Raw genomic sequence first — 121,896 nt, 5'->3', positions numbered from 1 at the left:
TTATGCTGTAATAATTTTCTTAAGTAGTGTGTTAAATATAGTTTTAGGTTATAACAAAATGTTAAAATAGAAACTATGCTATGTAGGATACTTTTTTAAAGAAAGGACTCGCAGCGAGATAGCAGCCACAGGGCACCTGAATCTTTCAGAGAAAGAGAATTTATTGCCCCATTATTAGAAGAAACGAACTTCTTCCTGCCTTGCTCTGGTTTAACGATGCTCTTAGGCTTCAGAGGAAGAAATTGACACTGACCAGACAGAATCCTGTGTTTGAATGGAATTTATGCATCATGTATGAGGTGTATGAATATGCAACAGGTTATTGTTTTTAAGGGTTAATCCTCTGTTAACGTGGGTCCTTTTTAGGGCTTATTTTGCCCAGAAAGAGGTACCCAGACTGTCCATAACTCTTTGTTTGTCTCGTATTGTCTTGATTCAAATTGACCAAATTTTTTATTGCTCTAATGATATTGCTATTTTTATAACCACTTTATTACCATTAAACTGTTAAAATTTCAAAACCCAGCGATTGGCGTTTTTCCCCTCTCCGCTCAGCCTGTTGTGCCCGTGACGCCATCTGACGAGCGATCTCTTCCGGTGCCTCTCTCAGCCCCGCATTCAATATTCCCCTCTCCGTTCAGCTGCAGAGGGGTGCGGCTGTTTTTGGGGTGTGCCTGTCCCCTGTCCCCGCTCACCCCACAGCGGGCACCGCTCCGTGCCCGGCCCCGCTCGGTGCCCGGTACCGCGGCCCCGGCCCGGCCGCTCCTTCCGGGGCGGCTCCCGGTGCTCCCCTCAGGCGCCGGCGGTGCGGAGCGGCGGGGCCATGCGCCGGTGAGCGGGGCAGCCGGGGCTCCCGGGTGCCCAGAGAGCCCCAACCGGCTGCGGGGCACGGCCTGGGCCCGGTGCCAGCCCCGGTGCTGCGGCCCGAGCGGGCCCGGCCCGGAGCGGGGGGAACGGGAGCGCGGCACGGCCCGGGCGGGGCTGGGGCCGGGTCTGGCTCTGGGATGGGTTCGGGGTTTGGGGACTCCCTGCTCCGGAGCGGGTGACCCCGGAAAGGGAAAAGCGCTGCTGAAAGTCACAGTTTCGTTTCGGCGTCGCGGTTTCGCTTCTTTCGTGCCTGACTCATTTGAAACTAGCTAGACCCTGCTAGATGCTGTGTTTGAATGGAAGTTATGCATCATCTTGCATCTAGATGCATATGAATTTGGTCAATAAAAATGATGGCGTGTGATTTTAAAGTGAACAAACACCCTCCCACCGATACAAAAACACCCGAAGATTCCTTGGGATACTGTAATGATCTCAAAGGAATCCCAAATCTGTTGACTTTTCTAGTAATGTTAAAGGGAGTTTTGGTCAAGTAACTTTTGGTTCCTTGTGTTTTTAAATCCCCTAAAAACAGCCCAGGAGGTGGAGGAGCTGTAGCAGGGATGTGTGTTGAGCAGTGTTTCCCCTGTTGCCCGATTTCCCATGCCTGTGCTGTGTTTGTGTGCCCAGGGTGAACAGCAGCCTGTCCAGCGATGAGCTCCTCCTGGAGGACCTGGAGACAGAAGGGGAGAGGCAGCTCAAGAGCCTCCTCCACCACCAGCTGGACACCAGTGTCTCCATCGAGCAGTGAGTCCTGATCTGGTGTGCTTTGGGAGACAGCAGCCCCTTGCTGCCCCCCGTTCCTCAGAACTGAGCTGTTTGTGCTGTTCCTTTGGCTCACAGGTGCAAGTCCAAGCGGAGATGCTTTGCCCCTGCAGCTTTTTACAAACCCTTTGGGGAAGAGGCTGCGGGGGCTCTGAGCCTGTCCCAGTTCCAGGCCCTGCAGGAGAGTGACAAGGAAACCTCCTCTCTCCGGGAGCTGGGGCTCTCTGACTCGGAGATCCTGCTCTGGAAGAACCAGGATTCAGCAAGGAAGGTGGGTGTGCTGCTTTCTGGGGCCCCAAAGAAGGAGGAATTGAGAATCTGACTCCATGTTCTCAAAGGGATATGATATGATATGCTGTATGATATGATATTTACAGACATCTTTTATGAAAATTTTTTTTCTTTAGGATTTTTCTTCCTGAGAAGCTGAGAGGCTTTAAGAACAAAATGTAAACAATGGTTATCTGCTGCTGTGGAATGTAACAGGTGCACCTGTGATTGGTCTCATAGAGTTGTTTCTAATTAATGGCCAATCACAGTCAGCTGGCTTGGACTCTTTGTCCAAGGTACAAGCTTTTGTTATAATTTTTTTTCTATTCTTAGCTAGCCTTCTGATTAAATCCTTTCTTCTATTCTTTTAGTATAGTTTTAATATAATACATATCATAAAATAATAAATCAAGCCTTCTGAAACATGGAGTCAGATCCTCGTCTCTTCCCTCATCCTCAGACCCCTGTGAACACTGTCACTATGATATGATATTATGAGAAAGAATACAGATAGAAGGCTTAACAAGAATGATAATGAAAAACTCCTGACTGACTCCTCAGAATCCAGTACAGCTGATGGTGATTGGTCATTAGGTAAAAATAATTCATATGAAACCAATCAAACAATGACCAGTTGATAAGCAATCTCCAGACCACATTCCAAAGCAGCAAAACACAGGAGGAGCAATCAGATAATTATTGTTTTCATTTCTCTCTGAGGCTTCTCAGCTTTCCAGGAGAAGGAATCCTGGCAAAAGGATTTTTCCAGAAAATATGACAGTGACAGGTGGGCATGCTCTGCTCTCACCTGAGGGTGCTCAGCTTCCTCTGACCCTGTGGCACTCTGGTAGAAAATTCCGGTCCTTTGTAAGCCATTGGTAAAGAATGGCCACTCCTGTATCCCAGCACTATCCTACATTTCCTCTGGCCTCTTTTCTTTGGTGGAATGGTTGGTGTTAAAAGCTATGGTGGAGGCAGGACTGGGTCCTTTGGAACACAGCAGGATGTGAGGATATTCCTGCCTCTGCCTCGATCTGAAACAAATAATTTCACCTGTTTATACCTGTGTATGAAGGATTTAAATGCTGGAAGAGAAGGAGAAAATATTTCAAAACACCTCAACATCCTGCTTTGAGTATCCTGACAGATCCCTGGCTCCCATTGCTGATTTGGGATGGCTGTTTATAGGGAGTGCTCTCCTTAGGGGCTTGCAGGACCTTCAGGGGCCCTGGGACAGCCACATGAAAATGGTGCAGACCTCTCAGACCACGAGTGTGGTGGCACTGCCTGGGCTCCTCCCTGGGTGCTCTTCCAGCAGGTTTTTCCCACCATCACCTTCATTTTTTCACATTCCAGACACAAGAGGCTTTTGTGGTTGTCCTATGGCAGGTGCGCTGGAGTGTCCTCTCTTAATTTGCCAAACTAGTAAATGCAAAACTTGGGCTGATCTTTGGCTTCCCTTTGTCTCCTCTCCCTGAGTGATAGCTGTGTGCAGGAGAGAGTTGTCTGTGGTAATCAGGGGCTTGCTTCTTTTCAGCTGAAGTCATGACTTGCTTTGGTGTTTAAATGCAAATCCAGCCCTGGTGTGGCCTGATTAAAGCTTGGTGCAGAGAGGAATAGTGTTAATTTAGCAATGAAAATCAATGTCGTCAGTAGCAGCTGTTATATTTAGTGTGAAATGTATTCTGGGACGTTCAGAAAAAATTATTTGTATGGAAAACACTTCTCTGATAGAAAAAAAGAAGGTGACATCAGGGTATGTCTTCTACAGGTTCTGAGAGGAGAATATTTATGGATAAAGCCTAAGTCAGGTAGTGATGTGCAGCTTTGGAGGTGGAGGCCCTGAGTGAAATATTCCACCATGAGTGATGAATAATGTCAGCTGAGACAGAACTTCAGATTGCCTGGGGAGCTCTTGGCAGAGTACTGAGTGCAGATTTCTGTTATTTTCAGCTGCTAAGTGGCAGCTTTTTTGAAAACAAAGTACAACAAATGATTTCCGGGAATTGCTTTTCCTGTAAACAGCTTTTGTGCCTGGGGGGAGCTGTGCAATGGTGAATGGCAGAAGCTGTGCAGATGTGGGGCAGAGCTACCATGGGGAGCTCTGTTGGGCTGTGCTCAGTGCAGGGAGAAAGCCTGGTTTGTTGCCCGAGGCAGAAGGATCTGCCACAGTAATTCTCAAAGTGAGTTTGAGAGCAGAAAATGCAGCCCCAGCCCCATGAAAGCGTGTTCTGATGGAGCAGAAGTGCCCTTCCAGGAGCTGGGGTGTGCTTTGGCAGCACGAAGTGGCCCCTGCAGTGAGGTTTGTTTGCCCAGGGATGCTCCCTGCTCACAGCTGTGCTGCAGCTCCTCTGTGGTTTCTGCCTCAGTGGTGCTGGTTGGGGTTTGGTGCTCAGCATAAACCTCCCCTCGGGTGCCAAGCAGCAGCTGGGGTCCACTTTTCAGCAAATAAGGTTCTCAGGGTCACAGACTAAGAGCTTGGTGGAAACGTGAGCTTGGGGATGCTGTAGGTGTGGGGAAGAACTGCCAGAGGATGGTGGTGCAGTCACTGAATGAGCCTTCTGAGAACATGGAGTCAGATTCATTCATTCCTTCCGGCAGTGGGGGTCGTAGAAAATACGGGAGTTGCTGTGCCGTTTTGCAGGGTTGTGCCGTTTGGCTGGCTCTGTGGAGGAGCCCGTGCTGTCGCTGATGCTGCTGTGCTGTTTTGCAGGGTTGAGGGCATTTGCCTGGCTCTGTGGAGGAGCCCGTGCTGTCGCTGATGTTGCTGTGCTGTTTTGCAGGGCTCGGGGCTGGGGGCAGCCCCCGAGGCCACGCAGGAGCGGCTGGATGCCATCCGGGAGAAGCTGGAGGAGCGGCGCCGCATCCTGGCGCTGCCGCAGCGCTTCGCGGGCAGCAAGCAGCTGAGCCGGCGGGAGATGGAGATCGAGCAGGCGCTGTTCCAGGGCACAGACCGCCACTCCTTCCTCAGGGCCCTCTACCACCAAGGTGCCGCCCCCAGCCAGGGCTCCTCCTGCACTCACAGCCAGCCCCACACGTTTCTGTCTGGCCTTCTGTCCCCGAGGATGTGGTTCTGCTTTGGTGCTGTGTGGGAGGAGATATTTTAATCTCTTACGGGAGCAGGAAGAGTTGGTTCTCTTTTAAGAGAAGTTAGAGGCTTTTAAAGTGTATTTCTGGGTCTCCTTGAGGTGTTGCATGTAGTGCAGAGCAGCTCAGGGTGTGGGAGGGGAGCTGGGTGATGCTTTGGTGGAGCCTCGAGGTCTGAGTTAAGCAAAGTGCCTGCTTTTAAAGTGGGTCACAGGCATCTTTTCATGAAAATCCTTTCATTAAGATTTTTTCCTGCTGAGAAGCTAAGAAGCTTCAGGAACAAAATGTAAACAATGGTGATCTGCTGCTGTGGAATGCAACAGGTGCATCTGTGATTGGCCCATCTTAAATGTTTATAATTAATGGCCAATCACAGCCCAGCTAGCTTAGCTCTCTGTCCGAGCCACAGACCTTTGTTATTCATTCCTTTCTATTCTTTGCTTAGCTAGCCTTCTGAGAACCTTTCCTTCTAATCTTTTAGTATAGTTTTAATGTAATATATATCATAAAATTATAAATCAAGCCTTCTGAAATATGGAGTCAAATCCTTATCTCTTCCTTCAACATAAGACCCCTGTGACCACCGTCACAAAAGAGAATTTCTGGGTCTCCTTGAGGTGCTGCATGTAGTGCAGAGCAGCTCAGGGTGTGGGAGAGGAGCTGGGTGATGCTTTGGTAGAGCCTCGAGGTCTGGGTTAAGCAAAGTGCCTGGGTGGGACTGGAGATTGTTCCTTATCTGCAGGGGGTGAGGGAAGCAAAGGCACAGAACAGGTAAGAGGAGGAATGACTTGTTAAATCTTCATCCCTGAAGGGGAACTGGGTACAGTTGAAGGCTGGGAGATTGGGTCCAGTTGAAGGCTGCTCTCACATTTGCCCTCATTTCCACTAAAGAGAATTAAAAGAGATCATTGATCAGTCCATGTCATGGACCTTTTTAAACCCAGGAGCTTAATCTGATGTCCTTGAAATCCAAGTGTTCCTATTCCAGGCAGTGGTACAGGAGGGCAGCATGGCCCATCGTTGCTGCACATGCAGGAGGAAGGTGTGTTGAAGGAGTCACTAGAAAGTGCTGAAATGTGGCTGCAGATAAGCGAGGGCATTTCTGAAAAGAGCTCTGATGTAGCACAGGTGGAGCTGCTGCTCTCTGCAGGTTCATCCTGAGCTGGGGAACCAGCACTTGCTGGGGCTGTTTTAAACAGCCTGCAGGGCCTGGGCACAGAGGCTGGGGTGAAATGGGGTTTCTCCTTTCTGTGTCTCTTCTTGCAGTCTGTGTGTTTTCCAGGCTATTGGTGATAGTTACCACATGTCTCTGTTATGAATTAGATGACACTCAGAAGAGGGGAACAGATGAAAAGGACCCCATGGTTCATCTGGAGAGTGTTTACCAAGAGCTGCTGAGCAAGAAGTGCCCTGAAAAAGTCCAGTCTGCTACAAATGACCCCTGCTCGGCCCCCACCCCACAGGGGTCTAGGACTGAGGAGCCATCACTTCCAGAGCAGGAGGAGCAAGCAGAACAGGCAGCAAGTCCCAGTGTTTCTGCAGCAGAGCCCCAGCAGTCCCCTCCCAGGCCTGTGGTTATCAAAGAGCCAGTTGAGTTTGTCCCAGAAGAGGAGATCCTCAGGAACCGCCTCTCAGAGGAGGAACTGCGGAAAATCCCCAGGTTCTCCTCCTACCATCCAGGGGAGCCCAACAGGGTAAGCTGAGATGAACCAGGAGTTATCCCTGCTCAGCAGGATGCCCTGAAGCTGTGTCAGGAGGCAAAGGCTCCTCTTTGCTGTTGCCTTGGAGTTGCTGGGCTGATCCTGCAGGCCAGGGGGAAGAGGAGCCTCCACTGTGGGGCAAAAAGGGACCTTGGGCTCTGATGGGAAGGCACCAGCCTGGCAGAGAGCTGTACCTGTGAGCCCAGCCCTCCCTGGCTCTAGCAGCTCACCTGTCAAGATGTGCTCTGTCTGTTTGGGCCTGGCTGAGTCCTGCTGTCACTTTATTCAGACTCTTCTGTCTGGTAGCTGGAGATTATTGCATTTTATAAACAGAGTGAACTGAATAAACTGTTTTATAAATAAACTGAACTAAATAAACTGAACTGTTTTGTAATAAACTGAAACTGTCAGCTCTTGATGCAGGCAAGCAGGGTGGTGCCTTGACTTCAGAGCTGCCTTTCTCTGTACACCCACGTGTCCTCTAAATGCCATCAATAGCACGTGGGTGTGAGGGTTGAGCTAATTCACACCTTGAGCTGTGCAGGCTGGAAGGTATGTTTGCATGGCAAAGGCTGGCTGACCCTGTGTGTGTTCCAGGTGCTGTATTTGAAGAACCTGTGCCCCCGAGTGACAGTGAGGGACCTGGTGTCCCTGTTTGCCCGGTTCCAGAGGGAGGACAGCCCCCCGATCCAGTTCCGCCTCCTGAGCGGCCGCATGAGGGACCAGGCCTTCATCACCTTCCCTGGTGAGTTCCTGCCTTGTGCCTCTCTGTTCTTCCTGACTCCCAAAGGTGCCACATCCTCCTGCAGGGCACTGTGTCCTGCCAAGCCTGCTCTCCAAGGAGAAGCAGGGGAATTCACTCCTTTTATCTTCCTGTTGTGCCGTGCTGCTCTCCCTGGGTTGGAAAGTGAATTTACCAAGGCAGAAGTGATGTGTGCAGTGTTCACTCAGCAGGCCACAGCAGGCTGAGGGGCCAGCAGATGGGAACACCCATAGGATGACCCTGTTGTACCCATGCCAGCAGGTGCCTGTGCCCACTGTGCCCTCTCCTTGCAGACACAGAGTCAGCCCAGAGAGCCCTGCAGCTGCTGAACGGGTACAAGCTGCAGGGGAAGCCCCTGGTCATCGCCTTTGGGAAAAGCAGGAAGCACTTGCCAGAGGGTGACTCTGCCATCCCCAGCTCCTCTGCTGCAGAGAACCCTCCCGCCACGTGAGGGATGGAGAACCAGCAGCCTTGTGGAGTTCAGTGAGCTGTGGGTGAACCTGGGACAGTGCAGGACTGTTGGGAGCCAACGTGCAGGACCAGCAATCTCAGAGGAGCTGGGGCCTGGGCACTTCTTGAGAGCTGGGCAGTGCCCACACACTGTTGTGGCAAGGAGGGAGGGAAGAGGCCAGGTAAATAAATGCATTTATTGTGATATTTCTTCGGTGTGTGCTTATTGCTGTTCATAGTCCTAAGTCTTCTACAGCCAAGTGTGCTGCACTCTGCGTCCACACCTCAGTCGTGGGAGCCTCCCAGCTCTGCTGGCTCCTCTGGAGAAAGAGACTACCCCAAGCCCTCCAAAGCAGCATTTCTGTATCTCACTAGTCTGCATGCAGCTAAAGCACAGAGACCAGACTTCCCCACAAACTTTAGGCAGCTACTCCTGTCCAGCACAACAAAGATCACCTTTGGGAACAAACAACACAATTTATTGCAAGAAAAGGAAACAAAAGCCAGGTCATCATTTTGGATCTCAAAACCTGCACAGAAAACAGAGGTGTTTATGTCCATCCTTTGAACAGGGGGGTGTTTCAATCAAAGGTGATCCTAAAGCTGCGCTCCTGCTCCTTGCGGCGACTCTCACAAACCTTGGTCACCTCTTCCACCTTCCTCTGCAGCACAGCTGTGGTAGAAACAAGGAATTAATGTCACAGTCACCCCAGAACACAACCCTGCACAGTTTTGCTTGCAGGAGAAAGAAAAACATTTTGGGAAGGCGTTTTTGGTAAAACAGCAGCAGTTGGCAGGAGGAACTTCTGAGCAGAGGCCTCTAATCAGGCACAGCAGGAGAATTCAAGCCAGAAGGGTCAGTGCCACTGAAGGTGAGGAGGAACACTCCTCAGGCATCCTCAGCAATTCAGGGATGAACAAACACTCACACACAGGCTCCTGCTTCCCATTCACAGTCCCAAAAGGCTGCAGGACAAAGCTCACCTGAATTCTGGTCAATCCACTGCAGGGAATCCATGTGTGCATTCAGAATTTTACAGATCTGCTGAAGCTGAGCAGAGAGAGAAGGTGCAAGTCAGTTGTGAGAGTGCAGAAACAGCAAGAGGAGTCAAAGGCAAGTTTCTCCTTGCCCAGCTTCCCTAAGGCAGCAGCCACTTGGCCAGGGAAGTGTGTGCAGCAATGCTGCTATTTAGCTACTCCTTACCAGCAAGAACACTGCACAGTTTAGAGGATATGCCTGTGGCTTTGGCTTATTTTAATTTAGCCCTAGGAACCAGCAGAACATTGATCACCTCAGGCTTGAGGTGGCAAAATTCAAAATGAATGTGGAAAAACTCAGTCTGCAATGCTGAAGTGAAAATTTTACTGAAAAACAAAAAAGCTGCTGAGTACAGCCATAAGGAGTATAAAGATCAATTTAATGTAAATAATAAAAAAAGAAGCTTGCACTTACAGGGTCACTCGTGTCTGCTGGGCCCCTGGATGTGTTCAGGTGCTCAGTGATGTCCTTCAGATCTTGTGCCATGCGCTTCAGCTGAGCATCGATGTTTTCAGCCAGTTTGTAGCTGCAGAGCACACAGGAACCAACATCAGAATGGGTAAAGAAAACTCTGAAGAGCTGCTTGCAGTCACAGCAACTGTGGGCAATCAGAATGAGCTCCCACATCTGCAGCCAAGGCTGGCAGAGACCTGGGAACAGCAGCCAGAGAGGCTCCAATCCCACACGAAGGGACTCCCAGCCCCTCTCTCCCTTGATATACAGACAAGCAGGAGATTGGAGGACTTCCTGCAAGGCTTTGTGGGGACTGAAGGAAGGAGCAAGCCTGGATTCAAAATGCCTTATCTCTTGGACCAGACAAACAGTGCCTTTAATTACCCTGCCACAATGCATCCCTCAAACCTTACCAGGGGGCTCGTGCCACACAGAGTTCTCTGCCCTCACCACTGCTGGCACTGAAAAACCCATTAACTTCCCAAGATTATGCCAATATTAGTAACCTCTTCCCAGACAGCTGATTAAAACAACATCCAAAGTGCTGTTCAAGCTGATTCAAGGGCTTCCACTCACTGTTCTGGTTTCTAAAGAGTAAAATCTAAATTGCCATGCATAGAACAGGATTAAGTATCTGACAGCAGCCACTGCCTGTTCACTCCTGTCCCCATCCCAGCTCCATGTCCCACTGGCTGCTGAGAGCCAGCCCAGTGCCCATCCCAGCCCCAGCAGGTCGGTGCCTCACGTTCTCTCCCGCTCCTCATCCGCGTGCTGCAGGTAGATGGTCCCGCTCTGCTCCTTCACAGACTCCTCCAGAGGGGTCAGCAAGTCCTCCAGCTCCTTCTGCTGGGACAGAATGAAGTCCAGTTCCTGATCCAGTCTGCAAAGAGAAATGCCAACTGCTTCCCTTTCATGTTGCTGACATGGCAGAGCTGTCCCACAGCCAGGCAGGACAAGGCAGAGAAGAAATAAAATCATTTTAGGTGCTCCTGGTCTCCTACCTCTTCTGGTCAACCTTCACCTTCTCTACTTCTCTGTGTAATGAAGTAATCTGGAAACAGAAGACATTTCATTACACCCTGAAAACCACAAAGTCAGCTCTGCAAAGAAGAGAGGTGGGAGGGAGAAAACAGTGCAGTGCAAGTGCAACTGGAAACAAGAGATGGTCACAAAGATCTACACACCCAAGATGGAGTAAGGGAGGAATGATCCTCCCTTATTCCTTATTTCTCCTCCCTATTCCACCCCAATGATGGAATAAGCTTGGGATGATCCCCCCTAAGAGAACCTGGTATCACAGAGCAAAGGCACAGAACAATTCCCAGCTCCAAGGCCTAAAGGCCAGAGCAGACACACACACAGAGACTGTGAGAAGCACCCAGGGGAGCTCCCAGCTATTTGTACCATGTTCTAGATGCCCCCTGTAACAGGGCCATGCAGGAGCCAAGCCAGCAGAATGAGGTTGCTCTGGAGGCCTCCTCACCTTCTCCCCGTTCTCGATCAGCATGCGGTCCCAGGCATTGACTTGTGTGGCCTGGTGCAGGAAGTGCTTCTCTTGGTCCTCCAGCTCCAGGCTCCACTTGTTGATCAAACTCTCCAGCTGGGCATAAGTCATCACTGGGGGGGCACTGACAGGAGGGAGGGCAGCACAGGACACGAGGTCAGCACAGACAAACACCACAGCTCTCACTGATCTCCCCTCCCTCCTCCAGAGGCCAGCCCGAGCCCTGCAGCTGCTCCAGCCCAGGCAGGAAAGGGTCAATGGCAGCAAAGTCCCACCTGGCTGTGGTGGCTGTGGTTGTGGCAGCTGTGGAGGTCACAGCTCCAATGGCACCTGTGGTGGTTAATGGCTTCAGGTTCAAAGGGAAGCCAGAAGCAGAAGTTGTCCCTGCAGGAAGAGATCCAAGTCAGGCAGCAGAAGGGGACACAGCTGGCACCTCTCAAAGCAGAGCAGCTCCAGGGTGCCCATGGCTACAGGAGCTGCAGTGGATCCCTGTGAAGGGAATGCAAACATCCCCAGCCCAGCCCCTTGTCAATATCCCCATGTTCTACTGCTGGAGCCAAGAAACGCCAGCACACCCAGCTCCTCCCCTGCACCTCTGCAGTGCATGAGAGAACTTCTGTGTTTTCACAAGGAGATGGAAAAGGATCAGAGAAAGACAGACTGTGCTGTTTTCAGTTACTTGAGGGCTTTACAAATCACAGCTGCTGTGCTCCTACTCTAACATGGCCCTTTACACCTCTACATAGCACTGAATTCAGTCTCCCTTCCCTTCAGTGCCTTTCAGCACCCTGTTCCTACCAGTGGCAGTGCTTGTGGTGGCAGCTGTGGTTCCAGGAACCTTCAATCCAAAGCCAAGTGTCCCCAGAGAGGCTGTCCCAGTGGAACCAGTGGAGGTGGCACCCACTGTGAAGAGAAGACACCATTGACAGGTGGCATGAGCCATGGAATGCAGGGCCCTTGGAGAAGCTGTGCCCAGCCTGCTCCTCTCTCCCTGCAGCAGCAGCAGCCCCAGGAGAGCAGCAGCAGCCCCAGCCCCAGAGGAGCAGCAGCAGCCCCAGCCCCCTGGCTGCCCCTGCATTGTCCCAGGGCCAAACCTGCCTGCAGAGACTCACATGAGAGGCCCGTGGTGCTGGAGGAGGCTGGGGCTGAAGAAGTTGTCACAGATGCAAACAAGGAGGGCCCCGTGGAGCCCAGCACTGAGGTGGTGCTGGTGGTGGAGGCCGTGCTGGCAGCTGTGGATGTCACTGCAGGGACAAACAGCTCCAGGTGAACAAGCAGAGCACACTGAGCTCCCACCCCCTGCACAACAGCCCTGCTGGGAGGGTGACACCAACTGCCCAGCCACACCTGGTTCTGGGCCATGTCAGCATGTTAGCCTCCTTTCCGTCTTATTCTCCCTCCACTCCCTGTCTTTCACCATCTGCCCATTTAGGATTGTGCCTCCCTTTCCCTGTGCTCCCCAAACAAGCAGACAACAGAGTCTGGCACATAGGACACAATCAGAACCACAGGACACACTGTGCAATGGCTCTGGGAGCTGTCACAGATCCCCACTGCCAGGGCAAACCCATAGCAACAAACACTTGTGGCCCCTTCCCACACCCCAGTATAAGAGATTTGATTAATTCTAACAGACAGCTACAGCCAGGAGGAGAGCAGAGTCCCCAAAACCTTGAGGAATTGTTTTCTGGAACAGCTCCCTACCTCCCAGCTTGGCTCCAAAGCTCAGGGTGGGTGCCTGGCTGGTGCTTGTGGTCAGTGTTGCTGTGCTTGTACTGGAGGCTGCTGATGAAGGCTGAGCCCCAAAGGTCAGACCTGGAACCAGGAGCAAAAGGAAAAGATGGAATTCCTTCTTCCAGGCTAAAGAGAACTGCTGCCAGCACTGCAGCCTCTGGACAGGCCTGGCAGAAACACCTCTGGCCCCAGCACAAGCCAGGGGCTGCAGAGCCAAACCCCCACTGCACCCACAGATACGCCCAAGCCAAAGGCTACAGCCTCCTGTGGCCCACCGAGGCTCTGTCACAGCACAGGGCGCAGCTGAGACAGCCAGGACACACAGAGTATCTTCATACAAATACAGAAAACTTCAACCCACACAGAGAAACACCAAACCACGGCAGAAGGCTGCAAGCACCAGACCTTCTTGTTCTTTACCCCAACCCTTTATACTCCTCATGTTGATGCCCTGCCCCTGTGTGCCCTGTGCTCCCTTTGGTGGTTGCTCAGCACACCCGGGCACTCCATGGCTCATTGCTGTCAGTGCTGCTCACAGCTGTGCCCACTGGGGATGGGGCTGGGCCAGCCCATCCCAGTGACCCCAAACTGTGCCTGCAGTCCCATCCCAGTGACCCCAAACTGTGCCCACAGCCGCATCCCAGTGACCCCAAACTGTCCCCACAGCCCCATCCCAGTGACCCCAAACTGTGCCCACACCACAGCCCCATCCCAGTGACCTCAGACTGTGTCCCAGTGTGACACCCCACGCCCCCCAGGCCGCTCACCCACCTGAGGGCTGCCCCCCGAGGCTGAAGGGCGCTGCTGTGGGGGTGGCAGCTGCCAGGGTGGCCGTGCTGGTGCTGGCAGCAGCCGCAGGGGCCGTGCCAAAGCTCAGCCCCGCCGCCGTGGCCGGCGCAGCCGCGGTGCCGATGCTGAACCCGGCCGTGCCCGCCTGGCTCGTGCTGCCACTGGAGAAGGTGAAGCCTCCTGGGGTCCCAGAGGGAGCCGTGCTGCTGCTGCTGCTGGCAGCAGAGCCAAAGGCAAAGCCAGATTGGGCTGCTGCCTGGCTCGAGGGGGTGCTGGTTGCAGCAGGGACACCAAAGGAAAAGCCCCCCGTGATTGCAGGAGCTGGAGTGGCAGTGCTGGCTCCAAAGGTCACTTTTGGGGTGTTTGCCCTGGGGAAGAAAAGAACAGAAAGGACGCCATTCTGATTGAGTCACACATCCACCCAAGTGCACAGCTGGCTTCCTCCCTGAGCATCTGCTGACAGCAGAAAGCTCCTTTCAGAGAGATGCACAGCTGGCCAGGCTGTGTCCCAGTTCTGCCAACAGACTCCATCCAGCTGCTGTCACTGCCATCCCGCTCAGGGCTCATTCTGCTGCCTGTCCCCTCATTGCCTCCACCCACCCAGGTACCACAGGGCATCTTATGGAGCACACGTGAAACTGCTCCTTCTTCTCCCAGCTCACCATTTCCACTCCCTCTACCCAAGGCTGTTTTTTCCTGCTCGTCCCCATTTGAGCTCCCTTCCCACAGCTCCCATCTGGCGAGCTTTGCCAGCAGCAGCTCCGCAGAACCGCTCCAGAACTCGCCGCCTCTCCTGATCGACAAATCCCTCCCAAAGTGCCGGGAAAGCATTCAGAGCACTCCGGATCCGGGTCAGAGAGAACGAGACGTTTGATATTGGGCAGCAGAGCTTCGGCATTTCTGCGTGCTCGCGTCTGCAGCCCCGTTCCGGCCGGGATCGCGGCACATCCCCTTCCCCACGTGCGGGGCTCCCGTGCGAACGGAGCGGGACCGGGCCGGGGCTCGCCGAGCCCTGCGGGGCGCAGAGAGGAGCCGGCACAAGGGCCAGGGCTCGCTCCGAGCAGCTTTCCCCGCAGAGCCCTCGCCCGGCACCCACGGGACCCCGCTCCCTCCGTCCCTCTGTCCGTCCCGCCCGGGCCCGGTTCTCACCCCATTGAGAAGGCGGCGGCGGCTGTCGTGGCGGCGGGGGCCGCGCTGGCCGAGCCGAAGCTGAAGCTGGAGGGCTGCGCGGCCGTGCCCGGCCTGCTGAAGGAAAAGAGCCCGGCGGGCTGGCTGCCGCCTGCCGCCGGCGCCGTGCTGCCGAAGCTGAAGCCGGTGGAGGCGGGGGCGGGCGCCGGCGCGGAGAAGGAGAAGCCGCTGGTGGCCGTGGTGGCGGCGGCGGCGGCTCGGGGCGCGCCCAGGCCGAAGGCGCCGCCGGGCGCGGCCGCCCCGAAGCTGAACTGGCTCATGGCCGGGCGGCGGCGGCGGCGGCGCGGGCCGAGCTCCGGCAGCGCCGCGGCCCCGGGACCGCGCTTGGCGATGGCGTCACCGCGCCCCGCCCCGCCCGCCCCCGCGCCTTCCCGCCTCCGCGCCCATTGGGTGGTGCCGCTGCCACTCGCGGGATGGTAGCTTCGATTGGCTGTGGAGGAGTGAGGGGCGGGGCGTGTCGGGGTTGCTGTGGAGATGAGGGACGCGGCTGCGGGAGCGGAGTGAGGGACAGGGAGAGAGAGAGAGAGCGGAGTGATGGACAGGCGACAGCGGAACAGGGGTGCGGGACAGGGGACACCAGGCTGGAATTGCGGGACCGGAACACGTACCTGCCAATACCTGCCTCTCACATTCAAAAGGCGACATTAAATCAGGAACTTTTTCCACTTCCTGCTTTCTTTGATCACTGCTTGACCTCTTTTTTCCTGTTTAGAATAACAGCCTTTCATTCCAGAGGAATCCATCCATTTCAATGAGATCATTTCCAGAGAATTGGGCGGGTTTTAGTTTAATGTGCTGATGGAGTTACATTCCAATGGCAAAACATCCACAGAAAAATTAATTTCCTGTTGAGAACTCCTGACCTGTTGCAGTACAAAAAGTTTGACTTCCTTACCAAAAATTTCAGCTCAAATGCTATGTGGAAAGAACTGCTAGAGTTTGGAGAATTATCTGGATATTACTGAAGGAAAATTATTTCTCTGATCAACAAATTCCAGGGTGCAACCAGTTCATATGGCTCAATGGTTGTTAGCTGTTGAAGTTTAGCATTCCATAAAGCCAGATAAGATAGCCTTTATCGTTAAGTAGAAGGGAAACCAGCTGGCTCCGGCGGCCAAGAAGTAAATTTTTATAACTTAGAAACCAGGTAATAAAGGCACTTTTCAACAGAAGGAAGCAATGTCAAAGTTAGCAGCACTGTCTGAGGATGGGGACCTATGAATGTGTTGGAAAGTTCAGTGAAAACACCTGTGCAGTACTTGTAACTGCTGGAAAAATGATAATTACATTTCTGTTCTAAACTCCTACATGCCAGATTTTTACCTTTTGCTTCAGGATACTGACACAAATGGACAGTGGTGCCTAGACAGAATTCTCCTAACACTGTTTCCTTGTCACTCCTGACTGTGCTGGTGCCTTCCCCTGGAATCAGCTACTCCCAGTGCTCTGTGCTGCACACAAGGGTTAAACTGCATTTCTCTGTGTGCTCCTCTGGGATCACCCCACTTTCTCAGGTGCCCTTGGGTCAGAGGAAGTGGAATCAATGCTGAGGACTATGCTCCATTGAGGCAGCAACGAGGTCAAGCTGACCTGCATTCCATATCAGAATCACTCTTGTGGAGAGAAAAAAGACAGGTTATTGTCACAGGGACTCATTTCTTGGGGGAACAGAAGGCCCAGTGTATGGACATTGGAAGCAAGGACAGGTTACACAGGAAAATGAGGGAGATGCTGTTCAACAGTTCATGTGGCCAGAGCTTGATCAGTGTTCAAGCTTGCCAGTGCTGTGAAAGACAGCAAAAAGGACTTATTAAAACATATTAACAGCAAAAAGAGGTTCAGAGATCACATCAGTCTGCACTTGATGAGGTCAGACACCTCACAAACAGGGACATGGACACAGCAGAGATGTTTAATACCTTCTTCCCCTCTGTCGTTAACATGAGATGAACCCTGGAGCTGTGATTAGGGGCAGGATAAACTCCCAGCCCAAACTGGACGTGTTTGAGGCTTGCTGCTCCAACTGCATGCACACAAATCTATGGGGCACGATTCTTAACCCCATTAATCTATGGGGTTCATCCCAGGGTGAAAGGAAAATGCTTGGGCTGTCATCACAGGATCTCTCCATTATTTTTCAAGTCTTGGGAGCCTGGAGAGGTCCCTGCGCACTGGAAGCTGGCCAAAGTCCTGGTTTTCAAGATGAGCAAGAAGGAAGACCCTGGTATTTACAGTGCTGTCAGTCTCACTCTAGTGCCTGGTGAAAGAGAGTTATTCTCTGGGCATTATTGAAAATCACTTGAGAGACAACACAGTCTTTTGGCTTCCAGCAAGGAGCAGGTTTCTGGCTGAGAAAATTTCTCTGGATAAATCTCTCATTCTTTTCAAGTTTCGGGACAGGGGGAGGGTGAGAGCTGCGTTTATTTATAGATGTATGTGTGTTTGTGTTTCCAATTTCTCTCTCTCACGGTGCAGAGCGTGCTGCCCGTGTCCTGCAGAGGGAGGTGACCTTCTCCCACACGGTGGCACTGCTGGCCTGCCTGTGTCCCGCACGTGTCCCTTGCAAGGGTCCTCAGAATGGCCCGGTGGACGCTGGACCCCAGCATCGCGGCCCTGTGCAACTGGCTGGTGAATCTGGGTCACCCTCTGCTCCTCCGTGCCGCATTTGGGGGAAGGGGAAAGGCTGGGTCACACCAGCACTGAACACAGGGTGTGGTGAGAACAGTCGTGCTCATCCTGCTCATCCCTCGCTGCCTCGGGGCACCCATGGGGCCAAACCCCTCCTGTTGCTCCTGTTTCACTGCCTCAGCTCCCCCCAGGCCCCTCTTGTTTCTCCTCACTGCTGCCATGTTGAGCCACTTTTCCAACATAAGCTCCATCAATGCCTTTTCCCTCAAAGCCTGCTCATCTCTCCCAGCACCCTATAACTCCTCTGTAGCCCCACATTTCTCTTCACAGAGAAAAGCAAGGCACAATTCTTCCCAAGAATATTTCTGGGATTCACATTCTCGGAACTTCAGAGAAAGAAAACACACACACACAATTCTTATAATTTGCTGTGCCTGTGTTTGTGCCAAAGCAGAATGCAATATGGAGATTGTTTACCCAGAGTGATGGTGTTTTGTTTCCTTGGCCTGTCAGGGCCAGGTGTGTGTGTGTGTTGGGACTGTTGAGTGACAGTCACCAGATTCTGGGCAGTGTGTGCAGGGATGAGTGCTTGGCAGATCCAGTTTTAGATGTATAGAATAATATAGTATAATAAAGTAATTAATTAGCCTTCAATTTCCATGGAGTCAGATGCATCATTCTCTCTCGCCTCATTGGGGCCATCACAGTATTGCAATATTCCTCCATGCTCTTTTTCCCTCCTGTGCTTTCCTTTGTGCCCACATTTCTTTCCTCTTTGCTGCCTTTGAGGCCAGAGCACAGACTGGAGGTGGGAAGGCCTTTCCTTTCCTGCAGTCAGGCTTTGGATTCTTTCATAAGCAGCTCAGGCACCCAGGGCTGTGTCAGGTGCGGGGTCTGTCTGTGTTTCTGGACAAGCAGCTGTGGCTTGCAGGACCAGCATGGCTCTGCTGTGGCCACGCTGGACTCTCCTTGTGGCTGACACGCTGCCTGGCTCGGGCTGAGCTGGATTTTGGCCTTTCCACGCCATGAGGGCATCCATCCGTCTGTCCAGCCCACGCAGCTGCTAAACTGGGTCCCGCCTGTGTTTTCCTCCGAGCGTGACAGTCTATTTGTTAAATAATGTAGCGACACGAGGTTCCTTGAACTCAATTTATCTTCCCGGGTAGCTATGGGAACAGCCGGCGGTGCTGAGCCGGGCTTGCCTCAGATCTGCTGCAAGGAAGGCTCTGCCTGAGCCCTGCTCCCTCCATCTCCAGATGATGCTGTCCTGCCTGGCAGCTGCCTTGTTTAGCCTTGTCTTCTTAGACTCTTCTTCAGCCAGCAGCAGGGCTGTGGCCACAAATTGTTGTGGTCTTGTGAGGGTCCCCAGGATGGGGTGAGAGAGGAGAATTGACTCCAAGTTCTCAGAAGGCTGATACATTATACTATATTATCATATCATATCATATCATATCATATCATATCATATCCTAAAACTATGCTGAAAGAAAAAGGAGACATCAGAAGGCTTAACAAGAATGAATAATAAAAACCTGTAACAGAGAGTCTGACATAGTTGGCTGTGATTGGCCATTAATTAAAAACAGTTCACATGCTGGGTAAACAATTCTCCAATCACATTCCAGAGAAGCAATATACCAAATCACATTTAGTGTATCAAAGAAAATTATATACTAAAACTACACTAAAGAAAGAGAAAGGAGACATCAGAAGGCTAGACAAGAATGAATAATAAAACTCATGACAGATGCAGAGAGTCCGACACATCTGGCTGTGATTGGCCATTAATGAAAAACAATTCACATGCTGGGTAAACAGTTCTCCAAATCACATTCCAGAGGAGCAAAACATGGAGAAGCTGAGGCTTCTCATCTTGCCAGGAGCAGAAATCCTGGTGAAGGGATTTTTCATAAAATACCACAGTAGACATGGCTGCACTTAAAACTTGGAAATGTTGAGGATGATGGGGAGTTTGAAGAAGATGAGGGGTTTGGGAGCCAGCCAGATGTGACTAAGGGGAGAGGTTGCACCCAAAAGATGCTGCAACTCCCTGTGCTGCCTGCAGTATATGGTTCATGGGAAGAAAACAAGGGCAAGTGCAAGTAGTTCAATATTGTTCAAACCTGAGGTGGTTTCCAGTGCTGAAGCATCTTGAAACCTGATTTTCTCCTTCATATCTTAAAATGACTGGCTCCAGGGAGCTGAGGAGAGCCCACCCTTACAGTCACACATTCCCTGTCCCTCCTGAAGTGCATTCTTTCACCCAGGCCGTGGGTGTGGAGGAGAGGATGTGTGGGTGGCCAGCCAGCATCACCCCTTTGACTGAAACTCTTCATTTTACCTGGAAAGGCATGAGGCATGTGACAGAAACCAGTGCTTAGGTGATATCACCAAGTGTGTGCTGTGTGCATTTCCTGAGAGTCAGAGTTGAGCAATGCAGTTATGTGGACAGAGATCCCCATGTTGCATGGTGAGGGTTGTACCACATCATTTCCTCCTGGAAAGGGCTGCATTTATAACTTACAACTTACCAGAAGGAACTTTCTCTATTGCTATTGCAGGCAGAAAGGACATGTCTATACAGCTGTGGGGTTTTTTGCACTCTGTAGGACCTGTGTCTGTCTCTACTATTCCTGATCTCCTGCGTGGTTGAATCCTGTTTAGTTTCCAGGTCATCTTTCGAGATTTCAGAGCTGTTTCAGTGACCTCTCCTGACTTTTTCAGATTGTGTTGTTTACTGTGTTTCCAGGTCAGTGCTGCTGGTGGGAACACTTGAGATTGAAGGTATGCCCCTTGTCTCCCTCCATTCATGGTTTGAGAGTAGCATTTCTTACCTTCATTCATTGTTTGGTGTTTTGCTTCTGACATCTCTCCAGCCAGTCCTCAAACCACAGGCCTACACCCCAATCATATTCAATTTTTGGTAGAGCTGTTGAGAAGATTAAATCTGTACCAGGATATTGCAATGAGCTGAAGTTTTACTTTAGCAGTGTTTGGGATGCTTGCACCAGTTTTTATGGTTGCATGAAATACATTTTCTGAAGTACAAAACAGCCAATGATCTTGGGAGCATCCATGCTTCTGACCATTCTGGGAAGTTTTATCCCCAAAGCCAATCATGCTTTGAAGCATCAGCCCTGGGTGGGTGAAAAGACAGACCTTTATTTTCTTCTCCAAAGCTGCTTCTAAAGCAGGAAATGTCCACACCTCCCTCAGACTTGATCTCAATGTTCTTCACGGCACATATGTGTAATCTTAGCTGCTGCTGCTCCTCCTCTTTGCATCTTTTTTTATTCCCTCCCATTTAAGTAGCTCTGTGATCTGAACTTTATCCCTAACACACTTGACCTTGTTTTTCAGCAGATTATTCACAGACATCCCCGGAGTTTTTCATGGCGTGTGTCAAGCCCTTGGGCTAAAACCTGTCTCCTGGTTTATTCCTGCCTCCCAGGGAAAGGAGAGCATGGCTGAGTGATTGTCGTGGTTTAACCCCAGCTGGCAACTCAGCCCCACGCAGCCGCTCACTCCCTCCCCACCGGTGGGATGGGGGAGAGAATTGGGAGAGTAAAAGTGAGAAAACCTGTGGGTTGAGATAAAGACAGTTTAATAACTAAAGCAAAAGTCGTGTATGCAAGCAAAGCAAAACAGGGAATTCATCCACTGCCTCCCATGGCAGGCAGGTGCTCCAGGAAGGCAGGGCTCCATCGATTACTTGGGAAGACAAACCCAGAATGTTCCCCCTTCCTCCTTCTCCCCAGCTCTGTGTGCTGAGGGTGATGCCGTCAGGTCTGGGGTGTCCCTGGGCTCAGCTGGGATCAGCTGTGCTGGCTGTGCCCCCCAGCTCCTCTCTGGTGAGGGTGAGGAGCAGGACAGGCCCTGGCTGTGAGCAAGCCCTGCTCAGGGAGAGCTCAAACACCCCTGGGTTATCAGCACAAAACCAAACCCAGCTGCTGTGAAGGAAATTCAGTCTGCCCAACCAAAACCAGCATGGTGATGTGCAGAAAACAGACACTGAGGAGTCAGTGAGAGGAAGGGGCTGTGCTCAAAGAGGAGGTGGTGAGCAAAGGGCAGCTTTGATGCAAGCATCCATCAGCAGAGAGCCGTGAGCCGACGGAAGCGTTCAGCAGCCTGTGAACAGCTAGCAGGCTTCATATTCTCACCTCTCTGTGTCTGACATCAGCAGCAAGATAAAAATATATGCTCCTTACAGCAATACATGGGTCTTTTGGCATTTCTTGAGCTGATTTGTTTTCCCCAGTGTGAGGAAATAACACACAAAGTAGTTCTGTGATGGAGCGTTTCCTAAATGGATGTAGCTTGGCAAGCTGCAGCTATTAATTTTCCTTGGATAAGCTGGTATCAGAGTAGCTGGGTTTGAAACTTGGCACTTCCCTTCTGCATCTTTCAAAACTCTCTCGAGGATGCCAGTGCCAGGATTTGCTGCCAGAGTAGTTTGGAGGATTAAGTTGTGTAGTGGAGATAAACACATATTGGAGGTGAGGAGGTCAGAAAAGCATCTTCACAGATAAGGATGTTTGGTAAAGCCTTCTCCTCCCAGTGCCCACTGTGCCAGCACCGTGCTGTGCCCCATGAACTCCTGTGGCTGCAGCCAGCAGCCCTGGCAAGGCTTGTGGGGACCCAGCCTGTCCTGCCCTTGGTCCCAGCATGGCATGGGGGTGTGCAGGAGCAGGCAGGGGTGCAAGGAGCCAGGGAAGAGCAGTGGTGTGTTTCCCCTCAGCTCACTCTGCTGAAGGCACTGTGGCTCTCTTCATCCCATCACCGAGCTGGGAGCTCGAGTCCTGCATTTCCTGGGCAGCCTCCCTCTGCTCTGCAAAGATCTTCCATGGGAAAGGGCAGCTGCACTCAGGGACAGCTGAGGGAAACTTGTCACCTCACACAGGACTGGGCTGCCTTTGCACTGTGTTTTGCATTGCTTATTCCCTTTTATTCCCCATGAGGATTTCACTCAGTGCTGAAGTTGGCTGGATTAGCTGCACCTGTGGCCTGTGAGGTAAAAGAGTTTTCAGCTGCAGAACCCCAAGGCAGGAATCAGCCCTTGGCACGCTGGTCACCCAGCACAGCAGGGAGATGGGGCTCCCTGAGCTTTGGGAAGGAGGCCATAACCCCCTGCAAGACCCTTGTTTGTGAGCAGGCCCTGGGGTGTCAGCTACAGGCACAGGTCTGCCCAGACAGGTGGAAATTTATTGTGTGCTAGCAGGGTCCTGGCAGCTCCCTGGGCTGGGCTATGGGGACTTTGTTCTGGGAGCCACTTCCAGGGGCTTTGCCTTGCAACAGAGGGGTCCTTTCCCTTGCTGAGGATGTCCCTGGACCCAAAGCCTGCTCTCCTTGCCTTGAAACAAGGAGCTAATTGTTTGTCTCCCTGATATCTCTCCCCTGCCACCTCCCAGCAGCATGGAGGTGGAGTGAGCCTTGCCCTGCCAGCAGCCAGGCCTGGGGTGAGACGTCCTGCCAGTTCACCATCTGGAAACATTAAAATAAATGGTGTTTGGGAAGAGCAGGAGGCTGAGGAGGAGGTGCTCAGTCGTGGGAGGATCAGAGGCTCCAGTGGTCAGTGAGATGTGTGCCTGGCTCCTGTGGCAGTGGGGAAGAATAGAAACAAAGAACAGTGCCCTCATTCCTGTAAAAGTGTGCTGGAATTGTTCAAAGGGCATGTCAGCATCACAGTGGTGCATCCAGGGATAGCTGAGGTCAGCCCTTAGCTCTGTAATTGCTTTTCTATGCCCTGAAAAATACTGAAGGCTGAAATTGTGCCCACTGCCTCAAAAGGAAAGGGCTAAAAATTTGAGTAATGAAAATGCATCTGTTGGAGAAATCTTGGGAGCACCTGCCAGGCAGAGCTGGTGCTGTGGGACTTTGGTCCAGTGACCTGAGAAACCTAGAGAGACAGCTTTTCTGGGAAAGCAAGTTCAAGGCAATCATGCTGCTTGTGACGTGAGTCTTGTTCTGCTCTCAGCCCTTTTTAGCAGGCTGGACATCCCAGAAATAGAGGGTGTTGTAAGTTCTGTGAAAAAGACACCTGACTTAGGGAAAGATTAGCTTGCCAGTGAGGGAAAAACTTCATCCAAAGCACACCCTGAAATCCTGAGTGGAGATAAAAGGCAGCCCCAAAGCTGACTGGGTTCTCTGCTTATGGGGAGATCTGTTCCTTCCAGACTCGTGGTGCTCAGCAGGGAGTCTGGAGGGGCTCAGCTGTGCCTGGGGTCTGAGCATCTTCTAGGCATGAACCTTTGTTAGCAGCTGCTAAAATGTTGGTGCCAGGATGGCAGGGATTGCTTGGGGTGACTCTCTACACTTGCTAAGGGGGTTGCAGCTCTATTTGTCCATGCAAAGGTGTTTGGGATCCTCTGCTCTTCCTCTCTTCTGTCCATCACAATTTATCTGCAATTCTCTAAACCAGTTCTCCAAAGCAGATTTTGGCAGAATTTGGAGAGGGACTATGTTTTTCCCAATACTTCTGTAAAATCTGTGGAAGGCCTTATGTTTTACCACTATAAAAGTGTGCCTTGCTCACTGAATTGGTGTGGGTTCTACTACAAAGCCTTTTTTTGCTGTTACCGATTGCAGGTACATGAGGCTTGCTGAGATCACTAACCTGAAGCTCCTCCAGTAGAGATTAGACTCCAATTATTATGGAACAATCTGATTGTGATGTTAATGCAACGCCTGGAAGATCAAACATCCGTGTCCTCTCCACGGGTATCAGCTTTTCTGAGATAAACACCTTTTATAACCCTCCTGATTGATTTCTGAGCTGCTGTTCAAACAGGAAGGTGCTTTCTAGCAATCTCCAAAGGCCTCTGTCCCCTGCAGTGTCATGGGGTTCATTCTGCCCTCATATCTTTCCTCCAAGACGGAAAGATCCTTTAAACAGGTCTCACCTCAGGGCTGTGGACAGCCATGAGTTTGTGCACCAGTTTTTCCCCTGATAGAAGGTGTTTTCCTAAGAGGAGCTTGTTCCTCACCCTCAGTGCCAGGTGTCCCAGCAGGACCAGAAGAGCTGGACACCAACAGCCTGTGCTTGCTGTGTGCCCTGACTCCATTCAGGGCCATCCCCACAGCCCCAGGAGGGCAGGCAGCCTTTGGAGGTGAAATTGAGTGCAATTGCCAGCTGAGCACCACAGATACCACAGCTGAATCCATCAGGCTCTTTCCTGGGCTCAGGAGCATGGCTGGAGCAGGGAATGCCTCTCCCATTCTGTTGGAACTCAGTGCATCCCTCTGGGTGTCCAGAGTTGCCAAGGACCCCGCTGGGGGCTCAGAGACCCTGGCACACAGCCCAGAGCACCTGGGGATTTGATTTTGACCCCTGGAGCAAGTTGCCAGCTTTGTATGAGGACCTGAATGTCACACAGGTTTGAATGGCGTGATTATAAAATGATCACAGGGTGAAAATGTAGATTTTAGGATTTTTGGTATGGGGGTTATGGGGACAAGATGGAGGAATCTGGGTGAGTCCAGCCTTCCTTCTTCTTCTTGTTCTCCATTTTCTGCAGTGATGTTGGCACTTTGGGATTGGTTTAGAGTAGAAGTGCACTGTCTAACACAGGTGATGGGTATTGGGAATTAAGTGTAAATATGTTATACATAGTTTGTAGTATAAAGAGACAACACCACCCCGGGGGCAGTCAGAGTGCCTGTGGCTGCCCTGCTGAGCAGATCTTGGCTGGGCAGAAAGAAAATTTTATAGATAAGAATTAATAAACAACCTCAAGACCAAAAAGTGAAGAGTCCAGACTCGTTCTTCAACAGCGTGGGCTGAAACAGAGACATCCTGCACATCTTGGGCAGCAATTAACAAAAGCAACCCGAGACCATTCCTGCCAGTGTGTGACTTGAGCCCAGCCTGGCAGTCAGGATCTGGGGTGTCCAGAGCAGCCCCTTTTGGTTGTGTATCCTCTGCTGTTCCTGAGAAGCTGCTGCAGAGCCATGGGCAATGCTCCATATCAGCCCTGGCCTGCTGAGGGGCCAGGAGGCTCTGGCACGGCGTGGGAGGCAGCTGGGTGTGTGCTGTGGCTGGGGAGAGGGTGGAGGAATGTGCTGGTCCTTTCCAATGCCTCAGCCCATCAGGAACCTGGCCTGAACCTCCTTCCCCCTCCCTTCTCTCCTATCTGAGCAATTCCTGGGGGCTGTGGGCAGAGATGGGCCCTCCCAGAGAGCTTGCATGGATTATTTGCTGCTGCTCCAGGTCAGCTGTGCCAGGCAGAGATGAGCAGCAGGTTGGGAATGCCAGAAGGAGCTCTGCTTGCCTGGAGGGCTCCAGGGAGGCAGGAGGTGTGTGATCCTGGTGGCTCTAGGGCAAACCTGTGCCCTTTTTCACCTGGGCATCCCTGCCCAGTGCTCTGCATGAGAAGAGGCTCTGCTTGCATCTGGGGCAGTGCTGGTGGGCAAGGGCTGGGTGCAGGGCCCTTGCAGATGGGCTGGGCTGTTCCCTCTTTGGAAGAAGAAGTTGTGACTTTCTGCACATTTCTCGTGACCAGCTGATGAGGTTGCAGTCCCTGATCCTGGGTTGGGGTGTACTGAGTGTTTATAGTGCCTCTATCACTTTTGAAGATAAGGGCACATTATTTTATTGCTCCTTCCATCGAGGCATCATCCAGAGGGGAGAGAGGGGAAGGACTCATTTCCTCATGGCAGGGGATTAGTCACTGCAGCCTGGCCCTCCAGAGAGGCCTGCAAGGCTCCCCACTCCACCACACCATCCTGTGAGATGGGGGCTTGAGATGGAGAGAGCCCTTCCCCAGCCAGCCCTCTGCCCAGCCCTGCTTCCCTATCTAGTCCTGAACTTGGCTGTGCCCTCCTGTGCCTTTCCTGCAGGAATCCTGGGGCACCCTCAGCTTTTGCCACTGAGCTGGTGAGGGGCAAGAGGACATCTGAGGGGCTGGTTCTGTGCTGGCTGTCAGGGCTCCATCCCCTCCCTCACACTGTCCATCAGCAGAGCTGCCCCTGGGGCAGTCTGGGCTCCTGTTCTCTCTGTCCCTGGGCTGGGCCACATCCAGGCTGCCCTCAAGAACCTGCTTTATCAAGAATGAGAACATGGTTATTGCAGGATGCAGAGATAACCATTGCCACCACAGCTGTGCACCCAGTGTCCTCCCCTCCCTTTCCCCATCCTCCTTCCCAAGTGGAAAATCTGTGTCACCGTGCCTTGCCCTGTAGCCAGGTTTCACATCTTTGGGTGCATTCACATTGAAGGCCAGGAAAGCTGGAGGGGAAAAATGTTCCCTTCCCTGAACCCACCCAGTGCTTGATGCAGGGGCTTCCCTGTGGCAGGGTGGTGGCCCAGGGACCTGGGGAACTGGTCCCTGTTCAGTGTGATGGTGTTTCTGTACCCCAGCTCTGAGCTCTGCCTGTGCCAGCCGCCTTTATCCTTCTGCGGGAAGCTTCCCTTCTGCTCCTTGAATTAAAGCATTAATAAGCCCAGCACTAATCAAGCTCTGAGCATTTCAAATGCCCCTTTGTTTAATTAGCACAGCCTTTGCCTGCAGACAGGGGTGGGAGGCGAGGGGCAAGGACTCAGTGCCCAGGAATTCCTCCTCTTTAAGGTGTGACGTTTTGTGCCAACTATTTTCTCTCCCACTCTCTCCACCAGCTGCCCAGAAAAAATAATAAATTAAAATTTATAGCCAAAGCACCCTCAGAACTTGCAGCATCTCCTGGGGGGCTGCTCCAGCAGGTTAAGCCTCTTGCATGCCCCAGGGCACTCTTTCCCCAGGGCAGGAATAAATAACCCAGCTGGTCCAGGGTTGATGCTGTGCTTTGTCCCTTGGCCATGGAAATGGGGTCACTGGCCTTTGCCTGGAGATCCACCTTGGTCCCTTCAGTGACTGTCACCCCAGGGTGGGTCTCTGGTAGCTCCTTGCCCTCTGAGGAGGGGAGAAAGCGTGACCCAATGTTATCAGGAGCGTGCTAACCCCACAGCAAACACGGTTTCACTGGTGCAAGGGTGACGCTGGTGACGTTCGAGTGCACAAAATTGTCCCCTCCTCTCCATGGCCTAATCTAAATTGCTTTATGAGGGGTCAGCAGGTAGAGCAAGGCCTGCTGCTCCCTGGGGTGGTCTCTGGGTGGCCCTGAGCTGTGGCTCAGCAGGGCAGGGGTTCTCTCACTGGGTTAGTGGTACAGCACATGGATTCAAATGTTCTTGCTCCCTGGTGGGCTGTGGGGCTGGGCTGCCTGCACCTCCTCTCCTGCCATGGCCGGGCATGTGCCAGCACCCCCCAGTGCCACCAGCAGCCTGTGTGGATGCTCCTGTGCAGGGCTGCAGACACATAGCCTGTCCCTCCTGCCTGCCCATCCCTTGCAGCTTTCCAGTGTGTCACTGGTGGCATTTTCTGCCAAAACAGACCCTTCAAGGACCTGGGGCTCAGGACCTGCCTGTGAGGCCTCTCTGCAGCTAAGCTGGGCTGCTCAGACTTCACCATAGCCAGGAGCTGCCCCTGGTTCTTGGGAACATGTTTGCCCAGGGTGCCAGTGCTCACTGGGGTGGGGATGTGGGAATGCCAGGGCTGCCCACCACCTGGGGACTGGGGTGTGCCACACACAGGGCAATGAATCCCCAGCCTCATCACACCTGCACTCCCAGAAGCAAGAAAGGCTGGGGGAACAGAGGGAAGGTGTTATTATCCCACAGGGAGCTCTGCAAGTCCCTGCTGGCACCTTGGCAGTAGTGGTGCATGGCAACGTCCCAGCGTGGTGCCCAGGGACAAACTGTGCCAGGGAGTGGCCCTCCTCCCCCTCAGCAGGGCTCCCACCTGCCGGGGCTGCCGGGTGACAAAGCCATCAGCCCTCGGGTGGGGGAGGCAGGGGCACCTTTCACATCCTGCCCCCCTCCACAGCCCCGTGCCAGAGAAAAGCTCGGATACAGTGTGGCTAGAAAGACGTATTTATTGCGACATCGGTTTGCAACCAGCACTCACCCCCCACCCCCGGCAGCACCTGCAGACCCACGCACATGCCCTTGACCCTGCTGCGGTGCCTCCATGGCCAGCGGGCCGCCCCCTGCGGCCACAAGCCCACTCCCCTTTACAGGCAGGGTCATTGGGGCTGCGGGCTGGGGTCCCGCCGCGCCAGGAGCTCCACGGAGTAAGGAACAGGAGCCGGGTTCAGGGTCCTTCAGCAGTGTAAGCCACCGGCTGGGATCTCCGAGCAGTCACAGGCTCTCAGAATGCCGGGGAGAGAGCGGGGCCAACCCCCCCAAGCACCCGGCGATGCCCGTGCCCTCTGCTCTTACCGCGCTCCCTCGGTGCCAGCCCGGCTGCCCTGGGAGCCGGGAGAGGTGCCAGCCTGGTTCCCCCTGCAGCCACTACACGTATCCTGTCAGGTTGTAGGAATTGACTTCACTCTTGGTCTTGTGCACCTGGCTGACGGAGGGCTGGGGGCTCTTGCTCGCCAGCAGCTGGGGCTGGTAGGCGCTGGAGTAGGCGGTGTTGGTGTCCCGGGCAGGGCAGGACGTGCAGAGGATGCAGCCGCCGACGAGGGAAAGGAGGGAGGAGATGATGCCGAGGTAAAGAGCCTCGCCGAGCTCGAACTTCATGCTGTCGGGGATGACGGGGTTGCGGAAATCCCGCAGCACCACGTGGATGTTCCACACCAGCGGGATGAAGCACAGCAGCCCCCCGAGCACGAAGACAGCGCCGCCCGCCACCGCCACGCGGTCCTTGCCCGGCGAGCCCTGGCTGAACACGGTGCACCTCATGCCGAACACGGAGAGCAGGCAGGCCAGCGAGGACACGGCGCAGGAGCTCACCATGAGCGCCTGGGCCGCCTGGATGTCGGCGGGCAGGTTGAGCAGGGAGCTGTAGATGTCGCACTGGGTGATGCCCGTGCTGTACGTGGCGCACTCCATCCACAGCCCCTTGGTGAAGCTGATGGCTGTCACGATGCTGGAGCCGATGTAGGAGCTGGTTTTCCAGCTGGGCAGCAGCGTGGCCGTCAGCGTGCCGATGTAGCCTAAGAAGGCCACGGTGTAGCCCAGCAGCTGGAGCCCCATGGACACCATGGTGGCGGCTGGCTGTCACCTCTGTCGCTGGCCGAGGCTCGCAGCTTGTCGCCCAGGTCCCTGCCGTGTGCTCACGTTCCCATGGCCCTGCGAGAGGCTCCGCTCGCAGCGCTGCAGCTCCACCCCGCTGCCGGGGGTGCCGGTTTTGTGCGGGGTGGGAGCCCGGGGAGTTACCTGCGGGAGCGGAAAGCAATCCCTCCCGATTAACGATTGACCCGAGCCCGTGCAGGAGCGCCAGGCGCCCTTTCACCCCCGCTATCTCCCCGGGCAGGCTCCAGAGGCAGAGCCGCGCTGCCCAGGACGGATGCCAAAGCCCTCCCCTGCACTGACGCCGCGGGCAGGGATGGAGAGCCAGCTGCTGCTGGGGGGAAAGTGCCCACTGCCTTCCTCGAGCAGTCTTCCCTGTCTTCTGTGATGCCTCGAGCTGAGGAAGCCAAAAATGCCATGTCTGCACCATCCTATTTGGGACCTGCTGGAGCTGACTGCAGGTGGTGAAGGCAAAGCTCCCCCAGCTGAGGAAAGGGGATGGCACCTTGTCCCCATCTGCACGGGGCTCACCCGAGGCATCTGCAGCCACCCATGAGCCACCCCGAGCTGCTGAGGCTCCTTTGGCCTAAAGGGACATGGCCACCTGAGATTGAACCATGGATATCAGCATTTCTGAGCTGCTGGAGACAAGGATGGAGAGGGACGCATGTGACAGTGACACCTGCATCCCCAGGAGAGCCTGGAGGCCCACAGAGGGCAGAATTACATCAGGGCTGGCATCTCCTTTGGGATGCTTTGTGGAAGCATGCCAGCCAAGTGGGGTGACCTGTCCTGTGGAGGGGTGACCTGTCCTGTGGAGGGGTGAGCAGTTCGGGGTGCAGCTCCTCTGGGATTTTGTGCCGGTGCCACCTCCCGCCCACAGCCCTGTACACAGGCAGGGGAGGTTGGCAGAGGTGGTGGAGAGGGTTGGTTTGTTTTCCCTCTGCTTTGTTTAAAAATTCCTCCTCCTGTGGTGCCTTGCGAAACCGGGCTGAGCCCGGCACCGCGGCCAGTGGCCTCCCTCCCCCGGGAATGCTCCTGGCTGAGCGTGCTGCCACCACCCGGGGCCTGCCCCTGCTCCCGTCCCCCCCGCTGCCACCTCAAATGCTCGGCACCAAAGCTTGCCAGCTTTCTGTCTGCTCTCCAAGACCTCCCACACCTAGAAAAGAAAAACCTGGGTGCTCAGGGTGCTCTGGGTGCTGGCAGAAGGCGAGGGAAGGGGCTCTGAGGTACTTACGGAGGTGGCTGGAGGTGCAGGGTGGGACCCGGGGTGGCTGCAGCAGGGGGTCACCCAGGACTGGCAGTGGCTGCTCGGGCAGGGTGAGCAGCCAGGGCCCCAGCCCAGGGGATCAGGGGCTGCAGTTGTTCAGCTTTGCACAATCCACCTGCAAATCTCCTGGATCAGAGGCTTATTGCAGATCAGAATTAAACCCTTTGGGTGTCGGGAAGGATTGGGGAGCTTGCTTTTCTGGTAGTCTATGAATTATTGGGGTAGGTTCACCTAATGGGTTCAGCTTTGAGGCTTGCTGTCATCCTTCTGGACAGCCTTAGTGGCTGGCAGGTCCACAGTCCATGTGCCCACTCTGGGCTGTGCTGCCTGTTTTGGGGTTCGAGGGGCAGTGAAACACCAGCAGGTTGAGCTCCCCACTCCTCAGAGCCAGCCTGAACTTTTGGTTTACTCTTCCTGGCCCTGCTTGTCCTCCACGGGGTTTGTTGTTGTAAGACTACTGGCCCAAATGAGGAGCAAATGGGGAAGGTAATGAGAGCTGTGCTGGCCCCGTGCCCCCTCCTGCTCACCGGCTGCCACAGATGGACAGGGGCAGGCAGGGCCTCTGGTGACAAATTGTGCTCAGAGCTGAGTAGGGTCTGGCTGGCGTTTGGACAGCGGTGTTTGGATGCTGATAGCAGAGCTACAGCAGGGACCATTTGCTATTTTCTTTCCTTGTCCCAAACTGAAACTCTCCCAGGAGCTGCCAGTGGCATTTTCTTTGAATGCTTGGGTAGGAGCAGTGGGCAGGGACGGGATGAGTGGCCCTGCTGGGGCCAGGGGCTGCATCAGCCTTGCACCCTCTGCTGAGGAGCTCTTCTGTCCCTCCTGCTGTAGTCCACATTTCAAAAACTCAAAGGAGAGGGCAGGGAACACTGGCAAGTGCTTGCTCTGCCATCTGTGAGGATCAATGGGATCTGGCAGCTCCCTGGGGTGATGAGCCATGGGTGCCTGAGCAAGACCATTGCCCTGATAGTGCCTAGGGTCCATCCCTGCCACGTGTCCTCCCTTCCTGTCTGTATCGATCCTCTCTGGAGCCATCAGCTGCTTCCTGGTGGCTCTGTGCTTGCCACCACTGTAGCCCATCACTGTCCTTGTCGTGCCCTTTGTGCTGTCCCCAGCACAAGCCCAGCACACTGTGCCCATAGCATGCCCAACATGCAGCCCCATCCCATGCCCACTGCACTGTCCCAATCCCATACCCATCATACTGCCCCACCATTTCCCATCCCTTTCCCATCTCCCTTGCCTCCTTTATGCAAATGGCTACAAAGAGCACTTAATCATCCTTGTTAATTGTCTCTACCCTCCCCTGTTGCCCCCCGGGGATTTTCTCACAAATGGTGTCCAAATTTTCCCTTTTGTGTTTTGCTTTTCCACCAGAGATCGCAACCCCTCCGCCCCCAGCCTCCCCCCGGCCCTCTGTTTACACAACTGGGACAAATTTCACACCGCTGTCCCCACAGCCCCAAAGAATTCGTGAGTCACGGCCGAGGCAGAGCTATAAATGTGTCCCCACCGAGGGTCTGCAGTGTCACAAGGGACAGCATCTCCTGCCACCATGCAAGCTGCTGCCTGCTGCCTGACTGCCCACGGGCTCCGGGTGCCGGTGCCCAGTGCCTGCCCAGCCCTGGGGCTGGAGCAAGGGGCAAGGTACCGGGGAATGGGGCTGGCAGGAGGGTGAGGAAGGTGGGATGGGGGAGCTCCAGCTGGGTTTGGGTGAAGGCTGCGGTGCTGGGGACACTCTGATGGCAGTGGCCATGGGTGGCATGGAGGGTGCTGGGGACAGACACTGTGATGCCATCAGCTATGGGTGGCACAGAGGGTGCTGGGGGCACTCTGATGCCATCGGCCGTGGGTGGCACAGAGGCGCTGGCACTCGGGCAGGGCTGGCCGGGCGGGTGATGCTGTGGGGCTGCCTCACCCGAGCAAGGCAAGGGGAGCGGGCCAGGGTGGGTGGCTGTGGCGCTGAAGCTCCTCTCTCTCTCTCCCCCTTAGAGCCCTTCCTCTCTGGAGACCGTGGCTGCCCCGAGCCCAGGAGGGACCCGCGCCGCGGCGGGAGGAGATGGACGCTGTGAGTTTGGCATTGTCCCCATGCCCGTGGGGTTCCCTGATGGCACCAAACCAGCCTCTCGGTCACTTTGTCCCATGGAGTCCTTTGTCCCAGGGCCGTGGCGTGCCCAGCTCCCTTGGAGCACCGGCCGGGCCAGGCTGAGCCCCTGAGGGGACACGGCCACGGCAGCCCTGAGGGGGCCGCCTGTTCCCAACCGGGCGGGCATTCCTCAGGGCGTTAGCGGCATGCCTGGGCACCTGCTCTGGAGCACGGGGCAGAGATTACACTGGCAAAAAGCCCGGCGGGAGGGTGTGGGGGTAGATGCCAGCTTCCCCGCGGGGCTGTGAGCGCCTCAGCTCGGGGGCAGGGGAGGGGGGAGTCGCTGTGTGTGTGGCACCCTGGTGCCAGCCCGGGCAGCGGGAGCGCGGTACCACCCGGCTGTGTCTCCCCAGGCTCGGGCAGCGGAGGGGCACGGCGGTCCCGGCAAAGCGCTGGCGTTCTTCCAGCACCCGGTCAGGTAAGTGCCCTGGCCCCGGGGCCGCGGGCGGGCGCGGGGGCGCGGCGGGCGGGGGCTCACCCCGGCTCTCCCCACACAGGCTCCTCTGGCCCAAGTCCAAGGCCTTTGACCACCTGTACAGCGTGGGGGAGAAGCTGCTGGAGAACTTCCCGGTGCAGGCCACCCTCTGCTTTTATGAGGACTCGGGCAGCGAGGAGGAGGAGGAGGATGATGATGAGGAGGAGGAGGAGGAAGAAGAGAAGGATGATGAAGAGGAGGAGGCGACAGGGGATGTGACCGCGGGACACCCGCGGAATGCTGGCAGTCCCGGCCCCAGCAGGCCGGCGTGAGGCAACAGGCAGGGGAAGGCGCACAGCGCTGCGTGCGGCAGCGGGGCCAGACCCGCCCGGAGCCTCGTCCAACCCCCGGGGCCGCCCCCGGGCCGCGCCCGGGCTCCGCGGAAACACGGCGGGGCTCAGGACTACGACTCCCAGCGGCCACCGAGGCACCGCCCGGCAGCCGCAGCCCGCTCTGATTGGCTGCCGATCCATCCCGAGCTGGGGGAGGAGCGTGTGGCCACGCCCACTCTCCCGCCCCGCATCCCCATTGCTAGAGGAAGGCGGCGCGGGCGGGCCGCAGAGGGACGCGATTGGTCGAGGGGCGGGAGGGGGCGTGTCAGGGGCGGTGCTTGCCCTCCCCTGCCCGTCGGCGGGAGGGAGCGGCTGCGGCGGGCGCGGGGCCGCCATGAGGTACCGGCGGGGCGCGGGGTGCGGCCGCGGGGCCGGGGGGAGGACAGCGGAGCTCTGGGACCGCGGCTGCGGGGCAGGAGCGGGGATGAAGGGGCTGGTGCCGCGGAGAGGGGAGACGGGAGCGCTGGGACTGGCGCGGCGTGTCTGGGCGCGCGGCGAACAGCAGAGCGGCAGAGACGAGGAGGACGTGTCGGTGGGGCGGAGGGTGGGGCTGGAAGGACCCCGCACAGCCGGGGAGGTGGGGCTGGGGGACCCTGCTGTGGGGTGACAGGTGGCATGGGGGTCTCTGTTGTAGGGTGACAGGTGAGCTAGGGGACCCCACTATGGGGTGGCAGGTGAGATAGGAGACCCCGCTATGGGGTGACAGGTGAGATAGGGGACCCCGCTATGGGGTGGCAGGTGAGGAAGGGGACCCCGCTATGGGGTGACAGGTGAGGAAGGGGACCCCGCTAGGGGGTGACAGGTGAGGAAGGGGACCCCGCTTTGGGGTGACAGGTGACGAGGGGGGGACCCCGTTGTGGGGTGACAGGTAGGCAAGGGGGATCTGCCATGGGGTAGGAGGTGAGCTGGGGGTCCCTGTTGTGGGGTCACAGGTGAGCTGAGGGTCCCTGTTTTGGGGTCACAGGTGAGCTGGCGGTCTCAGCTGTGGGGTGGCACTTGGGCTTGAGGGCTCTGCCGTGGGGTGGCAATGAAGGCTGAGGGGGGACTGGAAAGCCCCTGCACACCTGGGCAGGTGGGCTGGGAGTCCCTGCTGCAGGGTGACAGGTGAGCTGTGGGTCCCAGCAGTGGGGTGGTTCTAGAAGCCGAGCACAGTGGGGATCATTGGAGCTGGGTTTGGGCACAGAGGGGCCGGGCTGGCACTGCCAGGGCAGCGTAGGGAGCAGGCTGGGGTGTGACGGCTGTTTTGGGAGGGCGAGGCTTCCTGCCCTGTCAGGCGTAGCCGGCGTATCCTCTTCTCCTCGCCGTGGATGTTGGCACGGAAAAGCCCCAATATTGCTGGCGTCCAGCTGGCACCGCGGCTACGTGATGCTGGCACTGCCAGCACCCTCCCTGCGTGCATGGCGCTGCACTGGGGGCTCGGGGGGACTGGGCCACCCCCAGCCTGTCGAGGAGGTGCCACCTGCCATTGTGGACCCCCATGTCCCCTCGGGGCCCGCGGGGAGCCGGCTCCAGGCGCGCTCCGTGTTTTCCCGGCACGATTTCCTCCTTTGGCAGCAGTGACGGGAGCGGGGGCGGGGATGGGGGGAGCCTGGGGGAGACACAAATGTGCGACTGCAGCATCCTCACTCCCATGGCTGCATCCCCCGCGCCTCCCCACGGTTGCCTTAGCAACCTCCTATCGATGGGGTATTTATAGAGGATGGGAAGCCGGAGGGGGGGCATCGGGAATGGGTGGGCGTCTGCTAGGTCAGCCTCCAGCTCCAGGCTTCTCTCGGCTTGCGTGGGGGCAGGAGGGATGCTGCTCCCCTCGGCGTCAGCGTGTGCGCTGCTCCCGCTTTTCCTGCTCGCTGGAGCCAGGGGAGGTGGCCAGGAATTTGCATGTGGAAATAAAAATAAGCGGCTGGGACGTCTGCCCTTCTCACCGGCATTGTTTGTGCTTGGAGGCTTGTGTGCAGCTCCCTGATTGTGGCACTGACACAGATACGTGGAACAAAGTAAAAGAGTGTAAATGAAATGAAACAGCATTAAATTTGTTGCCTGGTGTGTGATGTGAGAATATCCTTCTTTCTGTGTCTTTGTTCTCCTGTCCATCAGAGGGGGAGGATGCCTGTAACAAGGAGGGTTTGTGTGGAAACTGTGGCATGTGCTCTGGGCTGTGCTTTCTTTTTTATCCTGGGGCTTTGGGTCCCTGTAAGAACTGATAACAGCAGAAGTGGTCAGGTGGTCCCTGCCCAGAGCCTGTGGGGGAATTCATGGATCCAGAGGCCTCTCACATCTGAGCCCCAGAAGGGCTCAGAGAAGCAGGGTTGGGCTGTGGGGCACTGGAAGCAGCAGATCTCTCCCATGTACTTCTGGTGCTGCTTTCCCTCACTGCTGCTTCAACTCCAGCCTGAGGTTTGCAATCTGAGCTTCCCACACTGTTGGGAAGAAGCTGCTTTCTCTCTCTGGACACAGCTCCAGGCTTGCATGCCCTCTTGGCACTTTGAGGTGTAGGAGCCTTGGAAAGCACAGCAAACCTGATGCGGGCAGGGAGAGGGGCTGCATTTACTGGAAGGTGGCTGTTGTGGGGTGTGCTGGTGTGCAGCATCTGCCCTTCTGTGTGCCTGCCTTTCGTGTGAAAGGAGAAGTGTGTTTCCAGCCCTGCTGACCCTGTGAGCAGCTCTGTGCTGTCCCTGACCTCACCCCAGCAGAGCAGACCCAAGTGGTTTGAGAATAACTGGATGTCTAAAGTCCTGGGCCTGAGACCAGCGTGTGGTTTAGTTCCTGCTGTTTCCAACCATGCTTGCTCCTTCATCTGCAATAAATCCCTGCAGGAGCTGGGCAGTCCTGTCCCCTCTGACTCCTGACAGAGTTGTGGCTTTGCCACAGCAAGTGTCACACACAGCAATAGCCAGCCCAGGGCACTCTGATCCACGGGGCATTGTGCACAGGGAGAAGACAAAGCATGGAAAACAAGCAGAGATCCTCTGCTTCTGCTGGGCTTCCTGTAACTTCTGTGGGGTTTTGTTTAGTTCAGTTTTGCTTTTGAAGCACAAAAATTGCTTGTCCAGCTGGAGAGTTGTTGTCCTGGGTGTGCAGGCAGCTCTGTCACTCTGTTGCTGCCCTTATCTTGGCCCAACAACCAGATTGTGGGTAGGAGTTGCAGAAGTGAGAACAGGCACGTCTGTGAAGTTGCTCTAAAATAAGATGATTGCTTCACCTGTATCCATCAATCTCTTGTGGAAGGGAAGAGCACCAGGCTGCTCCCAGCAGTCTCTGACATGCAGGTCTTCTTGTCTGCTGGTGAGATATGGGGTCTATCCTTCATCCAGTTTTTCCCTTCCTACTTTGCTGGTCTGCAAGGGCCCTGCTTCTCCCTGGGAGCTGAGGGTGCCCTGAGCCCCTCCAGCCCCTCCAGGCAGGTGAGGAGCAGGGAGGCAGCTGGAATCCTTGGCTCTCTGCAGGGGCACTGCTGGGCTGGATCTGCCATGGGTGCACTGCTCAGCACTATGCTTTCTGCATCAATCTGATCCTGGGTTTTGGAGGCCTGGGCTTTGAAACTGGTTGGAAATGTAAGCTGTCAGTGACTCTCTGTTTTCTTTCCCTGCAGGTAGGCAGGAGCCCCCTTGGCCGAGTGAGGCAGCATGGCAAGTAAGTGCTCCCAGGCAAGGCGGAGAGGGGCTGGTGGTGCTGGAGAGAAGGGGATGTTTGACAGCCATCTCTCAACAAAGGGGTGCCTGTGCATTTTGGGGGGTGTCATCCTCTCTGGGGAGCAGCTGCCATCAGCTGTTGGCCCTGGGTGAGGTCTGAGGTCCGGCCTGACTTGTGCTTCTCTCTCCCCTCTGCAAGGTGGGAGTCGAGAGGAGGTGCTGAAGGTCTGACCTCTGCAGCATTTCTGTCTCTGTGTGCTGCTTGCTGTGCAGGACAGGCCTCCCCAGGGTTCTCTGGGCTGCCTGTCTGCTCTGACATCTCTCATCAGCAGTGCTCCTCGTGCCCATGGCTGGCACCCTGGCAGTGCCCACCCTGGGGGCCACACTGCCCTGTGTGGCCGGGGCACTGTGTTCTGTGCAAGCTGCCGAGCTCAGCCCCACCCTGAGCTCGCTGTGCCACACCCAGAGCACTGCTGGGCCAGCACTAAAGATGGGCTGAGCCTGGCAGGGCTGCAGAGAGCTGTGTGGCCTGTCCAGAGCTGGGCTCAAGCCTCCCTCTGGCTCTCCTGGGCGGCCTGCATGGAGGCTGTGTGCCCTGGTGTGATGGGAGCGTGAGGAGGAGATGGAGATGGAGAGATCTGTCTGGGATCTCAGGATTTGCTTGGAGTGCCACCAGAGCCAGCTGTGAAGGTGCAGGCAGTAGCCACGCTGGGGAGGAGGAGGAGGAGGACCCCAGGGATGACAGGTATGCCTTCTTTCATTATCTCTGCTGTGCTGGTGCGGGAGGGAGCAGAGATCTTCAGGCAATGTTTTTAAAAGGCTGCTTTAATCTTCAGTTAATGAGGAGGGTGCCCAGCTGGGTCCCTGCCTTCCTCCACTGCTGCCTTTTCTCCTTCCCAGAGCTCAGTGCTGGCTCACCAGCATGTCCTAGTGGTGGAAGGTGTCTGCTGAGGTGGCAGTGTCCCCTTCATGGTGACCCTGATGTGCAGGGGGGATGTGGTGATGGGCAGGTTCTCCACCACACGCTCCCTGCCATCCCTGGAGGCAAGGAGGCATGTGCCCTTCAGGCACAGCCACAGTCCTTCCCCAGAGAAGCAGCCCCCCAAGCAGAGCAGCTGAGACATGGGGAGGTGTCCACCAGGGGCCAGCAGCACCTCAGGAAAGCCAGCAGGAAAGGGCTGAGGTGAACCCAGCCCTTGCTCCTGCTTTCCCTGCCTAAAAGCTCTGATCTTTCCTGAGCACCGGTTCTCCAGCTGGTGTGGGGAGGCTTGGAGAGGCACAGGGGATCAGCACTGGGGCTGCTGGGCACTGGCAGGTCCCCTCAGCCCCCTGGGTTGGGGACAGGACCTGCCTGACTGGCTGCTCTTCATGTCACCTGGGGATCCACTAGAGATGAGAGGTTTCCTGAGGGCCCCTGGTTTTCCTGCTCTGGTCCTGAGCCACTTGGCACTTTCAGGGGGAGGGAGCAGTGACTCAGTTTCTGCTCTCCTGCCATTTCTATGTCCCTGAGGGAAATTGCATGTGGGGAAAAACACACACCTCTGTCACAGCATGCTTGCACTTGGGACAGTGCTTTTGATACTTGCCTGCCTGTGTATCTGTTTTTATTTCCTACCTTAGTGGCCAGCTCAGCATGGCAAAGCAGGGAAGGGGTCCAGTGACTACTTTCTGCAGGGATGGATGGAAAACCCTGACAGCGAGATCTGCAGCCAAGCCTGTTGCTCTAAGATGTGCTGAGGAAGTTGAAATCCAAGTCTCGGGCTCAAGTGCCAAGGAGGGGAGAGTTTATACCACGGCCTGATCAAGGTGGGAGGCAAAGGAGGTGAGGCCAGACTTCTCCAGCAAAGTACAGGACATTTGCAGAGTGAATGTTGTCTTTGTAAAATTTCATCTCCTTCTGGAAAGGCTCAAGACAAGGTCAGCCTGCCATCCTGTTCCCTCTGCAGCCAGCATTGCCCTCCTCAGCTGTGAAAGCCAAGGCAAGCTGATCCCTGCCCTTCTGCAAGATGCCTTCTGTGCCTCTTGAAAATGCTTTTTCGGTTGTCCTTGTAAAAAAAATATTGGTTTGCATAATAAAGTCGATTCTGAGGGAAGATCTGTGACTCACATCATTCATGCTGCTCTTCATTCACACCTCAGTGGTTCAGCCCTCTGCAAACTCTCACAGAAGCAAGGCATTAATAAATCACAAGGGGAAAATGCACCTACACAGCACAAAAGCAGCTCAGTGCCTCCAAGCCCAGGCTGGTGTAGCACAGTAGTAGTTGTTTCTTACACCATGATCTTGTCCCTGTTGATATTTCCAAATACTCCCACAAATACCTTGCTGTATTGTTTCAGCAGCCGGATACATGGAACGTAAAGCAGAAGGAAACTTGCCTTTCTCCCTGGCAAAAGGCTCCTAAGGAAAGAAGTTGGTGGCTTTTCACTGACTGTTTTGCTTGTGGAGCCAGTATTTTGTTAGCACCAAGCTGGTGAGATGGGAGATTGTGTCCCCCTGCCTCCTCTGATACTCCTGCTGCTGTGTGAATGGGTTCACCTTGTTGATCCAGTGGAAGACTGAGCCTGAGGGTGAAGAAGGTCAATATGTTCCTGTGGATCACCCAGCTGAACTGATTCATGTTCCCAAGGGGAGCAGCAGGATTTTGTGGCTTGGTGGGAAGGGCTGGAAGCAGCCTAGAGCTGAGTGTGTTGAACTGCATTGTGGAAACACTCATTCATGAAATGTGTGTTTGGATCCTGGAAGGATCATGTTTTGTGTGAAGTTTCTGCTCTCTGAGCAAACAGCTTCTTTGCCTCCCGTGCTGCTGCAGGTCCTGGCAGGTGCTGGCCTCCTGCACCCCCTGGAGGTATCCCTCTTGCAGGATATGGAGAGAGGCTTTGGTGTCCCTGTTACAGGCAGGAAGGTGCTGTTCCTGCTCTGTCTGGCTTCAGGACTGCATGCACTATGGGAGGACTTGAGGAGTCTCCCAGGCTTTGGGAGCAGAGGAAAGTTTGTGAGGCCTCTGCATCAAAACACAGTGGGGATGAGAATGTGCTGCTGTGTGAGGAGAGGTTGCTCAGGCCTCTGACTCACATCCCCTGTGCTGTCCCTGTGTTTTGGGCATGTTTGCCCTTGTTCTCCTGGGCCTGGGAGAAGACAGGGGTTTCTCTGGGGCCTGGACAGAGTCCTTGATGCCACCTGAGCTTGCATGACGCTGAGCAGCTGGCAGCAGGGACACCAGCTCCCAGCAGGCTGTCATGTTGAACTGTGGGCTCTGAGTCCCTCTTGGTGCTGGCCCCCTGTCCTGGCACAGCTCTGTGTCCCAGCCCTGCAGGGTCTTGCTCTGCAGCAAAGGGGCAGAAAGATGAAATCCAGCAGGAGCAGAAGGTTGAAAACCAATATTTTTGGAGCCTTTTGTCTGTACCTCAGTTGCTCTGTGTGGCTGCAGCTGCCACTTCTGTTGTCTCTAGCACCTCAGCCCTGACAGGAGGACTCCTGGTGCCATGTCTCTGTGCAGACCCCAAGAGTGCTGTGCCCCTTTGGCTGTCCCACCTGCTCTCCTACCTGATTGTAGCCCTGGGTTTTTGGTGTGGCATCAGGAAGCTGGGTTGGAAAGCTTGGCTGGGCAGAGGCCAGCTATGGGGTATGGGTATCTGTCCCTGCTCACAATGTCTGTGCCTTGTGTGTTGCAGTGTTCTTGGGGGCCAGGAATGCCCACTCGCTGCTGAAACGCTTTCCCAGGGCCAATGGCTTCCTGGAGGAGATCCGGCAGGGCACCATCGAGCGGGAGTGCATCGAGGAGGTCTGCAGCTATGAGGAGGTCAAGGAGGTGTTTGAGAACAAGGAGAAGACGGTGCGTGTGTCCTGCATGTGTGTCCCAGGGCGGTTGGGAGGGCTCACCCTCAGCAGGCTGCAGACAGAGGGAGAGCACAAGGGGAAGAGCCTCTCCTGTTCCTTTTGTCCTGGCTGCAGGCAGCATGTTGTCGCCTCATTTCCCAGCATGACTTTCCCTTCTCAGGCATTGCTTTTGCCAGGACTCCCTGCCCAAAGCTGCAGGTTGAGCTGGTGCTCCCCTGGCACGTGTGGCAAATCTCTGCTGTTGTCCATGATATTCTAGGCTGGGCTTGGTGTGGAATAAATTTTTCCCTGCTTGCTGTGGGATATTGAGGGACGTTCCCAGGATCTTCTGTGTTGGTCGCACAGCACCTCAGCTTGAAGGGGTGGGGGACATCCAAAACACTGCCCCTTCTGTGGGCCTGGGGAGGGCAGTGGTTATTGCTGGTGGTGGGTGGGGTCCTTCTCCCACCTGCAGCACGTGATGGTTTTGATGGTTGTTTCTCTGTTCCCGTCACAGATGGAGTTCTGGAAAGGCTACACCAGCTCTGTGTACTCTGTCAAGGACCCCGGGCACAGCACGGAGCGCTCTGACGCTATGTACGTGGTGGTGCCCCTCTTGGGAGTGGCTCTCCTCATAGTCATCGCCCTGTTCATCATCTGGAGGTGCCAGCTGCAGAAGGCCACCCGCCACCGCCCCTCCTACGCCCAGAACCGGTACCTGGCCAGCCGGACGGGCCGCAGCCTGCCCAGGGTCATGGTGTACCGGGAGCGCTCGCAGAGCCAGGGGGAGACCCAGTACCAGCGGGAAGCCAGCGGCCGCGGGGCTGGGGATGCCCGGGCCGGGGGCACCCCGCAGGCAGACAGCACCCTGTGCCCGCCCGAGCATTCCGTGTCCGTCCTCTCCAGACTGTCCAGCGCCACTCCCCCGCCCTCCTACGAGGAGGTGACGGGCCAGCCGGAGAGCAGCAGCAGCGGCGAGGAGACCAGCGTCTCCTACAACGAGCCTCCGCCCAAGTACGAGGAGATCGTGGCCACGGCCCCCGCCGCGGGCAAATAGCGGGTGTGCCTCCCTGCTGCCTCTTCACACTGTCACACTCACCCAGCCACCCTCCCTTCGCCGTGCCTGGCACCCCCTTCAGGTGTTCGTCAGGCCCCCATCTCACCTGTACAATCTGGTGCCATCACACAATAGCCTTACCCTCCTAACCAAAAATGGCTGTCCCCAGGTGGGGTGAGGCAGGGCTGGCTGTGGGATGGCTCTGGAGCCATCTCCTGCCCCTCACTCCCCACTCACGTAAGTGCTGTAGCAGCCAGAGCAGAGCAGCAGCTTGTTCCTGGCTCAATGTGGGGGTCTCCCCATGGTGCATTTGATTTCCTCACTTCCCCCTCCAACAGACATAACATTTCCCATTATTAGAGCAGCCTTGCTGCCTCCCTGGGCTGCTGCTCAGCCTCACCCCATGTTCTGGGCCCTGTTCTACTGCTCAGGACTCTGATTAGGTGATGGAGATGCAGGATTGGTGTGGCAAATTTTTGTCCATCCCTGCAGTTGGTGGGGCCAGCTCTGTGGGGAGATGGTGATTTCCCCATGTGGATTTGTTGCCGAGTGGGAGTGGGGAGCCCGGGCCACACTGTGGTACCTGTAGGGATATTTGCTGTGTGGAGATCAGGGAGGAGCAGCTAGAAGGTGCTCTCTGATCTCCTGGATCTCTTTGGAAAGGGAGAAAGGGCTCGTGGTGGTCTTGTACTTGAGGTAAGTGACTTAGGAGTAGCAGGGCCTTTTCCTGATGCTCTCTGCTCTCCCCCTGTGGGTGCTGAGCAGCTGGAGGTGTGGCTGCTGCGGAGCTGGCCAAGGGGGTCCTCTGACCCCGAGCCAACTGTGGTCTCATGGCTTTAAGTGATGGGGATTCAGCTCTCTCCTGGAATGTGGCCTATCTGGTGTCTGCCCCAGAGGTGAGAGCCTGCAGACAGGCCAAACCTCCCCTCTCCCTACCCCAAACTTCTCTGCCCTGCCTGGCTCCTCTCTTTGGGGCTCTTTGTCCTCCAGAGCAGGTACAATGGGATGTTGCATCCCACTCTCCTCCTGACCTCTCGGGTGGGCAGAGTGTCCAAGGCTGTGGCCTGGAAGTCCTGCTGACAGGGGCAGGAGCCACAGGACCATGCCTTGACAGTCAGGAGCAGGGCCAAGCCCTGCTTGGGTGGTTGTGTAGCCAGGGCAGGGCAGAGCAGGGAGCTTTGCTGTGGGATCAGTCTCCCCTTTCCCTGGGCAGCTGCCTGTAGGGTCCAGGCAACGGGGCTGTCCTTCCCCAGTCACGTCTGATGGATTAATCCAAGGGTTGTGCTCCAAGCCCCCAGAAGCAGCCCAGAAGCTCCCAGCACTGCACCACCCGCTGTTCACCCAGCAGCAGCCTCTCCACCAGCACCAAAAGGCTATTGTCCATCCATCAGTGGCCTGCATCCCGCCCGGCCCCGGCGATGCCCTCCAGCTGGTGCCCTCAGCCCAGAGCTGGGGCTTGCCAGCCTGGCTGCTCCTGGGGCAGGACATGCTGGCACCTCGTCTGTCCCCTCCCCAGCCTTAGCAGGGTAGGGTTATGGGGAGAGCTGGCAGCTCAGGGCCAGAGCTAGAGAACAGCAGAGGGAGACACAAGGGTGCTCTGCATCCTCTGTCTTTGATGCTCGGTCATTATCCCTGCAGTTTGTATTCTGTAAAACTTGGTATATTTCTGTGCAAAAAAAAAAAAAAAAGGTATTTATTAAAAAACCCTCACTGTCTGAGTGGCACAGGGTGGCTTTTTCCCACAAAGGGTGTTGTGGGGGACAGTGATACCAATAACCCCCACCATGGCAGCTGGACTGTCCCTAGTGAGGATGGGAGCGTCCAGGAGTGAACCCCACGCATCCAACTGGAGCTCTGAACTTCGCCTGGCCGTGTGGTGAGGTCTGAGAAACCCTCTGAGAAATCTGAAGGGTGTCCTGCGTGCCCCGAGCTGCCGGCAGGTGAGATGCAGAAAGGTTTTCTGAGGGTCTTTGAGGGGATTGGGGTGCACAGGTTGTCCTGCCGTCCTCTGTGCGCTCCTAAACCCCTTAGATAATCCCCTTTAAATAGCAAGACTAGGGCAGCGGGGGATTTATTTTAAGTCCTTTCAAACCCAGATTTTACGGTCAGGTCCTGGACCCTGTCCGCATTCAGAAAGTGTTTAAAAGTGCCGTTAATCCCGAGGGGATCATTTATCGCTGCGGAGGGCAGAGATTAGCTCCGGCACAGGGCGGCCCGGGGCTCTGCTGGCCCGGAGGCTGCGGGGAGCGGGGCTGGGGACATGGGGAAGGTCCTGGCGACAGCAATCCCTGTGTTGTGAGCAGGGCTGGGGACAGGAGGGCTCCCGCGGGAGGTGCCACCAGGAGGAGTCGCAACGCGTTAACCACCGGCTGCGGCTTTAAGCGAGGGGGGAGTGGCGGGACACCGGGGGCAGGGCTGGACACCGGGGGGGCCGGGCTCATTACCGGGGGCTGAGCTCATTACCGGGGCCGGGCTGGATACCGGAGGCCGAGCTCATTACCGGGGGGCCGGGCTGCCCCCACTGGCACCGCCCCATCCCGTCCCGGCTGTTTACAGGTCCGACAAGTCGCGTCGGTCTGCGCTGCACAGTAAGTGTCCCGTGTCCCTCCCCGGCCCACAGTGTCCCCTTGTCCGCTCGCACGGGGCTCTGTGGGCCGCTGCAGCCACCCCGGGCCAGGGCCGGGATGTCCCCAGGGCCGGGAGGGCGAGGGACCCCCCTGTGCTGTGTGTGTCCCCGGAGCCGTGCCGGGGCTGAGAGCTCACCCCGAGCCGGGCGAGAGCCCTGCCGTGTCAGGGGTGTGACAGTGTTCACAGGGGTCTTGGATGAGGGAAGAGATGAGGATCTGACTCCATGTTTCAGAAGGCCTGATTTATTATTTTATGATATATATTATATTAAAACTATACTAAAAGAATAGAAGAAAGGATTTCATCAGAAGGCTAGCTAAGAATAGAAAAAGAAAGAATGATAACAAAAGTTTGTGGCTCGGACAGAGAGTCCAAGCCAGCTGACTGTGATTGGCCATTAATTAGAAACAACCACATGGGCCAATCACAGATGCACCTGTTGCATTCCACAGCAGCAGATAATCATTGTTTACATTTTGTTCCTGAGGCCTCTCAGCTTCTCAGGAGGAAAAATCCTAAGGAAAGGATTTTTCATACAAGATGTCTGTGACACAGGGGTGCCTCCGAGCCGCAGGGCAGAGCTGGGAGCAATCCCATTTCCCCCTCCAGCTCCTCACCCTGAACGGGGTGTGCTGCCTCGTTTGGGGTGTCCCGGGCTGGAGGGGGACACAGAGAGGGAGGTTGTGGAGTTTCCCTCCCCAGGGCAGGTTTTCCTGGCTTGCAGGACTTAAAGCCACTCCGGGTAAGTGAGCCGGAAATTCCCTGTCGCTGCAAATCCAAGGAGAAGTGCCAAAGCAGAGCTGAGCCTCTCCAGGAGAGTGGGGGGTGCTTGGCAAGAGCTCGAAAAAGCCCTAAAGAAAGTTAAAGGAGGAAATCCAGCCACTTAAGCATTTTGTTCTTATGAGTTTTGACAGCTGATTTTTTTTTCTCCTTTCTTAATAGCTCAGTCTCAGCGCCTGCTTCTCACCCCCTCCCATCCCTCTGTTCCTTGGGAGCTGCAGTGGTTTCACAGGTGATTAGAAAATGAACAGCTCTGCCCTCTCCAGATTTACTGTTATTAATATAAGCTGGTTTCCCAGAGAACAGGCTGGGAAAGCAGCACAGGCTCCTCTGCTGCACCACAGATGGGAAGGAGAATCCTGGTGCTGTCCATGGCTCTGTACCCTGCCTGGGGTCTGAGGCAGGTTCCTCCTGTGGGGCTGACACATCAGGGACCATCCCAGGAGTTACTCTCCTGTTTCTGAGTGGGGGGTGCCTGCAAAAATCCTGTTTCTTTGGGGTTTTGGGAGAAGAAAAAACAGTTTCTTTGGAGTTTTGGGAGTGTATGTGTGATGAGACCCCTGGGTTGGGGCTGGGCAGGGTGGTGGGGATGGTGTGAGGACAGACCCAGTGCAGGACAGGGATTCTGTCTGCAAGGAAGGAATCACCACTGCTGGTGCTATGCAAATCCCTGTGAAATTAAAAGGTTTTTAATGGCAGAGGAGGAGGTGAGTGATCACTGGAAGCGCTGGTTGTGGCAGCGCAGAGCTGGTTCTGCCACCCTCCTGTACCCAGAGTGTCAAGGCCTGGCAGCTGCAGGGGACACATCCCATGGTCCTTCCCCAGGGATTTCCTAAAGGGTTGCAGGGGGCTGGGGAAGGTGAGGGGGTGCAAAGTGCCCTCCTAAGGTGGAGAATTTTTTCTAGAAGCAAAGAAGGACCTTTTTAGGCACACCGATCCCAGCCCTCCATAAAACATTGCTTCTGGATGGAAAAAATTTTTTTCCACTAGCACCGAGCTGTGTGCTGAGCCCCATCCTTGCTGTCAGTTGAGGCAGTGGGTGCTAAGCTCATCCATGGCTCCCAGGACACCTGCAGCCTTGTCCCTGTGGGACATCCCCTTGTCCCAGGCCACTCCTGCAGGGTCTGCTTTTTGGCTGTTTCTGCCTGTGTTTCAGCTGTCTTACAGCATGTTGTGCTGTCCCTGTGCAGGGAGAGCTGTCTCTGTTGTCACTTATGGAAGTGCTGCTCCTGTTGCCACTTTGCAGCTTTCTTTCCCTCTGTATGAAACCCCAGGACACCTGAGGACATCTCCAAAGAAGTGTGCTGCAGCAGACCTCTCCTTAGGGGTAGAAATGAGCCAAGGCACAGACTCTCATTTAACAACATGAAAAGGGGCCCTCTTTATTCTTCTTCACAGCTCAGCCATCCTGAGTGACTACAGCAAACTCCTGCTGTTGGCTTCTCTGACAGACTCTGCTGGCTGTTCCTGCTGGAGTATGACTGCAAATGTTTCCTTGGTATGACCAGAGGCTTTTACCTGGTATGACTGTGACTGCAGGCTCTAATTTTATGAGACCCAGACTGACCTCACAGCAGATCTTTTGTAGCAGCAACTCTTTTCCTTGTTTCATTCTTCTTTGTGTCTCTCTGGATTATTCCTTCTTCCTCAGGATCCTCTTCCTCCAGGCTCTGCCTAACCACCCAACCCATCCTTTTATCACCCTTATCTTCATTATTCACAGCTGTGACCATTCAGGACAAGGCTGTTCTTTGGTAATTAATCCAGCTGTGTCTTTCCAGGGGTCAGTCCCTTTTAATCCCTCCTGTTTCACCCCCAGATGTGGCCGCTTTGGGGACTGGACCTGCACCGGGCACGCTGTGACCTGCTCTTCACAGAGGCCATCAACCAGAGGATGCAGGTTCCCCCCAGGCTGAAGGTGGCAGAGAGCTGCAGCCCTGGGGACAGGGCCACAGTGGCAGAGGATGTCCCTGCGTCCTTTAGGATGCACATCCCTGAGAGGATTTCCCTGGCAGGTAAAGCTCTGGGTTGTCTTTTGGGGTGGGGTAAACATCCTAGGGAGTAGAACCCTTTTATAAACCTCCCTTTTGTGTGCTTTGCTAGAGGAGAGGGTGGGGGTAGATAATGCAGGCAGTTCTCTTCAGGAATGCAGGGCAGGATGGTGGATGGCTCAGGAGGAGGCAGGAAAAGGTCACCAGCATAGGTCTGGAGGGGCCTTAACATTGTCATTATATTGCAAGAGTTCTATTGCCATTATATTGCAAGGGTTCCATATTGCTGGAGTTTTGTACCTCCTTGATGTTTCTTGTAGGCAGCTCCTCTAGGCACTGACTCTTCCTTGTCCTCACAGCAGCCAACTGACTCCAGTTCCCACCAATCCACTCTTTTATAACATGCTTCTTATTGGTTACAGCTGTGGCCTGTTAACATCAGGCCTGCTCCTAATCTTTAATAATTAACCCAGCTGCAACTCTATTACTTTCTATACTACCTTTATTTACTTATATTCTATCCCCCTACACCTTAATTCCAACAAGTGAGGAGCAAAATGTGGAGGCATCTCCCTCCATGTCTCCTGCAGTTCCCTCTTGGCCTTTGGTAGGGTCCCTGCTTTGGGATGCAGAATGTTTGGCCCTGTCTTTGACAAACAGCTCTGAAACCACGTCTCTGTCCTGAAGCAGTGGCTCTGCCTCTCTGGGCTGCCCAAAAAGCCCAGGGCATGGTGTTCATCTTGCTTGACTCTCCACATGGGTGCATCTCTCTTCCCTCTCCTGAGGCTATTCACGTTGGCGTAATTCTTCCCTCTCTCCTTCCTGCAGAGATTCCAGACACGGGTTTGAGGCCAGTGCTGCTGACCCAGCCAAGGAGGGTGCCCTCTGTGGTGGTGCATGTGTCCCCAGAGCCCTGTGGGGACGTCCCTTTCCTGCCCCCAGCCAGCAGAGCCAGCGCCCAGCGACGCAAGCGAGCGGTACCGTGGGGTCAGGGATGGGTGCTGGGGTGGGGAAGGGGAACAACCCCAAATTCAGGGTTCTCCAGATAGCTGTTATCACCCCAAGGCAGGATTCATCCTCCAGGAGGCCCTAGAGTGAGGGGATGGGGATGGTGGGGTCTCTTTCTGACCCAGAGCCAGTGCACACCTGTGTGCTGTGGGACCTTGATCACATCTCCTGCTGTATTTTGTGGGCAGGGGGCAGGCTAAGGTAGCTGCAGTCCCACCACTGGCTGCTGCTGCTGCTTTTTAAGTCCTGTTTTCCTTCTTGATGAAGTATGTGGCAGAGCTGGTTCATTACAGCAGTGTAAAGGGTTCTGGGGCCAGAGCCAAAAGCAGATTTTAGCCTTGTGTGAGAACCTTTCAAAGAGAGGTCCCAAGCATGGGCAGGCAAAACCTTGATTTGGCTGCTGGAGCTGCTGTTCCTCCTCCTCAAGTGCTTCAACCCTCCTGAAACTGGAGAGCTGATCCTGGGTGGGTTAGGTTCAGGGTTTTGGATCTGGCTAGAGTTCGGCTCAGCAGGCTCATGCTGGGGACCCTCTGTCTGCTCTGGGCATCTGATCACCAGCCTGGGGCCCTGCAGAGCTCCCCTGAGTGCTCTCCCCATGCTGATGGGCCCCTGCAGCCCCCCCAGGGCACTCAGCCCTGTGCTGACGTGGTTCTGTTCCATTCCCACAGGGCCACCACAGCAGCAGGACACGGAGGGACAGGATCCCGAGTGACAGTGCCCAGCTGGCTTTGCACAGCCCAGGACAGCACCACGAGGGGTGAGCACGGGCCCAGAGCACCCAGGGTGTGTGGGGAGCAGCATCTGCTCTCACTGGGCGGTTTTGGAGCTGCTTTGGTGTTCTGGGAGGGACAGGGGGGATCCAAATTAGAGCAATGCAGTGCCTGGCAGGTCCTACTCATCCATGAGAGGAATGTGGCCTTTGCTGCCAGAGATGTTTGTGCTGGGCAGCTTTGAAGGCAGCTGTGATGTTCCCCAGAGTCTCTGCAGTGGGGAATTTGTTTCTGAGCTCATCCTGGAGCAGGGACTGCTGTCCCCCTTGAAGCCCAGAGCTGCCCTGGGTGCCAGGAGAGCAGTGTGGCACACAGCTGTGCTTGGCTTTGGAGCAGTCAGGTGTCCCTCTGAGCCTGGGGGCTGCTGGAGAGGGTTCTCCCAGTGATGCCATCTGGGTGCCAGTGGCATTGCCCAGAGATTTGGAGCTGCTGGAGGGATGAGGGGCAGTGCCTTGTGCCAGGCTGTGTGAGACAGGCAGTAACAGGAATGATTCTGTGTGCACCCAGGCCAGGCTCCTGTGCCCTGCCTGCTCCCAGTGCCCCACTGCCCCTCTTCACAGAGGCAGGCAGGATCTACTCCATGCAGAACATCTTCCAGACCATGTACCTGCTGGGCCAGGTGCTGTTCCAGCGTGTCCAGGACTCTCTGCGGGACCCGGCGCCGTGCAGGTGACGTGTGCTGAGCCAGCTCTGTGTCACCCTGCAGGGACTGGCCTGGGCCTTGCTGGGGCACGAGCTCTGTGAGCTCTGGGCTGCAGGATGCTCCTGCATGGCTGCCTTGGGCTGCCCTTCTCACTGTGCCAGGCCTGGGTGAGCCACACTAACCAGCCTTGAGTCTGCTGCTCAGCTTAACACCAGTCCTGGGCACTTGAGTGCCCTGTGCTGCTCTGCCATTGCTGAGGGGTTGCTGCTAAGCAAAGATAAATTTTTCTGTGTGATTTTGTAGCTTGTTGGAGAGGGTGTGTGAAGGGAATGAAATCCAGAGCAGATGGCCTGACCCAGGGGCTGTCCCTGAGACAAGACACACCTTTGGCTGTGCCTTGGTCACTCTTAACCACCCTTTCCATGAACTCATCCCACAACCAGTGCCCTGGGCAGGCTGTGGTGTCCCTCTGTGCTCCCTGGAGCAGGTGTGCAGTGCCCTCAGTCCCTCCAGATGTGCTGGAGGAACCATCTCCACCACCCTCATCTGTGCCCCTGCAGTGAATTCTCTTTGCTCAAAGACATCCTTGCAGCCTTAAGGTGTCCCCACTGCTCTGAGGCTGCTGAGCACCTGCAGGGACAGCTAAATACTCCTCATTCTCCTTGAGCAAAGCCTCCAGGCAGAAAGGGAGGAGAAGCAGCATCCATCATCACATCCGTCATGGGGGCATGTCCTGCCTTCCCGCCCCAGCTGCCTGCTGCTTGCTGAGCATCCAAAGTGATGTCTCTGCTCTTAAAAACTGGAGGCTGAGGCTGTCTTTGAACATCATTTTAATTTCTTAATGGCCAAGAGATCTGGTTAGTGGCTGCAAAGGACCTTCTCCTTCCTCCCTGTGGCAGTGCAGGGCATGCAGGCCTTGGTAGCCTGCAGAGCTGCTGTGATGCACTGGGGTCACTCTGGGGCTTCTCCCCAGGCACTGATCTCCCTTTGGAAGCAGCCACCCTCAAACACCTCTTCTTAGTGCTTTACATCCCTTCAGATGCAGACATCCCCTCAGTATGACAGCTTTGTACCCCTGTGCAACAGTAAAAAAACCAAAAGGACTGTGCTGACTTGTTTGTCCTGAAATTTTAGCAAAGTCTGGTCTCAGACAGAGCCTGGAATATCTGGCTGACAGTGACCTCTTGAAGGGTATGAGTCACCAGAAGGCAATTTCCAGTCTCCACTTTAAAGGGTGTCTACCTGTATCAACTGGGATTTTGAGTGAAAAGCTGCAGGATGTGTCCTTTTTTCATGCTTCTCTACTGGGGAAAATTGCATTTTCTTTCTGTTGTGGCTGTCATTTTACACTGCAGCTACATTTTGTGCAGGTATTATCTCAGAAATGGAGTTTCAGACAGGGATTCAGTGAATCTCTGGGTTGTCTTCAGTGAAATTAGCATCATGTTGCAGAGATAAACACCCTTTCCTCCCCAGGGCTCCAAGGAGTGGGGTTAGGGGCTTGGTAACCCCTAGGGGATCACTGAGTGCCTGTGTGAGTTATTGGTGATAGAGTAGCTGACTTTGGGCTAGCCTAGGATGACAGGAATTTATATTTTTCTCACTGTGGATTTACTTAATTTTATGACTCAGTAGTTTGGACCCTGCAGTGAGGCTGTGCCTCCAGGGGCTGCCTTGGACATCAGTGGTCTGTGCTGCCTCTGCCAGTGCAGCAGCTCATTCCCTGTGTTTCCAGGGAGGGAAGAAAGTGCTGAACATTTGGGTTGCTTGTTTATGTTTCAAATTGCAGGTAAAATGTGCTACAAGAGCAAAAAGTGATAGTTCCCTCCAGCTGATGGCAGCTTCCTCACCTGCTGATGCAGACAGGATCACCCCTCCATTCCAGCACTGTCCTGTCACACCTGCTTACCTGGCTGGCCCTAAAGATGTTTTACCCAGCCCTCAGTGAATTCCTGGCACTACAGAGGATGGATGCTTAGTAGAAATGTTTTCTCTCTGTTGCATCTCTGAAGAAATACAAGCCTGTGTTTTCTGTTACCTGTCCTGGCACGTGCTGTCTGTCTGTCTGTCCCCTTTGGGTGCATGCTGGAGGGGTACCAATGTGCATGGGGGGGTTCAGGAGAGATGAGTGCATGCTGTGCAGGGGCTGTTTGCCTTGTCCTGGTGCAGCACAGCCTGGGCACACACTCCCTGCACTGTGGTGTTGTGAGGGTCCCCAGGATGAGGTGAGAGATGAGAATTTGACTGCATGTTCTCAGAAGGCTGATATATGGTATGATATGATATATAATATGATATAATATAAATTATATAATATATAATATATTACTTCTATTCTATTATATTATCTATTATATTATGTTCTCTATTATATTAGAAATGATATATTAAAACTATACTAAAGAAAGAGAAAAGAATACATCAGAAGGCTAGAAAAGAATGATAATGAAAGCTCATGACTGACTCCTCAGTCTGACACAGCTGATGGTGATTGGTCATTAATTAAAAACAATTCACATGGAACCAATCAGTAAACGATCTTCAGACCACATTCCCAAGGAATCAGATAATTATTCATTCTTTTCTGAGGCCTCTCAGCTTCCCAGGAGAAGAAATCCTGGTGATGGGTATTTTCAGAAAATGTCACGGTGGCACTGCATGGCTCAGCTCCCTGGGGCAGCGCTGCATTTGTGGGGGTCAGCTGCACCCCTCGAGCAGTTCTGACCCCTCTGCATCTCTGCTTTCCTTCCCCAGCTCCCAGGAGCCCGTCCCAGCTGCAGAGAGCACCTCGGAGGAGGCAGGGGTGACCGAGGTGGCAGCAATGAGAAGGCAGGTGAGATGGGGCAAAGGGCTGCAAATGCTTGCTGGGAAAGCTCAGGGGATGGGTGAGGAGGCTGCTGGGGCAGCTGCTCTGTCCTGGTGGGCTGCTGCTGTCAGACTGGTCCTGCCTTCAGGAGAGGGCTTACATGTGTGTTATCCATTGAGCTCCTGCCCCGAGGGGCTGCAGGATCCAGCCAGGCCCCTCTGTGGCACTGAGAGGGGCTCAGATGCTCTCTGATGGGAAGAATCTTCCTGAATCATCTGCTGCAGATCCGAGGTGCTGCAGCCCTCCTCCCACACAAAGGTAGCTTCTGCTTTAGAAAAGGATGACCTGAAGTGTTGGGGAAGATGAAACAGGAAAGCCTTAGGAATGTGATTGCCTGGCTAAAGATTCTTAGAATATGAAAACTATAAGCAAGATGGAAATTAAAGCAAGCTTTGAGATACCTCAGTTACTGAACAACTGGAAAACAATGGCATGGCCAGCTGAAGGTAATCCCCTTTTGATGGAACAAGACCCTCTGCTTGCAGACAGGCCCAAGGGTCAGAGCAGACCCTGACAGCTTGGCAGAAGGGGCCCAAGGAGGAGTTTTTAGGGTTTAAAATATAACACAGTATGGTAATGCAGTGATTCTTGTAGGCTGTATGGAAATGCTGTAGGATTTATATATTATACTAGATTGTGAGTGAGAATCAGAATATTCAGCACAGAAGAAGATTAATTGTATTGGAATGGGAACCTTGCTCTCTTTTACTCTTTCATCCTCTCTCTTTTACTCTTTTGCTCTCTCTCTCATCCTCTTTACCACGCTCCTGCCTTCTTTCTCTTTCCCACTCCCTTTACCTCCCTCCCCCTCTCTTCTCTCTTTGCTGCTCTGAGCTGTGTTTGGCAGCTCCCAGCAGGGCCCTGCACCCAGGCCGTTTGCAATAAATGCAATAAGCCCCAAATTCCAAGCCCTGGCTGCAGAGATCTCTGTCCGTCCTGACCGTCCTACCCCTGTCACTCCTACACTGAAGGAGCAGAGCTCCCTCTGTTCCTCCCTCCTGTGCCCCTCTGGGAGGTGACAGTGCCCCTGTGGGTGCTGACAGTGCCTCTGTGCTTCCCTTGCAGCTGGCCAGGATCTCGGGGAGGCTGCGAGTGCTGGAGGAGCAGTGCCACGCCTGGAGGCAGAAGGAGGCCCTGGTGTACTCTGTGATGATCTCTGCTTGCCTCATCAACACCTGGCTCTGGCTCAGGAGATGACAGCCCGTGCCCAGCCTCCCCTGCTCACCTGGCAGGGTGGGTGAGGGCAGGCAGAGGAGCATTTCTCATGTACTTGCCAGCAGTGAAACTCTTTTTTCTTGCCTAGGACTGCTTTCTGCACTGTGGGCCCTCAAGAGTGTGTGTCCTTCAGGCCTTGGTGACAGTGAGGGTGTGAGAAGCTGCTGTGAGGAGCTGAGGTCTCTGAAGAGCTGGTGGCTGGCACAGGAGGTGTCTGTCCTGTGCAGGTGCCCTCAGGCTGCCAGAGGAGATGCAAACCTGAGGAACTGAGTGTTTGTGGGTGTGGGGTCCTGTTACAGTCACAGCCTGGCCACATCCCACCTTGGAGATCTCAACTCTGACCCCATAAAAGTTGTCAGCTAACTGCGGTGGTCTGTTCCTCACTGAAAGTTTCTAAACTTCTGCTGGGTTTCCTTTTCTTCCTTTTTCTTCCTTTGGTGGAGGAGGTGCTGCCAGTCTCCTGTGCCACAGCCCCCCTTGCAGGAGTGGAGCTGCAGGGGCCAGGAGCTGCAGGGCCCTGCGGCCACAGCAGATTTGCAGATGTTCACATGTGAGAGCCTTGCTGACATCTGGGTTTGTCCAGGGGCTTGGCTCTTTCCCAGAGAGATTTACATGGGAAACCTCCCCATGGTGACCCTCTGGATTATAAAACCTCAGAGCAACAGCAATAGCACCAAACAGGGCAGGGAAAATAGATACTTGTTGGGCTCCCCTGGCAGAGGGGAGTGGAGGAGTGTCTCTCCTGGGTCTTGCTGCCAAGCTGCAACTTCAGTGATGGTGCAAGAGCATGGGTGAGGGAAATTCCTGACCCAGATGCTCTTTAGCTGTGAACAAGCTCAGTTTAACAGCTTTCCTGTTTGTTCTCTTCTCCAGAGTTTATTAACACTTGGTTCTGAGGTGACTTTGAGATGTTTTTGGTAGCTCATCCAGCACATCTGCTAGAGGTGTGCACGCAGGCCCTGGGGGCAGGTTTTGGCAAGGCTTAACAGGACCTCTCTGTGTCACCTGTACCTAATTATAGCTGGATCTACATGTCATCCAGATGTCCCAATAGCTTATTTACAGACATCAGAGCTCGGGTGTTTTCTGCTTGACACCGCACCACGCGGCCGTGACTGCAAATCTGGCAGCTGGACAGGGACTGATGAATAACTGATAAATAACTGTCCCCAGGAAATTGCAGCTCTGAGCCTGGGGCTGATTGCTGAGCTGGGGACAGAGCTGGGATTCACTGCACGCCAGAGCCAGGGTGGTGTGCTGGGTGCTGTGGCAGTGTCACCAGAGGACCTTGCACAGCTGTTGTGGGTAAGGGGGTGTGAGTGGGGCCAGGAAATGGGGTGAATTGTCTGATTTCTCTCCTTTAAGAGGTGTTAATGTGTTGTGGAGGAAGCTTGTGTTTGGGGTTTATTTTAGGGATGACTTTGGGAAGGCCTTCAAAGTGTGGCTGGAAGGTGTTTGGAGGAGAGGTGGCCAAACTGGATGTGTTCTCAAGGGCAGGTTGCGGAAAATATGACTTCTATGTAAGGCATAAATGCTGGTGTAAATCTGGAAACACTGACCCCAAAATGCACATTTTAATAAAGTCTTTGTGTTCTGGATGTGTTTATTTTCTGTGGAGTCTGGTCCTGATGTCCCAGTCAGTGGGAGCAGGTGAGGTTCATTCCCTTGGCAGCAGGACTGTCACCTGCTCATGGGTGTCTCAGCTGCCCTGGCTGAGGGAGAATCCTGAGTAGGAAAGCTTCTGGTTAATGCTGTCCCTATTGGAGTGTGATGCTTTTATTTCCTTTTTTCCCCTCCTTGCCTCCTCCTCCTCCTGGCTGCTTTGTCCCAAGGCAGCACACGTGGCAGGGCTGGGTGTCCCCAAGGGCCACTGCCACGACAACTGCACAGCAAATAAAGTGTTTTGTGCACGATGGGGCTCGAGGGAGCAGCTCTGGAGCTCCCATGTTCCTTTTGGAGGCAGAGAGCAAACAGAGAATTGGAATGGGGGCACATTGCTGCCAGTGCTGCTGGTGAGCTGTCACCTGGAGTGTGTGATGTGGGGACAAGAGCAGGGGGACATCCTGTGCTGCTGGGTGCTCGCCCAGGAGCCCCAGCCCCAGCCAAGGCTGGGAAATTCTGTTTGTTCCTTTGGACTGCCTGCTGCGTGGGTGCTCAGGGAGATCAGAACAAGTGGAATTCAAGGCTTTGAAGGGGAAAGGAGAAGGTAAACCTTTGATAGCAAAGATAAAAGAGACTCCAGGCGCTGGTGCTTTCAAATCAGCCCTGCACAAGGTGCAGGACTCCGTGTGCCTGTCGGGGATGGATCCTCAGCCACTGCTAATGGTTACATCCTGAGGGGGAGGAGAAAAGCTGACCTCTTCCTGACTGCCTTGGGGGTGCAGATTTTTTGCTAACTGGGCACTAGAATGACTTCCTGAGCAAAATAAGAGGGCAGAAATTGGTGAAAGGTGCGTTTCATGATCACCTTCAAACTCTGCAGCGCTCTTTGCTGGGACTCCAGTGCAGCACTTTTGGCCCCCTGCTCTGCCAGCAGGCAAAGAGGTAAGTGGATGTGAGTGTGTTAAATGTGTCTGCCTTTCCCAGTTTTCCATCCTAGCAGCAGCTGTGGCACACCTCTGAAGCAGGGACAGAATCACCATTTTGCCCTTGCCCAGGGCAGGGGCTGGGAGGGGAGTGGGAGCAGAACCCTGGCAGCAATCCGGGTGCATCCCCTGGTGTGGCAGCACCTGAGCCCAGCTGGGGCTGCTGGCTGTGCCTGTCCCTGGCTGCGCAGAGACCCGGGACACAGAGCAGCTCAGCAGGGCTGGGATCTCCGGGACACAGAGCAGCTCAGCAGGGCTGGGATCTCCAGCAGGGCTGGGATCTCCAGGACACAGAGCAGCTCAGCGTGGCTGGGATCTCCAGCTGGGCACCCTCTGGGGTCCCTCCTGCCCCCCAGGAGCTGATGGCTGGGAGGAGAAGGGAACACTGCATAGGGAAATGGAACATCCCTAAGCAGCACATCTCTCTCCTCCCCTTTCATCCCCAGGAGCTGCCAGCTCCTCGGAGCGTGTCTTGCTGTTCAAGGTACCGGGGCGGTGACAGCCACATCAGGTGGGCACTGTCCCTGCTGTGACCGTGCTGATACACTGCTGCTCCTGCCCTGCCTTGGTGTCTGAAAAGCCCGAGGGAGCTCCTGGGGCAGGGATGTGACCCAGCCAGCCCGCCTGAGGCAGCGCTCCAGGATCCGGGGGACACCAGGCTCGAAAGTGAATGATGGTGGCGGCACTGGTGGCACCAGTGCCAAAGATAAGGAAAGGAGACTAGGAAAGGAAAGGAAAGGGGAAAGAAAGAAAGAAAGAAAAGGAGACAAGGAAAAGAAAGGAAAGACAAGACAAGGAAAGGAAAAGGAAAGGAGACAAGGAAAGGAAAGACAAGGCAAAGCATAGAGAAGCCAGGCAAGCAACCCAAAGCAAGGCAAAGGAGGACGAGGCAGGCAAGGCAAGGGAGGGGTAGGAAGGACAAAGCAAGTAAAGGCAAAGGAGGGGAAAGCAAGCAGGGTAAAAGAGGGGTTGGAGTGGGAAAGACAAGGCAAGGGAGGGACAGGGAAAGGCAGGGAAAAGGAGGAGAGCACAAGGCAAGGAATGGGAAGGGGAAGGGCAGGCAAGGCCAGGTAACAGAAGGCGAGGAGAGCAGGAAGGCAAGGGAGAGGTGGGCAGAACCAGGGAAGAGAAGGAAACAGAGGTGTTCCTCTGGCAGTGAATGAGGAGCCTGAACGATGAGGAGAGCATCTCTCATGGCTCCAGGCAGCTGTGGGATCTCTTGGGGAGAACAAAACACCCTCAGGACTCCCGGGGAACATGGTGTGGGCCCCTGCCATGGTGTTGGACCCTCTCTTCCCACGCTGTGCTGGATTCCTGCGTTCAAACATGTGATGTGTCCTGCCTGTGTTTCCTGTGGCTGTTCTGTGCTCGTTGCAGGTTCCCGGGGCAGGGTAAGTGCCCCTGGTCCCCTCTCCCTGAGGATGCCAGCCAGGAGCAATGGTGTGCACAGCTCCCCAGCCAACCACCAGCCCCAGGGTGGCACGGAGGGCACAGGGCTCAGCACCAGCAGGTCAGCTGCTCCCTGCTTTGGGTTCCTGGGGCAGGGGAGGGAAAGCCTGGCATGGGCACTGCCACAGACACATTTTATGAAAAAAAAAAAATCCTTTTGCTGGGATTTTTCCTCCTGAGAAGCTGAGAGGCCTCATAAACTAAATGTAGACAATAATTATCTGCTGCTGTGGAATGCAACAGGTGGATCTGTGATTGGTCTCATTGGTTCTAATTAATGGCCAATCACAGTCAGCTGGCTCAGACTCTCTGGTCAGTCACAAGATTTTATTATCATTCTATTCTTTTTCTATTCCTTGCAAGCTTTCTGATGAAATCCTTTCTTCTGTTCTTTTAGTATAGTTTTAATGATATGATATGATATGATATGATATGATATGATATGATATGATATGATATGATATGATATGATATGATATGATAATCAGCCTTCTGAAACATGGAGTCAAGATTCTCATCTTTCCCTCATCTTGGGACCCCTGTGAACACCAGCACAGGGCAGGGCTGTGGTGCCCAATCTCTGCTGCCAGCTTCCTCCAGTGTGCCTGTGTGTGTGGTGGCACAGAGTGGATGTGATCCCCTGTGGTATCACATAACAGAGAGACACAGATTTTACCAGGATTTCCTGGGGAAGGCTGTGGGAAAACTCAGAAGGAAAACAATTCTTATCTTCACTTGCTACATCTGCTGTTTGATACATGTGGAATGTGTTATGGAGATTATTTACCAAAAGGGATTTCTTAATTAGAGTTTGGTGATAGTGTTTTAATTAATTAACCATTTAGGTCAAAACTGTGTCGTGACTGTCTGTAAGGGTCACGGGGTTTTCTTTCTAGTATGGTATAGTATAGTGTTAATATAGTATAACTTAATAAAACATTTAACCAGCCTTCTACAATCATGGAGTCAATACCCATTATTCTGGGGTTCACCACTACAATAATCCCCCTTTTTCCCCATGGCAGGACCTGTTCAACGCAGGATGGCACCAGCTCAGAGCTGCAGAGAGGAGCCAGCCTGCCTGGAGGGGAGCAAAGGGCTGACCGTGCTTTCCAAGGCCAGGGAGCCTTGGCCAGGTATTTGTGTGTGCCCTGGGGTGGGGTGGGCCCTTTATGCACTGGGGCCTTCTATCCCTTTCTGCTGTATGGAATTCATGGGATGAGCATCTGTGAATGCTGCCCTTGGTGCCCCTGTGCCCCCAGAGAGGGTTTTGGTGTGGGATGGCTTCAACCCCACTGGGCTCAGAGGCTCCTGTCCCTGCAGGCAGCCTCCCTCAGATCCCCCATATTCCTGTGGGAGTAACAGCAGGACTGGGATAGAAGCTGTGGAACTCCATAAGGGTGGTCTCTATGGCTTGTATATTTTTGGTCCCACATCCTCACTAAAAGGGGTAAACCACAAATTCTAGTGCTTGAGTGTCACAGACACATTTTATGAAAAATCCTTTTGCTAGGATTTTTTTCTCCTGAGAAGCTGAGGGGCCTCAGGAACAAAATGTAAACATTATCTGCTGCTGTGGAATACAACAGGTGAATCTGTGATTGGTCTCATGTGGTTGTGTGTAATTAATGGCCAATCACAGTCTGGCTGTCTCAGACTCTCTGGCCAGTCACAAGCTTTTGTTATCATTCTTTTCTATTCCTTCAAGCCTTCTGAGGAAATCCTTCATTCTATTCTTTAGTATCGTTTTAGTATATAATTTTCTTTTAATATAATATATATCATAAAATTATAAATCAGCCTTCTGAAACACAGAGTCAGATTCTCCTCTCTTCCGTGGTCCTGGGACCTCTGTGAACACCACCACACTTGAGAGGGAGCTGTGAGAGTTTTCTCCCCAGCTGCAGCTCCCCCGATGTCTCTGTTGAAGCTTTCCCTGTCCTTGCTGTGTGTTGTTAACCCCTGGCATGCCTGTGTCCCTGTGCAGGATAGTGCGGCTGGTGCTGGTGCTCAGGGACTGGGCCAACAAGAGCCTGCACGAGGAGCAGCAGAGGCCAGACCCCTTCCTGGAGCGATTCCAAGGCCATGAGCTCCTGACCGTGCCTGCAGGAGCTGCTGATGAGCTCGAGGATGAGGAGACTGAGAAGTTAAACAAAAAGTAGGGTCCCTTTGCTGTGGTCCCTGCTGTCCTCGGCTGGGGATCAGCTGTGTGTGGAGCTCAGGGGGGAAAGAAGGGGGTGGGAAAGAAGGATCTGGGGTGGGGTGGTGGGAAGGGTCCCTCCTGCCCTCTTGGCACCAGCCTGGCTCTGCTGGGCTGTTTTCTTGACACACAGGAGCTGGTGGAGTGTCCCTGTGGAAATCTCAGACCTGGCCTGTCCTTCAGCCATGGGGGACCATCCCTCCTGCTCCATACCCATCAGACCTCCCCAGTTCATACCAGCCCTGCACTAGGGTTGTTTTTGGAGCCAGCCCTGGGTCTGTAATAAGATGCACTTTGTGCATGTGAGGGGCTGAGCACAAGGCAAGGGATGCAGGACTGCACACAGCAGCCACTCCATCCCACCCAGGAGCCACCAACCTGGGATTTGCCACTCTCATTCATCATCTGCAGCATGAAGGGAGTGTGTTTGCTGCCTGTGTCCCCACAAAGAACAGCTTTGTGAAAAGGCTCTTTCAGATCCAGCCCTTTCATCTCCTCAGCTCACACTCCTGGTGAGAAGCAATAACCTGGCTTTTCTTCTGCTGGCTAATTAGAGGGCAAAGCTCACAGCCTACCCTGGACCCTGCCATTATACATGGTAATTAAAACACCAAGAAATAATTGTTTTCTGTAGGAGAAAAATAATCTGAGCCTTGTATCTGGGTCTTTATTAGTAATGGAAGAAAAGGCTGTTCTGCCCTGTGAGGCTGAGGGGGGCTTGTTCATGGCTAGAAGGAGCTGAGGTGTGCTGGGAAAGGGCTGCTCAGTGCCACTAGGTTCTGGGGGTCCAGTGGGAACTGCTGGGGTTTTCTAGGTGCTCATTTCCACAGGTAAGAAGAGCCCCAAGCCTGGTAATCCCACACATGAGCTGCTCATGGCCATGGCAGGCTCCAAAGCCTTTGGGGAGAGGCAGATGATTATTCCCTCTTCCTGGGTTAACTCTGTTTTTCCAGCCTTGGCCCTGCTGCCCAGAATCAGTGATTCTGGCCTCCTGTCATGGCAGCACTGGTGATTTAAAGCTGAAATTGCCAACCCCATGAATGAACGGCATTGCTGAGGTTTTGGTGGTGGTGGGTGCTGACTGCAGGTGAGTCCTTCCCCTGTGGCACTGCTCTATGTCCCAGGGAGCAGAGCCCCTTTCTCAAAAAACAAATGTTCAAGCTGCACTTTCTGGTTAAAAATAAGCCTTTTTATGGGGAGGCTGGATCACCACTTGTCTGTGGGTGCACAGAGGGTGAACAGAGGGACTGGGGCTGGCTTTGAGCCAAGTGCCAGGGCCCACACTCTGGGCACTGCCTGTACTCCAGGGAAAGGAGACTTCCAAGCAGGGGTTCTGCCTTTGAAGCTGCCACAGTAATGGGGTGGGCATGGGGAATCTGTTGGCAAGTGGGTTGGGTTTTTTGCCTGTCACTGGAGGGAGTTTTGTGTTCAAAAGCTGGGAGGGAGGGAGGGAAGGAGGAGAGGGTGTTTTGTCCCACCAGGCTGCTACAAGCCTATCAACCCAGCCACAGAGTTTCCCTTCCCCAGCCTCTCTGGTGAATCTGGCAAGTGGAGCACACGCTGCTTATCTCAGCGTCCCAGGGCGAGCAGGATCAAACACTTGGGAGCAGTTCAAAGGCTGGAGCCGGGCTGTGCAGCCTGCAGGAGGCACAGGAGGCAGCCCTGCCGTGCCAGCTGCCCCCGGGGCACTGCTCTGGGCCTTGGGCAGCCCTCCTGTGCTGCCACTGATCTGCAGCACACTTTGCTCCCTGTTCCAATCACTCTTCTCTTCAGATGTGCCTGGCACTGGTCCCTGCCTCACCTGGGAGAAGCAATGTCATGTACATCAGGAGAACTTTTCTGATCCCCCCCTCCCACACATTTGCTCCTGGCTCTGCACGGGGGTACTGTGGCAGGTGGGCCATGTGCTTTGCCTCACCATCCCACAGGTTCCTCTTCTGCTGCATTCTCAGCTCAGTTTTAGGGATAAAGGAACCTGAACAGTGCTGGGATTTGGCACTGCTGGGATTTGGAACTGCTGGGGTGGTCCTGGCTCAAGGCTGGCCCAAAGCTGCAGCTCTGCTGGAGGCAGTGTGGTGCAAGGCATGAAGGATGTGGCTCACATGCTTTGTTCCAACCCTGTTTTCCACATTTCCAGGAGGAAATGGCTGTTCTTTGTGGTGGACCCTTCGGGGGACCGCTATTACCACTGGCTGGCTGTGATTGCAGTCCCCGTCCTCTACAACTGGTGCCTGCTGGTAGCCAGGTGAGCTGGGAGGTTGTTCCTGCCTCCTGTCACCCTCCTGATCACCTGCTGGTTGTGGCTCAACCAGGACCAAACTGACACTGCTGGGTACTGAAAGGAAAGAGACCCTTCCCATCACTGTCCATTTTGGCCCAGCTGGAAAGGGCCTTGGTTTCAGGGTCATTTTGGGAGATGGTTTCAAAGGAGGGCAGATTTTTCAGAGCAGGGAGTTTTAATTCCTGGAAGAGGAGCTCCCAGTGGCCAAGCTCTGTTGCAGAGCTGAGTGCCTCAGGATCAGCCAACATTCAACTGTAATAGTTAGAGATGTGGGGATTTGTGGTCTCACACCCTGTTTGATGACCTTCCTCTACCAGGGCTTGCTTCACTGACCTGCAGAAGACCTATTTAGTGCTGTGGCTGGTGTTGGATTACATCTCAGATGCTCTCTACCTCGGGGACACAGTGATCCGCCTGCACACAGGTGAGCAGCAGCACCATCCTGGCTTTCCTTTAATCCCTTACGAGTGCAGATGAGCTGCAAGGGACAGGCCCAATCCTCAGGTCCATTAGAAGGAGGGTTTTGCCTACCTTGGCGTTCACTAGTATGAAACAGTCTCCAGAGAAAGAATCTAATTAGAAGATCTGAGAAATGGAGCAAGTTTCAATATGAAAGATTAATCATCCCAGCTTTCAACTTCACCTTTGAATAATTGTACAAAATTACCTGCATTACTATTAGTATTCGGGCACAGTTGAAGGTCTGTATCTCTGATTTTGCATCAGTTCAGCTCATGAATTATCTGCATGGAAAAATGGTAGAATTTAATGTTCTCGGAAGGCAGCACTTGGCTCTACATTTTCTGTCAGAACTGCAATAATTCATCATCTGGAGGATGGAAACCTTTGTGTTCCTTTTTCTTTGTGGCAAGAGACTAAATCCCTGAGTTATATCTTTGGGTGGCTTTTGCCAGATGAAGGCCTTGAGTGATAACAAACTGAGTAGAGCAGGTGTAACCATGTTCACAGGGGTTTTTGGACTGGGGAAGAGACAAGGATCTGACTCCATGTTTCAGAAGGCTTGATTTATTATTTTATGATATATATTACATTAAAACTATACTAAAAGAATAGAAGAAAAGATTTCATCAGAGGGCTAGCTAAGAATAGAATAGCAAAGAATGATAACAAAGGTTTGTGGCTCGGCTCTCTGTCCGAGCTAGCTGGCTATGACTGGCCATTAATTACAAACATCCAAATGGGCCAATCAAAGATGCACCTGTTGCTTTCCACAGCAGCAGATAATCAATATTTACATTTTGTTCTTGAAGCCTCTCAGGAGGAAAAATCTTAAGGAAAGGATTAATCCTAAGGAAAGGATTTTTCATAAAAGATGCCTGCGACAAGCAGGAACTGGTAATATTTGGGTGACCCTGAGTATTTATGCACACAAATCCATTGCCCAAGTGCTCACAAAACCTGCTTAAAAATCAAACCTCAGCCAAGATAATCCTGTGATTTGCTTCTCTTCAGGGTTCTTGGAACAGGGCCTCCTGGTCAAGGACTTGAAGAAGCTGCGGGATAACTACATCCCCACGCTGCAGTTCAAGCTGGATGTTCTCTCCATCGTGCCCACAGACCTGGCCTATGTTTGGCTGGGGTTGCACTGCCCCGAGCTGCGTTTCAACAGGCTGCTGCGCTTCTCCCGCATGTTCGAGTTCTTCGACAGGACCGAGACCAGGACCAGCCACCCCAACATCTTCCGCATCAGCAACCTGGTTCTCTACATCCTGGTCATCATCCACTGGAACGCCTGCATCTACTATGCCATCTCCAAGGCCATCGGCTTCGGGGAGGACAGCTGGGTGTACCCCAACGTCACAGAGCCCGAGTACGGCTCTCTGACCCGCGAGTACGTCTACTGTCTCTACTGGTCCACGCTGACGCTGACCACCATTGGGGAGACCCCTCCTCCCGTGCGGGATGAAGAGTACCTCTTTGTCATCTTCGACTTCCTCATTGGCGTCCTCATCTTCGCCACCATCGTGGGCAACGTGGGCTCCATGATCTCCAACATGAACGCCACCAGGGCGGAGTTCCAGGCCAGGATCGATGCCGTCAAACACTACATGCAGTTCCGCAAGGTGAGCAAGGACCTGGAAACCAAAGTCATCAAGTGGTTCGACTACCTGTGGACCAACAAGAAGGCAGTGGATGAACGGGAGGTCCTCAAGAACCTGCCTGATAAGTTAAGGGCAGAGATTGCCATCAACGTTCACCTGGAGACGCTGAAGAAGGTGAGGATTTTCCAGAATTGTGAGGCGGGGCTGCTGGTGGAGCTGGTGCTGAAGCTTCGCCCTCAGGTGTTCAGCCCGGGGGATTTCGTGTGCCGCAAAGGGGACATTGGGAAGGAGATGTACATCATCAAGGAGGGCAAGCTGGCCGTGGTGGGGGAGGATGGCACCACACAGTACGCTCTGCTCACTGCAGGGGGCTGCTTTGGTGAGATCAGCATCCTCAACATCAAAGGCAGCAAGATGGGCAACAGGCGCACGGCCAACATCATCAGCTTGGGCTACTCTGATCTCTTCTGCCTGTCCAAGGAAGATCTCATGGAAGCAGTCACAGAGTACCCTGAGGCCAAAAGGATCTTGGAGGAGCGTGGCAGGGAGATCCTGATGAAGGAAGGGCTGCTGGATGAGTCAGCTGCAGAGGAAAGCACAGAAGGGAAGAGTGTGGAGGAGAGGCTGGACAGGGTGGCCTCGAGCCTGGACACGCTGCACGCTCGCTTTGGCCGGCTCCTGACCGAGTACAACGATGCCCAGATGAAGCTCAAGCAGCGCATCACTGCTCTGGAGGCCAGGATGAGGCAGGAGGAACTGGAGGATTTCTTCTCTGACAGCTCAGACAGTCTGTTTGAGGATGAGGAGAAAGCTTCATCTGGGGGTGGGATGCAGTGAGGGGAACAGTGTCAGCTGGATGATGTCTGACCTGGTGCTGAGGCAGTGTTTGCTGTTTCACAAGGCACACCCTGTGGCTGCCTTGCCAGGGCCTTTTCTCAGGTCCTTAGCACTGCTGCTGTGGCACTGCCTTGATGGCAGCCCCTGAGGTGGCTCCAAATCAGGAGACTGTCCCAGCTCCTCCTCTGTCCTGTCACTTTTTTCATGCCTTTTGGGTTCAGCCTTTATGACTCACTCCAGGTGGTCAGTCCTCAGTGAGTTTCTGCAAACACTGCCCAGAAACTTTACCCACAAGGTGCCCAAACTCAGCTAGACAGGCCAAGCTGTGCCTCTGATGCCTGCAGAGAGAGAGGCTGCTCTGGGTCACTCTCACTGCCCTGGGCACGGAGCTGGCAGGGCCTGCAGCTGCTGCCCCTCTCTTCTGTTGTTTGGTGCTGCCAGGGGGCACCTGGGGCAGGTGTTTGGTGCCCTGAGCACTGCCCCTGCCTGGGGACAGCGTTCCCAGCCCTGCTGCTGTGGAAGCTGTGTGATTCCCACTGGGGCTATGGGTGCCTTGCATGACAAGTGCAATGCAGAGGTGCAGTGCTAAAGTCAGAGAGCAGGAGTCAGACTGAGAGCGTCTCTCTCCTCCATCTAATGACATTCAGATGTGCCAGGACAGGTCTGACTGAAAGGACGTGTTTTAAAAAGATAAAGCCATGGTGGGAGCCAACTGTGCCCATATTTGCTTGGCTGTGGGTAGCTCAGAGAGAGCACAGAACACATTTATTTTCTTAGGCAGGGGGTTTTCTTGTACTCAGTGGGAGTTTTGGGGCTTTGCAGGCTGCATGGGCCTCCCCTGCCTTCTGGAGGAGAGATGAGTGGCAGAGCCACAGGGACACGTGTGAGGGTGGAAATGTGGCACCACTGTGAGAGCCAGCAAAGTTCTGCCAGGCTGTGTTGCAGCTATGGGATGCTCCGTGGTGTGAGCAGCTTGATGGAGAGGAGGGGAACCATGCAGGAACTGCCCCAAACCCCTGCAAGCAGCAGCACCAGTGCCAGCAGCAGTGTCACCCCTGCCTCAGAGCACAGGACAGTGCTGGCACTGGAGGATGGCACCTCACTTCTTGGTGAGGGACCTGTGAGCCCACTGCACCCGTGGGGTGGGCTTGGGCTGGTTTCCAAGCAGGGAAATATTTGGTGCAGAAGGGAATTCGTGTTCTGGGTCAAATTCAGCCAAGAGTTTGGTTAAAATGATGGGAGGACACACGGGGAAATATCAGCCCAGAAAGGTTCATAGTGGAAAACTGAGAGTGTTTCCTTTGTTCTTTCTTTCCCTCCAATCTAAAACTGCCTCTGCATTTCATATTAATGTTTTCCATTTAAAAAAAATGGCCTTGCTTTTTGGGATTGTGGGAGTAGGAACAGTTACATTACCAAAATTAGAAGTTGAAGTAAGAATAAACATTTTTCATCATCTCTGAATTAAACTGTAGCACTTCTAGGTTTGTTGTTTTTATTTTTTTCCTTTTATGATCAAGATGCTCTTGGCTGAAGTCGGCGTAGTTGCAGTTCTACTCCTTATAATGCCACGAGCCACGGCTCCCAAATTCCCCCTTTCCTGGGAGGATAGGTTATGGATTTGCAGCTGGAACTTTGCAGAACCCGCCCTGCACTGCCTTTTACCCCGCACCTCGTGTTCCCTCCCACACCTCCCGTTCTCCCTCCCGTTCCCTCCGACACCGCCCGTTTTCCCCCGCACTGCCCGTTCCCCTTCCCGCCCGTTTCCCGTTCCCCGTTCCTTCCCGCACCGCTCGTTCCCCGTTCTCCGTTTCCCGTCTCCCGTTCCACATTCCCTTTTCCCGGTTCCCCGTTCCCGTTCCCCGTTCTCCAGCCGGCGCTGCGGTGCCGCGGGCGGCCGGCAGAGGGCGCTGTGGGCCGCGGATCCGCCGGGCCCGCGCGGGATCCTCCGGACCCGACCGTGCGGGATGGGGACACTGAGTGCGGGAAAAGGGACACTGAGCGAGACAGAGGGACACTGAGTGAGACATCCCCGGGCAGAATAGGGGACCCTCAGTGCGACATCCCCGTGCGGGATAGGGGGGATCCTGACTGAGACAGCCTCGTGCAGGATGGGGACTATCAGTGAGACAGAGGGGACACTCAGTGTGGGATTGGGACCCTCGGTGCGACATCACTGCGCGGGATAGGGGACACTGAGTGAGATAGTGCTCACTAGTGCACTCAGTGCTACATCGCCGTGCGGGAGAGGGGACCCTGAGTGAGACAGAAGGGACCCTCAGTGCGACATCCCCGTGCAGGAGCGACCTTCAATGCGACATCCCCGTGCGAGACAGGGGACCCTTAGTGCCGCAGAGGGGACCCTCCGTGCGACATCCTCAGGGCGGGATTGGGGGACCCTCAGTGCGACACAGGGGGGCCCTCCGTGCGACATCCCCGTGCAGGATGGGGCACCCTCAGTGCGACATCCTCGGGCGGGAGGGGGGACTCTGTGCGGGACCCTCCTTGCGGGCAGCAGGACCATCCAGACGGGACGCTCCATGCAGGCGAGAGAACCCCCTGTGCGGGACCCTCCTTGCGAGCGGGCGGGGACACTGCCTGCAGGACCCTCGGTGCGGCCTCTGGCAAAGCCACCACGGCTGTTTCTCGATGTCCCCTCCTTCCACCGCCCTGTCCGAGGGCTCTGCCCCGTCCGTGCCCCTGTCCGAGGGCTCTGCCCCACCTTTACCCCTGCCCGGGTAGGAGCAGGGGCACGGATGGAGCGGGGCAGCTCCTGCCGCGGCTCGGGAGCTGCTGGAGGCTGAGGGAGCTCTGTTTTTACTCCGGGGATGGGCAGAAAAACCAATCAAGGCCCCTCCCTCCCCCAGTTTTAATCCGAGATAATAATGCACTCGGGAAATTTTAAGCCTTCAGACAAATGACCCCAGGGGATGGCTTTGTGAATTCAGAGCAGATCCCGCTTGTTTCCTCAGGGCGGCAAGCCAGGAAATCATGGATTGATGAACCGCTTGACGGGCCTGCTAATGAAATTAGCAGCAGCTCCGTGGCTTTTTCAGTGAGCAGGACAGGCAGATGTTGGAGGGAAGCACACAGTGGCACAGCTGCACTCGCAGGCTGCCTCAATTCCCGGCAGAGCAGACACGGGGCTCAGCACATCCAGCTTTGGCTGCTGCCCGTTTCACAGGTGGCTTCCCTAAGGCTGTGCTGGAGATGGGGAGCAGAGAGCTGGCAAAGGCATCCAGAAGGAAAACGCCACTGGAAGGGTCTGCTCAGCGCCCTGCAGAGACACAGAGCACTGAGCTGCCTTGTCCATATATTACTAATAATTTCCTCCTCTTAGCTCTCTCCAAAGATAGCTTCTGTTGTACAGAGGGGTGGTTCTCAGTGTGTTGTGGATGGGAGACATCAAATGTGCAGCAAATATATTGACTTTGGGAGAGGTTGAGAAATGTGTACTTCACCAGGCAGCCACCCATCACCCCCTGACATCTGCAGCAGATGTTTTCTGCTATCAAGAGATCTTCACAGCTAGTCTGCCTGCCAGAGCTGCAGGAAAAGGCCTGGCATGCTCAGGTGAATCACCCATAACTGTGTTGTGCCATGCTGGGTTTCTCTCCCCTGTGAGCATCACTTCCAGGAATGTAATGGATGTCACTGGATGATACCAGGAAAAGCTCTCACTGACCTCTGGGAGTGCAGGTGCCCATTTCACAGCTGGGGAAAAGGAGGGAGCCTGCCAGGACACCACAATGATAACTGCTGCCTCCCAGCTGCCTGCCTGCTGTTCTTAATGTATTCATGAAAAGGCCACTTGATGATAGTGAGCAAACCCCAAAACAGCCTCTGCTCAGGCTGCGGGCAGCAGGGCTGCAGCACTGGAGCCCATCTGGCTTTGCCCCTTCTCCAGAGCCCAGTGAGGTCAGCAAGCTGCAGACCAGGCTGGAGCAGTGGACTGGGGATTGCAGAGAGGGTCTGGCATGAAGCCCGAGGCACAGCAAACCCAGCCTGGTGAGGAGATCTGTGTGCCAGGGGCATGGTGTGAGGCTCAGGGGCAAGCTCCCATCTTGCTCTGTCATCCTGACCCCACTGTGGCTCTCCTATGGGCTGGTTGCACCCAAATCTCTCAAAAATCAGGAAAGTTTGGAGGCAACTCCAGCATGGGCTTCTTTTAGAGCTTTCTAGACAGCTTTTCTTCCTCCAGCTCCTGCCTCCTCTGCACCCAGGGGAGTCAGGGCTGCTGCAAGCAGAGATTCCACCCCTTCCCAAGGGGCTGGCACTGGAGGTGGTCACCAGCCTCCCATGCAGCTGCTTCCTGCAAGGGAAATATCCTGCTCAGCTCCTTTGGGTTCAGAGCTCTGAGATCAAAGCACTGCCTGCTTCTCCTGCAGGGAGAGGGAGGCTCCAAAGGAAAAGCTCTGCCCTCAGCTTGTTCTCGTGGTCCTTGGGTGGTGCTGGATGTGCCCTGTGCTGGGGCTGCTCTTGGAAATGAATGGCTGGAGAATAACTGGCAGGAGCCCCTGCCAGAGCCCTGGGGTGCTGCTGTGACCGTGTTCACAGGGGTCTCAGGTTGGGGGAAGAGATGAGGATCTGACTCCATGTTTCAGAAGGCTGATTTATTGTTTTACGATATATATTACATTAAAACTATACCAAAAGAATAGAAGAAAAGGTTTCATCAGAATGCTGGCTAAGAATAGAAAAAGAAAGAATGATAACAAAGGCTTGTATCTCAGACAGAGAGTCCAAGCCAGCTGATAGGCCATTAATTAGAAACAACTAACATGAGCCAATCACAGATGCACCTGTTGCATTCCACAGCAGCAGATAATCAATGTTTACATTTTGTTCATGAGGCCTCTCAGCTTCTTGGGAGGAAAAATCCTAAGGAAAGGATTTTTCATGAAAAGATGCCTATGACATGCTGCAGTCTGGGTTTTCTTTGAGCACTAAAGGACCTTTCTGAGGTGTGGTCCCCCCTCTGGAGGGCAAGGCTGGTGCTGAGTGCCCAGCATGTCCCAGTTTTGTTCCTGTGCAGTTAAACCCTCTCCCAGCCCCTGTTCATGTGGGGTCCCAGTGAGGTGTGGGCACTGTCACCACCCCCATGAGCACATCCCCAGCCATGAGCAGCAGGACCAGGGTGGATGGAGGCTGCAGAGTGCACACCAGGCAGGTCCAGCTGTGTGAGCTCCCTGCTGGCTCACTGCCTTCCTTCCCTCCTGCTCTGAACACCAGGATGCTGCCTCCTTCTTGGGTAAACAAGCTGAAGTACCTGTTCCTTCCTGAATCCAAGCCTGTGTTGCCATGACAGCAGCTCAGGGTGATGGGTGAGCAGGAGGTGAAGCCATCCCAACCACCTCCCTTGGAGGGATGGAATGGGAGATCCTGGGATGCCTCCCCAACAGCCCATCTCCCCATCACCCAGCACTCTGGGGCTCCTGAGGGTGAAGGTTTCCTTGTCCCATCATGGGCTCTCCCTGGTGCTCTCCTCAGCCCAGCCCTACCTGGTCCTAAATGTTGCCTTTTGGTCTTGGCCACATGTCACATTTCATCTGGCTGGACTGGAGAGTGGAGGAGAAACACAGGAGAGGATTTGGGTTTATCCTTCTGGGAGCCAGATAAAATCTGTCACAGAGAGTGAATCCCTCTCCTGCTTGCCTGGATGGGTTCCTCAGCAGGATCTTTGATCTCCTGCAGGGCTGTGATGCCCAGGTGTGGGGTGGGATGGGGACAGGCAGCTGTGTCTGGCTGTCACTGTAGGGCACAAAACAGCACAAGAACACACTGCTGCTCTCAAGGTGAAGAAAAGCGAAGTTTATTTTCTGACTCCAACATTTATAGTTTTCCAAAGTGACAGTGGATTGGAGGGTGACAGTGACACCTCTCCAATGACACTGGACTGTGACAGTGTTCACAGAGGTTCTTGGATGAGGGAAGAGATGAGGATCTGACTCCATGTTTCAGAAGGCTTGATTTATTATTTTATGATATATATTGCATTAAAACTATACTAAAAGAATAGAAGAAAGGATTTCATCACAAGGCTGGCTAAGAATAGGATAGCAAAGAATGATAACAAAAGGTTTCTGGCTTGGCTCTCTGTCCGAGCCAGCTGACTGTGATTGCCCATTAATTAGAAATAACCACATGAGACCAATCACAGATGCACCTGTTGCATTCCACAGCAGCAGATAATAATTGTTTACATTTTGTTCCTGAGGCCTCTCAGCTTCCTAGGAGGAAAAATTCTAAGGAAAGGATTTTTCATAAAAGATGTCTGTGACACCGGACAAACCAACAGTCCATCAAATTTCTCTTCCTCCATAAAAGAATGCAAAACAATAAGTTATTTACAGAAAGTGTGTAAGGAAGTTCGTTACAAGAATGTCAACATCAATAGGCTTAGAAAATCTTAAAGAATCAGGGTGAGAGCTGTGCTCTGGGAAGAGCTGCCTGGGTGCTTGGCAAGGCAGGAGGGTCTGCCATGGCCTGGTGGAGCAGGCTGCTGGCTGGGGATGCAGGAGAGGAGGCAGAGCAGGAGCCTGAGCTGTGCCTGCAGTCCCCCAGAGCTCAGAGGGAGCTGTGCTGCGATACCACCACAGGCAGAGGATGGAGATCCTCCCTGGCTCCACGGCCACAATCTGGGTGCAAACCTCACTGAGGAGGCTGCCAGGGCAGCTTTAAAAATGAGAAGGTACTTTGTCACTTCTCTGAGAAGCTTTTGGAGCATATTCAGAGCAGGAGTCCTTTCCTGCAGGTTCCTCTTTGCTTCTAAATCCTGGGATGGGGATGATGCACTTGGGGACTCTGCTCCCCTCACACTCCAGGCCATGTGTCTTGGTTTGGAAAGACAGGAGTCTGCTAAGGAAGGCAGGAGCCTCCCCTGAAATGGAGAATGCAAACCCTCCCCACCCCTCCCAATTTCTATAAATTTTAAATTAAGGGGCTCTCAGGCAAAAATATGGGAGCAGGAATAACAGTTCTTTAATAGGGAAAGAAAAAATAAAAGGATCAAATAAACAATGCAGTACACTAGAACAACACTGACAGAGTCAGAACCCAGCCTGACACCCTGTGGGTCAGGGTGTTGGCAGCAGTCCCATTGGAATTGTGGCTCAGCCCTCCTGCAGTGTCAGGGGTGGTTCTGCTGGAGCAGGGATCCTGTAGAGAAGGATGGATTCTTCCTCTGAAGATCCAGGGGAAGGAGATGTAGCTGCTGTTCCTCTGGGGAATCCAGTGGAGAAGCCGTGCTGGTGCCTCAAAAACCTCTGGATTGTATCTGGGTAGGAATGCTTGGCTCCTCCCTCTGGGCTCACATCTCCCAATGGGATGCTGTAGTTCTTATCAGCCATGCAGGGACATTCAATAGCTGTTATCAGCAATGTCGCCTCCCAGGGAGGTGTGAATGTGGTCACTCAAAGAGAGAGATAAGGCAAACTGCCCACTTGACAAAAGACAACTGCCATACAGATGGTAATTGAAAACATCTTGCATTGCAATCTGCAACACCGCGGTGGCATCTGCTTGCTGTGTGAGGCCAGAGGGACAGGGAGCAAGCTCTCAGGCAGAATTTCTGGCTCTTTGGTGATCCCATGAGCACAGCTGTTGGTAGCTGTGCCACACAGAGGGATGGGGAGATGATGGGGTGGGTGATGCAGAGCAAGAAGAGAGTGACAGTTTCTTACCTCATGAGTGGCCGTGGGTGCTCCTGAGCCTGTTCCCAGCCCTGTCTCTGGCACAGCACTCTGGATGCTCCTCACTTGGTTCATCTCTTGAGGTGCAGAGTTTTCACTCATGTGGGAAGTGAGGATTCAGCAGCACCTTCCCCTCCAGACAGACTCACCCTGGCCAGGCTTAGGCAACCCCGGCTCCTGTCTTGTCATCAGCATCTTCCTCTTCACAGAACTGTAAAATGGCCTGGTTGACCTTAAAGATTACCTGGTTCCAACCCACAGGGATACCTTCCCTTAGACCAGGCTGCTCAGAGCTCCATCCATCCTGGACTCGAGCACTTCCAGGGATGGGGCAGCCACAGCTTCTCTGGTGCCAGTGCCTCACCACCCTCACAGAAAAATATCTTGCTAATAGCTAATCTAAACCTACTCTCAGTCTGAACCCATTCCTATCAACTCTCTGCTAAGAGACACCTGAGACCCTGCTGCTGGCCCCCATCTCTCCCATTCCCATGTGAGTGACAGACACTGGCTTTAAAAACCCTCTTGTGCAATGATGAGCAGAGCAGGTGAGCTGGAAGTTGTCTGGATTTTCTATCCCCGGGCACGCTGTGAGTGCTGCCTGTACCTGAGTCACAGAGACAAACATCTCCAGTGTGCTCTCTGCTGATGTGAAGGGCAGAGGGCTCTGCCAGCAGTGACCTTTGAGAGCCTCGCTGCAGAGACACATCCTGACTGTGTCCCCCCCATTTCTGGGTGCCTGCCTGCCTGCCTGCTGTCAGCCAGCCTTAAAAATACACAGGGCAAGTCAAACGGGGATGCACAGGGAGCTGAGGGAGTGGGAACCTTGGAGATTCTTCTGGGGAAATAGGGGGCTCCTCCAGCCAGGATCTATTTCACACCCGAGATAGCTCAGCTACCTTAGAAGGCATAAAATCAGCAGGATAGCTTCTGTGACAGTTTTGGAAACAAAAAGGTTTTAATAAAAGGCAAAATAACAAATAGAGAAAACCAAGTTAGGTGCAAGAGGCTCTTGCTCCTGGTAAAACACCTCACAAAAGTGATTAGTTCCTTTGTTCTCTTCTTTTTATAGTGAATTGCTCAGGTGGGACTTTTTGGCTCCTATCCAATTGGCCGTCCTTAAGTTTGAGGTGAAGTCCCCCAGGTCTATGAGGTGTCTTTTCACCTAATTGAGGAGAGAAACTTCTGAGCTTTTTTCCTTTTTGAGGAAACAAAGGATAATTTTGTCACTCCATCAATAGAGGATACAGTCCTACACTCTGGTAAGGAAAAGACCCAGTGTCTCAGGCATGGAGCCATGCAGGAGAGAGTTGTTAGGGCAGAGTTTTCCCCATGCAGGAAACCCCCGGGAGCAAGGATAGACCTGACTGCAGCCCTGCTGTGCCCTGTTCTGTTCCAGGCTCCCCATCCCTCCTTCCCTGCCCCACCCTGCCTGGGTCCGGGTGCTTTGAACGCCGCATGAATCGATACTTTTAATTAGCTGCCATTCCTCATTTCTGCTTTATTGCTTGGACAAGCACATTAAAAGCAAGCACGCTGTGGTGAGCTGGTACCCTGGGTGGGCTGTGAGCACGGGCTGTCTGGCCCCTGGGAGCCCTGAGATGCTGCCAGTCACTGGGACAGGGGAGCAGAGGATGGCAAGGGAGGGGAGATGGAGAAATGCTTGGCTTATTTGGGAGACGGGGAAATGCCTGGTTTATCTGGGAGAATAGAGAAATGCCTGGATTATTTGGGAGATGGGGAAATGCCTGGTTTATTTGGGAAATGGAGACATGCCTGGCTTAGCTGGGAGATGGAGACATGCCTGGATTATCTGGGAAATGCATGGCTTATTTGGGAGATGGAGAAATGCCTGGATTATCTGGGAGATGGAGAAATTCCTGGATTGTTTGGGCTGCTGGGGGAAGCTGGATAAAGTCTCCATTGAGCTGAGACCTGGGGCTCAGCAGCTCTGTGCTGTTGGTCCAATCTGCTCTGTGCCTCCATGGTGGGAACCCTCAGGACTGAGAAGGTGAAGCTGCCATGGGCACTCAGAGGGGCTTTGCCAGCCCCACACTGGGGCAGCATTTGGGGCTGTCAGGCTCGTGTCCATTTTTACAATGGTGTCTGTCACATCTGTCCCCAGGAGCTGCCCGGGGAAGGCTGCACAGGGTGAAGCAGACAGGGATGGACCCTGCACAAGGTGGGTGTGGGGCTGAGCTTTTCCTTGCAGTTAAACACCCTGAACTCATCCCCCTGAGGCAGGACAGAGATGTGATGCGTTAGCCCAGCTGGGGGGTGTTACCTACCAAAAGCCAAACACACCACCTTATGCCAAGCCCAAAATTCATTGTTAGGCCAATTAGAAGTTCTAACAATATAACAAAAAATGCAATAAACAGTTGTTGTTATTATTATTCCAGTTAAAATGCTACCAACACTGACAGCCCATTGATTGAGCAATCAATGCCTAGCAAATGCCATCAGCAGTGCTGCTGTGCAGTCAGAGCCAGGATTTCCCCTGAGCCCCTGGCTCTGGGCTCGCCCCGGTGCCCTGGGTGCAGAAGGGACCCGAAGCCATCCCCCTCCTCAGCTCTGTGTCAGGAGCCCTGTGCCACTCACCATGGGGGCTCCTTCTTCCTCCTGGAATCTGCTTGGGACAGGTTTTATGGATTTTCCAGCAGGATTTGTGCTCATCTCACTCTTCACTGGTCTGCAGGTTCATGTGGTATCTGACTGAACCTGTTCCCTGCACATCCAGGGGACAGCTCCTGCCCCATGCTCCTGTAACTCTGAATTCTGCTCAGCTCTCAAGTGTGCACTTCCCTCTCTGAGATATGGGGGTCCCACACCATCTCTGCCCACATCTTCAAGGCTCAGCTCACAATGCTGCCTCTGCAGATTTTTCTGGGGCTTATGGGGTTCCCCCTACCCCAGATTTAAATCATTTATTTATAGCATGATTTTGAGCTATATGAACTCCACAGTGAGGCCATTGTCCCTCCCACCAGGTCCAGGTCGCTGTCCTGATGTACCCAGAGCCACCCTTCCCACCCTCAGTGAAATAAATCTGGGCTGCCTGAGCCCTGCCATGGCTCACATCTGCCTCCAGCACTGCCACTGTCATTTTCTGAAAAATCCCTTCACCAGGATTTCTTCTCCTGGGAAGCTGAGATGCCTCGGAGAGAAATGAAAACAATAATTATCTGATTGCTACTCCTGTGTTTTGCTGCTTTGGAATGTGTTTGGAGATTGTTCACCAACTGGTCATTGTTTGATTGGTTTCATGGGAATTGTTTTAACCTAATGACCAATCACCATCAGCTGTGTCAGACTCTGAGGAGTCAGTCAGGAGTTTTTCATTATCATTCTTGTTAAGCCTTCTGTAGGTATCTTTTCTGTATTCTATAGTATAGTTTTAGTATATATGATATGATATAATATAATATAATATAATATAATATAATATAATATAATATAATATAATATAATATAATATAATATAATATAATATAATATAATATAATATAATATAATATAATATAATATAATATGATATATTATATAACATGATATATGATATAATATGATATAATCTATATGTTATATATAAAATAATGTAATATGATATAATGTAATTTACATTATGTTATGTATGTTATGTTATATTGTTATGTTATATTAGCCTTCTAAGGACATGGAGTCAGATTCACTCATCTCTCACCTCGTCCTGGGGACCCCTGCAAATACCACACAGCACCTCACCAGAAGGGAGTGGAAATGATTACATTTCATGCTGTGTGCTGACACAGCTCTTCTTGGAGCTGGTGCTGTCACACGTGTGGTTTTGGCCATCCAGCTGCAGCCCCTGCTGGGGCGCTGCCCTCCAGAAGGACTGGCAGGAGCAGGACAAGTCTCTTGTGGAGTTCCTTCACCATTCCACACCCTGTGTCATGGTCTCAGCCAGCAGGTGACACAGAGACATGTCCTGCTCCAGACAAGGCTTTGCCATCTCCTGATGCACTCCCCAGCCTGCTCACCTGGGACACACAGAGTCTGGCTCCTCTTCAAGCTGCTGGGATCCCTGTGCTTCTCACCTTTACCTGGATGCTCCCAAATTTGGGGCTGTTCTGTGCCCTCCTACATAAAGTCTGCTTTGAGCTGTCCTGCTGTGGCAGCCTGCATTTCCCTGGCAATAATGTGCATTTTAAGGGTTCTCCTGTGCCAGCTCCTGCCTTCTGATAGTGTGCTAGCCTTGAAGGGAAAGCTCCATTAGGGGAATTAAAAATGTTGAATGTAAAACCTTGAGTGTAGCTGGGAGGCAAACTGTGGTCTGACAGATCCTCTGGCTTGTCAGAGCCTCTGACTGATGGGAGCCAGTGGGCTGCTGTCTGTGAGAATGACCTTTAGGGAAAGACAAATTGAGACAAAATGGCTCATGAAAAGAACAACCAAACCAGCAGTTTATGGAAATCTTTCTACTGCAAAGCAGTGGCAAAGGTTGCCTGTAAGCTGGCCTTGGCTTGATTGCTTTCTGTCAGACACAGAGAGCTTGTGCTTGTGGGAGAGCTCAGCCTGACAGCCCTGTTTGCATGGAGGCTGTTCCTGTTCCCTTCTCCAGTTTTGGCCAGGAGGATGGTGGGGCTGAGGTGTTTCTACCAGCACAGGTTGTGCTGTCTCCTGAGCTCAGAAAATTTCTCAGCTGCCTGCTCCAAACCCAGATCTGGCCTGGACTGGGGAGTGCCCCAGCTGCTGATGGAGCTCTGGGTACTGACCCACTGGACTCATCCTCTGGCTCCAGCCAGGATGATCTGCACTGTCTTCTGCCATGGCAGCCCATGACTGTGCTGTGCAGCAAACAGGCTGTATTGATGCTGCTAACATTCTGTGTAAATTCAGAGAAATTACCAGATGCATTAAGGCTGAGTCCCCTTCCCTTCCCTTCCCTTCCCTTCCCTTCCCTTCCCTTCCCTTCCCTTCCCTTCCCTTCCCTTCCTTCCTTCCCTTCCCTTCCCTTCCCTTCCCTTCCCTTCCCTTCCCTTCCCTTCCCTTCCCTTCCCTTCCCTTCCCTTCCCTTCCCTTCCCTTCCCTTCCCTTCCCTTCCCTTCCCTTCCCTTCCCTTCCCTTCCCTTCCCTTCCCTTCCCTTCCCTTCCCTTCCCTTCCCTCTGTGTAAGAATCCAAAATGCAAGGAACTCTCAGAACTTTTAAGCCAAAGCTTGGAATTAAACACAGGACTTGATCTGAAGCCTTGGAAAATGCTTCCAAACTTAGGTGCTAGAAGTGAGAATGTGGATTTATAGTTTAAAGCAGAGACATGGTAAGAGAAGTAAAGGAAAGTTTAGAGTGCAAACCCCTAAGCTTTGATGGCCCTGGGGTGTATCTGTTTTCACTGAGAGGGGTCAGGTTTGGCAGTTCCATTATTTTCATGGCCACATTTTCATAGAGCTGTCTGTTCCCCCTCAGCCCTTCTCACTGCTCCATGCTGTACTCCTGGTGAGTTCAGGATTTGGGGATTCCCTGACATTTTTTGAATCCTCGCTCTCATTCAAATTGAAGCACTGGGCTCCCAGCTGGTTTTCACACTCTCTGTGTGTGTCCCTGCTTGCAGGGCAGGGTGTTTTCTAGTTACACACCATCCTTAGGGAAGCTGGGTTTCCCCTGTGAGGGTCTCAGCCCTGCCAAGCCCTGGGGAGGGGTCTCTGGGCATCCTCAGCTCAAACCCTCTGAAAAGTGGCTGTCTGCTGAGGAGGGAGGGGCTTCATTTCCCTGCTCTGAGACAGAAAACCCTTCTCCTTCACCTTGTCCTGCCTGCCACAGCACGGCACACATCAGGGATAATGAGTTAACCAGCCAGGCTAAGTGACAGCGCTTTGTTCTTGGCCTCTCTTTTCCCCAGCTCACCTTTCCAGACATGAAAGGTGATAACAAAACCAGAGCAGCTCTGAGGGCACACCTTCATCCTCCCCCTTTTCTCAGCCTTTTTCTCCCCTCCATTCCCCTGCCTTTCCCTGCTCCTTGCTCTGCTGTGATCCAGCACTGAGGCTGCTGACACTGATGCCCTTATCTCCAAGGGTAAGGCTGGTGTTTGGGATTCAGAGGCAGCTTTAGGACACAGTTCTGACTAATCTCCTCAGATAAGGAGTGTCACAGCAGGAGTTGCAGGCCAGAAGGTCTGACACCACAGCTCTGCTGCTTGGTTTATATTTAACTCCCTCCCAGGAGAGGTCGAGGGGATGCTCCAGCCCTGCCAAAGGGGGCTGCTCCTGCACAGAAAACAGCTCTGTCTGCTCATCTCCCAGCTGGGTGGGCACTGCAGGCTGCCAGCAGGTCCCTGCCTCATGGGTCCCTCCCACCAGGGAAGGGGAAATGTGGAAAAAAAGGGGCTGGAATGAGCTGCACATTGTAAAGCAGGACAGGCGTCCTGCAGTAAATGGAGTGACAGGCAGGAATGAGCACAAAAGAATGAGATGGATAGATAGGAATGAGGGATCAATAAACTGAGCCTAAAGATAGCAGGAGAGATGCACTGAGGGCTGTTGACAGAGAAATGGATGTTGGAGCCAGAAAGATCCTCGAATAAGAGAAACATCAAATGAGAGAAGGGTCATTTTGAGTGCACTTCACTGCTGGGCCGGGATTAGCCCACACAATAAGTTTTAATGCTTCTTTTTTTCCTCTCCTAGGTTTAAACCTCCTAAATGGTGGCATGGGAGCAGCTCCAGTCATGCCAGTGGGTTCAGACCTGTGTGGCAGAGTCAGTTAATTGAATATTTTGGAATAATCCTTTCTCAGGCACCACCACAGCCAGGGAAAGAAAAGCCCAGTTTTATGGGGCCAGGCTGCAAAACCACTGCTCTTACAGTTATACATATCTGAGCACAGACATATATATCTTGATCAAATCTATGTGCTCTGTATCATATCAATATAATATAATATAATATAATATAATATAATATAATATAATATAATATAATATAATATAATATAATATAATATAATATAATATAATATAATATATCTCTTGATCACATCTATGTGCTCTGTATCATGTATTCGATTTAAATCAATTTAGTTGTAATTGGGACCAGCTTTTCTCTGGACCCTGCCACTGGCATCCATAAGGAGTGGCAGTTTAGCGAAAAAAGGAATAAAAGGTGTAAACTTTTTTCTAAACTAAAAGGGAAAAAAGGGAAAGAAGATGTAAACCAAGCAGGACTGGGGTGCTGAGCTACAGAGTGTCCTGGAAGACCCAGCCTGATAGAGGGAAGTTAAAAGGAGGGGATTTTGGGGATTTTGGTGGGCTGAGGAGTATCAGCATCCAGGTGTTGATCCCTGGCAGTTTGATTTGTGGCACCAGGCCTGGATTTGGTTTGTTTTCCACCACCCTGCTGACCAGTGAGTTTGTTATAGAGTGCCTGTGGTGTCCTGTAGTACCTGTGCCTATGGGATCTGCTCCCCAGGCACAGCTCTCTGCCTAAAAGCCTGCTCAGTTTGAGAATCCTCAGGCTCTAGAATTGCTTTGCTTCTTAAGGGCTGGTCTGAGCAATGAGCAAAAGACTTCAGCAGCTTCACAGCAGCTGTTGATTTCCTCTTGTTTTATTAATCAGGCAAGTTATTCCCCATCTCCCTCCTTCTTTGCAGGCAATTGATTAAAACCTGTGAAGCCACCAAGGCAGAGGATCCTACCCCTTCTCTGCAGGGTCCTGGGAGCCCAGGCAGGGTGGGCATCTCTCGGATTGCTGGTTGTTAATTGCTGCCCCGAGATGTGCAGGATGTCTCTGTTTTGGCCCGCACGTCTGAAGAAATAGTCAGAACTCTTCACTTTTCGGCCTTGAGGTTGTTTATCAATTCTTATCTATAAAATTTTCTTTCTGCCCAGCTGAGATCTGCTCAGCAGGGCAGGCACAGGACCCTGAGGTGGTCTTGTCCTTTTATACTACAAACTACATATAACATATTTACACTTAATTCCCAATACCCATCACCTGTGTTAGACAGTGCACTTCTACTCTAAACCAATCCCAAAGTGCCAACATCACTGCAGAAAATGGAGAACAAGAAGAAGAAGAAGGAAGGCTGGACACACCCAAGTTCCTCCATCTTGTCCTCATAACCCCCATACCAAAAATCCTAAAATCTACATTTTCACCCTGTGATAATTTTATTATTACACCATTCAAACCTGTGTGACTTTCAGGTCCTCATACAAAGCTGGCAACTTGCTCCAAGGGTCAAAATCAAATCCCCAGATGCTCTGGGCTGTGTGCCAGGGTCTCTGAGCCCCTAATGGGGTCCCAGCAACTCTGGACACCCGGAGGGATGCACTGAGTTCCAAGAGGGATCTCCCTCTGGCTCAGTGTCCCTGGAGCCCTGCAGCCCAGCTGGCATCTCTGAACAGCCAGGAGGACTTGCAGGGGCTCATCCTTCCCAAATCTGACCTGAAAACAGAGGGGCCAGGATGCATCCAGAGCCTGAGGGCAGGGATGTGTCTGAGGATGGCTCAGACCCCACCCCAGGTCTCTGCCCATGGATGAGCTGCAGGAGGGGTGAGCTGGGCTCCCTGGAGCTGCCTCCCTCCCCCGCCACCCCCAGCTCATCCAGCCCTTCCCAAGGGAGGTGTCCATGCCCAGGGCACTGTGCTGGATCCCAGCCTGGCAGGGATCAGGAGCTGGAGCCATCTATCAGCCCCAATGCATATTTAATGCCCCAGTGGTGAGCAGGGCTGGTGTTTGCTGCCAGGGGAGCTCTGCCACGGCCCTGCACAGTCCTGCATTAATTATGACAGGATAAATTATTCACAGGGCTAATAACAAAGGCTTGTTTTTAATGGTTATGGAAATCCCAGCTTGCTCCTAGAAGCAGGGGTGAGGAAGCAGTGTCTGGCTCTGCTTCTGAGCCAGGGGGACAGCAGAGCACAGGGGTGTGCTGGGGCTGCTGTGTGGGGACATTTTGGGGGGTCTGTACCTCTTGGTGGCCTGGGGGATGTAAGGACTCCTGCCAGCACCTGCCAAGTGTGTGTGGAAAGCCTGGGGGATGAGAGGAGGAAGCTCCAGCCCCTCCTGTGAGCCCAGGCAGGTGTTTTCCTGCTGCTCACGTTGAGGAGCAGTTTGGCAGTCACCTTCTTCCCCAGTGCCTTGGTTTGAAAAGCCAGGTGTCTGCTAAGGAGGGCAGGAGCCTCCCTTGAAATGGAAAATGTAAACCCCCTCCCTACAAAGTGTTATAATTTTGAAATTAAGGGGGCCTCAGGCAAAGATATGGGAATAGGAATAACAGTTCCTTACTAGGAAAAATAAAAAAAATTACAAATGTAATTGTACCAAAAAAAAAAAAAACACCAACAACAACAACAAAAAAAAAACCACACAAACCCCCCCAAAAACAACAACAAAACCCAAAAAAACCACTGCCAGAGTCAGACCATGCCCTGCCTCCTGTGTGTCAGGGGGTGTCCCAGCCCCATCCCATGGGGGCTCAGCCCTCCTGCAGTGCCAGCTGTGGCTCTGCTGCAGCAGGGATCCTGCACAAGGGGGGAGTTTTCCTCTGCAGCTCCAGGGCTGCTGCAGATGGGCCTGGGCTCCCTCTGGCCATGCAGGGCAGCAGAAAGCTGCTCCTCTGGCAATGCAGGGGGCAAAGGCTGCTGTGCTGTGCCAGGCTCAGATTGGATCCAGGTAGGAATGCTTGGCTCCTCCCCTGGGCGGAGCATCTCCCCATGGGATGCTGGGATTGGATCAGCCCTGCAGGGACGCTCAGTGGCCATGGACAGAAGATAATTAATAGCCCATTATCAGAAGAGATCTCCTGAGGATTGGTTGTGGGAGAGATAAAGAAAACTGCCCCACAAACAGCAGAGAACTGCCCCAGCTGTGACAGATGGGGACAGAACACACACCCAGAGAAACACCCAGGGCTCCCTGATGTTCAGACATCTCTTCCTCTCCTCCCCAGCCCTACTCCTGCTCCCCTCCCTTCTCCCACCTGATGCCTTGTCTAATCCTGCAGGAAGGGTGAGGACTCTGAGCTCTGCAAGGCCATTGATCCCACAGGAATCCTCTGGGAGAGGCAACTCCTGCTTGGCCCCTGCCTGCATCTCCTCTGCCTACCCTTCCGGCCATTCATTTCTCCCTTCCCTCTCCCTATAACTTGCTCTTTCACTTCCTCAGGCATAAATATGGATGTTTTCATGTGCCACTATCGTCCTTCAGCTTAAATAGCTTTCCGCCCCTCCCTGGTGTTTGGCCTCCAGGTGTATTTATAGAGAAAAAAAATCACATCACTGCCAGTTTGCTTTATCAAGGCTGAGCAAGCTCTGTTCTTCTACAGAGCTTTTATACCATGTGTCCTCCATTCACCAGCTCACTCAGGTGCCCTTCTCTGCTCCTTTTGAACCCTCCTGAATGTGCACAGCGTTCTGATGAGTGATCCTGGGAAAATAATTTTGCTTTTCTTGCCTTGGCTTCCCTACCTATATAGAGAGAAGACAGTGTCCCATCCTGTGGCATGGGGTGAGTTGGGTGCTTTAGGAGGTACAGGAGATTTCCCCTTCCCAGCCCAGCTCCTCAATGTGGGCTCATTTCAGTGTTCTGTGCATTTTTATCTTAACAGAAACATAAACAGCAGGGATATGGGACTACTAGTCCTGGTCTGCCCCAGACCACTGCAGGCAGCTCAGAATAGCTGAGCAACCCAGCTGAGCTTCCAGAGTGGACTGGGTGGGGACATCTGCTGATAACAGCTATTGAATGTCACTGCATGGCTGATAAGAACTACAGCATCCCACTGGGAGATGTGAGCCCAGAGGGAGGAGCCAAGCATTCCTACCCAGATATAATCCAGAGGTTTTGAGACACTAGCACAGCTTCTGCACTGGATTCCCCAGAGGAACAGCAGCTGCCTCTCCTTCCCCTGGATCTTCAGAGGAAGAATCCATCCTTCTCTACAGGATCCCTGCTCCAGCAGAACCACCCCTGACACTGCAGGAGGGCTGAGCCACAATTCCAATGGGACTGCTGCCAACACCCTGACCCACAGGGTGTCAGGCTGGGTTCTGACTCTGTCAGTGTTGTTCTAGTGTACTGCATTGTTTATTTTATCCTTTTATTTTCTTTTCCCTGTTAAAGAACTGTTATTTCCTGCTCCCATATTTTTGCCTGAGAGCCCCTTAATTTAAAATTTATAGCAATTGGGAGGGGTGGGGAGGGTTTGCATTCTCCATTTCAGGGGAGGCTCCTGCCTTCCTTAGCAGACACCTGGCTTTCCAAATCAAGACACCATGCAAGACAAGAGGCATTTCAGGGGAGCCCAGCACAGCCTGGAGCCCTGACTCTGCTGACACAGGAGAGAGCAGCAAATTTCATGTGCAAAGTGGCAGTTTCCAGAGGGGAGTGCAGAACAGCTCAGAAGTGCTTATGTCTGAGGAGCTGCTGTTTACACAGGGGAATAGCACACTCACCTTGCTGATAGAGCACAAAACAAATGTTTGCCCAGGTAAGTGCAGATCCCAGCTCAGCTTTGCCTCTGAGGAGCACACACACACACACAGGGAGGCACTGTCTGAGTGAGTGCTGCAGGTCTTTGTCCTGCTCTGGGGGTCTGAGAGCAAACCAGCAATGAGGAACTGCTCCCAGTGTGTCCCTGGGCAATCCAGCAGGAGGTGAAATGAGATGAACTTTAAAGTCCCTTCCAACCCAAACCATTCTGTGATTTCAGGCTGCTGAAAGGAAGGGAATCAGTTCTTTTTTGTCATGGGAGCAACAAAAGGCACCAAACAGCTCCATGAGAACTGGGTGGTGTCACGAGGCATCTCCTTGGTCCTAAATGTGGCAGCCACTGAGTGTTGCAGACATCTTTTATGAAAAATCCTTTCCTTAGGATTTTTCCTCCTGAGAAGCTGGGAGGCCTCAGGAACAAAATGTAAACACTGGTTATCTGCTGCTGTGGAATGCAATGGGTGCATCTGTGATTGGCCCATGTTGGATGTTTGTAATTAATGGCCAATCACAGTCAGCTGGCTCAGACAGAGAGTCCGAGCCACAAACCTTTGTTATCATTCTTTCTTATTCTATTCTTAGCCTGCCTTCTGATGAAATCCTTTCTTCTATTCTTTTAGTATAGTTTTGATGTAAGATATATAATAAAATAATAAATCAGCCTTCTGAAACATGGAGTCAGATCCTCGTTTCTTTCCTCAACCTGAGACCCCTGTGAACACCGTCACAACTGAGGTTCTTTGGGAAGCAGCACCTTCCAGGGACCAAAAGCCCCATGTCACTGTGCCAGCTGCCTCTCAGCTTGGTGGCAGTGCCTGGGAGGCACGTGGGCAGGCAGGTCAGTGTGCGTGGGCTTTTGTTGCAGCACACATTGGGAGCTGTGGGGATCAGCCTCTTGCCAGGCTGCTCTGCTGCTGTGCTTCCTGTGCTGCAGCCCGTGGGCTGCCGAGGAGGAGGCAAACCAAAATATTTATACCATCAAATGTGCACTTTTTTTTCGAGCTGAAGCTTGGGCAGCATCCCAGCCCGTCCATATGGGCTCGTAGACGTTGCTTACCTGATTTCCCTCTCTCGTGGGGACAGATGAGGAGGCTGCAGAGGGGGAGGCAGGCAGCTCCCCTGGCCTCCCTCTGTGGGTGTGGGGGCTGCAGGGGCTGTGATTGCTCTCCCCATGTCCCCTGTGCCCCCATGTCCCATGGGAGGTGGCAGTGACCCGTGTCCCCAGGCTGGGGAGAGCCCCCTGTCACTATAGGACATGAAATAACACAGACATGCTGCTCTGTCACAGACATCTTTTATGAAAAATCCTTTCCTTAGGATTCTTCCTCCTGAGAAGCTGAGAGGCCTCAGGAACAAAATGTAAACATTGATTATCTGCTGCTGTGGAATGCAACAGGTGCATCTGTGATTGGTCTCATGTGGTTGTTTCTAATTAATGGCCAATCACAGTCAGCTGGCTCGAACTCTCTCTCTGAGACACAAACCTTTGTTATCATTCTTCTTTCTTTTTCTATTCTTAGCTAGCCTGCTGATGAAATCCTTTCTTCTATTCTTTTAGTATAGTTTTAATGTAATATATATAATAAAATAATAAATCAGCTTTCTGAAACATGGAGTCAGATCCTTGTCTCTTCCCTCATCCTTGGACCCCTGTGAACATGGTCACACTGCTCTTTTCAAGGTAAAACAGACTTTTTAATTTCTGACTCCAGTATTTATAGATTTCCAAAAGTGATAGTGCCACCTCTCCAATGACACTGGACAAACATACAGTCTATCAAATTTCTCCTCCTCCACAAAAGAATGCAAAACAATGAGTTATTTACAGAAAGCATGTGAGAAGTTTTGTTACAAGGATGTGAACATTAGAAGGCTTAGAAAATCTTAAAACATCAGTGTGACAGCCCTGGGTTCTCTCTGCTGCTGGCTGGGTTCACATTCCCCAAGGCCTTGCTGAAAACTCAGCCCACTGGGCACTGCTGCTTGTGTGAGAGCTGTGCCAGGAGCTGAGAGCTGGGCTGGGCTGGGAGCAGGGCATGTGTGGAGGGCAGGCAGAGCAGTGTGAGTGCCCCAGCACAGGCTCTGAGCGATGGGAGCCACACACAGGAGCAGCTCTGAGAGTTCTGCTGTCCCCACCTCCAGTGCCATTGGCTGCTGTGCCCTTGGTGTCCCATCCCTCCTGTTCCTCCTGCAGCAGGGTCACTCCCAGTGCTGGCTGGGCAGTTCCCCTCTTGCTGCTCCTGTGGTTTCCATCATCCCCCAGCTTTCCATCTGATGCCCAAAGCTCAGGGATTCCCTGGTCCCAGAGCTCCCACCCTGCCAGGGCTGCTCAGCCAGGCAGGGCAGGACTCAGCCCTTTGGCACACCCTGGGGTTCTGAGTGACAGCTGCTCCTTTCTTTGAATTCCCAGCTCACTTTTGACATGTCTTTGGCTCTGGCTGCCCAGCAGTATTGATCAGACTTTTTATGGAGTGAGTGTTCTTTCTGCCTTTAGTTGTCCTGCAAGACAGATTTCTGTGGTACAGGAGGTACTGTAATTAAAACTAACTGAGAGAAAGAGAAAAAGAGAGAGAGAAAGAGAGAATGGAAAGAAAGGAAGGAAGGAAAGGAAGGAAGGAAAGGAAGGAAGGAAGGAAAAGAAAGAGAAAGAAAGAAAGAAAGAAAGAAAGAAAGAAAGAAAGAAAGAAAGAAAAGAAAGAAAGAAAGAAAGAAAGAAAGAAAGAAAGAAAGAAAGAAAGAAAGAAAGAAAGAAAGAAAGAAAGAAAGAAAGAAAGAAAGAAAGAAAGAAAGAAAGAAAGAAAGAAAGAAAGAAAGAAAGAAAGAAAGAAAGAAAACCCCTCCACATAAAACCAGACCTCATGCCCTGCTCCTCTAATTTTCTGTGAGCAGAGATAGCAAATAAAAATTCTTCAAGGCTTCTTATTTCATTTTTAAGAGCATGGCTTTTTGCAGACCTCTGGCCCAAAACACAGGCTGATAAAAGTTTCTTTTGGGTTTATAGAGAAGGCCACAAGGGTTTCATCATCCTTTGAGAGCATGGTAACCCCACTCCTTTCTTTTCTCTAGGAAGGGACTAGTATGGATTAGTGATGGGAGTTTTAGTGCCACAGGCACTGGCTGTGTGCAAGGAATATTACAGATTTGTGTAGGGACAGACTGGTTTCAGTTCCTGGGCCTTGGGAATTGAAGATAGCAGTAAAACCCCTGCAGCCCTTCCAAGAGCCTCCATGTGCTCCTCCATCCACAGAGAGAGTGTGAAGGAGGCACTGAAGGAGTAGAATTGAAAGACATCACTTGGAAAACACCAGAAAATATCCAGAGCTTTATGAAAATAACCAGGGGTTGATAGGCAGTGGCTGCTCCCTACAGATCACAGCAGGGCCCTGGAGCTGAGGAGGAAAGGACACATCAAAGAGAATGGTTTCAAAGGGAGACCAGAAGGGGAAATGCAGATTTCTACAGCCAATACTTTGGGATACTGCCCTGAGAGCGAGACCAACCCTGGCAGAATGCGTGGATGTCCAAAATGCAGCTGAGGAGGAGCCTGTGAAGGCTCCTGAGCACCAGATTTGGTGTCTCCAGGTGAGGAAATCCCAGGAGCTGCTGTGGGGCAGACCTCCCTCCCTGGCTTTGATGGGAAACAGAGTCTCATTCCCTGGGCTCACAGCCATTCCTGCCCAAATGTTTGCATTTGGGGTCTGGACACCTGCCAGCCCAATTCAGCTCTCTGTAGTGGCCAGAGAGCCCCAGGGGATGGAGCTGGGCTGGCTCTCCATCTGTCTGAGCTGGTGGCAGGGCTCTGATGCCAGCCCCAAAGGGAGCTGAGCCTTGTGCCTGCACCAGTCAGCTGTGCCAGGCCACAGGGACACCCTGGCACACAGCAGGGACACCCTGTGCCACCCTCTGCAGCCTGGGCACAGAGCCCCTGGCAGTGCTGCTGTCCCTGGCCGTGCCCAGCTGGCCATGCCAGGAGAGGAGTCCTGCCTTCCGTGGGTGCCAGTTTGGAAGGAAAGCACCGATCCTGGGCCAGTTTTCCAGTCCATTTGGTTTCTCTGTGCCTCGATGGGGACATTAAATAGCAGGCAACATGTGCTGAGCACGGGCATCTCCTGCCTGTGTGATGAGCAGTTCCCAGGCACAGACACAGGGATGGCCATTGGCACACCTGACTGTGGCTGTACAGAACCTCCTTGCAGGACAAGCAGGGCCACTGTTCCCTGCAGGAGTTCATGGTTCAGCCCTTCCCCAGCTGTGGGCTTGAGGCAGGGGATTGGATTTGTGCAGTGCAGCAGTCAGGGAATGAAATGAATGAAATTCTGCAGGCAGGCTGTGCCAAGCCCTGTGTGAGCCACACAGCCCCAGGGTGCTGGGGAGAGCCCAGGGACAGCAGAGCGGGGACTGCACAGGTCTGTGAGAGCCACAGTCCAGAAAGAAAGGAGAAAGAAAGAAAAGGAAGAAAGGAAAGGAAAGAGAGAAAGAAAGGAAAGGAAGGGAGGGAGGGAGAAAGAAAGGAAAGGGAGGGAGGGAGGGAGGGAGGGAGAAAGAAAGGAAAGGGAGGGAGGGAGGAAGGAAGGAGAGGAAGGAAAGAAAGAAAGAGAGAAAGAAAGAGAGAAAGAGAGAAAGAGAGAAAGAGAGAAGAAAGAGAGAAAGAGAGAAAGAGAGAAAGAGAGAGAAAGAAAGAAAGAAAGAAAGAAAGAAAGAAAGAAAGAAAGAAAGAAAGAAAGAAAGAAAGAAAAGAAAGAAAGAAAGGAAGGAGTGGCCCCAGCATCTGTCTGCTCCCAGCAACTGGGGATGTTTTTCCCCTACACTTGCCTGTTCATTGACTAAATTTCAAATAAGATCACCACGGGTCTTAAGCAGAGTTTCCTAAATTAATCTCCTGAACATAATCATCAGAGAAAGGCTTGTTCCTGCAAGGCTGTGCCTTGCACTCGTTAGAAGGTGAGTGGCAGCAGCTGTCACTGAATAATCGTTCTCATTAACTCATCTTTGTACCTTTCCTTTGCCTGATGAAACCCTCTCTCCAAAACACAGCCTCGAGGGCTGCTCAGAACCAAAGCACACAAACAGGGAGAGACAGGGCCAGGGAGGCTGGAAATGCATGCACCTCCTCCTCCCATGGAGAGAATTTAGAGGGAGAACATGGCCCAGCTCCTGCTCCCTGCAGGCCTGGCAGGAGGGACCAGCTCCCGGGGCATGGCCCAGGTATCTGCCATCCCTTCATCCTTCCCTGTGGTGTTTGTGAGGGTCCCTAGGACGAGGTGAGAGATGAGGAATCTGACTCCATGTTCTCAGAAGGCTGATAATATATCATATATCATATCATATCATATGCTAAAACTATACTAAAAAAGAGAAAGGATACAGACAGAAGGCTTAACAAGAATGAATAATAAAAACTTGTGACTGACTCCTCACAGTCTGACACAGTCTGACCAATGGTGATTGGCCATTAAGTAAAAACAATTCACATGTTTGGATAAACAATCTCTATACCACATTCCAGAGCAGCAAATACAGGAGAACTTGAGGCTTCTCAGCTTCCCAGAAGAAAATCCTGGGCAAAGAGGATTTTTCAGAAAATAGAACAGAGACATTCCCCCTGCTGCCAGTGGCCCCAGCAGGGCCCTCATTACCCCTGCCCCTCACTGGCCTCACTGCAGTCCTTGGTGAAAAGCTGCCTGCACCACCTGGGGCTGCTTTCTTAAGAAAACTATTGTAAATTTTAATGTCAGCTTCATTTGCAGGATATGCTGTTTTGTGATAATTTTTGCAATCCAAAAACCCAAGGGCACTCTCAGACTCTGGTCCCAGCTGTGGGTCAGCAGTCAGGGTTGTAGCCTTGTCTCTGGTGCTGGTTTCAGTGGTATAAATGATGTGGGATCCCAAGGCAGACTGCAGAGACCATGCTTAGAGATGCCACCAAGTCAGCAACCATATGAAAATAACTTTAAATCAAGGGTCTCAGGCTCAGATTTCAAAGTTAATTCCTAAATCCAGGAAATCTGTGGCTGCCCCTCTCTGCCACTCCGCAGCTGTTCACAGAAGCAAGATCCCAGGGAGCCCATCCCTGAGGAGCTCCCTGCTCTGGGCACAGCATCTCTCCAGGACACTGACCAGTTGTGACTTTTATTTGACCAATGGTCTGGTGCTGACAGGGAGCATACGGCCAGGGCTGGAGCAGCAGCAGGAGCCATAGATTATCCCTAATTGCCTGCAGCAGATGAAGCTGACCTTCAGAGAGCACAGCCATGAATCTTCACACAACACAGGGAGTGCCACATGGATTTCCTGTCCGCTGCCTTCACAGCTCCACCAAGTATGGGATGTGCAGGGACCCCCATGGCAGGGAGGACTCCATCTTATCAAAAGGCTAATTAATTACTTTATATACTATATTATTCTATATTATATAACACTATATTACATGACATCTAAACTGAATCTGCCAAGCTCTCAACCCTGCACACACCGCCCAGAATCTCGTGACTGTCCCCCAACAGTCCCAACACACACACATATGGGCCTGACAGGCCAAGGAAACAAAACACCATCACTCTGGGTAAACAATCTCCACATTGCATTCCACTTTGGCACAAACACAGGCGCAGCAAATTAAAAGAATTGTGTTTTCTTTGTCTGAGTTTCAGAGAATGTGAATCCCAGAAATGTTCTTGGGAATAATTGTACCTTGCTTTTCTCTGTGAAGAGAAATGTGCAACAACCAAGCCTCTGCTGCTGTTGCAGGAGAAGGAGAAGGGCCAGAAGGATCTGCTGTGCAAAGCCCTGATTTACAGGGACAGCCTGAGTCAGGAGCACACCTGAGCTTCCAGGTGTGTTTTCCCTTGCAAGCTGTTCACAGCTAGTGTGCAAAAGGGAGAGCAGACAGACAGACATGTAACAGCAATGTTTTCTGTAGCCTTCTCTGGAGGAAGTAAATCTGCTCTGTTAGACCAGGAACATCATTAAGAATGCTATAGGAACCTCGGGTTTTTTGTGATGTTGGTGTCTTTATAACTCAGCTTGGGGGAAGGCAGAGCAGCTTCCAGAAAGGCATGAGAAGCTGAACAGGAAGGTCTGGGTTTTCATGGGGAAAATGCCCTACAAACCTTGCAGTGCTCCATCACTGAGGCAGCAGGGACCAGCTGAGCTCCTAGCAAATGCCACTTCCAAAATGACCTGAAGGGTCCCAAAGCTCTTGCTGCCTTTGAAACAGGGTCCTGTGCTCGTGCTGGGACAGAGGGAGATGGCACAGCACCTGCTTTTCCCTAAGCTCATCCTTCATGTGGCTGGGAGTGCTGGGCAGAGCTGCCTGTCACTGTGGCTCCAGGCTCAGGCTGTATGGAGAGAGATGAGAAATCACATCTATAGGGTCTCTGTGTGGTTTTCACTTCTGCAGTGCCAGTAGTCACCAAGCACACGTTGCTGATCTGGGAGGATTCGTGTCAGATGCTTGGTCACTCTGAATCAGCCAGGCTGTGTTGATATGTACCCACTGCAGCCTGGCCCCTCCTGCAGGCTCAGAACCAGCTAAGAACCAAGATACAAATCAAAAAGAGAAGGAAAACCCAACCAAATGAAACAGCTTGGCTGCCTGTGAGCAGCTCTGTGAGTATCAGCCAGTTTGTGGGCAAAGCCAGAGCCCAACCAGGGTTTGCTTGGCTGGCTCAGCATTCCCAGGGTGTTTGTGGCCCTCAGAACCTGGCAGAGCCATCCCACAGGGCTGCCAGGGCCAGCACAGGGGGTGACAAGAGGGGACAGTGTGTTCACAGGGGACAAACCAGCATCTCAGCTGCAGTTTGAGCACAACAGTCTCTGTCTCTGGGAGCTGTGTGTGCAAGTGCCTCCCTCACTCCTGCACTGCTGTGTCTTGATGTTCATCTCTGCTCTTTCTTGGGGCAGGAATAGACCCCATGGAATGATAGAGAGAGAAGCTCTGGCCCTGCTGTGTCTGTGCACTGACAACACCCATCTCCTGAGTGTCAGAGCATCGGGGAGTAGCATGGTTGGGATGGACAGACAGAGATCTCTGCAGCCAGGGCTGGAACTTGGGGTTTATTGCAAAGGGCCTGGGTGCAGGGCCCTGCTGGGAGCTGCCAAACACAGCTCAGAGCAGGCCCGAGAGAGGAGAGGGGGAGAGAGCATAAAAGGGTAAGAGAGCAAAAGCACAAAAGAGTAAAAGGGATAAGAGAGGTAAGAGCTGAGGGGCAAGAGACAGGAGAGTGAGGTTCCCGTTACAATACCATAAATCTTCTGTGTTGAAAATTCTGATTCTCACTAACCAATCTAGTACAATATACAAATCCTACAGCATTTCCATACAGCCTATAAGAATCATTACATTACCATACTGTGTTACATTTTAAACCCTAAAATCTCCTCTTTGGGCCCCTTCTGCCAAGCTGGCAGGGTCTGCTCTGACCCTTGGGCCTGTCTGCAAGCAGAGGGTGTTGTTCCATCAAAAGGGGATTACTTTCAGCTGGCCACACCACTGTTTTCCAGTTGTTCAGTAACTGAGGTATCTCAAAGCTTGCTTTCATTTCAGTCTTGCTTATAGTTTCCATATTCTCAAAATCTTTTGCCAGGCAATCACATTTATAAGGCTTTCCTGTTTCATCTTCCCCAGCACTGAGGAGGGCAGCAAGGTTTCCAGAGCTCTGCTGGCCCTGCTCGTGGGCAGAGCCAGCTCCTGCCTGGCTGCTCCAGCGTGTGCCAGCTGAGAGGGAGAGGAGATGGGCAGTGACAGGACCCTCTGGGTGCTATCTGCAGAGAGAAGGCAACCACAGACAGGCAAAGAAGCCTTGGGGTGCTCTGCAGTGCTGGAGGATGTTCTTATGGCAGGAGGTCACCTCTCCAGCCTCTCTCACCTTGGGCTGCCCCACAAGCTGCCTCAAGACACATGTGGAGATGTTAGGGGTGATTTTAATGGCCACTGAAGCAATGTTCCAACTGATGTGCCCTGTAGCCTTGCCTGCTCCCTCCTGCCTGCCCAGGGTGCCCATTCCCAGGGCAGCTCAGCAGGGCCCAAAGCTGGGATCATTTCCATGATCTTGGCTGCAGGCTGGCTGCTGGGCTGCCCTCCCTGAGCTGATCTCCTCCCTGGCTCTGCACCTCACAGCCCTGCCCATCCTGAGCCAGCCCCAGGGCAGGCAGGACTGCAGGATCCAAGGGCTGAATCCTCCCTGGCTTTTGCAATCCTTCTCCGTGTCCCCAGAGCCCTTTCCCACCACCCCTGCTGAGCTGCACAGTCAATTGTGCACAGAGGATCATCACAGGGGGACTGTCCCCTTCAAAAGGCCTGAGCCAGTCTTGGGTTCTTCTGCAAAATACCCCATTCCAAGTTTCAGCAGTGTCTGCTGCTTATGTAATTTTTTCCTTTCCACGGGTTTATACGAACTTCCCATTTTAAATATGAATTCAGCTGGAGATTTCTGGGTTAAATCCTTCAAGTGGTTGTTATTTTACTTCTTCCACTTGGGATTTCTGGAAGAAAAGTTCTTACCACACATTTAAACGACAAGGAAGTTCAGGAAACACTGCAATCTTTTCTGCCTCTATTTCATTAACCTCTTTGCTCTCTGAAGGACTGGTGGCCTCATGAGAGAGCAGATTTCTCCAATACAGGGTCCTGCTGTCATGCCTGTCAGGAAGCCCCACCAAAATTCAGAGGCTGACTGCTTTTACATTTAATGGCCTAAATATTTATATTTTTTAATTAATATTGGTGGGCCTAGCCTCCTTTTCCTTAATTTCTTTCATTTTTAATTGACCCGTGGTTTTTTTCCCTGAGTTCAAGACAGACAAGGAACTACTGGAGAGGGTCAAAACTTGTATTTCAGGCTTTCCTGAAGAGTCTTCCTGCTAAGCCAACCCAGGAGAACAAGGCTGGGAAGGTGTAGCATCTCTGAGTGAGAGGTTTCTATTTTGGTGGGGATGGAAGTCCACAGAAGGTGATGACTGATTAGGAGTTACTCTGCACCTTCAGTTATCTGCCATCTTTTTCAAAACACATATAAAATCCCAAACTCAGCACTCTTGGCTGAAACAATTGGTCCTGGAAGCAATTATTAATTCTTAATCACCTGCAGGATGCCTTGAGCTTCACAACTGCTTCCATTACTGGAGGGGAATGAGCCAGCCCCAAGCACAGCTGCTGTGCCCTGATGGATTTGGGCAGATTTGTCTTCACAGCAGAGTTAAAAGGGAAATATTGATATTGAAATATTGATAACCCAAACTATTCTGGAGAAGCAAAATGGGTGTAGCCACTCCCTCCTTGTGCTGTGGGGTTGGCAAGGGGGTGATGCCCAGGCTCTGAGATCATTTTGGGCTGGGAAAGTGCAAAGTTTGGCTTTTCCCAGTGGTGCCCACTTCTGTGCTCCTCACACGTGTGGGCTGGCTCTGCTGCTGCCTCTCCCAGGGGTGCACCCACGCACAGCTTGGCACCTGCTCTGAGACAGGAGAGGATGGAGGAGCAGGGGAGGTGAGAGGAGGGGAGCTTGAGAAGTTTTCCAACTCAGGAAATTATTCTGAAGCTAAAAAATGGAAAGCTAAAATCCCCCACTGGGAAACCCCTTGGAGGATATCAGAAAACGAGGCTGAGTAGTTTCTTTGGATCCTGTGGAATTTAACACAGATTTGTCATCTAGCTGTCAAACCCACTAGAAATGTCTCACTCTCTCTTAATAGTTTCAGAGATTTTAGAGATTTTCCAGCTCAAAAGACCATTCTGTTCATCTCTTCTTGCATAAAATTGGCTATTCCTGTATGAAGCCTGTCCGCCCTGGTCAGACAGAAGCTTATCTTTGCAAGAAACCTCCACTGAGATTTAAACACTCCCAGGCACAGAGAATCCATCGTGTACCTGGTGAATCCTTGCAGAGGCTAATTGCTCCCACAATTAACCATGTCTTTCTGAACACATCCAGCCTGCAGGGGTTCAGTTGGGTTAAAGAGCTGTTAATCATGAGGTTCCCCCTCTGGGGATGTGTTCAACAGCTCTTGGTCTGTGACCTGACCTGTGGGACTTCCCTCAAGGCTGCAGCAAGGAACCTGGGAGCAGCTGGGGTGTCAATCAGTTGTACACAGGTCACCACCAGAAAAACAGCAGAGGAAGAGCTGACACTGTTGATTTCTGGGTGTTTGGAGAATTAGGAGTGGGCTGCAGGTGTTGCAGTGTCTGCACTCATGTGTGGCAGGGTGTGGAGCAGTGGGGAGCTGCTGATGGAGGTGCTGCAGTGCTGGATGCTCCTCTGTGCCAAAGCTCATAACTGAGGGCCAATAAAGCCAATAAAACCTTCCCTGTGCTGCCACAGCCTCTCCAGGGGGGTTGTTACAGCTGCATCCCAGGATGTCGCAGACATCTTTTATGAAAAATCCTTTCCTTAGGATTTTTCCTCCTGAGAAGCTGAGACGCCTCAGGAACAAAATTTAAACATTGATTATCTGCTGCTGTGGAATGCAACAAGTAAATCTGTGATTGGTCTCATGTGGTTGCTTGTAATTAATGGCCAATCACAGTCAGCTGGCTCAGACAGAGAGTCCGAGCCACAAACCTTTGTTATCATTCCTTCTTTTTCTATTCCTAGCTAGCCTTTTGATGAAATCCTTTCTTCTATTCTTTTAGTAAAATTTTAATGTAATATATATCATAAAATAATAAATCAAGCCTTCTGAAACGTGGAGTCAGATCCTCATCTCTTCCCTCAGCCTGAGACCCCTGTGAACACGGTCACACCAGGAAGCTGATTTAGGAGTGTTATTGGGACTGGGACATTTTTATGAGGTGCTGCTTTCACACTCCACTGCTTGGGAAGCCCAAGTGCCTTAAATAAACACCTGGAGGGACACAGCCATTGAGCTAACCAACATCCATGACCCAGCTCCCACAGAGGGGTGGGAGCTGCTCTGGGAGCCCCTGTGTGCCCAGCTCTGCCCTGAGGGGCCCAAGGTGCCTGTGGAGGGGAAGAAGAACACGTTTGTAGTGCTGAATTATTTTTCAGACCTCATCTTCTGCAAGGCCCCGGAGCGTTGCTCTGCTTCTCCCTGGGGATAATCTGTCAGGAGAGAAATCTCTCTGCTGCACTGGCCTGTGCTGCACAGCGATTGTCCTTGGAGAATAAGTGCTTTGGATGGATGACTCCTGCAAAAGTGAGACCCAAGAGTAAATAAATTCAGCTATGGGCTGGAGTGGAGCTGCTCAGCCTTTTGGTTTGATCTAGCAGCTGTGTTTCCTCCAGATTAAAACATATTCCACTCTCGCCCATGCCTCGACCTGTTCTGCCACTGGAATGCTGGAACTCACAGAAATCTCTAATTAATATATGATAACTAAATCTAACTAAATTTAACTCAATTTAATCAAATTTCTTGAGACGAGCAGCCCAGACAGCCATGTCCCATGAACAGCTGGTGACAGAAATTTGTGTTTTTCAAAAGGAGAAGCAAACCTAATTAGTCCTTTCTGATGGAGGACTTCACAAATTGCACAATTTCCAAATGCTCTTTAGTCATTAACCCTAATTACTGGATCTAAGTACACAAAATTTACATTTGCAACTGCGAGAGCAGGAAATCTCAGTATTTAAATAAATATATAGATGTGCCAATTTCACCAGCTCTTCTTCTCCCCACTGCAAGCTGCATGTTCTGAAAGGCACAAAGTCCCAAAGGCTTGATGTGTGTGACATGATGGTTTGTACTGCCAGGCAGGTGTGAGCTGCAGAGCTTGCCTTCAGTAATGAACCATCTTCCTTTAGTTTATTAAGAGCAGGTTAGAGGTGAAGTGAGCATGGTGTGGAAGTGCCTGCATGCAGGGGCAGCTTTGGAGAGGCTCCTTCATCTCTCAGACAAGAGAGTTAGCCAGGAAAAAAGGTTAAAGGCAAGGCATGCAGTGTGAGTTTGATTACCCAGAGGAGCAGCACCCCAAGGGTGGATGTGTCGCAGACATCTTTTATGAAAAATCCTTTCCTTAGGATTTTTCCTCCTGAGAAGCTGAGAGGCCTCAGAAACAAAATGTAAACAATGATTATCTGCTGCTGTGGAATGCAACAGGTGCATCTGTGATTGGTCTCGTGTGGTTGTTTCTAATTAATGGCCAATCACAGTCAGAGAGCCAGAGAGCCGAGCCACAAACCTTTGTTATCATTCTTGGCTATTCTATTCTTAGCTTAGCTAGCCTTCTGAGGAAACCTTTTCTTCTATTCTTTTAGTATAGTTTTGATGTAATATATATCATAAAATAATAAATCAGCCTTCTGAAACATGGAGTCAGATCCTCGTCTCTTCCCGCATCCAAGAACCCCTGTGAATGCGGTCACAGGTGGATGTGCTGCTCCCCAAGGATGGTGTGCTGCTTCCCAAGGGTGCTGGGCTGCTTTCAGCCAGGCTGATTTGGGAGGAGTGATGCAGAGCCAGGGCTGGGATCCTGCAGGGAGCCCCAGAAGCAGCTCAGGGTGCCCCAGTGAGCCATCAGGGTGTTTGTCTGGGAGCTCATCTCCATTCCCAGGCTTCCAGGTGGCACTGGCACGCTGGATATTGGCCCCAGGGTTCTGGACAAGGTCTTTATTTTCAGCTTACTGGTGATGTGTGGTTCACAATGTTTCCTGGGAATTTATGATAGCCTGGGAAGAGCTGGTGAGTCAGGAGGCAGGCAGTCATTAATTCCCAGTAATGCCTCAGACTGAGTTCATTACTGTTATCAGAAGATGAAATGATGTGAAAAGTAGATTTATTTATTTTTCTGAGGCTGATGCAGTTTGCTTTTGGAAGACACTGTGCTCTGGGGAAAAGCAGTGCCAGTGCCTTGGCAAGAGAGGAGCCTGAATCCTCTCGCAGCAGTTTGTTCAACACAGAAATGTTTGCTGTGTGTTTGAAACAAGAGGTTGTATCAAGGTCACTCCACTGAGACTCAGCTTTGCAATCCCTGTGAAAGGAGAGCTCTTGCTCTTGCTGTCCTCAGAGACCTTTTTTTCCTCCCCTCCTCATGGAAAGGGCAGGGCTCAGAGCTCTGGCAGGAGGAATAAAAGGTTTGCAGAATGGGCACTCCTGCAAAGTGTCCTGCTGTAAAGAAGTGCTGTAAAGAAGCTGAATTTGTTCCAGAGTATCCCTCTTTCTCCAGGCTCCCTCCAGGCCCAGCCCTGGCTCTGTTGTGCTGCCAGGAGGGAACTCTGTGGCTGCAGAGGTGATCCAGGTCTGTTCTTCCAGCACCAGCCCCTCAGGGCGCCAAGGAGGAAATGGAGAACTAATCCATTTGAAAATCTTTCAGCAGCTTACATTAACATTAATCTGGCAGCTGCCATAAAACCTTCAGGAGCTGTCCTCACTGAGTGCTTCCCTCCTCCTTTTTAACCTCACAGGGAGGGTGCAGGGACAGTGACAGCAGGGCTGTGTCCCACTGCCCTCCCAACCCAAGCAGGACTGGGTTTAATTCCTCTGCTCCCTGTGCTGCCCTGCTGGGCTCAGGAATTTAATCTTGGGTTGAATTTCATCCCATTCCATCAACTAATACAGGCAGAGTATATCATGGTCACCCTACATTTCCTGATCAGTGCTCTGTGCATGCCACAAGCAGCCCGGGATGGACTGAGCTTGGGCTAGCAGTGCTGTTGTTCTTATGCTGACAGGGGCCCTGAATAAATTCAGACTCTGAAGGAGACACAAAAGCACCCATCCAGGCTGCAGGCTGAGCAAATAAAGAAACTGATTGCTGGAGAGTTTTATGAGGATAATAAACAACATGATAATAAATGGCCATGAATATTTCATGGCGGGTGTAGTGCTGATATGATGTGCCATAGAGGAGTGATGGGGTTTTTCAACATTGGGATGCAAATGGGGAATGTGTTCTATATTTTGCAGGTTTCTCCCCAGACACGCTGTGTTTTCTGAAAATCAGATTGACTGGGAGCGTTTGATATGAGAAACAACTTGAGGGCTCTGGTTAGAGTCAAAGAAAAGCACAGGGAACTATCAGAGGATTGTCGGTGCTGGAGATGAAAAAATCCCACGCAGATCAAGCAGCCCCTAAACATCAGGGAAGGAAGGTGGGAGTTACCAAAGGCAAATCACGCTCTGTGCCATCCCTGGAGCTGGGAGCTGAGCTCCCCACCCAGAACCAGCAGCCCCTCTGTGCTGGGGACACACAGCCCCTGGGAGAGGGGATCAGAGTGAGGGGCCAAGTCCTCCTTCCTCACTCACTGCTGGGGACAGGGGTTTGAGCTTGCCAGGGGCAAAGAATCCAATTTCTGGAGGGGACAGAGGTTTGAGCATGCCAGGGGCAGACAGTGAAAGGATCTCCTTTCTGGATGGGACAGGGATTTTTGAGCTCCCCCCAAATTTGCAGACAGGGTTTTTTTTCATAGAACCCTTTGTTCAAAGGCATGGGCAGATACCTGGAGTGATGCCTCCACCAGAACAGTTCCTCTGCAGGGACACTCAGCCAAGGTCACTGGGCAGGACCCAGTGGGTCAGTCCTACCTCCTCCTCTTTTAATTAATTCTATCAGCCCCACACTTTGCCCAGCCAGAGGAAACTGGCTTTAGTGGGGTTTGTTTCCTGCTCTCTGCTGGCAGGTGTTCCTGCCTGAGCAGGCCCAGGGCACAGAGCTGGCTCTCTGAACATCTGTGTGCCATCACACACAGGAACACACTCAGGGGAGTGCAGGCAAGTGCTGGCAGCTGCCAAGGCCAAGTACCAGCCTGTGCTGGATAAGACAGCAATGGCAGCACTGAGAGCCCCCTGCTTTCCTCCTGCATCTCCCTCAGCCTTCACTGACACACTCTGGCCTGCTGCTCTTCACAGGCACCTTTCATACTCATCCTGCCTCCTCCTCGTTTAATGAATTCTGTCAGGTCCCCAGCCATCTATTAAAATGCACTGCTTGTTACATATTCACAAGTTTGGATGGTGCAGGGACAATTTCTAACAAGCCACCTGCCTCCTGTCCTGCTTGGCACAGGTGGCAAAGCCAGGGTGTGAAAGGAGAGGTGGGACTAGAGGGAAGCAGCCTTTGCAGGTGCCTGGATGGGCACAGGAACAGGTATGGAGCTGGAAAGACAGCCTGCAGGCTTGGATCCATCAGCCATGGGACAAACCTGGCTGTTTTCACCCCTTGCTGCAGCTCTCTGCCTCTGTTTCCCCATTTCCAAGGCAGAGTGAGGAGCACACCCATCCTCCTGTGTGTGAAACATAGCTGAGGAGCACCTGCACCTCAAAACAGTGAGAGCCAACACATTTCCATCTTACTGCCACTTCCAAAGCTGCTCTGTCACCCAGCATGGGCTGGGAACCATCCCTCCTGTCACCTGTGTCCTTGTGGGGACATCAGTACAGACACCCCACCCCACCACAGGGGGCTATTATATATTATATAATATGGGGCTGTTCTCCCATCTGCTTCACAAGTTCCCAGTGAACCCAGAGTGTTTCCTTTGGTTTCTCACTTGGTTCCTCCTCGAGGTCCTGCTGATCTGGTGACACCGGTGGCACCTACCCTGGTTCCTTGGTCCCACCATGGTTGCTCTATGTTTTTATCCTCCATGCTGCACTGGGATGACCCAGGGCCTTGTTACTTCCAATTTTTTCAAGGGTTTGCCCCAATTTCCTGATCCTGCAACCAAAATCAGTCCCAACCACCTTGGTTAGGACTCAGCACCCACACACAGATGTGGAAGCTGCTGTGCAGAGCCCTGTTTTCACCAACACATCCATGAATAGGCCACAGCCCCCAGATATGTTTGGCCAGCTGGTGTCTCAGTGGAGGTGGGCCCATCAAATGGAAAGTGTCTTTTCAAAAAGTCAAAAAAAAGGAAAAAAAGGGAAAAAAATAGAAAATAGAAAAAAAAATGCCCTTGTTTTAAAGCCTGCACCTGAGTGATGCTGTGAGCTAACTTTTCCCAAAATAGGTGTTGTCAGTTGATGAAAACTCTTCCATAAAGATGTTAAGCTCACTTTCTGGATCAGAAGTATTTCTTCTTGGAGAGTGCTGATGAGATTGTGCCTTGATCAGCCAAAGTGGGGCTGATTTGAATGTGCTTTACTACAAAGCAGTCATTACATTTCTCCTTAGGATCCAAACAAACATTCCCTCCATATTTCAGCTGTGCTGAACTGGCTTTGCAAGGAGCCCTGCAGGCATTTGCTCAGGAGCTGGTGAAATTACCCTGCCTAATGGCCTCCAGAAGCTGAGCTAGCCAAGCATGAACGGTGCCACGGAGATCCCAGGAGCTGTGTGAAGCAAATGGCACATTGGCTTCTGTGACAGCCTCAAGGTAGCAGCTCAAGCATAAAGTGGGGATGGAAAAGGACTTAATATGCTCACACACACACCTTGTTGTTTTGTTTTGGGCTCTTTCTGTCCATTAATTTGACATGCTTCTCCTGGAAAGTGTGTGGATGGGAGAAGCAGTGTTTGCCCACGTGTTCCCTCAGCTCTGCTGACACCTCGGGCAGGAGGGCTGGGGCTGCCTTCAGCAATGCCATCCTGAGCTGATGGGGTCTCTGGGGTCGAGGTGTTAGAAAGTCTCTTTTTCCCAGCCCTGAGACTGAAGAAGACAGGATTCCTTGGCTCTCCTTCTCAAATATTTATTATTGTTATTATTATTATTTCTTATCTATAAAATTGTTTCTGGCCTGCTGAGGTCTGTCCAGCAGGTCAGACAGAGGCACACTGACCACCTTGGGGCAGTGTTAACTTTTTATACTAAGAACGACATGTACATTATTTACAATAACTTCCCAATACCCATCACCTATGTTAGACAGTTTGTCTCTACCTTAAACCAATCCAGAAGTGCCACCATCACAGCAGAAGATGGAGGACAACAAGAAGGACATGCCCAGTTTCTTCCATCTTGCCTCCTGAACTCCCATTCTAAAACCCCACAATTCTACATTTGCACCCTGTGGTAAATTCACTATCATTCTATTCAAACATTTGTGGCTTGCAACTCTTCACACAAAGTTGGTAATTGTTTCCATGGGCTAAAATCAAAGGCTCAGGTGTTTGTGACTCCATGCCAAGGTCTCTGAGCCCCCTGCCAGGCTCTGGAGTCCTCCAGGGCGGCCAGAGGAGTGTCCTGGGTTCTGACACTGAGTGACCAAGGGCAATGCACAGCACCAGCAGTGTGTGCAAGCATGGGGACCATCCTGGCACCTCTGCAGCACCCTGCAGAACAGCCTCAGGCTCCTTGCATGCTGCAGGCAGGAGCAGGAACCAGTACTGCAGCAGGAAGGATGAATCCCACTGAACTCTCTGTGAGGGGTTTCCTTCTGGTGCAAACTGGTGGGGTCAATCCCCAGGTATTGCCCATACAGATGCTGTCAGGTGCACTGGCAGGGCCTGGCTGTGCCTCTCCCCCTGCCCTGGGCTGGCTGTGTGCTCAGGTTTGCCCTGCCAAGGTTGAGCTCTGCTGCCATGGAGGGCAGGGATGATGTCAGTGGGTAACGTCAGTGCTCTCGGGGAGGAGGGGGGCATCATTCTCACTGCTGAGAGCTTGTATTTGTCACACTGCCAGTCACCTGAGCAGCTGTGGCACGTGCTGGCACGCACGTGAAGGAGGGAGCTTGATGAAGTGTCATTAGAGCAAGGGCTGGCTGATTGGGAGCTTCATCACCAAACATCTGTATCCATGCTGCACTGCTTTACTCAAATCACCCTGACTTACTGCAGACCTCTGAGATTTACCCTCCATATGTTTTCTGTGGCCAGCTGGAAAAGCACACATTTTTTACTTGGCCTGTGTTTGTCACTGACATCTTTTATGAAAAATCCTTTCTTTAAGATTTTTCCTCCTGAGAAGATGAGAGGCCTCAAGAACAAAATGTAAACAATGGTTATCTGCTGCTGTGGAATGCCACAGGTGCATCTGTGATTGGTCTCATGGGGCTGTTTCTAATCAATGGCCAATCACAGTCAGCTGGCTTGGACTCTCTGTCCAAGCCACAAACCTTTGTTATAATTCTTTCTTTTTCTATTCTTAGCTAGCCTTCTGATTAAATCCTTTCTTCTATTCTTTTAGTATAGTTTTAATGTAATATCATAAAACAATAAATCAGCCTTCTGAAACATGGAGTCAGATCCTCATCTCTTCCCTCATCCTCAGACCCCTGTGAACACTGTCATGTCTTGAGCACTAATGAAGTTCTTCCCTTCTAAAAGCATTTTAAGATAAAATTATTACCAGGCAAGGAAACCTCCTTTCCACTTCCCCTGGACCCTTCCTCTCTCTCTCATCCCATTTCTCCTGCTTTCCTTGCAGTTTATGAGCTGGTAAATCACATTCCAGCCCCTGCTTTGCTCTGCACCTAGGCAGTGGTGTGATCCTGTGGAATAAATGTGTGTGATGAGAATGCCTTTAGCAAAGCACACCCTGTGTCCCCCCAGCCTTGAGCCCACCCAGCTGATGGGTTTATTATTTATCCTGGTGAGCTCTCCTCAGAGCTGAGACCCTGCCTTCATGCATGTCCCTGAATTACGGCACCAGAGCTGTGAAAGGATTTGAGTTTCAGCGCTGACTGATATGAATAGGTCTGCCTGCAGCTAAAAATAGAAAGCACAGGGCAGGCTTCCAGGCAGAGCTGTAGTAAATCCTAGTGCAAGGTGGCTCGGCAGCAGTTCCTGTGGCAAAGCTTCCTCCCAGGAAAGCTGTGGCTTGGGCCCAAACCAATATTAGGTGACAGAGTTTCCTTATGGGAAGCAGCTTGTGAGCTGCAGAGACCAATAGTGAGTTTCAAAGCTTTCTTTTCCCTAGAGCAGGGGTGCCCAGCTCTGCAAGAACGACTCCTTGGCTCCGTGCCTCAGTTTCCCTTCTGCAGGGGACTCTGGGTGCTGCAGGAAATGCATTTTAGCTGCAGGAGGTGCATTTTGGCTGCAGTTTTCTGGCTCTCTCTCTCACATTTGCAGCAGGGCAGATGTGCAGGGCATCCCTGTGAGCCCGCTCTGCTCCACCACCACCCCTTGTGCTCCTATTCCTCCTCCTGCACTGAGGTGTTGGCTCATCCCCTGCTCTCCAGGCCAGCAGGAAGATGCACGCCCTCAGCCCCGAGTGCTGCTCCATGGCCTTGCTGGCAATCAAGTGCTCCCTTCCCCGCAGGACCGTGGCTTTTGGAACTCTGCACATCTCCCTCATCACGGGGAGTTATTTCTCTGTTCATTAGGGCTCATCTGCTGTGACAATCTGCTCCCCCAGAGTCCTGGTGCCATCAGTCATGACAATGGCTCATCACAGCGGCGCTGGCTCAGCGAGTGGCTCATTGTCCCCGTGCTGGAGCATATGGTCCCCTGCCTCACTGCTGCCCCACACACGGCCCTCTGCACGAGGAGCAGCTGTGCAGAGGCTCCGTGGGGCTCCCGGGGGCCAGCCAAGTGTGACATGCACGAGGAAGAGCGCTCAGCGCTGGGCAGAGCAGGGCTGGCTCTCGGGGCAGAAACGCCCCTGGGCTGGAGCAGCAGCAGGACAGGGCTCAGGGAGGGCTCAGCTGTGTTTGTAAGGGATGGAAGGGCTGCCATCCTTTCATGCCAGGCAGAACACTGCTCCTGCAGCCACCCTTGGTGCAGGGATGGCTGCCCTGGAGGCACTGGCAGGGGGAAGAGCTCTTGGGGCTGTTGCACTGACCATAGGGTAACCCACAGGGCTGGGACCTGCACCTGCAAAGTGCTGAGCTGTTCCAGGGGGTGAGAAATCCATGCTGGAGAGGGAAAGTGTGGGATGGGGCTGTGCGAGGCTCTTTGGGATCCTGGATCCTCCCCTGAGGAATAGCATGAGGGGCTTTGGGAGCAGGTACCTATTCCTGGAGACCTGGGTGGATCAAATCCTGGATTTCCAGGGCCATTCCTGGTGTTGAGATGGGGAGTGGGGCTGTGGGAAGCAGGAACATCCCCTCCCATCTCCATGGATACCTCTGGATGCAGGAACAACCTTTCCCATCCCCATTGATCCTTCTGGATACAGGAATATCCCCTGCCATTCCCATAGATACCTCTGAAAGCAGGAACATCCCCTCCCATCCCTCTGGTGCTCCCCAAACAGCCCCATCCCCCTGGATAAAACATTCCAGGGCAGCTTCAGGATGAGCCAGGCTGGGAGCTGTCCCATTCCTGCAGAATTCATGGAGAGGCCTGGAGACATTTTCTGTGTCCCACCATTTATTCACCATCCCTAAAAGCACCCAGGACAATGCGGGGACACCGGGATGGTGCCAGAGGGGGATGTGGGAATGTGAGAGTGACATTATGGATGCTGCAGGACCTGACTCAAGAATTTCCATCAGGAATTCGGGCTGGGTCAGAGCTTGGCTCATCCCCTACAATCGACCCAAGTGGGTCCCCTCATCCCAAACCCATCCCATAGATCCTGGAAGAGGGAGGTAAATGCTCCAGCCCCGTTTCCCAGTAAAAACCAAACCAAACCAACAAACAAACAAACAACTCCAAAAACCCCCAAAACCAAAAATCAACACCAGGAATAAATCCTGAGGGCAAAATCCCTCCCAGCTCTCCCATCCCTGTGGATGGGGAATGGGCGTTTTCCGGGAATGCCCGCAGGGCACGGGGATGACCTGGCCGGGCCGTGCCACTCTCCGGAGTGTCCCCAGCTCCTCCCGCAGCTGCCCATGGCCATTGTCACCCTCCCGTGCCCACCAGCGGCGGTGCCATCAGCGCAATTAACACTCAGAGGCTAATTACTCTCTGGATTCTGCCTGCCGGTCCCTGACCAGCTCTGCCCCTCTGCTTTCCATGCAAATGAACTCGTTATGGTGCCCTCATTAGCCAGGCAAAATTCCAGGGAAATCGGGCACGGGAAATCCCAAAGCGCCCAAAGAGTGGGGCTGGCACATCCCCAGTTCTGAATGCACCGCCTGGATTTGGGGGAATTCCTGGGAATGTCCGAGAGTTTCGCTTGGCCAAAATCGGCTCAGGGAGTGAGGGGGACACGGGTGACATTGGTGCCACCACAGCCGAGCGGGACATTGGACAAAGGGGACAACGCCCGGCTGCGGGGGGAGGGAATCACCCTCGGAGGGGATGGGATCCAGCTGGATCCCGTTATCCCGAGTGGATTCCCCAGCTGGATCCCGTTATCCCGAGTGGAATCCCCAGCTGGATCCCGTTATCCCGGCAGGGAAATCCCCCGGGATGCTCCCATAAAAAGCTCCCGCGCAGCCCCTTTGCCATGCGCTGCCTTTCCTGGGGTCAGGATGGGGTTCGGGAGCCGCTTTGGGGTCGCTCTGCTCTGCTGGGTGTTGGCTCTGGCCGCATCCTCCGATCCCTGGGGTTTTCCCTGGCGGAGCTCCGGGATGTGGCGGCTGCGGGGTGACTCCCCCCGCTCGCAGGCGTGGGCTCGGGTGGATCTGTCGCAGCTGCGGGCGCTGTCCCCGCGGCCCGCGGTGGCCGTGCGCTGCCAGGAGGGACAGCTGGCGGTCACCGTGCGCAGGGACCTCTTTGGCACCGGGCGCCCGGTGCGGGCGGCGGAGCTGAGCCTGGGCACGGCCTCCTGCCCACCCCTGTCCCCGAACCCTGCCCAGGCCTTTGTCACCTTCGTGGCCGCGCTGCACGAGTGTGGCAGCACCCTGCAGGTGAGTGGTACCAGGGTCAGGTGAGGATGTCAGCCTCAGGATGTGCCCTGGTGCAGGTGTTGGCGGGTTTGGGGTGAGGAGTGCCTGGACAAGCAATGGATTTTGGAGTGTGGTTATCCTGGATGAGGTGCACGCTCAGTCGTGGGTTTGGGATTGGATGCAGGAATTGATGGGATAATGGTCCTGAGGTGCTGTGCCCAAATCCCTCCTTCATGCCGGTGCCTTGTTGGGCTGCCAGCACAAGGCTCCGTGGTGTCCTGTAGGATTGGGAAAGTGGCCTCTGTCCTGGCACAGTCCCTGCTGGTGCCAAGTTCATTTTCCTGATTTTCCCCCTCTCCCCAATCCTCCTTCCAGGTGACCCCGGACTCCCTGATCTACAGAACCACCCTGTTCTACAAACCCACCCGTTCTGGCAACCCCCTTATCGTGAGGGCCACCCCTGCCGAGGTCCCCATTGAGTGTCACTACCCCAGGTGAGTGCTGGCGGCTGTCCCCGCCCTGCCACGGCCCCGAGGCGCCGGTGCCAGCCCAGGCAATTCCCATCGCTTCCCTTTAGGAGGAGCAACGTGAGCAGCGGTGCCGTGCAGCCCACCTGGGCCCCGTTCCGCTCCACGGTGGCGGCGGAGGAGCGGCTCCGGTTCTCCCTGCGCATCATGGACGGTGGGTGCAGCCTTGGTGGCCTTGTGTCCCTCAGCTCCCCTTCCCTGGTGGCTCCTAGGGACACCCTGGGAGCCCCAATGGAGCCAAATCCATCACACACTCCTCAAAGAGGTTCCACACTCCCCAAAGTGACCCCGTTCCTTGGGCTCTGCATTCCAGACGACTGGAGCGGGGAGAGGCTCTCCAATAGCTTCCAGCTTGGGGACAGCCTCCGTTTGCAGGCCGATGTCACCTCGGAGGGCCATGTGCCCCTGCGGCTCTTCGTGGATCGCTGCGTGGCCACCGCCAGCCCCGAGCGGAGCTCGAACCCCCGCTACGCCTTCATCGACCTGGGCGGGTAAGGCGGGCTCGGGGCTGCCCGGGGATCCCGGGTGGTTCCTCGGGAGCATCCCGGTGATTCCCTGCTCTCCTCCAGGTGCCTGCTGGACAGCAGGGCAGAGGACACCGCCTCAGCCTTCGTGTCCCCGCGGCCGCGGCCGGAGTCGCTGCGGTTCCTGCTGGATGCCTTTAAATTCGCCGGAGACGCCGGGAATTTGGTGAGGGGTTGTTGCCATCCCTCCTCATTTCTCAGTTTATCCATGGGGGGGATGGGGGAAGCCCAAAAATCTCCAAGATTATATTGAATTGTAGGGGATGAGCCAAGCTTGATTAACTTGAATTTTCCTTGACTTCCCCTCCAGCTCTACATCAGCTGCCACCTGCGGGTGTCCCCGGCGGGCGAAGCCCCGAATGCCCGGAATAAAGCCTGTTCCTTCAGCAGAGCCAGCGGGCTGTGAGTGTCCCTGCCGCGGGGAGGGGACCGTGCCCACCCGGGCAGGGCTCACGGGTGCCTCTGTTCCAGGTGGGCACCTCTGGAGGGCACGGCGGCCATCTGCAGCTGCTGTGACACCGGCAGCTGTCCCTCTCCCGGAGCAGATTCCCGTGAATTCCGCGCTCCGGCAGCACGGATGGGCAGGCGCATGAGGAGGGATGGCTCCGGACAGAGAGGTGTGTCCCCAAGGTGTCTCCTCGGGGTTTGGGCACAGTTTAAGGGCAATCCCGGCTCCTCTCCAGTGTGTCTTTAGGGAAGGGATTTTTTAAAGAAAAGAGGGGAAAATTGGGGGAAAATTCTGTGCGGGTGGGGAGGTCCTGGCACCGTTGTTCATTCCTGAAAATGCCCCAGGCCATGCTGGAGCCATCAGGGAATAGTGGGAAGTGTCCTTGCATAGGAGGTGTCACTGCCAATGGTGCTGGATGAGGCCCCATCCATCCCAAACCATTCCATGATTCTATCCCAACTGTGTCCTTGCATTTAAAACCCCTGGAATTCTGCTCTTCTGGTGTCCATCTTTCTGTAATTCCCAAATTCCAGCTCAAAGCATTTTCTCTCCTGGGTACTCATTCTCATCTCTTCCCAGGTGGGCTCTTAGGGCCGACTGAGGCTGATGTCTCTGTGGGACCCCTCCTGATCCTGGAGCCTGCTCAGGGATTAATGAGCCCATCTGGAAGTCCAGGAGCAGCTGGGAACACCCCCCAAGGTAGGGGGTCACTGTGGGGTCTTTGTGGGGCTGTGTCTCTAGTCCTTACCCAAGGGTTGCTCCCACTGTGAATTCTCAGGGATTTCACAAAGGGATTTTCTGGACCAATGCCCCAGAGCTGCCCTATGGGATCCTTCCCAAAGATTGGCTGGAGGCTGGGAAGCCAATGAACGAGTGCTGAGAGGGTTTTGTCCCTTCCAGGTGCTGCTGGTGGAATACCTGTGCTGATCCAGGGGCTCCTGCTGGCAGCAGCCACTCTGCTGAGCCTGACTGCCCTGGGAATGCTCCTGTGGATATGCCGGAAAAGGCTCTGCCCTCCGGGAATGTCCCAGTGATTCCAATAAAGAGAACAAGCATTTGCCACCTCCTGGTGTTCTCTGTGGGGTGGGAGGGGCCCCAGGTGGCTTTAGGTGGGAATCCATCCCTAGATGGGAAAGGGGTGGGATTGGGCATGTGGAGCTGCTTCTGCCTGGAAGGGATTCCCAAACCTCCAAGCACTTGGGTTTGGGAGGTACTGGTGGGTTTTCTAAAGGTTGTGTCCATAGAAAAGAATCCTAAGAAAGGTGTGGCTTCTGTTTTAGAGGTTTATTGGTGTTCTGGGGCTCTAAATAATTCCCTGAGTTTGGAATTCCTGTTTTCCCTTCTTTATCCAGTGGGATGCAGGAATGATGCTCCAAGATCCCTTGAAGGATGCCAGGGCAGCTGGAATTCTGGGATTTTGGTTGGTTGTAGTGCTGAGTTTGTCTTCTTGGCATGGGAAAACTTGGAGTAACCTCAGGGATGGGAAAGGGCTGGAGGTGCTTCTGTTTTGCAGGGGCTGGATGAGAATGAATCCCCATGGGATTGCATTCCTGGGCCATGGTTGGAGCTGGGAAGGTCCCAAACCTGCAGATCCCATTCCAGGGCAGCTGCAGGTGCTGTGGGTTCTGGGGATGTGTAGGGGGAGGAAAGGACAGGCTTACTTGGGATGGGTGCCCTCCACACCTCTGTGCTCCTCTTCCCCTGGTTTTTGTCTCCAGAGAGCTGCTGGGACCATCCTGGACTGTTGCTGCCAGTGCAGTGACAAACCTGCTTGGGTAAGCACAAAATCCTCCTGTCGTGGTCCAGCCTTTGAGGCTGTCTCTGCTCCATGCAGGTGGAAGGCAGGACTGAGATTTGCACACCTAAATGTGCTGGTTAGAGCTCCATAAACTAACCACCAGCTCAGACCCACCTGAGTGATCTCTGGCTCTTCTCCTGTGACAAAACTGCCACAGTCAGTAGAGAGGCAGATTCAATTACTGGCATGGAATAAGATCTTCTCCAAGACTTTTTGAGGATTGAGTGTCCAAAAATTGGCATAATTGGAGTAAAGGATAGAGGAACAGTTAAACTGCATGAGAGGGAAACTGAAAAACGGTGAAGAAAAGGGAATAATATGCAAGATGTTGTAAATGTGTTTGGAAGCAGCGTGTCATTGTAAGGAATACAAAGAAAAGGAAATGGGAATGTTACAAGATGAGTTTGAACAAAGGAAGTGACAAAAAGAGCTGTTATCTCTGTGAATAGAACAATTGCAGAAACAACTGGAGTGGGGGGAAGAAAAAAGAGGAGAGGACAAATTAGAATTTATGATCTGATATATTAGGTTCCATGGAGATCCATTAGTTAACTGCATGCCCAGAAGATTGGGATGGAGATATATGGAAGGGACCCTGACTGGGAATTTAGGGATGAGAGTAGTGAAGAGGGTGAATTGTAGTTTAAGGTGGTCCCTCTTATTAAAATTGAGGTGTCCCTTGGGCCTCAAGGGGGTAACCAAAGAAATACCACCAGAACCATTCTGTGGGACCTTCTTCAACTGGATAATTTGCAAGAAAAATATGGCCAGAAGGCTGGCAAGAGTGGAATTGGGTATTTGTGGTGCCTCTTTGATTAGGGAAGATCATGTGAAGCATGATCTTCATTAGGGGAAACCCAAGGTGAAGCAGAGGTGGCTTTTGGGGATGAGGGGTGTTGTTTAACAAGGGAAGCAGATTCTAACAATGAATCACATTCCATTTAACTATGCAAGGAAAAATGTTGTTTACAGAAAGGGTGACAAAGTTCTGGAATGGCTGCCCAGGGAGGTGGTGGAGTCCCCATCCCTGGGTGTGTTTAACCAAGCCTGGATGTGGCACTGGGTGCCAGGGTCTAGATTGAGGTGTTTGGGATGGGTTGGGTTTAATGATCTTTAAGGTCTCTTCCAACCTGGTCATTCTGTGAATAGATCCTTGGGAATGAGACCAACAACTGCTATCCCTGTATATTCATTGAGCAACTTTTAACCCTATCAGCTCCCACAGACCCCCAGGCCTTGGCGGTGGAACTCCTACTCTTTTAAAGCTCCCATTATGAAAAGAGACCGACCAAAAGATAACAGTGGAGTTAAAGACCACATTAATGTTGGGTGGATGCACCTGAGCCACTCACTAGAAAGGATAACCAGTTTGGAGTCTCCCCACCGAGACTTGTCCTGTTTCCCTTTCCAGGACCCACACTGGGTTATACCAAAATCTCAAGACCCAGCTCTAGTTTATCCCTCAATAATCCTGGTGCATGGAGTGAAAACCCCCAGGTCCTTTATTTGTACAAATGAGTGTGGTAATGGTTGTAATCGTGGTTAAGCCTGAGTGCACTGCAATGACAATCGCTAAAAGGCAAGCTGTAATTGTACAAATTTAGGAGTCCCACCCATTCATGTGGATTTGGCAGAGGGAAATGTAAGCACAGTATGTAAAGGACAATCCCCCAAAAATGAAGTGGAAATTTACTTATTTAGTTTTCAATGTGGCTCCTTTGAAAAGGGGTATAGATCTAAGCAGGCTGGTAGCTGTTCAATGAGTCTTACATAAGAGGAACACACAGGAGGAGACATAGTATCAGACATAATTTATCTGTTTATCTTGGAGGTATAATTTAAATTAAACTTGGATTGTTTATATCAACACAGCAAAAATCACCTTAACCCCCAGAATCTATCCTACTACCTCTTGGACCTGTTGCAATCTTCACAGATTCCTGAAATTGAGCCCAATGGTATTAAAAAGCCAGGCCAGCAACAAGTGATCCTTAATCCCTGATGGAGCCCCAGGCCTGTGGAACTGTCACTGCAGGTTAATGTCTCTGCACTTAAACCTACCTGCTTATCATTCCTAAATACCTCTGCCCAGGGCTGCTCACAGGGCTGCACAGTGAGCCCTCACCTCTCAAAACGAGCCAGGAGAGCTGTGACTGGCATCCCAGGAACAGGATTAGGAGTATTAAATAAACAGCACAGATGCTGGAGTTCTGGCAAATAAATTAAGCCTGGCAGCAAGTGATTTGTGTGAGAAAGAACACCAGTTAAAATCTTCTTTTTTGGCATTAGGAACTGGTCAATGTCTCCTGGCTGCTTTGTTGTCTAAATAGCAAAGAATTATTGGAAAGGACCCCCACCTAATTGTGAATGCACTTGGCATTACCCAGAATAATATTCCCATAGCTCTCAGCTGTGTCCAAGCTCAGATGCAGGTGCAATCCACTCCAGCAAAAAGGGAAGGTGATGAGGGCGCCTTACCAACTGAGGTTCAAAGGTAATTTGGTTAAATTTCAACTCCCTGAGTATTTAAAAAGTACTTATTTTAATTCAAAAAGCATTTCCTATATTGGTGGTATCTACTGAATTTCACTTGTGACCAACCAGATGTAGGGCCACGGCTTTTATCTTAACTCTATGCCATGTTTAATGGCTGGAATTGATTATTTTAGAGGTGTTTTCCAGCCTAAATTATTCTATAGACTCAATCATTGCATTGGGATTGAATCAGCATGGAATTGTACTCTGTTAGAGCCTGGAGTATGGGCCCAGCAAAACGGGAACAAATGGCAAACTGTCACTGCTGCCACGTGTGCTGTGCAGAAACAACAAGGATTTATTTGTGAGTGTAATACTCTAAAGACCCAAGACATTTGTCTTGACACTGAACAAAATGTTTGTCATTTTGAAATACATCCCAGAGAGACCTCTGAGACTGTACTTGGCTGTGCTGGGAATGGCTGTGTTTGCATGAGAGCCCTTTGTGATTCTCTATAAATAGAGAATATTCACAGTCCCTCAATACCTGCATCTGTAATTTTATTAAAGTTATGGGATGCAGCTTTAACTATTCAGCCACAACTCACCATATCACAGCAAGAGTGAAGAAAGGGGGAAAACATCTCTGGTGAGAAGATCTGCTCAGGTGGTCACCAACAGCCACCAGAGCTATGAATTAGATGTTCCACCTAATTGTAGTCTTGTTAATCATTATAGTTTTGTGTTCATTGTTATTCTTCTGTTTATATGTCCCATTACAGCTTATAGCAAAGTATAATAGCTATGAGTGGATGTGTGGGTATTAAGGGATCAGCAAATCTGACATATTGTCTCATTTCCCAGCCTATTACCCACTCAGTAAATTAACTTCCAGCTCAGCTCTGCCTCAGTGATCCCTGACTCTTCTGCTGCAGCACAGGGGGTGACATTCATTGAGTGCAAGTTGCACTGTGGGGTTTTCAGTCATCTTTTCTCCTGTTCTGCTCCATTTCCCCCCTCTTGCTGAGAATCTCCATCCTCTGCTGGTTCATCTCACTTTCCAGCCTGCCCTGAGTGGGATGGGGTGGGTTTGTGTGCAGTGGCTTTGGGGTCAGTGTTAGCTCACACTGAGCTGAGAGGGGACACAGACATGCCCAGCACTGAACCAGGGCAGGAATTGGCATTTCACTTTTTCTACCTCATTCCTTCTAGGTCAGGAATGGGGGAACAGCAGGGATGGGCTGTGAGGTGTAGAGCCACCCCCAGATGTGCTGGAGGTAGGATGCTGTGGTTGTTGCTGTTTGCAGCTGGGTTAGGGCACGAGCTGGCAGTGCAGAGCACCAAAGAGAACCCAGACCCACCTGGGTGGCCAGACTGGGTGTGCTTAATGTGTTTGTATCCAAATTTCTACAAACTCTTTACAGAAGAACAACCCCGATCCCATAAAAGTAATGAACTTTTAAGTCCCTCACTCCTTCTGGTGTCATTGAAGACTTCTGCCTGTGTTGCAAGTTCAAAGAAAAGCTGCCATTCTGGGGCTTAACAGTGGCATCTAAGGGACAGTTATGAAGCATTTAGGGACAAACCCAAGGTTTAAACAGCTGCGAGGGGCTGGGAGCTGAGTGCTGCTGCCTGTGTGTGCTGATCAGCATTGGCTTAGACAGTGGCCTGGCTTGTTTGCCTCCCTGATGATACCAGCTGACTTCTTGGTCCACTGCATCATCTGGAGAAAAGCAGCTGAACAAATGGAGATGTGCAGGTGATCTGCAGTTCAGGGATTTGTTTTCTCTTTTGTGGGCTTTGGCATTTGTTTTGTTTTGTTTTTCACTGCTGAGCTCTGAGGGGACTTGGATATTTGACTTTCCCCAGCCTGCTGGCCTTGGCAGGGAGGTTTTAACTTCTCAGCACTGAGTAAGGTAACTGTGAGAGGGTGAGTGCTTCAGCCAGCTCGAGGAGCTGGTTTATTCCTCAATAGAGCCATTGAGGGGCTGGAAATGGGATGTGATTTGTACTCAGGGCCGGTGCTGGCTTGCTGGGATGAATTCTGTTCAAACCATCACCTGTGAGTGCAGCCTTTGCATCCACTGGGATCCCACTGCTGCTCCCCCATTTTCTTCTCCCTGCCCACACAGGATTAGCCAGCCCAGATATAATCTCTGAACCGCTGAGAAATCCTGTGCCAGCTGGTTTTGAGAGGGGGAAAAAAAGAAAAGAAATAAAGGAAAAAACAAAAAAAAAAACAACCCAGCTCTTTTCCGATTTACAAAACTTCGAGAGGAAATGGGGAGAATAATTGGGCAATTCCCAGCATCCTCAATGGCAGCTCTCAGGCAATTCCGGGGACTCACAGCACCCTTATCGCTGCAGTTCTGGGAGATTATCCGTCTGCTCAGCTGGCAATTAGAGCTGGGATGGGAAGCTGCCGCTTAGCCCTGGCTTTGTAGGGCTGTTTGCACTCCTGCAAGCCCGGCTCTGGAGGCAGGATTATTGAGAGCTGCCTTTGCTGTGCTGGGAGAGAGCCCTGTGGGCAGGGTGGCTGCCAGGGAATAAAGGCTCTGCTCTGTTTTCTTTCACAGTTTTTCTGTCAAATTGGAAAGTGTAAGCTGCTCCCTGGTCCCCTGTTTCATCCTGTTCTAACTTCTCCCTCCGTCTTTCTGTGCAACTTTGGGGAACTTTGCTTGCTGGTGCCATCTGTGAACACACCAGTGCTGTGTGTTTATGTGCCAGCTTCATTTGTATGGGAAAAATGCTGCAATGACAGAGAAATTTGTCTCTGCCCGGGCCATGGACATAAGAGATGTAAAACTCAATGCCATTCCATCAGAAGCCAACCTATTTCCTGGTTACAATACCTTATAACTGTTTTTCAGCTGATTAGCTTTTGCTGGTGTTACTTCTAACACCAATCTCCTATATTTTTACCCCATGTGGTCCTGCTACAATGCATCTTTCACAGCTCTAAGTCTCTAAAATATCTGGTCTTTTGGCAAGGCCATATTTTGAAACTTGTTGAAACTTGTTTCTGGTTCCATTTCTCTCTCAACAAGGTTATCTCTATTCCATGGCCTTCCTAAGCCAGCACACCTTATCTCAGTGTTTGCATACATGTCTTCAAAACGATGTAAACTTTCTATCAGATTTGAAAAATCCCTTACAAATCCATTTCTCACAGGCTGGGGCAGTGCCCACTGTGGCTGTGCTGGCCACAGGAGTGCTTGGCACTGTGGTGGTGCTCACAGGGGTCCCAGGATGAAGGAAGAGATGAGAATCTTGGCACCATGTTTCAGAAGGCTGATTTATTATTTTATGATATATTAAAACTATACTAAAAGAATAGAAGAAAGGATTTCATCAGACAGCTAGCAAGGAAAGGAAAGATAATAAAATCTTGTGACTGACCAGAGTCTGAGCCAGCTGACTGTGACTGGCCATTAATTAGAAACAACCACATGAGACCAATCACAGATGCACTTGTTGCATTCCACAGCAGCAAATGTAAACAAAATCATTGTTTACATTTTGTTCCTGAGGTCTCTCAGCTTCTCAGGAGACAGAACCCTAAGGAAAAGATTTTAAAATGTGTCTGTGCCATGGCACCAGGGATGAGGTGGGTGCCACCAGGTGCCTCTCTCCTGCGGGCTCAGCAGGAACCTCACGCTTTGGAATTAATTTCAGGATTTATTTTTTCCCCCCCCTTGCTGATTTATCTCTCGAGTTTTCTAGGCCAGCTGTCCTCCTTTATTATCCTCACGCTACCTATTTATCTCGCCTGTCCCCTCTGCTCCCCGCTTCCCTCCCCTTGCTTTGCCTGGCCCTGGCTCAGCTCCTGCCCGCCAGCAAAAACAAACCAGGCTGGCAGAGCAGCGTGACAGCTCCCGTGGAGCCACAGCATCCCGACAGCCGAGTCAGCACAGTCCCCTCTGCTGTCCCCCGGTGTGGCACAAAGGTGCCCCAGCCCCTTGGACAGCGCTGCCCTGCCAGGGCTGGAGGAGGTGGCATCCCCCAGGTGTGTGCTGGGCTCAGGACAGCTCTGTCCCCATCCCCTGCTGCCACCCACCCTCCTCTGAGACCCCCGGGAAGAGCTGGCCCCAGCAGAGACTGCAGAGCATCCTCCCTGAATGTCCCTGGTTGTGGGCACTGCACCTCTGCACGGGGTTGGGGTGGGGACACAGCAACCTGCTTGCTCCAAATGGTAATTATATAAATTCTACTATAAATATATTATAAATTATATAAAATATATAAAATTTATTGTATATGTATATAAATATATATATCTATATAATATATAGATTATATTATTCTTTATAATATAGATATAATATATTGTATCTGTATAATATATAGACAGGCTGGGGTGGGGACAGACCAACCTGCTTGCTCCAAATGTAATAATATAAATTCTATTATAAATATATTATAAGTTATTAAAAACATACATACATACTATATATATAATATATAGTATATATATAAACACATAAAAATATATATAAATATATAATATAAATATATATTTATAGTATATATAAATACTATATTATATATAAATATATATCTATTATATATAAAAATATATATTATATGTATATAATATATATATATCTTTTTATATAAAAATCGATTTATAGATTTTTATATAAAAATATAGATTTATAGATGGGCTGGGGTGGGGACAGAGCAACCTGCTTGCTCCAAATGTTAATAATTATAATATAAATTATATAATAAATAGATTATAAATTATATTTTGAATAAATATATATTTATAAAAATATTATATATTTATATATAATATATATAATATATATAAAGTATAAATGATGATATAAATATAAAGCCAGTAATAATAACATTCTGCAGTTCTGTCTTCTTTTCTGGGCATTGTCTCTTCAGAGAGGCGGGTGGCATGGAGGAGATGGAAGTCCTGGCCAAGAGTGGCTGTGGATACAGTGCTGAGCCCAGGGGCTGATATAGCAACAGCAACAACAAAAAAAACCCAACCAAACAAACAGAAAACCCTTCCCCCCCAAAAAAAAAAACCACCCCAAAACAAAGGAAAAAAACGCAAACCCAAAGCCAAACCAACCAAAAAAAACCACCCAAAAAGCCCAACAACAAAAACCCAAACCCAGCCAAAAATAATAATAAAAATTAAAAACAAACAAAAACCAACCAAGCAAAAATGCAAAAAAACCACCTCCAAACCAGCAAAAATTCAGTCTCTTGTAGCTGCAGGTCAGCCTTTGCAGCACCCTGCTTTAACTTAGCCCTTGCTTCCCCTTCTGCTGCCCCCACCTCTGTGCCCAGCCATGAGCAAACCAGATGGAGCCTTTAGGCAGAGGAGGACAATGGGAGTAGGTGTAGGAAACCCTGCACCAAAATACCCTGTGTATAATTTGCTCCCTCCTATCCCACATGCCAGCTCTATCCCACAGCAGAGCTCTCCTCTGAAATCAGGCACGCTGAGCAGAAATAGCCTGATGCTTCGGAGATGTGCCTCCAGAGCCTGCAGAAAAGCTAACCCTTCATTGCCCACAGCTGCAGGACACAGATGTGCCTTTTCCAGATCATGGTGTGCCTGTTTGAGAGCTTCTGGGGAGCTCCAGGCTGGCATGTGTGCTGTGTGCCAGGGCAGCAGCACACACAGGTGAAGGGAAGGGCCAGAGGGCTGCTCTGGGTGAGATGTTTCACACAGCTGAGCTACAAGGGCTGTGCAAAGCCAGATGTGCAGAACATCACCCAGCCCTCTGGCAAGGGGAGCAGGGAGGAAATTGAGATTGAGCTGCGTTTTCCCAGTCACACTGACTCCTTCTCCATCATTCTGGCACTGTCAAACCATGTCACGATCCTCCCTGACAGGATTTTGGGGTAAAGGCAAGGAAAAGCAAGGAGCCAAATATCTTTGAACTCCTGGAAGCAACAGGAAGGTGGCAGAGCCTTTGCTCAGCTTAGCAGGCAGAGATGTTCCAATGGAGAGCTTTGTGAGCCACATGTGGGGTGTTCAGGGTGCCCACAAAGGGCTGTGGGCAGTGTCCCACCTGCCTGGAGACTTAGAGAGGGACAGGAGGCTTAATCAGCATAAATCCCACAAAATCAACAAAACCTGTTTGGCAAAGGCCCTGCCTGGTGGTTTGGAAGTGTGGATGCCTGCCTTGGATGGGCAGGGAGGGCATGGGAACTCCTGCCGCATTTGGAGATACGGATTGTCCATCAGGAAAAGGAAAAGTCCAGGCCAAACAGATCTGGAGGGGAAGGCAGCCTTGTTCTGCTGTGCTTGAACCTGCTGGGCTGGTGGAAGTAAACAGGGTAACTGTGCTCCTGCTTCCCAGAACAGAAGTAAATTTGGGGTCTGGAGGGAGAGATAAAGAGAGGTGGAGAGGCATTTCTGACAAGGAATAACCTTAAGCTGAAGGAGGGTAGATTTAGATCAGACATTGGGAATAAATTCTTCCCTGTAAAGGTGAGGAGACCTTGGCACAGGTCACCCAAAAAAGCTGTGGCTGCCCCTGGATCCCTGGAAGTGTCCAAGGCCAGGTTGGATGGGGTTTGGAGCAACCTGGGACAGTGGAAAGTGTCCCTGCCATGGCAGGGTAGTTTGATCAAATGATCTTTAAGGTTCCTTCCACCCCAAACCATTCTGTGATTCTCTAAATCCATAGGTTACGCTGTGCAATTGCAGTGAACCATTCCAGTGGGCAAATTATTCCCTGTTCTTGTGGGACCTGATTTATCTGGGATGTCACACAGAAGAGACAAAAGCTCAGGAGAATAAAGTGAATGGAAAGTGTCTCATGCAATGCAGAAAGCAGGACCTGCATCTTTTTGTTGATGGAAGATGGTGCCTCCATCCCCGTCCTCCAGCTCTAATTCCATCTCCAGAAAACAGGCTGAGTGCACCAATGAAGACATCAATTTTCAGGACCCTTGCACACGATGGCCTGGTAAAATTGCTATTTTTAAGCCAGCCAAATTTTGGAGAGAGGGATAGCGAATTTTATATTAGGCTGTGGGTGCCTGCACTGTTTGATGCTGTTGTGCTGGGCTCAGGGCTGAAAGCGGCTGGTAACCTCCAGAAGGATTAGAGGCAACATGGAAAGGAAAACCCTGAATTTGGATTAAAGATGTTTAAAAGTCTCTTGTATCAGCAAGCTCTTTTCTCAGGGAGAGATTAGGAGTGCAGTTTCTCTCGACAGCTCTGTTAATCTGGTCTCCATGGAAACAGGATGATGTTAGTGGTGACACACTCCCCTAAATGGCTTCTCAGCACCACTGTTAAGGGGGAGACTGGCTTTGGTTTGCCACCCAGATCTGGTTGGTTTGTCCCCTGTCACTCCCTACAGCTGCTGGGGGATTTTTTTGCTGCTGGTTTTGTGCTGGTGGGACCTGCAGCAGTGCCCCCACTCTGCAGGGATTTTACTGCAGAATTCCCAGGCTCAAGCCTCCACACTGAGCCCAACCAGCCCAGAAAAAGCCCCAGAGTTTCACACAACCCCATTTTTGCTGGTGCTGCTGAACAGGGCAGGCTGGGGCTGTTTCACAAATATCTCCCACCCTCCTACACTGCAGGGTGACCAAGTGACCTCCTTATGGTGAGGGAAGGGCTCTGCTGCAGTGACCATCCTGGACCCATACATGGACAAGGCACTGAGCAAGAAGTTGGGGATTTTCCCATGTTTTAAACAAGCCCAGCCTTGCAATGCCCAGCCAGCAGCAACCACTGAGGCAGAGCTGTGCTCTGAGCCTGACTGTGCAGGGGACAGAAGAAAAGCCTGCCCCAGGGATTTGGCTCTGAACTGGACGTGCTGATGTGGCCATCCAGGCTGGGGGTGAAAGGGTGGGTGGCTTGTAAACGTTCCCTGCATCTTTCTAAATCCCTTTTCATCCTGAGTCACACGCAGGAGAGCGTGGGTGAGCATGAGTAGGCAGAGGGAGAGGGGTGGTGGGGCTGCATGAATTTGGATATGCACATCAGCTATCAAACACAGTGCAAAATTGCTGTGAAAGCAATGAAAAAAGATAAATTTCGTGTCACAGTATTCAGATGATGAGCTACTGCTGCTACTGCTTTTTGTGTTAGTGGAGTTAAAGTGGGACTTGCTTGTTGAGATTAGCAAGGACTCTTCTCTTCTCTTCTCTTCTCTTCTCTTCTCTTCTCTTCTCTTCTCTTCTCTTCTCTTCTCTTCTCTTCTCTTCCTTTCTTTTCTCTTCTCTTCTCTTCTCTTCTCTTCCCCTCTCTCCTCCCTCTCCTTCCTCTCTCCTCTCTTCTCTCCTCTCTCTCTCCCTCCTCTCCTCTCTTCTCTCTCTCCTTCCTCTCCTCTCCTCTCCTCTCCTTCCTTCTCTCCTCTCCTCTCTCTCCTCTCTCTCCTCTCCTCTCCTCTCTCCTCCTCCCTCCCTCCTCCTCTCCTTCCCTCCTTCCTCTCTCCTCTCCTCTCCTTCTTCTCTTTCTTCTTCTCTTTCTTTTTCTCTTCCTTCTTACTCTCCTTCTTCTCTCCTCCCTGCTCCACTGATTTCCCAGCGGATCTCAGCCAGGTGTTTGGGACTGCTGCTGCCGCCTCAGGTCCTTTCAGATCAGTCATGGGTTTGGCTGAAGAAAGTTGAAACAAAGAAAACAAGACCTAGGTGACCTTTATGTCTGTCTGACTCCAGTTCATGCTTCAAAAACATTTTATGGCAACAGCTAATTCCACCTAGAGCTGGAACTGTGTGCTTAAAAACATCAGGAAAATGAAGAATCGAGGGAGAGACTTTGTCAGTGGTCCTGTTGGGCTCACTGTGAGCTCAGCCCTAAATCAGACCTCAGAGATTTTCATCCCAGAAACTCCACAGCAACCCCAGCTTCTCTCACAGAGCAGCTTTCCTGGGGCCACCTGGAATTGCAGCAGAGCCAGTCCCTGGCTGTTCCCTGTAAATCCCATTGCCTTTTCAGCCTGTGTTCAGACAGTTTTCACAGAAAACAAGTCTAGTCCAAAGAGCCACTTCAGATTTAATCTGTGAATGATGATTTGAATTTAAAACCAGCTCCAGCAGCCCAGCTAACACCAGGAATGCCATGAAAGCCCTGGTCTGGCAGTGTGAG

At 52.4% G+C, this 121,896-nt stretch overlaps 7 protein-coding genes across 10 annotated transcripts; 5 read left to right on the top strand and 2 right to left on the bottom strand.

Annotated features, from left to right (window-relative positions):
* Positions 1-698: 698 nt before the first annotated feature.
* Positions 699-8,112, top strand: RBM41 (RNA binding motif protein 41). Of its 2 annotated transcripts, XM_064713097.1 has the most exons (7): positions 699-831; positions 1,498-1,614; positions 1,711-1,903; positions 4,686-4,890; positions 6,313-6,683; positions 7,287-7,434; positions 7,746-8,112. In XM_064713097.1, the coding sequence occupies exons 1-7, from the start codon at positions 824-826 to the stop codon at positions 7,901-7,903; spliced, it is 1,200 nt and encodes a 399-aa protein (XP_064569167.1). In that variant the 5' UTR covers positions 699-823; the 3' UTR covers positions 7,904-8,112. The 2 variants fall into 2 exon arrangements, with proteins under 2 accessions (XP_064569167.1, XP_064569168.1); XM_064713098.1 differs by lacking the exons at positions 699-831; positions 1,498-1,614; positions 1,711-1,903 and adding an exon at positions 4,206-4,355.
* A 247-nt stretch (positions 8,113-8,359) lies between these two features.
* On the bottom strand, positions 8,360-14,910 carry LOC135447901 (nuclear pore glycoprotein p62-like). The gene is made up of 12 exons (XM_064713096.1): positions 14,571-14,910; positions 13,404-13,789; positions 12,603-12,713; positions 12,011-12,142; positions 11,697-11,801; positions 11,174-11,282; positions 10,878-11,022; positions 10,396-10,445; positions 10,140-10,274; positions 9,356-9,467; positions 8,887-8,953; positions 8,360-8,575 (listed from the first exon to the last, which is right to left on the bottom strand). The coding sequence occupies exons 1-12, from the start codon at positions 14,867-14,869 to the stop codon at positions 8,484-8,486; spliced, it is 1,743 nt and encodes a 580-aa protein (XP_064569166.1). The 5' UTR covers positions 14,870-14,910; the 3' UTR covers positions 8,360-8,483.
* Positions 14,911-28,124: 13,214 nt separating this feature from the next.
* CLDN2 (claudin 2) lies at positions 28,125-29,539 on the bottom strand. Its single transcript, XM_064712797.1, has one exon. The coding sequence runs from the start codon at positions 29,254-29,256 to the stop codon at positions 28,561-28,563; it is 696 nt and encodes a 231-aa protein (XP_064568867.1). The 5' UTR covers positions 29,257-29,539; the 3' UTR covers positions 28,125-28,560.
* A 4,230-nt stretch (positions 29,540-33,769) lies between these two features.
* PRRG3 (proline rich and Gla domain 3) lies at positions 33,770-43,730 on the top strand. Of its 2 annotated transcripts, none has more exons than XM_064713093.1 (4): positions 33,770-33,848; positions 37,099-37,139; positions 40,814-40,974; positions 41,476-43,730. In XM_064713093.1, exons 2-4 carry the CDS (start codon positions 37,133-37,135, stop codon positions 42,013-42,015), a joined length of 708 nt encoding a protein of 235 aa, XP_064569163.1. In that variant the 5' UTR covers positions 33,770-33,848; positions 37,099-37,132; the 3' UTR covers positions 42,016-43,730. The 2 variants fall into 2 exon arrangements, 1 of the variants encoding a protein (XP_064569163.1); XR_010440346.1 differs by lacking the exons at positions 40,814-40,974; positions 41,476-43,730 and adding exons at positions 37,338-37,883; positions 38,759-39,246 and having other exon boundaries at positions 33,815-33,848.
* Positions 43,731-44,417: 687 nt separating this feature from the next.
* Positions 44,418-55,508, top strand: LOC135447898 (mitochondrial fission factor homolog A-like). Its single transcript, XM_064713092.1, has 7 exons — positions 44,418-44,603; positions 47,243-47,438; positions 48,243-48,391; positions 49,091-49,179; positions 49,700-49,861; positions 52,590-52,668; positions 53,767-55,508. Exons 2-7 carry the CDS (start codon positions 47,243-47,245, stop codon positions 53,896-53,898), a joined length of 807 nt encoding a protein of 268 aa, XP_064569162.1. The 5' UTR covers positions 44,418-44,603; the 3' UTR covers positions 53,899-55,508.
* A 799-nt stretch (positions 55,509-56,307) lies between these two features.
* Positions 56,308-66,719, top strand: CNGA2 (cyclic nucleotide gated channel subunit alpha 2). 2 transcript variants are annotated; one of them, XM_064713090.1, is made up of 7 exons: positions 56,308-56,460; positions 57,879-58,011; positions 58,976-59,086; positions 59,938-60,108; positions 62,288-62,395; positions 62,749-62,855; positions 63,905-66,719. In XM_064713090.1, the coding sequence occupies exons 1-7, from the start codon at positions 56,376-56,378 to the stop codon at positions 65,329-65,331; spliced, it is 2,142 nt and encodes a 713-aa protein (XP_064569160.1). In that variant the 5' UTR covers positions 56,308-56,375; the 3' UTR covers positions 65,332-66,719. The 2 variants fall into 2 exon arrangements, with proteins under 2 accessions (XP_064569160.1, XP_064569161.1); XM_064713091.1 differs by lacking the exon at positions 62,288-62,395.
* A 39,950-nt stretch (positions 66,720-106,669) lies between these two features.
* Positions 106,670-109,606, top strand: LOC135447708 (zona pellucida sperm-binding protein 3-like). The gene is made up of 9 exons (XM_064712796.1): positions 106,670-107,066; positions 107,421-107,539; positions 107,623-107,726; positions 107,886-108,063; positions 108,142-108,262; positions 108,407-108,498; positions 108,568-108,713; positions 109,124-109,243; positions 109,445-109,606. Exons 1-9 carry the CDS (start codon positions 106,689-106,691, stop codon positions 109,576-109,578), a joined length of 1,392 nt encoding a protein of 463 aa, XP_064568866.1. The 5' UTR covers positions 106,670-106,688; the 3' UTR covers positions 109,579-109,606.
* Positions 109,607-121,896: the final 12,290 nt, after the last annotated feature.

Source organism: Zonotrichia leucophrys, chromosome 4A (genome assembly GCF_028769735.1).
Source record: "Zonotrichia leucophrys gambelii isolate GWCS_2022_RI chromosome 4A, RI_Zleu_2.0, whole genome shotgun sequence".
Classification (NCBI taxonomy): domain Eukaryota; kingdom Metazoa; phylum Chordata; class Aves; order Passeriformes; family Passerellidae; genus Zonotrichia; species Zonotrichia leucophrys.
Note: the sequence above shows the minus strand (reverse complement) of the source record. Positions and strands in the feature narration are given on the sequence as shown.

Bases quoted from the DNA above. Each gene is read 5' to 3' on its own strand.
- RBM41 (XM_064713097.1), top strand. The intron at 6,684-7,286 runs GTAAGCTGAGAT...TGTGTGTTCCAG, and splicing joins ATCCAGGGGAGCCCAACAGG to GTGCTGTATTTGAAGAACCT. The intron at 7,435-7,745 runs GTGAGTTCCTGC...CTCTCCTTGCAG, and splicing joins GGCCTTCATCACCTTCCCTG to ACACAGAGTCAGCCCAGAGA.
- LOC135447901 (XM_064713096.1), bottom strand. From the start codon at position 14,869: ATGAGCCAGTTCAGCTTCGGGGCGGCCGCGCCCGGCGGCGCCTTCGGC. The intron at 13,790-14,570 runs GTGAGAACCGGG...TTTCTTCCCCAG, and splicing joins GCCGCCGCCTTCTCAATGGG to GGCAAACACCCCAAAAGTGA. The intron at 8,954-9,355 runs GTAAGTGCAAGC...CTCTCTGCTCAG, and splicing joins CAGCAGACACGAGTGACCCT to CTTCAGCAGATCTGTAAAAT.
- CLDN2 (XM_064712797.1), bottom strand. From the start codon at position 29,256: ATGGTGTCCATGGGGCTCCAGCTGCTGGGCTACACCGTGGCCTTCTTA.
- PRRG3 (XM_064713093.1), top strand. The intron at 40,975-41,475 runs GTGCGTGTGTCC...TTCCCGTCACAG, and splicing joins TTGAGAACAAGGAGAAGACG to ATGGAGTTCTGGAAAGGCTA.
- LOC135447898 (XM_064713092.1), top strand. From the start codon at position 47,243: ATGTGGCCGCTTTGGGGACTGGACCTGCACCGGGCACGCTGTGACCTG. The intron at 47,439-48,242 runs GTAAAGCTCTGG...TCCTTCCTGCAG, and splicing joins TGAGAGGATTTCCCTGGCAG to AGATTCCAGACACGGGTTTG. The intron at 49,180-49,699 runs GTGAGCACGGGC...GTGTGCACCCAG, and splicing joins CCAGGACAGCACCACGAGGG to GCCAGGCTCCTGTGCCCTGC.
- CNGA2 (XM_064713090.1), top strand. From the start codon at position 56,376: ATGATCACCTTCAAACTCTGCAGCGCTCTTTGCTGGGACTCCAGTGCA. The intron at 60,109-62,287 runs GTAGGGTCCCTT...CCACATTTCCAG, and splicing joins ACTGAGAAGTTAAACAAAAA to GAGGAAATGGCTGTTCTTTG. The intron at 62,856-63,904 runs GTGAGCAGCAGC...GCTTCTCTTCAG, and splicing joins AGTGATCCGCCTGCACACAG to GGTTCTTGGAACAGGGCCTC.
- LOC135447708 (XM_064712796.1), top strand. From the start codon at position 106,689: ATGGGGTTCGGGAGCCGCTTTGGGGTCGCTCTGCTCTGCTGGGTGTTG. The intron at 107,540-107,622 runs GTGAGTGCTGGC...GCTTCCCTTTAG, and splicing joins ATTGAGTGTCACTACCCCAG to GAGGAGCAACGTGAGCAGCG. The intron at 108,263-108,406 runs GTGAGGGGTTGT...CTTCCCCTCCAG, and splicing joins CCGGAGACGCCGGGAATTTG to CTCTACATCAGCTGCCACCT.